The 137,391-nt window shown below is 43.0% G+C and overlaps 8 protein-coding genes, 1 long non-coding RNA gene and 1 other non-coding gene across 27 annotated transcripts; 4 read left to right on the forward strand and 6 right to left on the reverse strand.

The window, feature by feature from the left end:
• Positions 1-959: 959 nt before the first annotated feature.
• Positions 960-6,342, reverse strand: fdps (farnesyl diphosphate synthase (farnesyl pyrophosphate synthetase, dimethylallyltranstransferase, geranyltranstransferase)). Of its 7 annotated transcripts, XM_034611666.1 has the most exons (11): positions 6,194-6,326; positions 4,553-4,635; positions 4,160-4,461; positions 3,487-3,627; positions 2,841-2,921; positions 2,622-2,744; positions 2,448-2,536; positions 2,282-2,354; positions 2,073-2,150; positions 1,838-1,972; positions 1,203-1,403 (listed from the first exon to the last, which is right to left on the reverse strand). In XM_034611666.1, the coding sequence occupies exons 3-11, from the start codon at positions 4,421-4,423 to the stop codon at positions 1,203-1,205; spliced, it is 1,185 nt and encodes a 394-aa protein (XP_034467557.1). In that variant the 5' UTR covers positions 4,424-4,461; positions 4,553-4,635; positions 6,194-6,326. The 7 variants fall into 7 exon arrangements, with proteins under 7 accessions (XP_034467559.1, XP_034467553.1, XP_034467555.1 ...); XM_034611668.1 differs by lacking the exon at positions 4,553-4,635 and having other exon boundaries at positions 960-1,403; positions 4,160-4,312; positions 6,194-6,342; XM_034611662.1 differs by having other exon boundaries at positions 960-1,403; positions 4,160-4,635; positions 6,194-6,324.
• A 318-nt stretch (positions 6,343-6,660) lies between these two features.
• fam189b (family with sequence similarity 189 member B) lies at positions 6,661-15,083 on the reverse strand. Of its 2 annotated transcripts, XM_034611656.1 has the most exons (14): positions 13,541-15,083; positions 13,394-13,450; positions 12,470-12,577; positions 12,228-12,344; positions 12,026-12,133; positions 11,689-11,849; positions 11,495-11,594; positions 11,344-11,416; positions 10,778-11,078; positions 10,295-10,644; positions 10,170-10,211; positions 9,081-9,256; positions 8,811-8,957; positions 6,661-8,699 (listed from the first exon to the last, which is right to left on the reverse strand). In XM_034611656.1, the coding sequence occupies exons 1-14, from the start codon at positions 13,772-13,774 to the stop codon at positions 8,442-8,444; spliced, it is 2,232 nt and encodes a 743-aa protein (XP_034467547.1). In that variant the 5' UTR covers positions 13,775-15,083; the 3' UTR covers positions 6,661-8,441. The 2 variants fall into 2 exon arrangements, with proteins under 2 accessions (XP_034467547.1, XP_034467548.1); XM_034611657.1 differs by lacking the exons at positions 13,394-13,450; positions 13,541-15,083 and adding an exon at positions 12,713-13,335 and having other exon boundaries at positions 12,470-12,623.
• Positions 15,084-16,280: 1,197 nt separating this feature from the next.
• Positions 16,281-21,148, reverse strand: rab13 (RAB13, member RAS oncogene family). 2 transcript variants are annotated; one of them, XM_034611673.1, is made up of 8 exons: positions 20,605-21,148; positions 19,767-19,827; positions 19,459-19,519; positions 19,285-19,357; positions 18,617-18,711; positions 18,206-18,271; positions 18,014-18,064; positions 16,281-17,893 (listed from the first exon to the last, which is right to left on the reverse strand). In XM_034611673.1, exons 1-8 carry the CDS (start codon positions 20,726-20,728, stop codon positions 17,822-17,824), a joined length of 603 nt encoding a protein of 200 aa, XP_034467564.1. In that variant the 5' UTR covers positions 20,729-21,148; the 3' UTR covers positions 16,281-17,821. The 2 variants fall into 2 exon arrangements, with proteins under 2 accessions (XP_034467564.1, XP_034467563.1); XM_034611672.1 differs by having other exon boundaries at positions 18,617-18,706; positions 19,280-19,357; positions 20,605-21,145.
• Positions 21,149-22,134: 986 nt separating this feature from the next.
• On the forward strand, positions 22,135-26,806 carry rps27.2 (ribosomal protein S27). The gene is made up of 4 exons (XM_034610918.1): positions 22,135-22,227; positions 23,048-23,156; positions 24,523-24,633; positions 25,877-26,806. The coding sequence occupies exons 1-4, from the start codon at positions 22,222-22,224 to the stop codon at positions 25,903-25,905; spliced, it is 255 nt and encodes an 84-aa protein (XP_034466809.1). The 5' UTR covers positions 22,135-22,221; the 3' UTR covers positions 25,906-26,806.
• LOC117777557 lies at positions 24,273-24,403 on the forward strand. Its single transcript, XR_004616635.1, has one exon. It is a non-coding gene; the product is annotated as a small nucleolar RNA SNORA13 (small nucleolar RNA).
• Positions 26,807-38,920: 12,114 nt separating the features above from the next.
• kcnn3 (potassium intermediate/small conductance calcium-activated channel, subfamily N, member 3) lies at positions 38,921-85,667 on the reverse strand. Of its 2 annotated transcripts, none has more exons than XM_034610917.1 (10): positions 85,080-85,667; positions 83,372-84,483; positions 73,478-73,573; positions 61,549-61,845; positions 60,351-60,472; positions 57,551-57,692; positions 51,830-51,940; positions 45,675-45,802; positions 44,412-44,481; positions 38,921-41,906 (listed from the first exon to the last, which is right to left on the reverse strand). In XM_034610917.1, the coding sequence occupies exons 2-10, from the start codon at positions 84,455-84,457 to the stop codon at positions 41,505-41,507; spliced, it is 2,454 nt and encodes an 817-aa protein (XP_034466808.1). In that variant the 5' UTR covers positions 84,458-84,483; positions 85,080-85,667; the 3' UTR covers positions 38,921-41,504. The 2 variants fall into 2 exon arrangements, with proteins under 2 accessions (XP_034466808.1, XP_034466807.1); XM_034610916.1 differs by having other exon boundaries at positions 41,505-41,906; positions 85,076-85,667.
• On the forward strand, positions 64,493-82,715 carry LOC117776720. Its single transcript, XR_004616485.1, has 3 exons — positions 64,493-64,760; positions 68,831-68,834; positions 82,704-82,715. It is a non-coding gene; the product is annotated as an uncharacterized LOC117776720 (long non-coding RNA).
• Positions 85,668-95,329: 9,662 nt separating the features above from the next.
• On the reverse strand, positions 95,330-109,518 carry adar (adenosine deaminase RNA specific). 5 transcript variants are annotated; one of them, XM_034610416.1, is made up of 17 exons: positions 109,375-109,517; positions 105,170-106,017; positions 104,316-104,884; positions 103,417-103,745; positions 102,797-102,992; positions 101,979-102,181; positions 101,093-101,228; positions 100,715-100,947; positions 100,148-100,304; positions 99,593-99,761; positions 99,299-99,392; positions 99,055-99,171; positions 98,723-98,850; positions 98,449-98,631; positions 98,211-98,323; positions 97,623-97,750; positions 95,330-97,523 (listed from the first exon to the last, which is right to left on the reverse strand). In XM_034610416.1, exons 2-17 carry the CDS (start codon positions 105,885-105,887, stop codon positions 97,193-97,195), a joined length of 3,804 nt encoding a protein of 1,267 aa, XP_034466307.1. In that variant the 5' UTR covers positions 105,888-106,017; positions 109,375-109,517; the 3' UTR covers positions 95,330-97,192. The 5 variants fall into 5 exon arrangements, with proteins under 5 accessions (XP_034466307.1, XP_034466306.1, XP_034466302.1 ...); XM_034610415.1 differs by having other exon boundaries at positions 103,417-103,742; positions 104,316-106,017; positions 109,375-109,518; XM_034610411.1 differs by having other exon boundaries at positions 104,316-106,017; positions 109,375-109,518.
• LOC117776471 (neuronal acetylcholine receptor subunit alpha-7-like) lies at positions 109,507-118,486 on the forward strand. Of its 4 annotated transcripts, none has more exons than XM_034610417.1 (11): positions 109,507-109,563; positions 111,253-111,315; positions 112,785-112,924; positions 113,934-113,978; positions 114,430-114,539; positions 114,739-114,818; positions 115,057-115,224; positions 115,744-115,938; positions 116,380-116,466; positions 116,554-116,663; positions 117,162-118,486. In XM_034610417.1, the coding sequence occupies exons 2-11, from the start codon at positions 111,264-111,266 to the stop codon at positions 118,023-118,025; spliced, it is 1,851 nt and encodes a 616-aa protein (XP_034466308.1). In that variant the 5' UTR covers positions 109,507-109,563; positions 111,253-111,263; the 3' UTR covers positions 118,026-118,486. The 4 variants fall into 4 exon arrangements, with proteins under 4 accessions (XP_034466308.1, XP_034466309.1, XP_034466311.1 ...); XM_034610418.1 differs by lacking the exon at positions 109,507-109,563 and adding an exon at positions 110,891-110,909; XM_034610420.1 differs by lacking the exon at positions 109,507-109,563 and having other exon boundaries at positions 111,061-111,315.
• A 2,850-nt stretch (positions 118,487-121,336) lies between these two features.
• Positions 121,337-133,182, reverse strand: snx27b (sorting nexin 27b). 2 transcript variants are annotated; one of them, XM_034610422.1, is made up of 13 exons: positions 132,633-133,182; positions 128,527-128,758; positions 128,152-128,344; positions 127,923-127,987; positions 127,727-127,831; positions 127,530-127,608; positions 126,488-126,651; positions 126,302-126,391; positions 125,189-125,338; positions 124,959-125,087; positions 124,220-124,279; positions 124,075-124,137; positions 121,337-123,956 (listed from the first exon to the last, which is right to left on the reverse strand). In XM_034610422.1, exons 1-13 carry the CDS (start codon positions 132,965-132,967, stop codon positions 123,912-123,914), a joined length of 1,710 nt encoding a protein of 569 aa, XP_034466313.1. In that variant the 5' UTR covers positions 132,968-133,182; the 3' UTR covers positions 121,337-123,911. The 2 variants fall into 2 exon arrangements, with proteins under 2 accessions (XP_034466313.1, XP_034466312.1); XM_034610421.1 differs by having other exon boundaries at positions 124,089-124,137; positions 132,633-133,181.
• Between the last annotated feature and the right edge of the window lie 4,209 nt (positions 133,183-137,391).

The following is a 137,391-nucleotide window of genomic DNA, read 5'->3' on the forward strand; positions in this document are numbered from 1 at the left end:
TTCCAGAGATGTCACAATCACGAGGCATAAAATGTGCTTTGTGAAGCCACCATAACTTTGACCTTTGACCATCAAATTTTAATGAGTTCATCCTTGAGTCCAAGTTAATGTTTGTACCAAATTTGAAGAAATTCCCTCAAGGCGTTCTTGAGATATCATGTTCACGAGAATAGGACGGATGGACGGACGGCCAATGGCTGTCGCCAGCATGGAGGCATAAAATGGCTGACATTATTACACAATTATCAAAATAGTTGCATATATTAACCTCAGCCAAGGAGGTTGTTAACGCTCCTGTGCGTACTTTTGTAAGCAAGATTGCGCAAAAACTACTGGATGGACAACCACAAAACAGTTCAGTAGGGTTCAGGGAGGAACACATTGAATTTTATTGTGGATCCAGGATTTTCTTACATTTTTTTCACATTGTGAAATTGATCATTTATTTAGATTTTCACAGATTACCCATTGAATGATTCATGGATCTTGATGAAAAATAATCTGGCATATTTTGGGGACCGATATCAGCTCCACTGGGTGCCATTCTATTTGTTTTGTTTAATCAACTTAATAAATATCAGCCACACACACACACACACACACACACACACACACACACACACACACACACACACACACACACACACACACACACACACACACACACACACACACACACACACACACACACACACACACACACACAGTATGTATATGTTATATTTATTAAAAATATATGAAATTAACACAGCAGGACTCACTGTCCTCAGTAGTCAGGATACATCTAATGCCATACACATACATGAACTGTTGCTTAGTTTATTATCAATAAATAAACCCATTCTTTCAAAATCCAAACTATTACCCACATTATTATGTGATATCTATCTTCATCCTGCTGTGCGTTCCTTAAGGCAGATCAATATGAAAGCTTATCAATCCACCTTAAAACATTCCAATATCCATGACTACACTGTACATTATGCACTAGGTTCAATAAATAGAACAGAAGAAAATGGCTGTTTGATGACATTCACGTCCAAATATCTACAAATGTCTGAAAAGTTCATGAAAGTGCCTCAAAGATTTAGAAAATATCACGTGTCAGATTGGGTCATGTTGTACGAGTTGGAGGTCTGTCCCTGGTAAAACCTCTATAGAGGGAGAGGAGATAAAACACCGCCGAAGATCATCGTTCCTCCTCACTTGTTCCTCTTGTAGATTTTGTTGGCAAAGTTGAGGAAGATCGGGTGAGGGAGGTTCTGAGCGTGACGAGCGATGAGCTTCTGAAGCCGCTGGTAGCTCTCAGTTTCGTATTTGTGGTACAGTGTTGGCATTTGCAGGGTGTTGTACAGCGCTTTGACCTTCTCTATGCTGGCTTCATCGTGGCGTGCGTAACATGTCTGAGGGGGGGGGGGGGGGGGGTGAAGATGACATCAAGTATTGTTAAACAAACTAGTTCTGTTCTTTCCCAGAGGTTAGTGACCACAAACACAGAGGAGTCCAGAGATAAACACACGAGAAGCTGGGACTCTGGAAACAGTTTGATTGTTCTCAGACATAAATAATTACAATTAATAACAAAGCTTCTGTTGCTGCAGAGATTTGAGTGGATTTCTTTTGGTATTGTTTGAATATCTGGGAAAGTGACTAAATACTAACTCTGTCCTCTTCTGCACTGCAAATATACTGTATAATTCATGTATATAACCACATTTCTTCCATTTAATCTGAATGTAGTTGAGTCACACAATCTTTGCATAAACCTCTGTGTTGCAGCCACAGTATATCAGAGCATATTCTACGTGTTTAAACAGACAAGACTGTTATGTCTCACCTCCAGCTCTGCTCTCTGTTCAGCCGTCATGATTTCCAGGGCCGTCACAACCAGCCAGCTGCACTTGTTATCCTGAATGTCTGTACCAATCTTTCCTGTAACAGCAGGGTCACCATAACAGTCCAGGTAGTCATCCTGCAAATGACGCACACTGGGTGGTTATTAACTTTGTATACTGTGCAGCATGTTATCCAAAACATGACGCGAAAGCAGGATGATGTGTAAAAGTCGTTACCTGTATTTGGAAAAATTCTCCCATCTCAAGTAAGATGTATTTGGCATTATTGTGTTCCTCATCGCTGGTGATTCCTGCCTACAAAAGGTATAGTAAACAAGTAATGAGTAGGAGTATAACATTACTCTGTTACTTTCTCGACATATATTGTGTCAGCTTTCAATGTCATTCCCATCACAGGGTTGATTCTGTGATATTAACAAACTCACCATGTACATTGCAGCTGCCACTGGGAGGTAAAAAGAGTAGAAAGCAGTCTTGTATTTTACAATAGCTTTATACCTGAAAAGACAAGGAGATAAAGCTTATTTTCAACTGCTTTGGTCAAACAATATTCTCCTTTGCAAATGTATTTTTTAGATTTCCCTCCATTACCTCTCCATGGTGAATCTGTTGAAGTCTATCTGACCAGGGGGGGCTGTCATGAGGTCCAAAGCCTGGCCAAGCTCTGTCTGAAAAGATGTCTGAAATACAAAGAGATGCACTGAGTGTCCTGTGCTAGTGTGTGTGTGTGTGTGTGTCTGTGTAATCAGTCGGGACGTGTAATACCTCAGTAAATAGCTCCAGCAGGTGGACATAGTACGACTGATCCCTGCAGTGTCTGCGAAGTAGCCTGTAGATCAATCCTTCCATGAGAAACGCATCGTTGATGGCATCCAAACCTATTCCATCCTTAATAACAAACAGCCAGAATTAACATTAGAAACTGGGCAGTAATAGGGAAAATAGTTGACAATCACATTACCAAAAAAAGCCTTTTAGTCTCACCTTCTTGTACCAGCAGGGTTGCCCTCTCCTAGTCACAGATGAATCCATGATATCATCCGACATGAGGAAAAATGCCTGAAGCTGCAAACAACAGAGGCACAGTTGTAACACTTCATCACTTACCAAGTCTTAAACACCCTATCAAAGTTTCATATGTCTGAGCGTGAGAGGAAAGAACAAAACTGAAGCAAAATGTCAACCGATGAGGCTCAAGTCTAAACAATATTGTATTACAGGTAGACAAATAGATGCATTCGATAATTGTTTGTATAACAAGCTCGTCCGTTTTCACATCAACTTTTGTGTCAGTTTTTGAACATGCGTCACCTTGACAAAATGGCAGTTTGACCATGAATTTATACATAAAAGATCAAAGATTGTAAAGTACTACAAGCCTAATACTTAAGCATAAAGCTGGTGTTGGCCTAGATCTTTTATATTGTCAACAAATACAAAAGGAAAACCCTAACCAACTCATTCCCAAAACCCATACATCCCTTAAATTAAATAAATATTTACATATGTAGGAAAAAATAGTTTAGTTATTTAAAGGCCTAGTAGTGTTAAAGAGCTAGTATTGGTATTGTCTTCAGCAGGATGAGGCTTGTGGAACATGCTCGTGTGGCGACAGTGAACATCTACTTACCAACTCAATGCACCAGCCAACAACCAGAGCCCGCTGCACGGTGTCCTGGGTGAGCTTAGAGGCCGGGAGAAGCTCCCTGAGTGAGCCAATCACAGACAGGCCTCGGTTCCTCTTGCCTCCAGGGGCATTGTACACCAAAACCTACCAGCAAAAAAAGTGGGCATACAGAATATACATGAAGCACTTGCACGCTTACCTTACCCATAGATGTAGACTCTTAGACCTACTGATAATATTATTTGCATGGTTGTATTTTTTATCAAAATAGTATTTCAGCTTTTGGAACTACTGTGCCTAAGATATGATATTGAGAATTGTTTTTAAATTGTATTTGATGTCTGGAAATCATCTGCATCTGCAAATTGCAAACGGAAATGTTTCCAGGGGACCCAAAAAAGTGATGAACCTGGCTGTAGTTCGGTGCTTTGTGACGTTATTGAAGTCAGTGGTGATGGAACTTCACAAAGCATTGAACTACAGACAGGTTTTTGTTGTGACTTTTTAGCAGCGCACGTGTCGTCAGATTGATGAAGTTGTTTACTTTATTTGCACGTGTTTTTTCTATTTGCATGTGTTCTCGGCCACCGTACTCGCAACCACCCAGGGTGTTTAGGAACTATTGATCTAATGCACGTTACACGTCTCCGGTTCCCCGACAGTCCCACACACATACCTCTCTCATCCTGCGCAGAGCATCAGCCAGCACCGGGTCGGTGAGGTCCCGCTCCGTCACCTCCGTCAGCAGCTCATCGAACTGCGCCTCGAACAGCTGCGGGTCCGACAGCAGCGGCTTCTTACTGTGGGTCCCGTTGCAGGTGCTGTCTGCCTGCAGGGACGAGGAGCACAGCACAAGGGGAGACGTGTTTTTAAACTTCAGCGGAGGCACCGTCCGCCACTTCCCGGGAAGCTTAACGAGCAGGCTGAGCAGACGTCTCATCCCCAACCACGTCGCTGTCGGTCAAATGTCTGCCTGCGCTAACAAAGCTTTAAGAGTCATGTCAGAAACCTGCTGATCCGCACGGGGACACCTGCCAGGCTAATGTTGTTAGCGCCATGTTCAACAAACCCTGCTAGCATCAGGTGCACTTCTTCTCCTTCTTCTTCTGGGTTTAAAGGCCAGCTTACGAATCACTGCCTCCCCCTACTGGACTGGAGTGTGCATCACAGGACTGGCAGGCAAATAAAAGGAAAGAAAACTCTCTCTATTGTACCAGTTTCCTATGAAAACTTAATTATTTGGCAACATGTTGTTCCCGGTGCTTTAATTATGGGATAGTATCAATATACACGCACACACACAAAAAATGATTCTTCTTTTGTTTTCTATGGTGGTTGGCAAACAACGTATTGGTGCATCACCGCCACCTACAGGACTGGAGTGGGACTCAGAAGATTGGCAGATTGGCAGAAAACAAAACTCCTTAAATTCCATTTTCTCTGTTGTACCAGTTTCCCTTAAAACGTCATTAGTTTGCCTCAGTGCTTCTCTTTTGGGAAATGGTTGGTGCAAACGAGGAAGCAATTCTTCTTCTGGTCTTTTATAGCGGTTGAAAAACTATTTGTAGACACTTAATGCCACCTTCTGAACTGCAGTGTGGATCTTAACCATTCTTATCCTATACTACACTTTTCTAATGAGTCCTGTTTTATACAAAAATAGAAAATATTGCTTTAAAAGCCACGTGCCCAGAGTTCAGTTCAAGTATTAAAGTCTCTTTCAGTTTCAATGTGATGAGATCTTTTTCCAATCGGCTACTGAACAATTGTTTTTCCTGTTGATATTGGAGACAGTGAATCATAATGTGTTCTGTGGTTTCCTGTAACAGTTCTCACATATACCTGCTGCATTTTCATTTTTATTTCATGCCCATTATTTTTTAGTGTACTGTAAAAACCTGTGTCCAAATCTCATCCTTGAAACAAACTCTTATTTTTTTTAAATCTATTAGTTTCTCTCAATTCTCCTACTTTCTTTTGGATTCTATCATACTGTCTACATTTAGTTTCCATGTGCAATCCCTCCTGCCATTTCTTAGTCACCTCTGATTTGATTGTGCTTACAACTTCAGCCAAAAGGTAACTTACTGTCATATTTACCTCTGATCTCTTCAGCATTTTCTTCACCTGATGTTTTTGGGCGGTTGGCAAACAACTTATCGGTGCTGATTGCTCTTAGCCTATACTTTTCTGATTTAAGTTTAATTTGATGCCTGCTTATGATATATTGTCTTTTCCTGATGATACTGAGGATAATAAATCATCACATGTAACACATGTGTTTCCTGTATGTTACATCACTCACACATACCTGTTGCATGTTTACCCATTAAAATACCTGTGCTGTTAAAACCTGTTTGTCCAGTTTTCTAAATAAAAATCACAAAATACAAATCAGCACAAGTGCCGAGGAGAAAAAAACATAACGTAAATATTCAGTCAGATAAATTACCATAGATTTATATTTAATTCTCCAAATGTTCTGCTAGTAATTTATCCTACTTTGTACTTTTATTTTGCCTGGTTCACTCTTCCTGTCATTTATTTTAGGTTGTGTTCTTTTTTTTATTACATAGAATTACTGACATGTGAAGATAATAAATGAACGAGAACTGACGTCACTCCATGATTCCCCTGCATCCACTTAGCTAAGCTAGGTGTCGCATAACGGATCAAGAAATTATTTATGAGTAAACACGACTTTTCTCACCATAACGACCTGGTCCTTGTATCCGGGCAGTTCAGTGAAACAGCTTCTCGGATTCTTCGCCTGAATGTTTCACCAGAGTCTGTGATCGGCTCCTAAATCCAGGATGTGAAGGTTGTAGTTTACGCTCCACCTGCGGTCCGCTTTAATACAAAGCAGCAGGACTAAGTTTCCCGAAAGCCCTTGCGAGTGGCGCATGTGGGCGTGGACTTGCAAGGCTCCATTTGACATTGAGCGTTTTCATTGGCTGGTGGCATCGAACCAGGATGGGCTCTCATGCTGACCGACCAATAGGGTTTGACAAGAGGCGGGGTTTGGTGGAGTGGTTGGCCTCGGTCATGGTAATCAAAACTTTTACTGTTGCAGAGGAGAAAAGAAAAAAAAGGAAAAAGATAGAGCGAGAGAAAGAATATTATCCAAACTCACCTTACAGTATAGTCTGTGAATTAGCCTTTAAGAATATGTACAACACATCAGCATGGGTATTTTTATTTGATGTCTATTATTTATTTCATATGCTGAAATACATAACTTGCATTGAAAGTTTTCTCATTTAAAATCTGGAATACTTAGATACATTTATAATTCAGTTTTCAAGGCTATACCCCGTCAAGCCTGCCATACATATTATACATTTCTTCAAATAAATATATTTTTTTTGAATGCAAGACAGGAGGTAGAAACACAGCTCGGTGCTTTAATAAGGGGGGAGGGGGCATGAGTGTGTCTGTGTATGTGTCTAATTTTTACAAAATTTGTTACATACATGTGAGTGCCTCAAAAATGTGCCTTTACTGATATGGAGTCAATTTCATCACTTAGTGAACAAACCACAAAAGACTTTCTGACCAATCTGACACACATATACTGATACACTTCACAAATCCATTATCCAGAGTGGCCTGACTCATCGTGCGTTCACAGTCACTGGTGTGTCTGCGGCCCAAGGCCTTTTCTTTTCAAAGCCCAATCACAATCACTTTTGCAAGTCCAAAGGGAACCGTGACGACACATAGTGTGAAGCCCCGCCTCATAACAAATAATGTCTGTACATTTATTGCAAGAGACTCGTCATTTCATCAGAGCCACAGTGCAGTTTACACCTCTTCATCTCCCGGGATCAGGCTGCTGGAGCCCGTTTCATAGATATGCCTGTGCAACTGAAACCTTTTCAACCCCAATCAAAATCAAATTAGGATGCAGCGGCATGTTTGGAGAACATCTTGGACTCTTTCCCTTCAGCTATCTATTAACACAAACACATTTCAAATGGCTAATATCATAGGGGTCGGGTGCAAGAGGAGGAAAAAAAAGGAAATTCAAGATTTTCGAAACATGCAGATAAAGACATTCTGAGGACTTGTTACGTAGTTACACAGACGGTCAGGATCTAATGCACAAGGTTCCTGCTGTATTCTGGAGGCTGGAGCAGAACATGCACATATGCAAATCAAACCAACGTGTCCAGGGGCCACCCACAGAAAAAATACATGTCAAAGGCCGAAGTGTGTCTGTGGCGTGCAGAACTGTCGTTGTTAGAAATGCTGGTCGCCTTTTGTTTGAAGGCCAGTGTGGAGCTGTGAACGTGTGGAAAAGATGGGGAAAAAAAGTCAAAACTAGTAAGAGACATTTTTTGTGTGAGAGCATCTGTCCTCATCCGTTTAGCTTACTTTCTACTTTACTAACTATATGCTTATTGAGATGCATTTTTTAATCAATGGACGTCAATGGAAGACCAAATAAGTTTTTCATGACCACGTCACCTGAGCGATCCTGTGGATATACAGCAATGTACAAAAGCGCTAGACGCATGTCGCATATTGACGCAGTTATAGACTGAATGTACACGTGAGCGAGTGGTTGCAGTAGCATTAATGTTGAGTTTGATCTCCAGTGTTGAGGAAAATATATTTCCAGATGACTATTGAGAGGGAGGAAGTAAAGATGCTCCTTGTTGGTTTGTCTCAGCCATTAATGGGTTTGTTCTGACCACAGTAGCTAAAAACAAGCATTAAATAACAGTTTCACTGATGTTAAACAGTGAAGAACGTGTTAGCTCTGGGTTGCTGCTCTGAGGGATTGAAGAGCACCACTAAATAAGGCCATTTGCACAGATGACTTCAGGAATCGGACGTGACAGGAAGAAAAAGGAGGGAGGACTTCTTCAATTTGCCTTCTTTCCTTACAACCCTTCAGTTTTCTACACCTCCTGTTTTCCTCCCCGATCCCTCCTTGACCCCTCCTCCCATCCTCACAGCGCAGACTCAGAGTAGAGAGCTCCCGATGACCCATGCGGCGGATAAGGCGTCAGCAATCGATGTAGTGACGCTGAGGAGGACGAGCTCAAATCTCCACAGCTGCGCAGGTGGATCCCCTCTGGCACCCGGCCGCTGTAGTGTCGGTTGTGTCGACTGTCACTGTGGGAATGGTGGTGTCCGCGGTGTTGAGGGGGATGGTGAGCCTGATGGTTGGGTTGTCCTCGGCTGGTGCTCCAAGGGGCCCGCAACATCTGAAGAGGATTTTATCAAGCAAAGTTTTAGACAAATGTTGGACAGCTCGAGTATGATGTTTGAAGAGGTGCAAAGCTCATTGTAAGAAGGAGTAATATAAATTGCTGTACTTGTTCTAGGGATAGATGGTTGTTGGCCACTCCCTCGGCTCCACCCCGCCTCTTGGGCCCCTGCCCTGTGCTCCCAGCATGCTCAGAGGAGGGAGCTAGGTTGCGTTTGGAGCGTTGCAGGAAACGAGCCACTAGAACTCGTGTCACCTGAGGGAAAAGAAAGAAGATCAGTGGTGGGGAAGCTGGAATTAGACAAACTATAATCCAGCTTTTGCTAAGACGTATGTGGGAACTGTCAAATTCCGTTAACCCCTATCCTTAAAGACTTGCCTTAAGGTCTCCGAGGGAACGGTGGCAGTCTTTAGGTAAACGCAGTGGGGATGTGGGTGGAGGTTTGGCGGGGAGCTGCACCCCTGTGGTTGCTGATTTTACGCTGCCTTTCATGGGCAAAGCTTCAGCAGGAGGAAAAGAAGTGGGCGGCAGCAGACATGCCTCCGAGGACGGACCTGTGGCGTCAGAAGAAACAGGACAAAGAGAAAGATTTCTGCTCTCAAGTTATGTGATATAGAACATATGGGTATGCCTGTAAAAGGCTCATGCCGGCCATTATAAACGGGCCAAACAACATATTGGTCGGGTTCTAGCAAAAACCCAATACAAAATAAGATAAGATAAATGATCCAAACAGAAAAAGGTACAATACAAAAACTAACTTCATAAGTAAATAAAAACCAGAGAAAAGAGAAGGAAACACAATGGCACAGCTAATTTCACTGACAGTATTCACCATTTTCATACTGTAGATGTAAGTATGCTGCATATTTGCTCATTGAAGAACTATACTGAAATGACACAGTAATAAGAATAAGAGAGTTATCGGGTTTTTAAATGTTACAATGTAACATTCACTGCGACACAAGGTACAAAAATGTTGGCTACTAAATGTTGGCTACTCAAAACCGATGTAGAAGATTTATCTTCTTTAACTATGTTTAGTAAATACTTCCTGTCAAATGCTGTATACAGGCTTTGCTGTATAATGCTTCCTTTTGGTAAGACAAGTGACGACAAACATGAATAAATCAGAGCGTATCATCTGAAAATAATGTTAGAATCTAATTTATCAATCTGTAATCACATCAATGTTAATTTAGATGCTGCGGAGGAGTTTCATAAATCACAGATTTGCACGTCTGGTCTAATAGTGTTTGATAAATGACGGTCTTTAGCTGCTGAGATATAGATCATCAGAACAGCTTAGACGTGTTTTCTTTTGGGCTTTTCCCTCTTTAATGCTATAGTAAATGTGGAGAGGAAATAAAAGAGGCACTTGCATGTACAAATATTCAGATTTAAAAAGCAGATTTTATACATTTTAGACCAATAAGACCCCTGAACATCAGATGTTGAAGCTCTTACCCGTATCAATAGAGACTTTGCTGCCTCCAGAGCCAAAGTCAACTAGAAAGGAAGGGATAAAAGAAGAGGTTATGGAAACTGTAAAACCAAAGTAACAGATGTTTCCATGCTTGTGCCTGACTCACCTGTGTCAGTGGAGGAGCCGAGCCCGGGCTCACTGTGTGACCTCACCAGGTGCGGCAGCCGTTCACTATCCCTTCTCACACTCTCTCCATCCTTCTCACTCTTCCCCGCCCTTCGCCGAAGGTACAACGGTTGACGTGGGAGGAGCTGCTCCTGACCCTGACCTCCGCCCTGCTCGCTGGCGGCTGAGGAGGATGAAGTGAGGGGAAGAGAGGAGGTGGCAGCAGCTCCCTGTGGCAGCCGAAGTCGAATCTCTGGGATGGAGGATTGCTGTTGAGAGGCAGAGCCCCCTATTGCTTCCAGTTGGGAACAGCTTCTGGCTAGCATGGCCTGGCGACGCAAAACTGGAGACCTGGAGGACGACACAGGAGAATTCAAAAGATTTCTGTGGATGCTTGATTTTGGATTTGGGCTTTTAGATCTTATCCCCATAAAGTTGTACAATGATGAGTAAAAACATTAGTTCCTTTACACCATGTCTTCACCTGTATGTGGTGGTGGCTGTGCTGGGAGAGGAGCAGGAGTTGGACCGCTCTCCTCGGATGAAGCGTCTCGCTCTCGGTCCTCCTGCCAGAGGACTCTCCGCTGTTTGAGATGGAGGACCACGGAAGCTGATATACTCCCCTACGTCTCCCCCGTCTCCCACCTCACCACCAGCGGTCCTGTTTCCTCTCTCCCCCTGGTGCCTTAGCCCCACATCCATCAGATATGAGTCCTCTGATGGAGACGAATCATCAGGGATGTCCACAATCTCCGACATCAGCAGAGATCCACTGTCCATGGACACTAATAAAAATAAGTTTTTTTTAAATAAAAGTTTTTATTATCAAGGCCGGAATCTATGCAGAAACATGTTATCTGAAATGTACACCACTGTGTGATGGGTAAAGTTCTTGTTCATGCAGAGTTTTCATTATTTATTTAACTTAACTTGACATACCCCCTTAAAATAAGCAACTCACTCTAATCAAGTGATACAGTTATATTTGCAGGACTGTTTACTATCTTAAAGTCCCAAAAGGCAAAACCACTGTTAGGAATTCAAATTCACCTTCTCCACTGAAGGCAGCAGACGTTCCTCTCTCTCCAGACAGCTCAGTGCCCTGAGGGTCGAACATTGTTGCCTTAACAGTCACAACAAAGGATCAGCCCGGTCATCACACACTTGTATAAACACAAATCACAGATTCAAATATGCTCACCTGGCTGGCGGCTCTCTGTCCCATCACAGCTTCATATGGAGGGGGGCAATCAGTGGGGTACAGGGGTACAGGGCTCTCCATGGAGCCATTATAGGTGATGCTAGAGGTTCATTCAGAAATTATAGATATTACCAACTTTGGTTGTCCAGCATATTGATGTCAACCACCGAAAGTGCCTGTTCTGCTTTTGTTACCTCTGAGCGTCTGTCTCAGAGCTGCAGGTGTACTCAGGAGGATAGTAGGGAGGCGGAGGGATGGGTGGGACAAACTCCTCAAAGTCCATGATGTTGGTCAGGAAGGCGTCCTGAGGAGTGGTGCATTCTGGGTTGACTGAACGAGAGCGATGAGGAGCCAGCTGGGCAGGCAGAGTGGGAAACACAGCATAATACAACAGTTAGTTATAGGCTGTAACATTTGTTAAAGGTGAAACATTAAGACTTAGGGGAACAGTATAGATGAATTGCAGAGTGCTGTTCATTGTTAAACAAAAGCCAGCGTGCTGAACGTAGAATGTGCTGTGTTTGTTCTCACCAGGTGCACGAGGTCCAGGGAGAATATGTGAATACTGCAGGTCACAGTGGACAAAGTGCAGATGATGGTGGAGAGAATGCTGAGACCGCAAGCACTGAACAAAAGGTCCTGTGGACAGATATGCATCAGAGGAACCACCGACTTATTCAATGTTTTACTTATGCAATACAATCATTTGGGTTCACATGCACATCCTACCCACCTTCAGCTGATGCCGGACTGAGTGGCAGTCAGCGTTCAGGTACAGCACCAGGGTCTCCTCCTCTGTGATGGAGCAGGACTGAGTGGGCGCACAACACACACACAGACCATTCTCCACCTACACACATTCACACACACAGAGGGTTGATGTGAGGTACCGAACTGCACACTATACTATTCCTGGCACGTTCCCTGTGCATCTGGTTGAAAGGGTATTTTCAACACTTGCATAATGTCGTGTACCTGGCAGGTGAGCATCGACTTGACCATCTGTGCGTTCTGACAGGAGAGCATGGAGCCGGCCAGGCTGAGGATCACGCACACTGCAGACAGCAGCATGAACAGTGACACCTGTGGAGGAGCACAGAGCCAAGATTTGTGTGGCGCAGGATGTTAAAATGTGTCACACACAGCTCCAGGTGGAAAAAGAGTTTTATTCTAAATCCTGTGATTTCACTGATAAATCTACCAGGTTTTGACTGTGAATCTGCTGATTTTCCCCTTAATGGCATGACCAGATCAACCAGCTAAGAGGCCTACCCCCACATGTACTGTGGGTTATGTACATCCAAACTTGATAAATTCTAGCTGCTGGACAGAAGCTGCGAAAACCAGATAATGAGGAATGTCTGAACACTAGCTGATGCTCCCAAACTTTTTTATTTGACCTCCCAGGTACAGATACAGTTTTAGCCACGTGTCTGGAGAAAGGCTTGTGCCCAAAATCGTACCTACAAGTAAAGTTTGTGGGAGCATCAACTTATGTGTGGACATTTGCTACACTTTTTACATTCCACAAGAAATATACTTTGACACCTTCTGTTTCTAAGCTCATATAAACTCTGAACCACAGCTTTTAAGCAGAGGTGGATGAAAAGTCTGTAAAGTTCTCGGAAAAATTAAAAAATATTTGAATCTATGTTTTCATGATAGCTGAGAAAACTCCATCTGCTGGTGAAGATCGTTGACTAATTGGAACTTTTTCATTTAATTTCTTATTGAGCTTTAATGATGGATATCGCTTAATAAACTGTCAAATACAATTTGTCAAGTCACCACAACCTGGTTGAAATGGAGTGAAACTGGACCCTGGGGGTCTGGGCCTCCCTGGGACTCTTTGCTCTACAAGACTTGAATGCTCATGTTATCAGATAGACAGGTACATACCACCAGTGTCAACGGTCTCCTCCATGAGATTATTCCAACTATTCCTGAGGCCACCACCTGGTAACAGACAGCACATATAAGATAACACAGTTATGAATCTATTGTTTCATTGTTAATGCTGCATGTTGTTGTCAGATTTACACTTACAAAGAAACCAGCCCAAAAAGGACAGGACTGTCTCACTCGGGCTGAGGAGGTGAAGGCCATGCTGGTGAACGAGAAGGCCAGGACCATGGCCCCCAGGCCCAGGTGGCACAGTCCCAGGTAGAGGAGCAGCCGTGCACCACCGGGCCCCCGACCTGACATGCCCCTACGGCTGTCCGACCACCCCCGAGACCCCGAGGCTGAGGCCACGCTGCTGGAGTCTGATGGCGAAGGCATGATCGGCTCATCCGTGGGTGGAGGAGGACGGGAGAGGGTTACACGCTTCACTGTGGTTTCGTAAGACAAAGTTCAGTCAAGTAGAGGGAGAGACATAAATGCTGGCTTCAGGGCTCCACTCTGTCACGATTATGCACCAAGCTCTCCACTGGCAGGTGCCATAGGTGCTGCGCAATGCCCCATGGTGTGTGCACTACAGTCCAAGAACTCTGTCAGCAGAAAGTTGAGAAAGGACCGCTACACACTCGCAGCCAACTTACTCGCCTCATTTGGCGTTTCAGCCATGATGCTAAGGTTGCTCAAGTCAATACAGTGTCTCTTTCACCTCATGCAGCTCAAAGGCCGTTACAGCCCACAGCCTATATCCACTGTACACACTTTATCTTCCTCCTACTCAGTCTCTCTCTGATTATATCACAATCACATACAACTGGGCTTCTTTCTTCTTCTTTTTTAGCAATCTTCACATTATTGTTTCACTCATTTGCCTTTTTTGCTGCTCCCTCCTCTCTCCATCTTCTGCCTTCCACCTCTCCCCTCCTCTCGCCAGTGGCATTGCGGTAACTGGAGACCCGAGCAGGCCGCAAATTCTGAAGCATCCCACAGAAAAACAGCTGATCGCTCGCTGTTTTCACCCCCCAGCGGCGATGACAGGAGCCGGGCCACTCCGTGTGTCCACTCAGGATGGAGAAAAAAAAAATCCGATCATGTGCTCTCCCACCCTCCTGCAAACCTTGTGCTAGGACCTCATCCTGTCACCGGTGAGAAGACACGGTGTGGAGAAGCAGAGCTCCGGGATCACATCCGAGAGAGATCACCTCGACATGAACAGGAAATAAATAGCCCCCATCGATTTTCAAACTGCACCAAAAATAGCTGCCTCTCCGGGATGAATCTTTCCCCCACAGGCTTCGATCTCTTGACAACTCCACCTCGGGTTTTTTTTTTTTTTGCGGTGGTCCACACGCACCTAGACCCCCACCACCCCCACCACCATCACCATCACCCTCCTCCTCCTACTCCGCCTCGTTCCTCCCTGCAGTCACGCGGGCATCCCGTGTGTTAGTGTGTGCGGACGTTTACCTCACTGCCTCCCACCAGACGTCACAGGAACATAACAACATAGCCTGTTTCCGACCTATGTCCCGGCTCTCATGTTTAAATTGAATCCTTCCAGCTTTATTTTCCTCCTCTTCTTCTCCTCTCTCCTCGGCTCCTCGGCTCTGACACTGCGAGAGGAAACGAATCGTGTTTGCAAACCTGCCCGATGCGTGATGACAAGGCACGCAGAGAACGTGCAGGCCGCTCGGAGATGCGGCAGAGCTCGCGCACACACCGTCTGTGGTGCTGATGCTGCGAGGGAGGGGCGGTTGCCTAGCGACACACTCCAGCTCGGGATCCCGCTGCTGCAGCAACGAGAGGAACAGAGTGTCAGTGCAGCTCCAGGCCGCTGCACCGGGAGGATAGTGGTTAAAGAGAAGGTAACGTGGGGTCCTGAAGTGGGAACGAGTGTCCCTGAGGGTGCCTGAAATCCCATAATATCAACACTCGGTCAGTCAACACCATAAACTGTTTGGGTCAACACGCATACTACATAGAACCACTATTCATTAAGGCTTTATTGGCTGCAGTGCTGTAACTATTTGGCTCTATTATAGCTCAATACATAATTTATCAGCAGTTTTGAACCCTTGAGGAGAACACGTTTTAGAAATCCAGGTTATGGAAAAATCCTCTTCAAGCAAGAGATTTTTGGGCCATGGTCTTTAATTAGTTAGAGAGACTCCTCCAATGGACTGCTGAGGAATGTATCTTTCAAATCTACCTCCTGCCACCTTCATGAATTCATTTTTACTTAAATCGAATGGTAAAAACAGATTTCAAAGTGAGAAAGTAATGCACCAGAGTGTTTGAACAGCCAGATAACAATTACAGTTGTCATCAATCAATCAATCAAGTTGTATTTGTATAGCTCATATTCACAAATCACAATTTGTCTCATAGGGCTCAAGAAGGCTCAACAAGGAAACTGAAACTGGGATATGACTGCACAGGGTAGGAGCTTGATAGCTGAAGGCTCTGGCTCCTATTCTACTTTTAGACACTTTGGGGACCACAGGTAAGCCTGAACTCTGGGAGCGCAGTGCTCTAGTGGGGTGACGGGGTATTTAAGGTGTGATGGTGTAACAAAGATAATAATGATGAGCAGAATGTGTGGACTGAAAGCAAAGCTTACTTCATCCATTCTTCATCTTTTCTACATATATGTTTGCACGTATTCCAGTTGTCCGGATTGATTTTCCATATTGTAAATTTTCTTTTGTAACTTATGTCTACTCAGACTAACACCCCCACAAGCCCTTTGAGGTACATTTGTGACTTTATGTTATGGGAATAAATTCTTCTTCACTTGACCCCATAAAATAAAAACGTGAGGTAGCCCAGGTAATCCAGAGATTATATTATTGTGTCAACATACAGATTCAAAATACAACATACTCATACGTTTACAGTTTCAAATTTTTATTCAGCAAGTGGAACATCTGTAAAGCTCGTACAGAGTTTTGTGGCGGAACTAAAAAGAAACAAAATGTGACAGAAACTCAGTGTGTCTGTGCAGGATAAAAAGAGACTGTCAGGTTCAGTTGAGCTGTGGCCATCACAGTTGCTGCTCTGAAAACCGCCTGAGCAGAGAGACACGTCATGTCAGATGTAGCTAATGTGTGGTTGCGTTTGGTCAGAGATTTACCAGGCACTTCAAATAAAAGGCAAGATCCACTAAATCAATTGAAAATGAGGGACACGGGAGCGCTGCTGCTTCCCAGGCTTACATCCTGTCCATCCACTTGCTTTATCCATCATTCTTTTATCTCACGCATCCTCTCATATTGCACTTATCACTGTTCCCATCTACCACATACTCGATCCATGCATCCGTTAAATCTAAGCCAGTTTACCAGCAGTGTTTGTTTCAGTTTCACCGAACAACCAACATCAACTTGTTCATTTAATTAATACAAAGAGCATCTTCTCAATTTGTCATATAGGATATAACAAGAAGATTTCCACGTTATGGAGTCATCTGGTTCTTCTTGTACTGTAGATTCTGTGAAATTCATTATACTGCTGTGCACTATTGAACCCCATCAACAGTTCACATAGAGATACACATAAAATAAGGAAATGTAAATATAAATTCATATTTGGTTAAGGACGTCTCTGGAGTATGTTTATGTGCCACTAAAAATGCAGAGAAACCGAATGTGTGTCTCTCATGTGGCACTGCAGGAAAGGGAAGTCTACGTGTCTTTGCCGTTGTAATATTGACCAAATCAATGCATTTGAAACAGTGAACAGACAAAAATGAAAGTGCATTGCTAACCAAAGGCCTTTCGTCACCTCTTGAAATCTGCATTTTCAAAAGGTTAACAGAAATTATGTTTCGGGTAAAAGGTTTTCAACCAGGGGCCTTTTGTGTGCACTTTATGTATATAAATCAAAACAAACTCTTCCTGTGTGTTATGACCCCACAAACTACTACTGTATGTGTTCACTCAAAAGAAATGACTGAAATGGTTCCAATAAGCCGATGTGTGATATTTTCTACAGAGCTACCAAGTCCAGAAGATATTTTTTTTTTTAAACAGAGCTGAAGTTCATTCAGGACATAAGACGGTGCTGCTGCTGATAAGCCAGAGTAATACGAAGTGGAAATGAAAATGTAGAGCGGTATTAAAGGTGGTTTTTTGAGTTTCTATCAGGGTCATCCAAGACTCCACCAACTCTTCATGACATTAAGGCTATCACAGTAGATGTAGCTGCAGAAAATGTGTCCAATATAAAACACAGGCACTTTCTCAGACGAGGAATCCATAAATTATTTTTGCTGTAAAATTCTCTGGAAACCAAAGTTCACCTGTGTGTATTTTGACATTAAACCCACCAGATGGAGACAGAAAACACGTTGTACTGTTGTTCCCCATGAAATACTGATGTGTTCTTAAATTCGTATTGCGTGTTTCTTCTGTGTGCTCGCCAGTGTCATGTCTAGAGAAGAGCACACTTGGAGGATTTCTTCCCTGCGCTGCTGGTGATTTTCACCTCTCGACCTGTGGGGCCCTGCAACACAAAGAATAGACACAACAGACATGTGCATTACAACCTGTGTCTGTAATCCCGTGTTCATGGAGGAACACATGCTTCAGTGTTATTGGTTACAACGAGTCTCCTCTTTCTTACTGGTTTCTTGCTGGATTTCTGTAGTATGTCGCTTGCAAAAGCCAGGAAAGACTAAAGGAAACACAGAAAGACAACAAGAGCGAGAGTTGAGGTTAAGTTAAGTTCTGCAGCATTGATCATAATAAAAAAACAGCTAATAGGTTAAAGTTTGCTGAGGTGTGTGAGGACGCTGTGTGTTTTGTTCCGGCTCACCTCCTCGACGTTAATGCTGGACTTTGCACTGGTCTCAAAGAACCTGATGCCGTGATCTTTAGCCAGCTGTTGACGACACAAAGCTTTATAGTTACAGTGGGTCAGGATGTGGGCAATAATCCCTTCCTGCTTCTTATCTAGAGTAACTCATTAAAATCGTATCACACTCAGCCCCCTCTTCAAATAATGACTCCATATTAAAGTTAGAAGACACTCCCAATAAAACTGTGCATTCTTTTACTTCTCTCTACATGACTTTCCTTTTCATGATGCATTTTTGTTTTGCTTGATAGGACACTGACTCTTTTATCCATCCTATCCACGATTCCCTGAGTGATGATTTAACACTGACTCAAAATGACACAATATATCACATGAGCTTCAATTAAATTCCTCTCAGGGTCATCTCACCTTCTCTCCCGTCTCCTTGGTAACCTTCCGCTTTGCCTCAATGTCGCACTTATTACCTAGCAACATCCGACTGACCCCGGCTGATGCGTTCTGGGAAACAGGGAATGCAATTAATTGATTGGGGCACAACGAGTTTGGGTTGACGGAGGTTAGCAGACACAGATAAAGAGATTAAAGAATCGGAACATGAGGTGAGTGAAGAACCACAACGATCTGCACTCCAGAGGCCTTAACAGCAGCTGTCAGATAAAATGTTTCATTAGATAAGCATGAAAGTAGAGAGTCTTTCATAAGGGCACTGACTGTGGGTCTGAATTCATACTAATCAGCAGTGGTTGATTTTCACATCACAAAGACTTTAGAGTATTTTGTTTCAACTTAATGAGTTTGTGTAAAGGTACAAAACCATATTTTAAAAATGTATGTAAACCCTCTAGCGTAAAATCTATGGAGATTTATTGCATTCATTTGAAGTGAATAAAAGGAAGATAAGAAGCTACAGGGCTAAAATCGGTTTTGTGTGATTTGGTTGAACTCTTCCTTTAAAGTCACCAGTTGGGCGACGGCCAAGCTGCCACTGGTGACTAAAGGCCTGAACTTGTGACTAACACGGACCCAACTGACTGCGCACTATTTTTAGGTCCAAGGGGGAAGCAGCCTCACCTCCTTGATGCTCTTCATCCAGTTCTGAATGTTCTCGTAGGACTTCTCGTCTGTGATGTCGTACACCAGGACGATGCCCTGACACAGAGGGGAGAGTCAGTCAAAAGGTACAGAGCGAGAACAAAGGGCCAGTGATGTCAGCCCGATTATCCAGTCTGCTTGTGCAGCAGGCGTCTCACCATGGCTCCTCTGTAGTAGGCCGTCGTAATGGTCTTGAACCTCTCCTGCCCTGCTGTGTCCCTATAAAGCACACACACACACTTTATATAAAAAGTGCACTGAGACGCAGTTGTAGCTGAATGCCGAGTGGTGCATTTACTGTGCATTTTACACTGAATACATGTTGCTGTGACACCGCACGCACATGCCATGCACTGTCATAAAGTCCTGATTTGGAGAACGAGGGAGGTTCCTCTTTCCTCTCCGGAAAAATAAGTTTGGGGCAGTTAGAGAACAGAGGAACACAACTCAACGTGTCAGCTCTTACCAGACTTGTAGTTTCACTTTCTTCCCGTCCACTTCGATGGTTTTCACTTTGAAGTCAATGCCTGGGAGATAACAAGAGGACGGGAGAGGGTGCAGACAGGAGGAGAGGGCAGAGAATGAGTTAAATACCTCAGATACAAACTAAAAACACACCCACCCAGACACACACACACACACACACACACACACACACACACACACACACACACACACACACACACACACACACACACACACACACACACACACACACACACATTGCAGAATATAGGTCGCCCTCACTCGGGTGGGGAGTGATTCATGGTTGATTCTGACCCCCTGGGTGCACATAAAGGAAAGATGTTGCTCACAGGCCTGCAGGACACACTGTCTGTGAGTCCTGCTATTCTTCTTCCTGCTGGACAGATAGACAGCGAGGGGGCAAAGGAGAGGGGAGGGGGTCCTGTGCAGCAAAAAAGACAGTGCATGCCAGAGAGCCAGCCATTCTTCAGGGAGCGTAGAGATGGCAAAAAGAGATAGGAATGAGGGTGGGTGGACCTTCTGAGAGCCAAGTGAGAGAGGAATGAGATCTGAGACCAGGGGGAGAGGGGGAGAGGGGTCAGGGAACACACATTCAACAGGGAGGAGAAGAAAACAAAAACAGATGAGGGACAAAATAGAAGAAATGACGGAGAGCTCAGACTAGTTGAGACAGGAAAACTGTGAGAAACCAGTTTGATCAGGAGCTTGAACCAGAGGAAGAATGAAACCTCAGCAAACACCGTCTTGAACGTTGAAGTTTGAGGGGGAAGCATCAGCTGGTGATGTCACACAGGTTAACAGACAGAGATCACACGTACCGATGGTGGAGATGTACGTGGAGTTGAAATTGTCCTCAGCAAAGCGGATGATCAGACATGTTTTCCCCACTCCGCTGTCCCCGATGAGCAACAATTTGTAGAGGAAATCATACTTTTTCGCCATGACTCAGTTTGTTAAAAGATCCTCTCAGGGGTTTCAATCTCCACTGGTTTTCCCTTTGATTCAAAGCACAAGTTGTTGTTTTTAAATGTTGCCGTAGAGAGCGGATCCTCTTCTCCTTTTTTTTCTCACTCCCAGATTTGTCACCGGTAAATTCCGACCCCCCCTCTCTGCGTCTGTCTGCTGGAGAAAGAAACAAACTCCATCCAAAGTTGATCAATCTACCGCAGTTCAGGCCTCATCGTCCTCGGATCAGCTCCAGATTCATTTCACAGCGACCACACACTCACTTTGTCTCCATTTGTGAAAACACACCGGGGTGGCGACGTGTGTTTTTTTCAGCCTCCAACTTTTTCTCTCGGCCCAGATCCCGGATCCGCACAGAGGCTACGTAGTGAGGGAGTGCTTCGTGGGAGTTTAATGGCCCAGGCCCCCCCGCTTCAACACTAGGTGGCGCTGTTTGATCAGAGAATTAAGGGTTATAATAAACATCAGAAGAGGAAGCGAAACAACTGATGCAGCTTTTCTGGTGTAAAAGTTGATGATCACCACAGAAACCAAAAGCTGCTGTCTTTATTGGAAACTTTAATTAAAAGTCATAAACCAGTAGAGGGCCGTCAGGAGCTACTCTGCAGGACTACCATTATGAGTTGTGAGGTGATTTTCGTTATTAAAATATAATAATATATAATCATAATAAATAATACGTATTTCCACCACGAGGGCCCGCTGTGTCCATGGTTGCAGAAAATTTCTATACAAAACACTCCAGTGAAAGCTGTATATAATGTACATACTAAGGACTTTTAAATTCTATTGCCTTTTTAAAATATATTTTTAACCTCTTGTCTACCTCATTCTGACCTGCCTGCTGATGTAACAACTGAATTTCCCCGGTGTGTGGATCAATAAAGTTTTATCTTATCTTATCTTATGGTGAATAGGACACCCAAAGACACAGGTGATGTCATAATCATCAGCCAATGAACTCTTACTAAGAGACCTACAACACACACTAGAGTTTATTGTTCTTTAACAAAAGATACAAAAATTAAAGTAAGAACAATATATAATTTGCATAATTTATTTTACATTTAAATTATAGGGGAGGCTGGATGATCAACCAGATGACCCCAGAATTATTCTCTGTATATATGTTTTATATCACTTTTAAATTTCTCTCAGTAGTTTATTTTTGAATGCTTAATACAATTTCCTACAAACAATTGAAACACGAACGTCCGGCTTCACAACACAGGAAACATGAAGGAAAGAAAAGTAATCGGTAAATATAAATAAATATAATAATAAACTGTCAAAACATCAAGCTAATACATGATAATAATAAAAAGAACAAGTTGCAATAATAATAATTACAGATTTCTAAAAAGTTATTTTATCTCCTTTCTCCGGGGTTCTCGGTCCTCCAACAGTTTCCGGTTCGTCACTGCGAAGTTCTTTCTGTACTTCCGTTGAGTGTCCACATCGCTGAAGTCATGCCTGTGAGTACCACCACGTGTTTCTCTGTCCTTTTCAGACCGTATTCGGTGTTTTTGACGGAGATAAGTTAGTGTGATAGTAAAGTGTGTAGGTCTGTGTTGATGTAGCGCTGATGGAAGTATATAAATGTAAAGATGTGAAGACGGACAGACTAAATATGGCGAAGCACGTGCAGAAGCCCACGCGGCTCCTCGTGTGCTCGCTCAGCACCGGACTTAAAATCGACCAAAGGGACTTTTAATACCGACATTAATGTTGTTATAAGTGAAACCTGCCTTTCTGTTTAAGTTAGCAACGAACACCAGGTCCGATTATTTAGTTTGAGCGATTGTTTCCGCGTTTGTCGTTCTCTACATTAGCCATTTTGTTTTTTGACGTTAAACTCAACTTTCGAAAAAAATCTCTCATTTGATCCTCTGATCACTGTGCTTGTTTAAAAATATATCGGCCTTCTAATTGTTTCATTCGCATTCCTGTGATCTTGCTTTTAGGTCTCTTACTTTGACTTTATTCTTAATTATATTAACATATAATAGTTATTTTTTTTTCCTGAATGAGGGTTGTGCCTTTTTATATTCTTTGAGCTGAGAATAAACAAACACTTGATAAACAAAACATGTTGCAAATCAAATATTACACAAGCATAACATCGATTTATAATAGAATTTCGTTATTTCTATCGACGAGATTTATACTGTGGTGATCTTGGATGTTGTTTTATTTCCCAGCCCTACTTTATTATAAATGAAAGTAAAATTCAACACAGTCTGATTAATGTTAAAACGTTAAAACCAACTGATGTCATGTCTGATTTCCTTTCAGCTTGCAGAGGATCTGTTGAACCCCAGCCCCGAGGTGGAAAAGAGGAGACACAAGAAGAAACGTCTTGTGCAGAGTCCTAATTCATATTTTATGGATGTCAAATGTCCAGGTCAGTTTGTTTCCATGACGTAAGGTACAAAGGTTCAGATCAGAGTCGTACAACAATGCCCTTAAACGAAAGAAAAACTAATTCCCTAGAACTAGAGTTGCAGTGAGTCAGACCACGAAGTCCTCAGTGATTAGTGATCATCTTATCCTAGTATATACTAACACATTTACCTCAGACTTCACCAGGTCATCCTCAAGTCTTTTTACAGTAGAGCAAGGTTTTCCCTTGTCCTGATCACGAAGGCCTCTGCTGCCACAGCCACAATAATCTGACTATTGACCCTATTCTGAAGGAGACATTACCCTGACTATGGTTACTAGAGATACTAATAGAAAATCCCCTTCATATTCCTGTTAACATGTTACAGAGCAACATGAAATACTTTAATCCACGATGCTGTTCTATAGCCTCTTTCACGGTTTTCTCAAAAATGTTGTCAAAGTCTCAACTCTTCCTTTTTTACACTCAAACCCACGACATGTATTGTCAAGGATTTTGCAAAAGCTTTATGTCAATGTCGCAAAAAACTCAATAGGACAAATGCGAATAAGACGTATACATGACTACATAAATCGAGTACAGTCAGAATACTCCACATGTCCTAATTGAATTATTGCTTATTCCGAGTATGACATTATTTGGGCTGTTTACATGACAGTGTCTTATTCAGACTATGGGTTAATATCAGATTATTGGTATCCATGTAAATGTGTCTAATGTTTAAGATCTTGCAAATCGTCTTACACCCATCGACCTTTTGGAGAAAAGAAACAAACTCCTGTCTTACTTTTTGCGTCAGCGCTTTAGTTTTCACCACTGCTCCAACTCACCTTGAACACATCCCTGGATTGTGTTTGTAGAAACACTTCACAGCCGAAGCAAAATGAAGTGTCGTTGAGTTCACAGTTTTTAATTCATATTTGAATCCAACTTCAGGTCACATGGTCGAGGTTATATAAAGGTTTAAAAATCAGCAGTATTATAAAGGGGTTGAATAATTGCCGGTGACAAACTCAAGAATACATCAATAATTCCCTCGATTTGCTGCATCGTTCAACTGGAAGACTTCATTTAAATCGAGTTTAAAGATATAAATCATTATTGTCCTTGGTGCGTTGCCTTTATGTGTTGCCCTTTCATTGTTCCTGTAGTGATCGGGGTGTCAAACAAGGCATACAGTGACACTTGTGTTTGTCTGTGAATGAGCTTCCAGTGACTCCTTTAAACAAACAGCTGCAAGGACACACTGAGTACACTCAGTTTGTTTCATTATGTAACAGCTCTAAAGTGTTACGCTGCTTTTCTTTCTTCTACAGCAGCTTCAGGGCCTCAGTTAATGATTTGAGTGTTGATGTGCTGTTTGCAGGCTGCTACAAGATCACCACAGTGTTCAGCCACGCTCAGACGGTGGTGCTGTGCGTCGGCTGTTCCACGGTCCTCTGCCAGCCCACGGGAGGGAAAGCTCGTCTGACAGAAGGTACGGCGACACTGCTAAATCTTATGCATCTTAAATATACATGTGACAATGCAAATCAGTTTCAGGGCTGTCACTTTTCACTCCAACGTTCATTGGAACGTGGCAGGAAAAGTTAATATTCAACCTGTGATGGCCTGTTGATTTAAAATATAATCTTCAGAAGCAGTTTGCCTTGTAATCCAGCAGAGGGCACTCACTGTCTGCTTGACCTAGTGCATGCCCTCTTGACATATTTTGGTTTCCACACTTTGTACCGTGCAACTAACTTAGTCTTCACTATTTCCAAAACACATTTTTGTCTTTAGAATATCAGAACTTCTAACCTTGAACATACACACACGCACCTGCATCTTCGCCTTTGTATTGCCCTCTCATGTGCTCTTCATGAACAGGGTTACTAAAAAGGCGTACAGCGACTCTTGTGGTTGTGACAGAAATTCATCATCACTGATCCATTTCTACACAATCGACCACAAGCACAAATAAATCACGTCTCCATTCACAAACACGCGTCGTCTGACTTCTCGGACCCAGTGCGTCAGGAAATAGTTTCAGGCGAAAAGATAATCTGCTTATTCTCATGAAACCTCTAGTAAAATATGTTGACAACTACTTCACCAGTCAAAGTACATTGAAGAAACGATGATGAGCCACACCACCCACTCTGTCCTCCGCTCTGCTGCCGTGGTAACCAAGGGCTTGTGAGTGCGCTCTGCTCGGAGTTACTATGGGTGCAGCTGTAACCCTTGGCACTGACGCTGCACTTGTTTGGAGGTGAATCAGTCTTTGAAAAGGCCGAAAGCTCCATGAGTTTTATCAGCCTTATCTGTTAGATCCAGTTTAAAAAGCCTCCCTGCTTTACTGACTGCCTGTGAGCTGTTAATCACCATCTTGACTCCTGAAATACACATCTGACAACACATACTCTCAATTACCACTTTATTAGGGACACGTCTACCAACTAATTCCACAGCATTTGTCTGTCTGTATGTAGAACACAAATCTCAGAAGTGATTATTCAACTTGACGTCCATTTTTGGTGGCTGTGCACATCATTTATGGTGCTGTTAAACTGTATTTAAAGCAAAATGTCAGCAACTGAAAGCTTTAAGTCAGTTTTATAAAGTAATGCCACCATTTTTCTGCTCAAAACAAGACATTTGAGCCTTGTGAAATTCTAATGAGCATTTTCAACATTTTCAGACTTTTATGATTAATCAGCGTCTCTGATTGTTCCCCTCAGGCTGTTCATTCAGGAGGAAACAGCACTAGTCGGACACCATTGAGGAGGAGTATGATGAAAACTTGCTGGACTTCAAGTATCACTGCCACGGAGCTGATGCAGCAATCAGGGAATGGAGAGCGGGAATACAAATCATTTCTATTGACAGAAATGTTTGGTCTTGTTTTGACCGCATTACTACCACACATCCATTAAATCTTACCGCTTAATAAATTTAGGGTTGGTTGGTTTTTTTGGATAAAATAATCCTGCACGTTTGTCATCCATTTTTTTGTATTTATCTCTTGATGGCGCTTAAATTGTCTGGTGAAGATCAGGCCTCAAAGCTTCACTCTGCACAGCTGAATATCTGTGTGTTGGAGCTGGTAACAAATCCTGACACTCACACATACATATACCAAGTCACGGTGAAGTGAACATTTCAGATAAAGAATGATTTTATCAGTGCCTGCTTCAAAGTCAGTGGTGAGGGTTCAGCGCAGGGTGTCCTGCTCTCGGTCTGATCGAGGGTGGATTCAGGGAAAGTCAATGGTGGCACTTCCTGTTTTTCCTGCTGCTTGTAAAACAGTGATGTGACACTACATGCCATCACAATGAACATCCATCATGGCTGTGAATTTCCATGTGCTTGCGAGCTTCCTGTGAAAATGACAATGCAGAATATATTCTGGTGGAGTTGGGGAAGAGTGGGAGTGGGAACATGTAGCGGAATCACACTAGTTTAAAGATTTGTGACCCACAGTTTTTACCTTCAGCTTTTGTTTGAGGTGATGAGCGTGTTCGCTCTCTGATGGCAATGAGTTGTACACTGAATAAAGACATCAGAAGAGGGAATGATTCAATGACAACTTTCTTGTTGCTATAGTGATATTTTTCTGTGTGTTGCATACATATTTGACACAGATTGCAAATAAAATCATGGGAAACTGATTCATTTCTAAATTGCTTCCTGGTAACTGAGTGATGCATACATGATAATGTATCTACCGTCACCACCTTGTACATGATTTAAACACTTATTTACACAGCAGATCTAGTGAATATAATTATTTTCCTTTTGTTTATCCGCACAATAAACATACATTAACAATACAACACACTTTGAAATCGTACGTAGATTACATACATACATTCAGCTTGTACTGACACAAAAATAATATATTGTTTCTTACTAATTCTTTTCAGGTAAAACCTAAACATATGTTTTGCATTGTATTCATGGTTCCCAGAGCTAAACACTGAACCTTGCAGGACTGTAAATGGACTATTTCTATAACCCTTTTCCAGTCCTATTGACCGCTCCAAGCTCTTTACAGTACAAGCCACATTCATCCATTCATGCACACATTCATACAGCGCAGCAGCTTTGGAGTTTTGCACAAAGTCCTACACAGATATATTCCAAGCACAGAGTTTGACTTCTAAAGAGACTTTGGTATCAAACACAGTCAGAAAGTTGATAAATTAGTGTATAGACACATGTTAACCATATTTATATTAACACGTGTACATGCATGCACATAGAATCACACACATATATATACACTGCACACCCCCCTCTGTGAGTGAGGGTCACTTTGATGGATGCTCTTCCTGAATGGCCGTGAGCGTTTAAAGCCTGGTGAACTGGTAAAACAATCAGTCATGTCACTTCTTCACAGCTTGAAATAAATCATCGCTGGCTCTATGATCATGTCCTGCATTAATTATTCTGACCATGTGGTTTAAATAGACGTGCTTGGAGTGTGAGTGTGTGTGTGTGTGTGTGTGTGTCGGCACCATGGGAGAAAGAACACTTACAAAGGAAAGACAGGAGTCACTGTGAAGAATTAAAGGCTGTTAAACTGCACCTCCTGTTGGTCAAACTCTCTTAACTGCAGCTGTACACCCCCGACTGCATGACACAGAATTAGATGAGGAGCACAGTTGAGTGCAATATCTCCATAAGGCCAAGTAATGCCTTTATGAAACCACATCTAAATTCTCTAGATCCATATCTGTATTTGGATCCGCAGAAAATTGCACATTGCAAAATATCAGTCCTCTAAACATGGCAGATTTTTTTTAACGAGATCCATGAATTATACTCGGAGAAATCACTGACGATGTTAAGTGGGTTCTTCCCTGACCCGTACTGCATCCTTCCAACGAGTTTCGTGGTAATCCATCCAGTAGCTTTCATGTAATACTGCTGAATAAAAAACTATAACCTCCTCGGTGGAGGTAATGAGTGGGTAAAGCTTACTGAATCATTTTCTGACGCCGTTGTTCTTGGTGGGAAACTCATTAAAGTGCCAAAATATTTGTTCAGCTACTTTAGGAAGGCAGTGAACGAAGTGATTGGAGGAAATGAGCTGAGGGGAGAAAACAGTGTGGCAGAGACGATGTAAACACAGGCTGTTGGAGGCGCAGAGAGTGGTTGAGCACACAGCTTTGGGTTGGCTAATTGAAGACTAGCTCCTAATGGAGGAGACGGATAATGTGTTAGGACTCCTCTCAGTAGTTTGCTCAGAGGAAGAGCCTGAGAATGTGTAAATATATCGCCATCAGCCAGATGCCACTCAGTTATTTTGGAAAGTGGTTTCTGAGCGTCTCTACACGCAGGTGGTAAATGGATGATTCTCCCTGTCAGAAAATGTCTGCAGTAAGAAAAATGCATTTGATGAGTTTGCGTATCGGAAGTCTGTGTTTGAGCAATTTATAAAGGGTGTGTTTTGAGAGTACGGAGGCACAATACTTGCAATAGCTGCAAATATGTGCTGTGGTGCATAATACAGGGCTGATAGAAATGTTTCAAGGTCACTTTACCTCCATCCATTCATTCATCCGTCCATTCTATTTGCTCTTCATTGTCTGTACACAGACAACCCACCCACACACAATACAAAATAAATAATCCGTTTTTTCAACGTCAGATTTTTCTATGAGGGACTCAAACATTTTCACATATTTGCACTTTTCAACTCTGTGTAATCATGCTTCCTTATTTATTAATCGTAGTAAGGACACTCATTGGCATAATGCATGGTCCCTTACCCTAACCTTAACCATCACAACTAATGGCCTGACTCAGCGAGCCCGTGCCCCATAGCACTCATTCAGAGAGCTGCCTTTTGACCCCAATCTAACCTAACCCTAACCTAAACTTAATTCTGATCCTAAAAGCAATTCTTAAGTTGCAAACAGCTTCTTTGAAAAAGTCAGGACTGACCAAAATATCCTCACTTGACCAAAATGTCCTCACTCTGCAAGGCCTATGGTCAAAATGGTCCTCACAAATATATCTGTACAAGTAAACACACACACAACAGGCAATTTACAGGCTCCAGTCCACCTGACCTACATTCCTCTGGAAAGTGAGAGAGCACCAGAGCCGCACATACAGACAGACAACATATCAGGGAGCATAGACAAGCAAATACCATTGTTATATGTGTAACACAATAAGTGTTGCATCACAACAATCACTAGTCACCAAACTTCATTGTTAGCTGTCTAATGAGAAACTAATGAGAGACACCATGCACTTGATGCACGTTTGAAATCAACCTAAAGAATAATCAATACAGTGATCAGTGCAGTAAACCACAACTAAATTAAATGAAAACCTCAACCCCCCTTCACTGCGACCATTGGTGCCTCAGTGCAGTATAGAATAACCACACATGAAATCTGTAGACAATTTTAAACTGATTTCTTTCGTATTACATCATGTGGCACAAAATCAATTTGACTTGAATTTTCCAATTTGATGCAAACACCAGTCTATTCCTGTTGGAATCACCCAATCATCAGCTTTCTCTGAGCTCATTAAAAGTAAACAGTCAGTGTGAAGGACACGCTGATTGCTAATCAACACTGTCACAAGTGTGTGTGTGTGTGAGATTCCCCTTGCTTGGAATCCTTTCTAGCCCATGTAAGGAAACTCCCCTCTTATACAGACACAGATGGTTGCTAAGGAAACCAACGTCAGTTTTAAGGTTAGCAACTGGGGAGGGATGGGTGGAGGTAGAGGGAGGGGGGGTGTAAAAAGCACAGAGTTCAAAAGAATATGAAATTCTAATGTAATCCAGTCTGTGTGTGTGTTGGCGTGTACGTGCGCACGTCTCAGCGTCTGTCTATGAGTGGATATGTGTGATAAGAGAAGGAAGGTGCAGCGCTGGCAGCAGGGAGCCAAGATAGAAAAGAGCAGAAGAAATTAAAGTGAATGATGAGAGGTGCTGTGCTGGTGAGGTACTGGGACTGAGGGCAGGGTTGAGACCAGATGGAGGAGGAGGAGGAGGAGGAGGAGGAGGGACAGGAACAATGATGCTACGGGCTAATTTCAGCCTCTTCTCCTTGATTCCTGATGGTTTGGGGCCAGAATTATAAGACAAACACCAGCTACTGGACATACACACATGCATAATTTCAATATAACATCAAGGGACGACTGTGGAGAATGACTACGATGATAAAAATACCTCATTTGTCTTGAACCACATACTCAACTTCCACCTGGATGCTGGAACCACATTGCACTGCTGTCATACTGCTGACCTCTCCAGAGCTCGAACTGGCTCTCCACCTTTACATCTTTCCACACTCTCCTCCATGAGCCAGAGGACACAACTTGGGACCTGCCTCATACACAATGAAATGTGACCAAGCGCATTGATTCACCATGTGTTTAAAAAACTGTTTGAAGTGGGAATTAAATGTATTTGTGGCTGTGACTGTGAGCGTCACATGCACAGTAGGTACAGGTAGCCGAGGGGTCAGAGGAAGACCTGTCAGGAGAGGAATCAAATCACAACTCCCCCGTGGCGTCATTAAAAACCCCAGCGTCTCTCTCTCCATCCCAATTCAACACCCTGAATAATAGGTTAATTAACAACCTCTGCTCTCTTACTCCTGTGTCTCACACACACACACGTCCCTTGTATGCAGCCTGAGGGGAGTGTGGGCGGCCGATGTTGCCATGGAGTTTATATTGTACTGGTCGGCTTCTGTGGTGATGGTGACATGTCTATGTCTTGGTGACACACACACACACACACACACACACACACACACACACACACACACACACCACACACACACCACACACACGCGCGTTGAACTGTTGGAAATCTACACGCAGTCCACTTTTCTGCATAACTTTCTGTTTGGGTGCGGGGTTAAGCCTCTAAAGTTGTGGCGGCTGTGGCTCGGTGGGAAAAGCGGGTTGTCCACTAACTAAACCTTAGTCAGTTCGAAGATGCCGAGCCCCAAATTGCCCCTGACGGCTGTGAGTGATGTGTGATGGAGAAAGTGCTGCCCATAGATGTATGAATGGGTGTGAATGGGTGAATGGCAAAACTGTACTGTAAATCATTTGAGTGGTCATCAAGACTAGAAAAGCACTAAAGAAATACAGATTATAATAATAATACTATTAATAAAAATAATAAATGACTGCAGGAAAGTCAGGGAGTGCCATGGATCTTAATGCCCAGGAAGCTGACTGCACACTAAAACTTGAATGGATCAGGTGAACATTTAAGAACCTGTAATCTCATCCGTTATATCAACACACACATTAAATGCATTGCTTCCATGACTGTGTATGTGTTATAGAGCCCACTAATCCAATAAAGTCTCTAATGGACTTAACATAAGAAACATTAATACCAACGGAGAAGCCTGAAAGCGTATTGCTATAAACTCTTTAACCAAAGAGAGTGTGTGTGTGTGTGTGTGTGTGTGTGTGCAGCCCCTATATGTGAGGGTGTACATGAAATGAAAATGTCTACAGAGGAAGGAGGAGTTGGCAGAAAGTAAGTGAAGGATGATGATGTGCTTTCACATCTCTTTGACTTAATGTAAAATGCAATGTAAGTGCTGAGGTAAAGAAAAAGTGCTGCAGTGAAGATTTGGAGACTCTGGGCAGACCGGCACTGACTCAGCCCAATTTAGGTTTTTAAAGTTGGGGCATCACCAGCTTTAGATGCTGAGTTCCACTTATTTCTGTCTGACATCGTATCTGACATTAAAGGTTCAGTGTGTAGAATCTAGTGACATCTAGTAGTGAAGTTGCATGTTCAGCTGAACACCCCTCACCCCCCCCCCCCCCCCCCCCCCCCCCTCCCCTTCCAAACATGAGAGAGAACCTGTGGTAGACTTCAGTTGTCACACAAACTCAAAAGGTCTTTAGTTTGTCCAGTTTGGACGACTGTAAAAAAACGTAATGAAATCAAAGATGGAGTCTGGCATTTTAGGTAGTTGTTATCAAACTGATGTATTTTTATTTTTTTTCCCCGATGAGTTTGGTTTTAATTAGTTATTTCATGCTATGTGATGATTGACAGCTGACACTGACCCCCCCATGATAGCTACACAAACGTCAGAAATGTTGGCACCAGCATGTTTGACATTCTAGCTTCATTTTTGTACAAAGGGAGGAAATGGACACATGTCGTCCATCTTTATATACAGAGAATAAAGTCAGATAACTATGAGGAAGTGTAAAGATGGGAAATGCCGAGATGTCACTGTTCAAGTGCAGAACAACATGAAATGCAGACACCCGGGCAGAGCAGGATGAATTAAAGCCCTTTGGTAGAGACATTGGTCAGAGGTGCACAAATCTGAAAAAGCTAATACACAACGCAGGGATAAAAACTAGCAGAATAGGCAAGGTGGGGAGCAGACAGGCAGGAATGTCTGGGACACATTAATACTACAGCAACAATGACAACATGGTAAATTAGAGTGAGCAATGTATAAAGTCTGTGTACTGGAGCGGGAAAGTCTGAGGCCAGATGGAAAATGACACGATCAATAAAGAAATGCAGTGACCACCCGTTATTTCATGTATTTACACAGTATATCTGTGTGTGTGTGTGTGTGTGTGTGTGTGTGTGTGTGTGTGTGTGTTCAGTCTGCTCCTGTGGTGATGTGTTGAGTGTATTCACTGTGTGAATCTCAGTTATTTCTCCTAATCATCACCACGGCAACTTCCCTATCACCATCTGACCAGCACACTCTGCTGCTTCCCCACTTCTACATGCACACACCAATTCAAAAACACACACAAGTGCACAACACATGCAGCCGTTGTGAATTAAGGGCTGCCTCTAATCTCTCACATACAAATACATATGCATGTACGCACACGTGCGAACACATGCATGTAAAGACCTGTATGTGTTGGTGCATCTGTCACTCCGGTTGCCATGGGAACACCAGGACACAGGCATAAGAATTAGGAATTCTTAGATCTTCCTGGTGAACTGTGATTGGTGGGGGTCATCTGAAGGGTTTTACTGTCATGAAAAGGGAGTAACAGGAACCAACAGAGTGTGTTTGTGTACATGTATCACATGAGGAAGCTTCCAGCACACAACACAGCTCCAGTCACCTCGACACAAAGAGACGTTACAGACGATGGACGTGGTCGCGATGGGAACGGTCTCTCGCCGACAGAACCAGGTGACATTTCTGACGATTGTCATGATGATGTGATTACAGTTGGCAGGTCATAGCACATGATGGTGGAGCAGCAGCAGCAGGTGATTATGACGGCTGACCCCCACTGCCTATCGCTTTTCCTCTCACAAAGACAGATGGACAAAAACATGCACAAAATAAGTACTCGAGTCATTTTAGCCAGTGCAGAGTTAGGTTTCTGCTTTTAGGCGTAATGACTCCATCGTGCAGACAGAGCAGCGGGGCACCTGGAGATCAGCAGAATCCAAGAAAAAGAGCAAAACCACACTGCTGTTGTGTTCTCTGCTTCGTCTGAGTGCATGCGTGTGAGCTATAGATGAGTCTATTTAGAGACTTAATGATTAGACTCGAGTATTTGAGGTGTAAGGGATTTAATTTTAGATATAGTGAAGAGGATTATTCAGATTAGAGTCACCTTAATAATGTTAGGATGAAGGATGAACCTTTAGTCCAGAAGACTATTTTCATTAGCAGTTCCTTTGGGAAAATCTAAATATCTCATGAGAATCCTCACAGAGGAGCCACTATGCCCTGCGGTTGTAGACCTCCACCAACCAGTGCAGGTTTAGTCTACATACACTTTCTTTCCAGACTCATGACGTCACAATGACCTTTAACCATTGAAATGTTATCAATTTGACTTTGCGTCCAAGTGACAACCGGTCAAGTTTGAAGAAATTCCCTAAAGACAGACTTGAGACATCATGATCAAAAGGACAAACACATCCCTAGGTCGAAGTGAACTGTTGGGCCAAATCTGAAAGAATTCTTTGGAGGCATTGAGGAGTATTGTGAGGTCACAGTGACGTTAACCATGCGCTGTTCTTGAGATATGGGAGGGGCAGAGAGATGTACCAGCATATGTACGTCCAGACGGACAAGCCAGAAACATAATGCTTCGGGCCACTGGCTGTCACTGGTGCAGAGGCATGAAAAGGGAGGAACAAATAAATTTCTCATGAAGTTTGAACAGTGGAGGTAGAAAGTGTGCTGTGAAACATTATCTGTATGATGTTGTTCTGGAGGTAGGTGCTGACCCGTCACACCAGGGGTCAGTCAGTCGGAGGGAGGAATAACAAACAGCCAAAAAAGGAAAAGAGAGTAACTAGAACTGTCTCCTGCCCGTGTTCCAAGTGAACGGCGATCTATCAAATGGACGGCATTTATGTGCAGCCTCCTCCCAATTCATTCATTGACACACACCTATGGCAAACAAGCTACCACACAATTCAAAGCACTAATCAAAGTGTAATTATCAGCAAGAACTGGGGTTCAATGTTTTAATCAGCATGTGGACAGGAGCCCGGGATTGATCTGCCAACCTTGTGGTAAGTGGATAACTCACTCTACCCTCTGAGCCACAGCTACACACTTCACTTCCCTTCGGAAAGCGATCAGCTGAGATGAAAGATTATATGTTTTATAACAAATTGGATTAAAGCCTAGAAAAATGTTGGCTTTGTTTGTTCTACACCTCATTTGCATTTATTAATGTGTAAATAAACGATTTCTGCTGTTTCACGTCTGGCTGTTTCTGCCTTTTACTTTAAGTGTAATTAAATTTGTCGGGGATAGGAGGAGGAAAAAAAACCATAATCTAATCTCCTCTGCAGTATGAGTTCAGCTGTCTGTGGGTCGTTTGCTATCCTCAGCACAAACAGCACATCTGAAATGACTAAATGGTTGGAGAGGAGCAGAGAGAGAGAGAGAGAGGAGCAGAATGTTAAAAACGAGGCTATACAGACATTACCTTGGCCTTAAAATTCTACAACACAATCATCATCTGTGAGCGAGATGATGAAAGCCCCGAGGCAGTAAAGCCTGCCGGTAAATAACACTGATAACAAGCTCATCACATCTGGCTCTGTGCTGTGCCCTTGGCAGAGCGCTGCCTCAGGCTGCCCGGCTTGCACGCCTCTGTTTCTCTGTTTTATTTTTCACCCTGGGCTAAACACACACAACTCAACAACCCGGGCCTGTGACGCTGGTTTCATGAAGAGAAAAAAAAAAAAGTAAAATAAAAATCAATTTCCTCTATTAAGGAGATCGTGTGCATCATGCTCAAGTCAATTTACTCACACCTGATAAGCCCTGGGAAGATTGGTGTGCCGTCGCCTCTGGAATGAGCAGTGGTGTGAACTAATGGGGAGGTGTTTCATTTAAATAGCTTTGACCCGACCACCGGCGGGACCGGAACACGTGGAAGGTACTTCACATAAAAGTTCTTAAAAAATTTGAGGAAAACTAATGTTACGAAGAATCCAGGTCCAGGAACTCAAAGTGGTTTTTAAAATGTTTTTTAAAATGTAAAAGGCCTATCTAAATTAAAATACACCAACGAGTCTGTGTATCAGGGTGTTCTGACACAGAGACAAAGGGATTATTTCAAATCAAACAATCTCTTTGTCTCTGTGTGTCACAGACCGACACACGTTGTATTTGAATGCTTCATGTCCATTTTTGAAACCCCTTCGAGTGCCTGGACCTGGTTTCTTCATGACATTTTTGGACACAAGTTTCCCTCTAATGTTTCGACATGTATTCCCTTCCATGACGACCAGTGGTTTGAGGGACACCAGTAGCTCTCCTGCCACCTTTCCCTTTCATATAATAAGTTGTTATTGGGATTTTAGTGTGTCGACTGTGACTCAGGGCGACACAGTGGTCGCCTCCCAACAAGAAGGTTCCTCGGTTCAAATTGGGGCCAAACGTGTAGCAATTAAAAACAAACAAAAAACAAGAAAAGGCAGTTCTGAAAGAGCATAAACAAACCTGGGCGTGATGGCTGCTGTCATTGAGACAGTCCTTAAGCAATATTCTTGTTTAAACAAATTGTATCAGGAAAATTATGAAAAATGCTTGCCACACCTCAACTCAGAGTAAAAAAAACATCGTGGATACAGACAAATCTACACACACACTGCAGAAGTGTAGCAAAAATCATGTGTAAAACGACAGCAGGACCTCTCTAATGTGTAACTGATGACGTGTCTGTATTTCCAGCTCTTGAAGCAACACAATTAGCCACTTCAGCCATTAATATCCACACATTCACAGATCTATGCCCACGTTTGCAGATTTATCTACACATGTACAAATCTCAATATACAGATTCTTTTTACACGTTTACAAATCTGACTACACACTCACGGATTCGGAATACACATTCGTAGTACAATTACAATCTGATAACATGCACATGGATTGAGATACAGTTACACAACTCTCCACACACACACAAATGATATGGTCAAAACTTTGGCCACGCAAGTTTGCATGTTCTCCCTGTAGGTTTTCTCTTGGTACTGTACCTGTCCAGGGTGTGCACCCCAATGTCAGCTGATATAGGCTCCAGCCCCCCCACGACCCTTAAAGGACAAGAGGTACAGATAATGGATGGATCGACTGTGACTCATCATTTCACACTGCACTATCATTAAAAGAAAAATCTTAGTTTGTGCCACAAATAATGTGATTCAGCAAATAAATATCCTTTTTCAGATCCCACTGGTAATCATCCAGTACTGGGACAAATCCACTGTCTGTTTCATTTACAAAGAAAAATTATTGACGTGAACAGAACAAAGAGTCAAGAGAAAATAGAAAACTAACATCACACAGTTCTCCTGGCTGCCTATAAAGAACATTAATTTGTGCTAAAACTAAAACTTCTCTCCAAAGCCTCTCTGCTGCTGCGGTAAGATTATAAACCCAACAAAGGATTTGCACCCAGCTCGACTGAAGATGTCTGACAAACAATATGCAAATCCTGAAACAAACAATCTGGTGTTGTAAAATGCTTCACTCGCAGGCGAGAAAACACATCCGACCATTTGAATTACAGGAAAATGGAAAATGGGACAAACATAACTGACTGACTGACCTGAAAGTCTGTTACTGCAGACGTGGTAGTCGGAGCAAGAATGTGTAATTGAAAATCCCTTCTGCAGCCTCATCACCCATTGTAAGTGCCCCTCCCCCCTGTTTGTGTGTTTTTATTGTTGAGTTAAATGTCAGGTAAAGGTTGTGGGTTTAATGTGAGGTGCAAACCTAATAATAACCAACAGATGCTTGATACAACCGGGACATTTCCCCTATATCTATAACCCTAATTGCAGGTGGACCCAGAAATGCAGAAGCAAAAAGTACAAGAAAACGTGTCCTTTAATTAAGACAAGGTTGACAAAAAATCCACAAACAGAAAGAGCACTGGAAAACTAGAAAAGGACTCAGAAAGGCTAACCTGAAAAAACATAGAAAACACTATAGTGAGACAGAAAGAACTCACGAGTGAAGGAGAGAGGGTGAGACGGCCATGAAGACGACGGACTGACAAAGGGAAGCACACAGACTTATATACACAGGTGGGGGGGGGGGGGGGGGGGGGGGGGGGGGAAACACCCAAGGAGCCAAAACAACAAAATAAAACAGGAAATGCAGGACTCAGGGAGAACACAACTCCAACACAAACTAAACATGATGAAAACCGGAAAAGTACTAAAATACACTTCATTTAAGAGACCAAGTTAACAGCTAGAGTCCAGAGTCATGACAATATCTCATTTATGACAAGTCATTTTAGTTTCTGTTGAATAGAAATGTAGTGAAAACATGTAACTGAATTAAAATCTAACATTGATCCTCAAATCTGACATGATAAAGATAAATCAAGACTTAGACATACACATGTCTTACATGTCTCCACCACGGTCTCCACTCATGCTCATATGATGACCACACACACACACGCACGCATGCGCGCGCATGCACACACACACACACACAAACACGTGCACACGCACACGCACACACACACTTAGTTATTTATTAAGTTTTAGTAAACATTTTTAAACCTGATTATTGTATCATTTACATCAACAACAAATTCCATTTCCTTGTGATTCTAGCTTTTTTCTCAGCTGCAGTTGTGAAATTTATTTTTCAACTATCAACCTAATTATGCTGTACCTAATTTTATAGTTAAAATATTTCATTCACATTTCCTTCTAAGCCTGAGTAAACAAATCAACGTAGCCAACTCAAAATTCCAACATCTGACAATTTTACACAACATAAAAATTCACTCCTAAACATTTTTAGACTTAAATATATTAGCTACATCTAACTGATCAGCCTTCATCCAGTCGCTGTCTGTGGTACTTCCGGCAACAAGGAAATCCATAGCAACCTGATAGCAACCAAGCAACCTGTACTTCACAGCAGAGAAAAAGTAATGCTGTTTTTCGCATCGTACAGAAAATCGCAGTTATAGTACACGGAAGTGAGTTCGCCACAGTCACATATAATCTGTTTACAGCGACACATGACAAAACAGGCTCGTAAGTGACTAACAAATTACGTAAAACAACATTTTCTTGTATTTATCGTACAAAATGGTAATTATTTGGTGCGGAGACGCACAAAATCAAACCCAACAAAGCGATTAATAAAGGCGATTTTTTTTCTAAAGAAGCAAACCAAAACAATCACCGTTACCCAAAGCGACCAATTTTTTTATAAAACAACAATGACATAAATACAATAACAGCAAAACAGAAAACATGGAAGCTGTAATGTTATAGATATATACTTTATTAATTCTCTCTGATAAAATAAAATTACAAAATAATTTCAACCTCAAACGGCACTTTCCTTGTTCATAATTATTTAACGTATTGTTAATACATAGAATCATAGTTGTCATGACGAATGAGAAGAATACTAGAGTTTAATAATATTAGATATCAGCTATAACTGCGTTTAATCATAATGGTAGAAAAAGACTAAGCAATACAAAGCTAGATTTCGTTAACAGCATACTGTACAATATTCCAAGCGTATGTAATTCAGTATTCCGGCCACAGCGTGTCGCTATAAGACAGTTTTGATATTGTCTCCAATGCAAAGGGCTTGTGTCTTCTCTCCCCATCACACCATTACAGTTCCTCTCAGATACACCTCAGTCTCTCTTTCTGTGTGTTTTCATGAACAGCTGTTCCGTCATGGCCATTTTCCTTTATAAGGTTTATTTGTGTTCATCTGTTGTCCGCCTTAATCTGGTTTTAAAGCAATGAGGAGCAGTCCATGTTCAGCACTGTAACAAGTCCATGCCCACATTTTCACAGTTATTCCCTCGGAAATATTGTCAAGATATCTGCAATGCCTCCTGCTATCGTTTTGTCCCCAGTGACAGCAGTGTTCCCTGCCTCTTATTGTAGTCCATTTAAGAGAGAGCACTTTGGTTGTTGAGGTGTGTGTGTGCATCTGTGTGTGCGTGCACGTGTGTGTTTGTGTTCCTGTGTCTGCATGGCAGTTTAAGTGATCGAGCGAGAGTTATTAAGTGTATTTTTTTGAACACAGGATACATTCATGATAACAGTGCGTTGTTTTGGGACTGTAAGCTTGAAAAACAGAATGGCAGTGGTCTTCAACACAGCCGTGCACTGAACAAAATATCAATAACATTCAACTTATAATCACACAGTTATGAATTTTAAAGGTAAATGAAATGACTCATGTAAAAATCTATATTTTAGCAGTTTTTAAACTGAAAAATAGGAGTAATCCCTACAGTCAATTTGACCGCACTGTTTATGTAAAAGACTGAGCAGATCATTTGTTATTCACGGATAAAGTTTTGATTTATGCTCCTGGGTAGATGGACTCCAGTAAATGATTCACCAACATGTAATGAGAATCATTAAATTCTTGCAAAGCTCTGAGTTGCAGAGCCCGTGATTCATTAAAAAGATGCGATACCATCTTTGAAATTAAGCAGCCTGACTGAAATGCCAATGTGATGAATAAATAAATAAATAAATAAATACTAAATAAACGTTATAATCTCAAAGTTATCCCAGAAAGAGAAAGAGTATACACAAATATTAATTAATTTTCTGAGGTTTTCAGAGGCGATGAAATGATCACAGGAATTAAACAAAAGTCTAAATTTCCATAAAGCAAACCTACAAACACACATAAACATCAGTTCGACTTAACCTGTAAATCCGTCAATGCAGTAATAAAGTCCCGTTATAGTTGTGTTACATGATTTTATCGCCTGCTACTGTCTCCTTCATCACAAATAAGACGTTGTGATGACTCACGTATCATGTCATCTTATTTCAGCTTGAGGCCCAATTTGTGTAGTCTCACGAACCGTAATAATTCTCCCGCCTGAGTCGTTAAAATGTCACAACTACGCTCAGGCTAAACTACTGCATTAGCTCACACACACAAAACATAAGTGGTGCGGATGAACATTTAGTTTTTTTACAGTGCGTCTACATTGCTTGGCAGTGCTCTGTGGAGATTGACAGTGCATCGAGTGCTTGGCAGTATATAGGCTTTAGTGTTATCATGTGGGCTGGTGCATTCATTTATTTTGTGTGCGTGTAAATAGGGCATTGTGTAAAGATTGTGTAATGCTGTTTGTAGTGTATTAACTTGTACTGCGTGGAGGACGAGCTGAAATAATGTGTGTTTGTGTGTGTGTGTGTGTGTTTGTGTGCGTGTGTGTGTGTGTGCAGTGCATGCCACTAGTTTTTTTTAAATTTATTTTTTAATGTTGGTCGTATGATCGAACCTTCTGTTAAAGGGATGCTCGTTAACACACAAATAGCATTCGGATAGAAAATACATTATAAGCATAAAAAGTCATGGTCATTAATTCCTGATGAAGGGAGAGAGAGATTGGGAGAAAGGGGGAGGAAAGAGAGAGAGAAAGACAGAGAGAGTAAAAGGCCTTTTTTCAATAATTGGAGTGGATTCCATTTAGGAGCTATGAGTTCACATAATTATTCCTCGTTATTTCTCCTCCTCTCTCCTCCCCCCTCCTCATCCTCCCTACCTCCATTTCTCACCCTCTTGACATTCTTCCTCCCCCTCACACCTTTCAGAGTCTCCATTTTTTTCTGCTCCTTCCCGTCATCAAGGAAAGTGCCCCAAAGTCCCGAGCATGTCTCATCCTTCATACTGGCCCTTCATCTTAATCCCATTATTTCTCCTCACAGTCCCGTCTTCATCCCGCTCCCGAGTTTTAGAGGATCGCCTCACATTTCACCTTCTCTTCCTCCCTCTGTTCTCTTCTTTTGTCTGAAGTAAGAGGACGAGCAACGCGTCCCCTACCCCTCTCCCTGTTCTCTCCTCAGAGCTGTCTTCAGCAGCTAGAGGTGCAGGTGTTGGAGTTGGGACTCGCCTCCGGACTCCCCTCTGAGCTCAGCGGTGGTGGGGACTCCAGGGCCAAAGTAGGGACTTGGGGTGGTGCTGGAGCCGTGATCTGAACTGGAGAAACGGATGCTGTGGCAGTGGATATAGAAGTTGCTGGGGACAATGGGACCACAGCACCTCCGCCTCCTCTACCATCCCTTGAATCCCTCTCCCGCAGCAGGTGCACCAGGGCAGCGTGCTGGGCGCTGAGGGTGGCGGAGAGATGGGCAGGGAGGGCGTTAAAGCCGGCGGTGAGCTGCTCTACCCGCTGCTCCAGGGACAGCATCTGGCGCTCCAAGTCCTCGCTGCGGTCGTTGAGCTCCGACATAAGCTCATACATGACGCTCTGCATCTGCGGGAGGAGAGGAGAGGAGAGGAGAGGAGAGGAGAGGAGAGGAGAGGAGGAGATGACTCAGTGCACACAGAGTACTTTGAAGAAGGGAAGCAGATTGCAAATACGTAAACAGGAATATTATGAGGGTTGCTTTATTAAAGCCTATTTTAAGCACATTCTTTTGGATGGGTTGAGAAACAACGCTCGGGAGGAGTGAGTGAGTGAGACACTGAGCAAAAGGAAAAAATGTCCAACAGGGAGTAGAGGCTGGAATCACGAAGAGGCTGGAGGGAAGTCTCTGTGTGGGCGTTAAATTGTGAAGAAAGAGAGAATAAGAGACGAGAGAGTGAGAGAGAGAGAGAGAGAGAGAGAGAGAGAATGAAAGAACGGCGGCAGAGCGCCCCTGTCTTGCACAACCTGGCCTCCGTATCCATGGTAAACGCACAAGTAGCCAATTGAGATGGAGTCATTGAAATGGCATTATTGCAACATATTGTATTTTGTGCTAAAGCTATTACACAAACAAAGACATACCCTCTTTTTCAAGCCTCTATCTCTCCATCTCTTTTACAATCACAATCACACACACGCGCACACACACACACGCACATTCTCACTCAGACACCCACGCAGTAACAGAAAAACATGAGTGCTCCCCTCCCTCCTCGCTCTCTCACTCATCCCTGTTTCAACACTACTGGTTGCTAGGCGACACAATGCCACAGAAACAGGCAGGTCATCATGGAGACGGAGGAATGTTGTGGTGTATTTCTGAGGAAGGGGGGGTGGGGGTGGGGGTGTCAAAGGGTCTCAGTTGCTAACTTGTACAAAGGTGACGAGTCTGTGAAATGTGCGTCCTACATACAGGACTGTCTCAGAAAATTAGAATATTGTGATAAAGTTCTTTATTTTCTGTAATGTAATTAAAAAAACAAAAATGTCATGCATTCTGGATTCATTACAAATCAACTGAAATATTGCAAGCCTTTTATTCTTTTAATATTGCTGATTATGGCTTACAGCTTAAGAAAACTCAAAAATCCTATCTCAAAAAATTAGAATATTTCCTCAGACCAAGTAAAAAAAAGATTTATAACAGCAAAACAAAATCAAACATTTGAAAATGTCCATTAATGCACTCAGTACTTGGTTGGGAATCCTTTTGCACGGATTACTGCATCAATGCGGCGTGGCATGGAGGCAATCAGCCTGTGGCATTGCTTAGGGTTTATGGATGCCCAGGATGCTTCAATAGCGGCCTTTAGCTCATTTGCATTGTTGGGTCTGGTGTCTTTCAGCTTCTTCTTCATAATACCCCACAAATTCTCTATGGGGTTCAGGTCAGGGGAATTGGCAGGCCAATCGAGGACAGTAATGCCATGGTCAGTACACCAGTTACTGGTGGTTTTGGCACTGTGGGCAGGTGCCAGATCATGCTGGAAAATGAAATCCTCATCTCCATAGAGCTTTTCAGCAGACGGAAGCATGTAGTGCTCTAAAATCTCTTGGTACACAGCTGCATTTACTCTGGACTTGATGAAACACAGTGGACCAACACCAGCAGCTGACATGGCTCCCCAAACCATCACTGACTGTGGGAACTTCACACTGGATTTCAAGCAACTTGGATTTTGCTCCTCTCCAGCCTTTCTCCAGACTCTGGCGCCTTGACTTCCAAATGAAATACAACACTTGCTTTCGTCTGAAAAGAGGACTTTGGACCACTCTGCAACTGTCCAGTGCTTCTTTTCCATAGCCCAAGTCAGACGCTTCTTCCGTTGTCTTGAGTTCAGAAGTGGCTTGACCATGGGAATACGGCTATTGTAGCCCATTTCCCGGACACGTCTGTGAACAGTGGCTTTTGATACCTGGACTCCAGCTTCAGTCCACTGTCTTTGAAGCTCCCCCAAATTCTGGAAGCGACCCTTCTTCACAATGCTGTTAAGGCTGCGGTCATCTCTCTTGGTTGTGCAGCGTTTCCTGCCACATTTCCCCCTTCCAACAGACTTTTTGTGGATGTGCTTTGAAACTGCACTCTGTGAACAGCTTGCTCTTTGAGAAATTTCTTTTTGTGTCTTACCCTCCTGATGGAGGATGTCAATGATGGTCCTCTGGACAGCAGTCAGATCAGCAGTCTTCCCCATACTTGTGATTTAGTTTACTGAACCAAGCTGAGTGTTTTTCAAGGCTCAGGAAACCCTTGCAGGTGTTTCGAGTTAATTAGACGATTCAAGTGATTAGTTGAATACCCTACTAGTATACTTTTTCATGATATTCTAATATTTAGAGATAGGATATTTGAGTTTTCTTAAGCTGTAAGCCATAATCAGCAATATTAAAAGAATAAAAGGCTTGCAATATTTCAGTTGATTTGTAATGAATCCAGAATGCATGACATTTTTGTTTTTTTAATTGCATTACAGAAAATAAAGAACTTTATCACAATATTCTAATTTTCTGAGACAGTCCTGTATATGAAGAGCACCATGTATGTGTGTGTGTGTGTGTATGTGTGTGTCTCACCTTTGAGAGGTCCACTAGTGTGTTGGCCTGATCACTGAGTTTCCTTTGCTCCATTTTCACACTACGTAATCTGCAAACAGATACACAAACACACACACTCACATTAAATAAACACACTCACATACAAAGTTGAAACCCAGTAAACACACAGTGGTTTGTCCAGAGAGCTAATCCCTGCGGGTCCAGATAACAACACCGTGGAGCGGTCACCTTGCCTACTCTAGTTTTATTTGTACCTGCAGTGTGTTTCTGGATATGACCAGAAAGAAGACAACTGGCACAAATTGTCCTCTTGCAATTGTGTAATGCAGGTGAAAAAATACACAACTTTAATGTAGACTGAGACCTTAAGCTCTGGAGTAAATGAAATAATGTGGTTAATATTAAGAAACCCTCAGGGGAATAAGGTCTGCGTGGAAATAAACTAATTGGAATGACATTAAATAAAAAATAGAGCCGTTATATAGAATAAAATAAATATATGTTCAGTCTAATTACAGATAGGGCTTGGCTGACTCTCAACACACAATACAACAATTAGCGAACTAATGTGTTTTCATCAAACAACCACTTTGGCTTCCTCCATTATAATTAAGTTCAGGCTGTTTTTATGCCTTAAAGCTCTCTATCAGAAAAAATCTATTCACATGACCATTAATCCACGTTACTGTGCTCACAGATTCAGCCTCTCAGCACATGCCTCAGGATCAGCCTCGCTATGTTAAAATTTAAAGAGTTTAAAGAGTCTCTGGACTCGGCTGTTTGAAGGCACTTGTTAACTTTCTCAAGTCTCGACCCAACTGTTTCACGATCAAAGCAGCGAGCAACATTATCAGGCCACTTCAGTTTGGTGACAGACAAGAGGGTGTGCAGAAATCTTTTAGACATTTCTCAACGTATTCCCACTTACGGCCGTTCAAATAGAACTAAATGATAACATAGGAGAAATTAACACTCTTTAATACAGATTATATGATGATCAAAGTGTCTGTAATCGTACACAATGCACTCCAGTCCCACAGTTGTATTTGCCTGTAGTGAACCTGCCCTTTAATAGGTGATGATTCATTTTGTGTGTCTCTGTGTGTGTGTGTGTACGTGCGCACAGGGATTCATGCACTTTATCTGATTATCAGCGTTGATTCAACCTGTGGGTGGATAGAAAGTACAGCTGAAATCGAAGGCTTCATCAGCTCAGCAGCACTGCTGTGTGCATGACTGTGCATGTGTGTGTGGGGTGGTGCACGTGAGATGTGGCCTCACTGATGAATCGCCTGGAGGAACTTCCGCTGGTGTTTGCGGACCCTGGAGTGGTCGATCTTCTTCATCAGCTTGGTGTGTTTGTAGATGAGCCACGTCTCCCTCAGCACGTTGGCCGCCGCGTTCTTTATCTGCTCGCAGAAAATAAACACAAACACACACATATTGTTAGCAACAGGTCGCCGTTGGCAACTGGAGCAGGCAACAGGTTTACCCATCCCTGTTCTCTTTAAATTTTCACCATCATTCTCCACTGTCTCCCTGCAAAATGAAACACACACACAGAAGCAACCATCTTTGTCCTCTTAAAGGCTGCCCTCATTCTCTCTGTGTCTCTCTACACACACCGGCTGGCTTGCCAATGCTTTTCATGAGTGCACAAACAGCTCTCTCCTTAGGGAGATTTGGCAATGAGAACCAACAGGACACACACACACACACACACACACACACACACACACACACACACACACACACACACACACACACACACACACACACACACACACACACACACACACACACACACACACACACACACACACACACCCTCTTGTTCTGTCTATATGCCACTTTACATCTTAGACCAGCTCAAATGGGCTGCATTATCTCAGCTAGTGGAAAGTAATTCAGCGCAGCGCTTCGATGGTTCATTAAAACCAGCGATCATTTAATTATGACAACAACTGAAAGGAACAACAGCGGAATGAGTCGCCGCTCTTGAACGAGCTGTCACAGACACACGCTCGACGCCGCAGAGGAGACACATTAGAGAAACAGCCTCCGTAATGGTGCTCGTGTATGGGCAGTGTTGACAGTCATCAGAGTCAACAGCAGGGTGGTTATTTTTCTCCATTTCTCGGCTCATAAACAGACTTCAGAGGCTTCTAGTTTGTACCAGATTACTGTGATTCAAAATGTCAATATGGGCATCAGGTCAACTTGTGCGGACAAAGATGAGGACTCCTTTATATGAATTCATCACCATATCCGCTCCTGTGTGTTTCATGCCCTGTATGTCTCCATAGGTTGCTCTGTAATTACAACATAGGGGTTTGACACCCGGTGCAAAAGAAGCGGGTGGATACCATAGAGAAAGGGAGCGAGGATCTCTGAGGACATGAATTGAATGAGAGACTTCAAAGAGACGCTGAGCATTGAACAAAGAACAATTATATCCCCGTCTGAGGAGCACAAAAGACCCCAGCAGCTTGGCTAATCAGCAGCCATCCACCGCAGTCAAGCACCGCTCACACGCATTCACGCCCACACGTACACACATGCAGACGTACACACGCTATTGGCTGCAAATGAAGAGAGTAAGAGGCCTTGGGCCCCTGCAGATGTTTTTTCAATGACAGGAGGAAGTCAAACCCAAAAAAGAGCCAATAGATAAGAGCCTTGCCATGTTACCAGTCAATCTCCATGACGGTTTGCATCACAGTTATTCATTTGTACATACATACAGCGTGTTTACGGAGAAGGTATTGAAATATAGTATGCAAATCTCGTGTGAACAAAAAAAAAAAGTTTAGTGCCATGACAAATCTGATTTGAAAGTAAATCGGAGCAGGCGGTGTGATGTAAACCGTGCCATCCCATGTCCAATGTCAATAGGATTACAGAGCTTGTGTCCATGCAGAGAAAAGACAAGACACCAACAGAGCAGCAAGGATCCTAAAGAGGCATCACAAGCATGACATGTTGACAGTGAGCCCACGGCACCAAAGTCAACATGGCTGTAAATATGTTGCTTTAACATAAAATTTAAAATCACAACTGCCTCCGCAGTCAGAAAGGAAGCAGCGACCAGAAGTAAAGAGGTAATTTGTCTGCATTATGTTGAAGCAAAACACAGTTTCTCTAGTTTTAATCACCAGGTTACTGAAGAGCACGTTTAATACCCCTTCTGTCTACAGCCCCATCGGTAAATTGATATGTCAAATCCCATTTATCAGCGGATTAATCACTGCAGGGTGAGTGAAATATGATGAATGGTGGCATCTTGTGTGAGTGGCTCGCAGTGGACGTTTTCACGCCAACTTCCAACATCTGTCCAGCGGCGCAGTGGGAGCCAGAGACACCGCTACAGGACATTTAATTAGACGACGCTGAAGCTTCACCCTTGGAGCTGCTTCATGTGCAGATACCAGGGAGCGATAATACCCGATTGTATTTTTCAGCCAAATTCCCAATCCCCTCTTTATTTATTTTCTTCCTCTCTCCTCCTGGGAGTTCAGGTAGAGACTGAGGTGACAACACCATTATCGGGTGTAAGAGACTCAACATGAGCCGCTAAGAATACGCCACGAGAAACCCAGCGGCAGCCATTCCGGGACCATATGGCCTGTACTTGGGCGACCATGTTGGGGCCATATGGCTGGTTTGGGTCAAAGCGCTTGTTCTGGCTGGTCCCCTACATGGCGAACCTTATGGTAGGTACATGTGCGCGCTCTTCATACAAGGGATTTCCACTCCTCAGTTAATGACATATTGAGGAATACAAATCAATCAGTTCAAATATGTTAATGAGGTCACTACGGGTGATATAATTAATTATAACAGTAGAGTGATTTACATTCAAAAGGGCATGAATTTATATGGCAGATAAAAAAAAGAAAAATGAACGAATCTGTTATTTAAATTGAAAAAGGAAAGAAGGGGATTGCGCTTTTTCTTGATTTCTCGTAGGGATGGAAATGTTTGTTCTACCATCGGCTGAAGGACCTGGCCCTTTCAACCCTGGAGGGCCTTAATGACCTGTGTATGCAATTAGCAATTATCTGCTCTGGTGCTAGAGATACAATGATGTTTTGTCGAGGAGACGAAAACATAAACAAACAGGCCAATTACCTTGGCAACAACCTCTCCCTTCATTGGCGTGTCATGGCGTCACGTGGCCTTACCTGCTCTGACCTTTGACTCAAAGGCACGGTGACGGCAAGAGACGAGACAAGTCTCTCTCTCTCTCTCTCTCTCTCTCTCTCTCTCTCTCTCTCTCTCTCTCTCTCTCTCTCTCTCTCTCTCTCTCTCTCTCTCTCTCACACACACACACAGACACAGACACAGACACAGACACACACTCACAGGTTTGCGCAGCTATCTTATTAGGAGTTTGCTTTGACTTCCATTCATTGTGGACAGCCAAACCAAAAACCTTATTTATAAACTTGGCCAATTCGTACCTAACCTTAACCTAACAACAATTCACACCTGACCCCTAACCTTAACCAGGAGCTCAGAAATGATGTTTTGCCGCATTAGGATGAGGCTTTGGTCCCAGTGAGGATTACTGGTCCAGACAAGGTCAGTGTTTGTGCTGGAAAGGGTCCTAAAGAGGTAACGAAAACGGCAAAGACACACACACACACACACACACGCACACACACTGAATGAGTTTCATCCCAACATCTAAAGCTGAAGCTGAGGGGTTCACTCAAGGATCAAACCAATCAATGAGGGTTCACAGAGTTTTTCATAGAATTTTAAATAATAACGTCTCCACTAAAAAGGATCCATCCGGCCTGCTAGTGAATTAAAGGGCTGTCAGAAGACGAGTTATTTTTACTGTGCGGAGTGAGCGCGAGCTAAGAAGAAATCTTCGGGGGGTTCGATTGCTCCCATTTGGCTGGTGGTGTAAACATTGGAAGGCATTGCAGCACCTCCTCCTTGGCCAGCGTGGCAGAGTGCACGCTGAATATTCAGAACGGGTGAAGAGGCTGAATATGCCACAGGGACATCTGATAATGCTGTGAATTAACCAATGGTCCAATGTGGAAGCAGCGTACACACACAGAGTGCAAATTAATTGAGGCCTAACAGTTTCAACTCTTGCAACATAATTTAAAAAGCTTGCAAACCTCAGAAACAGACTCTCTATTTGCACTGGCAATGGGCTTATTGTTCTCTTAAGGAGACACCACTTCACTCCACTGACTTAGCACCGACAGTAAGTGTGTCCTGCTTCTTTAGTGTGGAGAGTGCTGTGAACGTCCAGGGCGATATTCTGACCAGATGGATTTCCAGCAGCGCTCTAACCAACCAATACTTCAGGGTGGATCCTCTGTGAACTGCAACCAGAGTGGCAGCCTTTTAAATCGCACCTCCAACGCTCTGCACCAAGACGACAAGGCTCCCGGCATCAAACACCAGCACTCAAAACCTCACACACGCGGTTCGACTCAGGGATGTTAAGTGTTATTCAATTAACACCCGTGTTAATCCTATCAAGGAGAGGGGAACACTCCACTCCACTGAACCCTACATGAGAATTAACCCTGTGCGTTGAACTTTGAATGATGTCTTTAAAGCTCATCATCCTCCCTGAGAAGGTACCACACACGATTTCAACTTCAGGCCTGTCGGGTGAGTGTGTAAATCGGAGGATGAAAAACTTAAGAGAAAATATTTTTGAAATATCTGTCAGGCTGTGTCAAAATTACCACACAGATTTGGGCTAAAAATAATCTCAGTGTTGGTTTGTTTGCAGATGTATGGGTTTCTTTTTCAGATAACACGCTGCTGACATCAAGCAGAGACATTACCAACAAAACACAGTCCACTTACAGCTTCACTGATTGACATTTAATTGACATTCTTGTTAATCCTTCAAAGGGACGGAAACCCATTTCGCTTACGTAGAAACCCAGTGTGTGTGTGTGTGTGTGTGTGTGTGTGATGATGGAGTCTATCGTTGCATTATTCATTAAAAAGACTTGAGTGATTGCACGCTCTTGTTACCATGTTATGGCAGAGAATGGCCCCAGCCATGTAAATCAATGTGCTTACAACAGCTTCAATCATTGGTCTCTCAGTAATAGAGGGCAGGAGACAATTACCACTGCATAAACTACAGAGCCTTTAAAGGAAATGTCACCGAGCAGCACGCTGCATTGTGTCAAGTGAGACAGCTGAATGGCAGCTCCCTCATTTGATGCCTGTCTTTGTTAAGACTGTGATTTAATGGACTGGGTAATGCATTCACTGACACATTTTTTTTCCTCCAAGGGCTAATAGCATTTAAAGAAAATCAGTTTCATCTGTATGTTTTTCAATGAAAGTAAAATTATATTATTTTCCATTTACAAATCATAAACTTTATGTCAAGTTCTAAATTTTAAGTGATTCCCAACCAGGTGTACATTAACTTCTGCAGATACAAAGGTGAAACATAGAGTAGTAGTAGCTGCGGAGATATTTTTGTCTGGACTGACAGACTCTGTCACGAGCGCTAAATATGACCATCCCATGGTCATTACCATATATATTTAAAATATTCTAAAACCTTTTGTATAATTAGTGTATTTATATTCTAAAATCTTTTAAATTGGGGTACATCAGACAAAAACTGTGTGAACAGCTGCTTTACACGGTCAGCTGAGCTCCAGGTTGTGAGAACTACACATACAAATACTGTTCAAGGTGTTAAATGTCTCGTGAAAACACACTCTGGTTGACCTGCTTGGCTCCAATAGAGACAAAGTGATTTGGCTCCTCTATTGATGTTCTATCCATGGTGAAATTATTGATCACCCTACCCTGTTCAATCACCCACATACCCTGCTGCCATAATGTATCCTACATATTTGATACGGGAGCTATTTTTAAAACTTGGGAGTCTTTCAACTATATGAAAAATTGAAAAGGACCGAAGGAGGGAGGGAGGGAGTGAGAGATGGAGGGAAGGCAGCAAGGAGAGGAAGAAGGAGAGGAGGTGAGGTGATGGAGAGCGGGAGTGAGAGAAAGGGATTCATTGTCAAAGAGACAAATGTCAGAGGAGATGGGCGGTGGGAGGGCGGAGGGATGGTCAAGTGGGAGAAAAAACTGAAGGAGGGAGCTGAATGGAGAGAGTGAGCGAGAGATGACCTTTCATTGCCTTCACTCACTCAAAAAACACGGCACTCTGTCACAACAATACATGGCGGTAGTGTGATGGAGAATTGGTGAGGGTGAAGAAGGGTCAGTGCGAGGACAAATACCCAAATCTCTAAAATACCCCCCAGAGGGAATTACCAAATAAAAAAATGTACTTTTACCAAATTACAGTATTTTAGAGGCCCAGTGATGATGCACACAGATATCACACAGTAGCTTCGCCTGATTTCTGAAACATGACGACATATCCATTCATACCACCGACAACAAACAAGCCTACACACCCTCTTGGTGAGTTGCGTGTCCATCATGAAGTTGTGTACGTGTTTCTCGGCCTTGGTCAGCTCCAGCTTCCTGGCTACCACGGCAACCACCAGAGCCGTACATCCTGCGCCCTGAGAGGGAGGAGGAGGAGGAGGAGGAGGAGGAGGAGGAGGAGAAAGCAGAGCACTGAGTCAGTCAGTACAGAGGAGGAATTGGTAAATCGGTGGCTTTTGGCCGGGGGAATTAGCCCAGATGATTGAACGGAGAGAGGACAAATATGAGGAAGGGAGCTGCACGACAGACGGAGAAGTGAAAGGGAGAGAGGAGAGGATTAGGGGGGGATAGCTCTGTTCCAGATCCACATTTCCTCATGTTGAAAGGCAAGCCAAGTCTATTTTCACTCCAAATCCATCTGGTGTGAGATCCTCTCTATATCGCCGCTATATGTAGCAGAAAAATATGCCCTGTATAGATATGAAAACACATCAAAAATTGACACTACCTAATTTTCTTTAATTGGATGCTGTCAATCTGAATTACATGGTGTCAGTCTCCTGTCAACGGGGACTCGAGGTCTGCGGGATGCTTACAAGTCTAAAATACAGTTCATCTGTATTCCAGGTTGAAAAATATGGAAAATTCATTTGGGAGAAGAGTGACAGCAGTCTCTCATCCAGAAAGACATGCTTGAGAGGAGAAGAGGAGCGGGAACACAGGGAGGAAGAAAGACTTAATTAACTTTCAGATTAGACACTGTTTTCAATGGGGCTGTCGGGTGCTCACAGGTTCCTCTGACGGGGCAGCCACCGAGAGGGAAAAAGGGAGAAGGGAGGAAAAGATAAAGAGAGTGAAGAGCTATGAGTAAATATAAATGGGGAAGGGAGAAATCATGAAGGGAGGGATGAATGCATGGAGGAGGCAAGGATGTGTGTGTGTGTGTGTGTGTGTGTGTGTGTGTGGAACAGGATGGAAGATGGAGAAGAAAGCAATGTTAATGAGGTCACATATCTGATAAATACTGAATTAAGATTAAGAGTGTTTAATGAAAATGTATGAGTGCTCTTTCTTCCTTGAGTTTGTGCAACTCACAGATTGAGAGAGAGAGAGAGAGAGAGAGAGAGAGAGAGAGAGAGAGAGAGAGAGAGAGAGACCAGAAGAGATATCAGGAGAGAAACGCGGTGAGTTGGACATGGAGGGAGCACAAACCACATTTTGAAGCATGTAGGAAATAGCCTGAGGCTTTATCTTGCACTCGTGAGCGATAACACAGGTTTGCCAAAAATAACTTTGGCTGGGTTCAGTAACAAACAGGCATTAGTGCCCACGTCTATACACTCATCTACTCTATTTGTGTTTATTCAAAAACTATGAATAAAATATGATGAGGGCCGATGGAAAACCCTTCGAGCATTCATATATGTCAGCGCTTTAGGGAAAGGAGCCGAGGATTCCTGCAGCACAGTATGGACAAGTGTCGTGCCTCGTGCATGTACCCAGCTGTGTGCATGTGTTTGCGTGCGTGTTTCAAAATTGTCCTCCTTGGTCAGAAACAGTGGGGTGCTGATTGGTTTGTCAAGGTCGGCTCTGTGTGTATGCACATGCATGTGCGAGTGACCATGTGTGTAAGTGCGTGTGTGTGTGTGTGACAGTTTGTTTGTGTATACGCCTGCATCCATTTGATTCCAGCAGGGTTCCCTGTGCAATCACCACTGAGTGACACGGCTGATGATGGCTGTGCTGTTGTGATTTGTTTCATACGCCCGGGTGTTTCCCTCACTCCCTCCATTACACCACTGCCATCTACCTCAGGAGAAGGGGGAACCACCAATCTGTGCCACAGTGTAATAGCCTCTTTTCTCCTGGTCAAAATTACATTTGTTAGCTACATGCAAAAAAAGGTTTCAACAAACAGGTCAAAGAGAGAAAAGAGGGGGAGATGTTCCACGTAAATAATAACAATTTGCTCAAATAGTGTGCAAAAAAACAAGCGGGACCTCATAACCTCAACCTGTGTTTACTTTTATTTCACTGAATAATTATATTCTAGATGTCTTTTGCTAATATTCATATATTATCATATAGTTCCTACTCTTTTATATTATTTTATAACGGGCCCAATTTGATTTTAGGATGCCACTTTCGTTATTTTGTTGTGCTTACACAATATTCTGTATCTCTTGTATGACTGACACAGAACAACTGTTTGTCAAGAAGTTGCAGAGCATGAACGCACATTCATAAGTGTCACTATTCTTTAAATCCCTATTTAGCAGTTATGAACAGTATGTGAACATTTATTAAATGATTATAACAGTAATATGCTCACACAAAGATATTTCGTGTGTTAATTAATGTAGAGCATTTTTCAACAATTCAAACTTCTATAAAGACATATTTCATTATTTCATTATTATAGCAATTTTTTCTGTCATTTATCTGTTTATACAGAATCCTGCAGGGGGAGTTATAGTTATAATAGGTCATTAATTGACATGTATCTGTGTACAATATGTTATATGTGTGTACAATATATTTTGTAAAACAAAATAAATACATTATTTTGTTATAAAAACATTTATTACATGTTTATATACATGCCAAATAAGGGGATTTAAAGTTAATGTGTATGAATGAAGATATAAGCATGTGAATACACACATGCATTCATTCCATTATCTGATATGTGCTTTAATGTAGAAAATAAACATCCTCTGTCTTCAGTGCAATGATAAGTTCATATAAACATTTCGCTTTAGTTTACCCTACTACCATCTACCTACCCACACAGACACATGAAAGCATGCACATATACTCACTTACACCTTGCACACCACCAAGTGGCCTCAGGGCAGTGGTATATTCCAACATTTTTGGCCTTTATGTGTTGTCATAGTAACACACGCGAGATTTTCTCCTATAGAAACTCATTAAAATAATATCCAACCCAGGAAAAAATCATATCTTGCTCTTTGCCCCTAACCTCTCGACCCGGCCCCCTCTGTCTTTTATAAAATTATTTTATTCACTTCACTTCAACGCTGTTTTCCCACGACCCGCTGCGACTGCCTCACGCAGGAGCCTTACCTTTCTCTGCATCCTCACTCCTTCTTTGATGATCAACGAAAATAAACCACTCGGAAAACTCTGAAGAGTGAAGCGAGAGCGTGTTTGTGTGTGTGACAGGGGAGGAGAGGGTGTGTGGGAGTCATGCTAAGAGTATGTGTGTGTCAAGTTGTGTGGAGGATGCAGTCTGTAGCTTGTAGAGGGCTTGGGACGACCGCGTATCCACCCCCTGTTTTATGTCTTTGTGTGTGTGTGTGTGTGTGTTAACATCACAGTGAGAGTTGTACTCTAAACACTAAAACACTGATTGGATGATTCACCCAACAAATGTGCATTAGTGTGTGTCTTTATGAAAGTGTGTTTATTCACACACACTCCGTTGTGAGCAGGCAAGTGCAGAGAGAGATACAGTGAATAATAACAGAATGCACATATAAGTTGTTGAGGAGCTTTGGGGAAGCTGAAAGCAACTAATGGAAAATATAATGTTCAAACACTCCAAGCATAAAAGATCTGAGAAACTGAAGGAAACAATAATGGGGTGTAAATGTTGAGGCTCTTATAATCCATCTCAGAGTTTCTGTTGAGCATCAACCAGCCGCCAATAAACAACTTCTTATTGGCTTCAGTATTCTGCCATGGTCTTTGTTGTATACAGTACTTTAAGGGAGATATTTTAGACTCATATTTTAGACTCATATTTAAAATTTGGACTATTACTTGAAAAGGTTTAAATGCTCTAATGTTCAGAAAACATATCACTTTCCTCCTATTGTCCAGTGCTGCAGCTCCTATTTTCAGCCTCTGTCTGCAACACCTTTCATTTTTTTTTGTAGCACCTGTCTCTTTAAGGCCGCCTCCCATTAAAGCCCAGTCTGCTCTGACTGGTCAGCTCTCTGTTGTGATAGCCTCCAGCGCGTGCAGGACATGTCAGCTTCCGTGCTCGCTTTACCCGGATTTGTTAGGGGGCGTGCCAGACTGGTGGCTAGACGAGCATTATGCAAATGTACATAAAAATCATAAAAATGTTGCGGAGGTATCCACCAGACTACTGAGGAGGCGATTCAGGAGCTTCAGGATCTTTTTTCTCTGGGGGACAGGAGTTCCCTTTACCGTAGCACTTCAGAGGAAAACGTATATAACTGAAAAAGCATGATATGTCTCCATTAACAAAACACACTCAAATGCAAAAAACTAAAACTTAATGTGTGTAAATGATGACTGCAGCAGCGACAGGATTAATGAAATGCTATTTTTATATATTTTATGCTACATGCATGCATCTTCATTTCCTTATGAAACTCGGATTTAAAAAGCTCTGCTTATTGATTTTATAATCTCAGCTAGTGAGCACATTATCACATCTTACCATGAGACTTGATTTTTTCTTTTCATTCGTGTTAAAAGCTCAACTATGCTACTGCATTTACTTATAGGGAATATTAGCATCTGGAATATGACTCCCATAGCTTTTAAAAACATAGAAAAGGAAAAAAATGGCATTCCTGGTATTAATAATTTATATATTAAACCCTAATATCCTGAATGTCATATCCAGGCTACCACCTCTTTCTAAATGGAAGACATTTTGCCAAACACGCTGATAATGTGATGCTTAATGTGTTACACAAGCCCATAATGAAGAAGAAAATAATTAATTATTATGTAATTTGGTAAAAAAACTGCTACATCCAACTCAGGTGAGCACCCACTCTGCAGTGGTTTTCAGTGTTTTAGCTGCACACTTGTCTTCTATTACTCACTGCTCTCTCCCCTTCGCAACATAAAACATGTGGCACACTGTGTCCTGTGAGAAAGGTATTCCCAATTAACAGGTTATTTTTGAGTCCTATTTTTCTGTCATGAGTGGCCATACTTAATAGCACTAGGATTACTTGACATTTAGCTGTAGAGCCATTATAAAAACACATTGCATTTGAAAAAAGATTAATTGCCTAAAATCCTTTCGAACAGTGTTAATGTGATAGCGTGGAAAAAGATGCATATCTCTAAATGGATTCACCAATTGGAGTAATTTTGTAAGAACTGTGGTTATCCTGTTAGAAAGAAATGAAGAAGAACAAGAGGACGACAGAGCAATGACAGAAAATTGGGAAAAACCGATAAAGAAATATTTGATTGAGGAAGAACACCTGTGATGTGAAGCAAATAGAGTAGCAGTCGACAGCTTAAACACTGATACTAACAGATGGAGGGTAGATAGAAATAAACACATGGCCTCAGGGAAGGAGAGAGGGAAAGAGGGATATATAGAAAGAGACAGAATGAGAAAGAGGTAGAGAGAGAGAGAAAATGACTGACAGGCAGAGAGATAGCAACTGAGAGTGGGAGGAACATGGCACACTGAAAGGTGGGACCTTCATTATGCAATGAGGACAGACAAAGGGATAACACACACACAGACACACACACAGACACACACTCACTAATTTCCTCTTGTTTGCACGCCTACACACCCAAAACACACAGACGCACAGATGCAGGCTAATTCAGAGAGGATTGCCCAAATTACACAAATGGCAGAATTTCTCTCACAAATGACAGCATGCTCTCTAATCTGCTGACCTTTGAATGAGGCGAGGACAGCTCCAAGGGGAGGGAGAGTGACAGAGAGAGAGAGAAAGAGAGGGACCGAGGGGGGGAGGAAAAGTACTGACCATGATTCCTGTCAGTAGACAGACTCCTTTGCCACAGTAGGTGTGAGGAACCATGTCTCCATAGCCGATGGACAGGAAAGTGATGGAGATAAGCCACATGGCTCCCAGGAAGTTACTGGTCACGTCCTGGGCATCGTGATACCTATAAAGACAACACGGCGCAGGCTCAGAGGGCAAAATCAGTCAATAGTAAAAGATATAAATAATAATAAAAACACAACTGGCCCACTAGTTCTCTCTGAAAATGTGGGCGTCAAAACCTCAAATAGGTGCCCTGCAATTTTACCTGACACAGAACATAACGTATACCCGCAGCTCCTGCCTCCATCCTGTCTGCACTATGCACAACACGGTTACCATAGCAACCAAACCTGGGGCAGATTGGACACAAAGTTGTTTTCCCGGAAACTATTCAACAGAGGAATGTTAATTTTGGCCTTGAATGTTAGTGATAGATATATTTGCTTTGAGCTCTCCATTCGCTTGCCTGAGGGGACATGTTCTCCTAATTATCATATTTACACCCTGTTTGAAGCAGTTTAATTTAATTTTATGTGCTTTTTCCCTCCATTAATTTGGTTAGGATGGGAGAGGAGATGTCAGTTGAGGTTCGGTGTGGACCGAACAATGGCTTCCCAGCAGCAGGGCGATGATGCATTTAACCAAGCTTATTCACAAACTGACAACTCCTCCTTGATTACCTCCAAAAGCATTTGAACCAATCAAAAAGAGGCGGTTACTTTTTAGTTTCTACTTAATGGCACATTAATCAAGTTACATTACTCATAAATTTGGATTTTTTTTTTGCCTTTAACTGTAAAATGGAAAAAATAATAGTCTGCACAGCCACATGATTGGGTCATTTCCCCCTTGGTCCGTGTTTTCCTTGTGTTTTCCCCATCCTCTTTTTAGGTCTGTGTAAGTACAAATCATTACAGAACAATCTGGTCAACATGGACCAAGTAAACTCAATTTAAGATCCATATCACATCCATCAAACTGCTTCCGGTCAAGGCACTCCTCTGGGATAGCACATATAGATTATCTGGACATTAACAAACACTAACCAATCTCAAGAAAAGCACGACACTCTAACTACTCTGTTCTGCCAGTCACAGACGCACAGCCGCTCCATTCAGCTCCTCCTCTGCCTTCTGCCACCGCTCTGCCAACTCCCCAGGAGGCCAACGCCACCAACGCAGAACCATTTTTAGGCCAGTTGGACAAGTGTTGAGGATTCCTTCGCTGGTTTTTTAATGATGGCCCAGACGCTTCCTTAAATTATAATATATTCCTTTACATTCCTATTGTATTTATTATATATTCCTATACCATATTCCTTGGTATTAAATTCCTTTATATTAAATTGTATTTATATTATTTCCATATATATACATAGAGAGAGAGAGAGAGAGAGAGAGAGAGAGAGAGAGAGAGAGAGAGAGAGAGAGAGAGAGAGAGAGAGAGAGAGAGGCCCCTCAAATTATGCTGTGGGATTTTAGATGTACATTGCAGATTGTGAAACTGAAACTGAAAAGAGGAGGCTCTATGTGGAGTATCTTTAAAAGGTTTGAGAGAGAAACTGGAAGATAAAATAGCCTCTCGGGTTGAACCTGCTAACCTAAGTTCTCTTGTTTTCTTGGCAGTCAGGTTGGATAATTGCATGCCTAACAAATCAGTATGCATTATGCCAGCAGCTAAATCTCGCTCACACTTTCTAACCCTCATAGGAATCGAGGCCCAATCCTCTACTGATTCCAATACAGAGGGACCTGTTGAATCTCCCGAGGGTGAACCGCTGCAACGTGGCAAAGCTTGGCTGATGCGGGTGGAACACAAGATTTGGACTATTACGTGCATCTCCTGGGGTCAAGTCGGTTATTTCCTCTCTGCCTGTCCTTTATGCCCCAAAGACAAGACTCATCAGGAGGAGTAGGGGTACTGATGAGCCAAATTAATCATTCCATACAGTCCAGACCTCTTGTACAAGCTACTATTAATTGCAACCAATTATACCTGCCTCTTCTTGCATTAATCAATTCAGGAGCTGTTGATAATTTTCTCAATAATGACATGGTCGTTCAATCAAGCATAAGTCTAGACATCCTAGAGACACGGTTGACTGCTAATGCCATCCATTTTTGGCAACCATTACACACCACTCCATTTCCACAACAACCTGATTCTGTCTGATAACCAGAAACCACCATTCTTTATATTACAGCCCAAAAAATAACCCTGGTACTTAGTTGTCCTGAGTTAAAGAAATACACCACACCTATTGATTGGGCAGCAGGGAGAGTATGTCTGTCTATTTACAGGTTCTGCAGTGCGTGCCCACCTACAGTTTGCCAGCCATTCAGGTGTTAGTCACCCTAAAACTCCTCAAGAGACACCAGGGGCAAAGTGTCTCATCGTCCTCCAGCTGGTCTTTGCCCATTTCCTGGCACCAATTGCCCCTGGTCACACAGCACCTTGGACTTTGTCACGGGGTTACCGCTCTCTCAAGGTAACACCTTAATTCCTAGGGTGGACCATTTCTCTATAGATGTCCAGTTTTATTGCATTTCTCAAATGAACTTCTGCCTGCTGATCTGTTTGTTAACCATGTTTTCCATGTTTGGAAGGGGAGGGTGAGGTGAGGGGTGTTCAGCTGCAACATGCAATGGCACCAGTAGATATCACTAAATTCTACACACTGAACCTTTAATTGAGATGAATTCCTAAGCCTCTGGCTGTCTATTTCATTCACAAACACACATATGCATGCACACACACACACACTAGCTTTGATACTGACCTCTCACACACTCGTACGGTCCAGGCAGCGATGATCCACAGAGAGATGCTGAAGACCAGCAGCACCGTCCCAGGGCAGATAGTCATGAGGGTTTTCATTACAAATCGTGTGTTAAAATGCACCTAGAGAACAAACAGACGCATTCAGTATAGCAGAGATAAAATATGACTTTGTAACACACATATTTTCAAGTGTTATTGTTTTATAGCTGTGAATCCTCATCCTGTTCCCTGTTTCCCACACAGACTTTATGATTTACTAATTAGTCTTCTGAGCAGCTTTTGAAAGCCACCACAATCTGAGAATCTCCGCTGTAATTGGATTTGAGATCGCAGCTCGCCCTCTGACTCAGGTCAAGCTACAGTGTCTTTGAGCAATTGGCCTATTTCGGTGTAGTTTATTTTCCGTGGCTCATCGGTTAATAAGAGGCAGACCATCAACTCAGGCAAATGGATCATCTGAGAGGCGAGGTTCAGCACTGGAAGGGTAAAGCAGCTGATAAATAAGTTGTCATGTTGGAGCCGCACTTCAACGGCAGCGTCACCTCCTCTCTCCATCACTCTACCCTGAGGGTCAGAATAGTGTCATCGCAGACACGCTCGTAAAATGCTAAATTACTCATCTAAAATCCACTCTCTCTCTCCCACTGTCCTCATCTCCTCCTCCTTTCCAACATGTGCTACATCTCCACTTCCTGCTTTTAGAGTAATGTTGATAATATAAAGTCATTACAAACAAGGCACCAATCATTTATTGCATGACTTGTACACATTTCTCCACACTCGTGTGGCAATCTCATTCTAGTCCTTTATTTTATGCCCCATTTGGGCCGTATGCAATATCTTGTTCCCATTTCACGCCTTCTTCTCATATTGCTTTATGAGAAATCCACCACAGCTTACATCTAAGTCTCTATTGACAATGGTGACAAAAGGAGAGGAATGGGATTTGAAGTGGTAGATGAAAAGGAACAGGGTGACTGGAAGGACGGAGTGGAAGGAAGGACTTGAGTTAGTTAGAGAGATAGAGGCCAGGGATGAAAGGGACAACACGGACACAGATTTAATTCAGAAGAGAGAGCTCTTGACCTGAATACCGTTACAGCTCCCTCGTCTGTTTCCAGCTAAATATTTGACAACCGCTCTCTTGAATGCATAGATCTTCACAGACACACCTGCAAGCAGAAAACCCTTCTGACCTTATTGAGGGCACCTATACTCCTGGAGGAGGCGTCTGTGAAGAGTTTACTGTGCAGAAGCATGACTCTGGCAATGAGGTAGAGGCGCAGGAACATGGGCACGCTCAGCACCATGTCCAGGTCAGCCTCGGCCTGCGACGGTGCATACGAGAAGGCCAGCCGTGCCCGCCACTGAAACTTGAAGTCCCCGGGCACCGGATGCACCGCAGACACCAGCAGCTCCAGTGAGATCAGCAGGACCCTTTCCAACGTCATGGCGATGCGCCAGTCGTCTGCTCCATTGTCGATGACGAACAGCTGCAGGGACAGGAAACACGTGGAGAGTTAGGAGAGGAGTTACACTTGTTTTAATGCAACTGTTCATCATGATCCTCCGCTGGCACAGTCCACTCATCAGTACAGTGGACTGATCTGATGATTAAAAGGAGCCAGAAGCACTTTGGAATAAATGTCTCATTCCCGAGATGTAAAACACCATCCATCTAATCAGTAATCCATTCAGTCCCCATACAGTGCTTTGGCTCATAGTCATTTAACTTACAACACTTGTCCTCATAAATTAAACCAAAGACGCAAAGTCATGTGAAGCTGCTGCTCTTAAGTAAAGGTTCTAAGGTTCCTAATTAGCACTATCACAATATTGTTCTACCACTACATGGTTATTTCTGCCAGTCTCATTAGCAAAATCCTAACAATGTTGCTGTAATTGTAGTTTTGCCTCCCTGCATGTTGACGTTTTGTGATCATAATTGCTATCGTTACTCGTCTCCAAAGCCACTGTTGTAAGAGCCGGTTTCATTACAGTGGCCCTCCTCCAGACTGTGCTGACAGGAACTAGGGGTTGGGGAGGTGGTGGCGGTGGGGAGGTGGCGTTGATGAGGGGGAGAGAAGGCGGATGGATGAGGTGCAGAGGAAATGAGGAGATAAAGATAGGAACAAGGAACTATTGGGGAGCGGAGGACACTGCAAAGAAAAAAAAGTTTCGAGAACAGAGAACTTTTTTATGCCAGTAAAAAAAAAACGTAATGCTTTACATGCATGAATCAAGAAAAGAAACATAATTGCGCAATTGATTTGCATTGGAAAAAGAAAGCATTTTAAAAAAATTGGATCAACATTTTTTTGTCTCCATGAACAAAAACAGAAGATTCTGCCAGAGGACGGAAAAGATTAAAGTGAGAGAGAAGATGACAACAAGGAACTCCCCTGCTGTAAATCAGGCAAGTTTATCAGATGCTGCTCTGCCTCGAGTAGGAGCCGGTGCTAACCACATGATTCATCTCAAGGGCTTTTAGCCCACACAAACATTTATTTAGGAAAACAAAACAAATACAATAGCAGGTCAAACATCAGAGCAAGTGGGTGTTGTATCCAAATGGTTGCTGTCACCGTGAAGGTGAACTGAAGCTCTGCCTCTTCTCCAACCACCTATGGACACACACAATGTGTATTTCATCATTATCAGCATCTAGCTCAGCAGGACTGACGTTGTGTCTTTTGCTCTGCTGTTCTAACATGTGTGTACACATGTAACCAACATGTGTACACACATATGTTGCCTACGCACATGTCTGAGTCACTGTGTAAGCAATCATTTGAACCAAGGGTCAAACGCTGGTTGTATTCTTCAGTGATTTTAGTGAGCGTGTGTGTGCGTGCGCGTGTCTTTGTACTGTACTAGTGTGTATTTGTGTATGCCTGAGTGAGTTTGAGAGAGAGTGTGCAGACCCAGCCTCATCATGGTGACTGTTGCCAAGGCGACAACATCAAAGAGCAGCCAAGCTTAATTAGGATCCCCAGCGAGAGAGAGAGAGAGAGAGAGAGAGAGAGAGAGAGAGAGAGAGAGAGAGAGAGAAAACGGGAGAAACGCATTTATAGACAAGGCAAGGAAAGAATAGGAGATGCAGGAAAAAGGAGCGGTGTGTGAGACAGCGAGTGAAGAGGTAGAGAGAGGAAAGAAAGGTTGTCTAACAATCATATTCTCTGCAGAGACTTGGAAAGGTGTGTGTGTGTGTGTGTGTGTGTGTGTGTGTGTGTGTGTGTGTGTGTGTGTGTGTGTGTGTGTGCTTGTGCTCACAATTTGAGGACAACAATTTGTCTGTCACGTTACAAGGACTCAACTCCCTTTCGATGACAAAAAGCTGGTTTCCAACAACGTAAACCACCAAAATTCCGGCCAAACACTCATTCTTCAGTTAAATTTAAGATTTAGGATCACAGTAGACGTGTATGTGGTTAAGATGGTGGGGAAAGAATATAACACATGTCCTCTAAGTGACAAGAACAACTTTGTGTGTGTGTGTGTGCGTGTGTGTGTGTGTGTGTGTGTGTGTGTGTGTGCTTGTTTTTGTGAGGTTATGGTCAAGACTATGTATATGCATTCACACTTTTTCTTCCAGTATATGTGTGTGTGTGTGTGTGTGTGTGTGTGTGTGTGTGTGTGTGTGTGTGAGCTGCTCCATCATCCCCGACTCTGTCTTTCTCTGTGTTTTCTCTCCTTTTAACATCCCTCGCTCCCCTTCCTTTTCCCTCTGAATGACATCTCTTCAAATCAAAACGGAGGTGATCCAGTTTCTTGCCACTGGAGGAAATGAGCGCCTCTCCCTTCCTCTCCTCGCTGTCCTCCCTCGCGCTCCTGCTGTCGGTCTTTTCCTGGCTAAATCGCCATGAGGAAGGGATAAATAATTAAATTCCATTAGGAAAGTAATCTGTCAATGGGAGTGAGTGAGTGCCACTGCCCCTACATGACCAGGACAGAGGGAGGGAATGAAGAGGAGGGGGTGTTTGGTAAGAGGAAAAGTAAGTAGGGATTGTCTAAGTGTGTGTGTGTGTTTGAGAGAGAGAGAGAGACACACACCCTGTCAACTCTATGAGGAGAGAATCAAGAAGGAAGGTCAGGGACAAGCAAAGCTAAATAAAACTGGACATAAAGAACAAGCCCACAGCAAAAAAGAGCAGGATCATGGGGGGAAGAAAAACCTGTCTTCTGTTGTTTTCTTAATTTTAACAAAACGTGGCACCACGGGGCAGAGGGCAAGACACAAGGAGAGGGAACAGAAAGTGGACCGGACAGAAGGAGGCCAGAGTCAGAGAGAAAAACAAGGAGCGGGCCAGCGGGAGATGAGGGAGACAAACACGGACAAAAAGCAGAAATGTGTGAAGATGACAGTGTCAAAGATAGACTGAGGTCTCTTCGCAGGTGAAAATGTGAGGTCTGAAGCACCCCCCCCCCCCCGCGCCCCTTCGACTCTGCTCCTGCTGCAACCTGCTCGAGGAGTTTGTCACCCCTCCATCCTCCCTCCTCAGCCAGCCGTGCCTCAACCCCTTCCAGTCCCCGCGGCCGCTGTAGCTTTGTAATCGTGTTAAGTCCCTGATTGCAGATGCCTCTCATCACGGAACCAGACGCAGCGCTGGCCAGAGTCTGCCAAGCGAAAACAAGCGAGACATGCAGGGGGGAATTCTGCACACACGCGCACGCATCCGCACGGATCCAAGCGGCCTTGTCAAACGCTGCACATACTCTTAAAAAATAAAAATAAAAAGAGGGAGATGCAGTCAAATCAGTCTCAAGTCGGCGTTTCCCATGGGAGGGAAAAAGACTAAACCTCAGTCTGGGATGGAGACGGCGCTAATCACTGAAGGAGGTGAAGACGGAGTGAACACCGAAAAGTATGCACACTTTTACACACATAATCACACCTATGGGAAATGTCTGGGTCCTACAGCATGGAAATCTGTGGAACGGGCAGAAAATAACTGGGGCGAGCCAAATACACACACACACACACACACAAACGAATATGCAGAGAGGATAACACGCTCTCCTCGACTCTGAGGGAACAGGCCCGTAACAAAGATGAGACAGGTAAAAAGGGGGGAGAGGTGTCATGTAGGTGAAAAGTAAGTGTTGAAAAGTGCAAGAGATGAGGAAAGGTTCACAGCTGTGGTGTGTGCATTACTGATGGTGCCACTAGAAAGTTTAAAAACAGCAGCAGTGCCAAACTGAGCAGAGGATTCCAGTGGTTCCCATATTAGGAATTTCCTTTGGTGTAAATATAATTATAGACAAACTATTACTATAAATGGCCGCAGGCTAGCGAGACACAAATAGCAAAAATTAACATTTCTTGGAGATGAATGGGTAAAGTGCTTCATTCATTTCTCTGCAGTCTGAGGAGGATGTGGTTGTTTATCACTTCCATTTGTTCTCCTCCATTATAGATCCCGGCTGGATGTGCATTATGCAGAATGTGCAGAACATGACATCATGAAATGACCATGAAGTATTACACATCACAGGACTTTAAAGATGACAACCCTTTGCTGCCCTCTTTATTTTCCTAATGCCATCTCGACTGTGTTTGAGTGGCTGTGAGTGCCGAGCCAGTGTCGTCTTTATCAATGGACTGCTTCTGAAATCCTCCAAAATAACCGAATAACACAGTTCACTAATGCTTAAAGTGCACTAATGGACCAGAGAAATATCCCTTTCTCTCACTCTCTCAGAGTTTCTATTTGATTAATTTCAACAACAATTCAATTTTGTCCCTCAAGTTGGGATTTCTTGCCAGTTTATAAGCTAAAATGAATCCTTCAGTTTCAGAGTAATTTGTTTCTGGTTTGCAGGTAGGTGAAAGTTTCTCTCTCTCTGTGTGTGTGTGTGTGTGTGTGTGTGTGTGTGTGTGTGTGTGTGTGTGTGTGTGTGTGTGTGTGTGTGTGTGTGTGTGTGTGTGTGTGTGTGTGTGTGTGTGTGTGTGTGTGTGTGTGAGTGAGAGAGAGTGAGTGAAGGAGAGACGAGGACACTGGTGAGTCATGCAACACAGCAGAACCTCAGATACATGGAAATGAATAGATGTCCCTGGATGCGACATGAAACAGATGAAGGATAAAGGTGCAACATTTCTCAGAGATTCTGTTATATTCCATTCACTTCCGCGAGAATGTTTAAATGGGCATTTAGCTTGGTTTGAGCTGAATGAATCATTTATTCTTCTGATTAGCCCAAAGAGCCTCTTGGAGATTGTGATTCCTAACAACAACTCTTTTTAGGGTAAATTATTCATCATTGGCTTGACCGATGATATTTCATTCTCAATATTTCAGTCTCCATCATTCCTCATCAATCTCAGTCGATTGGGTGCAACGTCAACTCAGACTAATGGCATGCGGTTGCACAGATTAGGCCGTCAGTCATCGTCGTCCCTGTCTCCTGAATTCATGGTGGAGATAACAATCTGTAAAGTATTTGTGGCATCTCTTAAGAATGCCTCTAAACATCTGTAAAGAACCTTTACAAAGAAGTTGAAAGCACATTAAATCGATAATAAAAAAAATAGAGAAGAGAGAAACAAAATCCGACAGTAATGAGTACTGTATTTTCATCAGGTGCAACAGGATAGTTAAAGCAATAGCCTGGAGCCCCGAGCTGAGAGGGGGCCCATAAAATGCCTAGTTACGTTAGTCCCTAGCAATAATAATTTGCTGAGACTTCAATGACACATGGTTGGAAACCCATAATGAGGCCCCATGCCGTTCGTCATTTTAGTGGTTTGGTTGAATGCAAGATGTGTTTCTCTGAGGTGATTTTGTGTAGTTTGATGCAGGGCACCCCGGGTCCCTTTTGCCTGGGGCCCCGAAAGTCCCTTGAAACGCTCCTGATGTTGCTGCAGCAAGTCTAACCCTACATTCCCATACAGAACACTTGTCCCCTGAGTTTGTGCAACACAAAACATATTTGAAGGAAACAGATCCTGATTTTGTTGTGTTCCTAAATCCTCAAATCTAGTTGTCACCTCACCGCTTCCAAACGTTACAAACATCAACTGTGAAATGGGAGGAAATTTGGGAAATTCGGGACTTGGAAGCAATCTATGTTTGAGGACAAAACCTTGTTAATTTCAAGAGAGTGGAAGTGGAGGTCCCACTCTTCTCTGAGTTTAATTATCAGTAAAGTTTTTCACCGTGCCAGAGCCATCAAGGGCAGACGGACACTTACTGTCCAGATTTGTGCTTTTATGCAAATTGTACAGCAGATCAGGACAAAGGTGAGCAGACGCACCAATCATAACGTCTGTACGACTGCTCCTGAAGTATCTGCATGGAACTAAAGTAAGATAAAACATAAAATCTATTCTAAAACTAATAATTAATAATAATGAAATGTTATGTTGGGGATCATATCTTTTCACCAGTAATAACTCTTGCTGCACTTTCTGTTTATTATAGTGAATTTTTGAAATTCATAAGCCTTTTTCGAAAAATGTCTACTGTGAAACAACAGAGAACATGATAAAAAGTTGTTTAAAATGATGGAAAAAAAGTCCAGAATTTGAAGCCGCTCAGAAAAATGTTGATACATGAGTGATGAAAAAAACCATTTGAGTATTTTGGCAGCAAATATCTCACTGTAATAGGATTTTGAGAATTTAGCAATATGCTAATTTGCGTTAGACTAATTGAATCCAAACATACAGTGAACCAATAAAAATCAAAGGCAGGAAAGAGCAGCATTTCATTAAAATTTTCATTTGTTTTATTATTTTAATCAGGATTTTAAATGTCCTGTTTGCTTTATTCGACTAAAAAGGAAAGAAAAAAACCCAGAGGTGTCAATGTGACTCAGCTGACTAAACACAACACAAAACTGCAATGTTCTCACTTCAAATCAATAATTTCTCACATCATCTCCTCATCTCTTTACCCTGTTACTTTTCACTGTGACACTGGAATGACATGAGCGCAAAAACTGTTTTTCTTCATGTTCTTGTCAGTTAATATGAACACACAATATTTAATTTGATGACTGGGAATACAGGATATTTGTATGACTGAATAGAGACACACTGAAGAGAGCGACTAAAGAGACGTGAAGTGGAGAGAAACATCCATAACCGGAGGGCAGAGGAAAGATAGAGAAAGGATGACGGCAGAAGCCATGTGTGAAAAGGCGAGCAGATAAAAACAGGCTTTTAGATGGAGGGAAATGCAGGTGAGTGTTCAAGTACAACAGGAGAAGGGTGAAGAGGTGAGAGGTTGAATGCTGAGTAACAAGGGACGAGAGGATTCTGGAAGAAAAGATGTGGAACTCAACAACAAAATTGAATTGAGGCCCGGTGGAGGAGAAGGGAGACAGATCTAATCTGATAATGACAGAGAAGCAGGAGAAGAAAGAAAGAAAAAAGACAGAAAGAGAGAAGCACGCTGATGGTGGTAAACAGAAAGTACTGTGAGATAAACGACATGAGCAGAGAGAGAAATGGAGATCAGGGAAACGGGGAGAGAGAAAGGTATAAATGCCAGCTAAACCAGATAACATCATTGTGATCTGCAGCGACTCTGCAGCTGCTACCTGATGTATATGTGTGTGTGTGTGTGTGTGTGTGTGTGTGTGTGTGTGTGTGTGTGTGTGTGTGTGTGTGTGTACATGTGTGTAATATCCTGTTACATGCTGGGCAAAATCCTCCAGCAGAGTGTGTGTCATAATCTGAGAATGAGATCTTTATTGAACAATGCCTTTCATTTTGCACGACATTGCGTCTCATGAAGTCTGTCTCTCTGTGTGTGTGTGTGTGTGTGTGTGTGTGTGTGTGTGTGTGTGTGTGTGTGTGTGTGTGTGTGTGTGTGTGTGTGTGTGTGTGTGTGTGTGTGTGTGTGACCATCTAACGATAAAAAAACTGAGACAAAATGGCACTTCTTACGCCGATCATATATATAAGCAGATAGGATTGGCGCCAGTCGGCAGATACTGAATAATAAAATTAACATGCATGTAATGAAACATGCAAGATGCTTTCCGGTGTAGTCTGCATACATGAAAGCACTTTTACATGCATGAGCAGAACGTTGTGTAAGATGTTACACACTGTCACTGCACTCAGCTTTGACTCCTCCGACAACCACAAGCTGTTATTTTTACATTTCAGTTTACGTAAGGGTTAAAAAAAACAACAGACGCAGTACAGTTGTAACCTTTTGAGTCTAGTTGGTATAAGTACGAGTTTGGACATAGCCAGGCTAGGTGTTTACCATTATTTCCCGTCCTTATGCTAAGCTAGGCTAAACACACCCTACATAATCAATATTTGATTAATAGTTTTGATTTGATTCACTTTCACCGCATCAGAACTGTTTCCAGCAGCAGCATGCAGCTGATTATAGCGATAAAAAGGTCTAAAAGCGGATTGTACCTAGTCTACCCGTGAACAGCAGACACAGTCAGCAACCAGCTGGTGAACGTAGCATAAGATATTTAAGTGACAAATATTTCCCCCAGGAGCTGGTAAAGACCAAAACAACTAAAAAGAAAGTGAATTTTAGACTTTGTTTTGCTTTTATAGTAGCGCTGTGAAAATGAGGTTAGTTGCTAAATTATGGAAAGTAGGCATAGTTGTCAGTTTAATTATAAGGGTTTAATCCATTGACCATATATAAAGATGGACGACATGTCTCCACTTCCTCCCATTTTACAAAACCGTGGATATGTGCACTACCATATTGCCGTTTTGATGTCATTTGATGCCAGGTTCTGTGATTTTGAGATTGTTGTGTGGAACCGTGGTATCTCTGTCCCGCCTGTACTTGACTAGTTACGAGTCAGCTTCTGCTGTCAATCATGACGTTTGACCTCATTTTTATGGCATCAAATAAATTAAAACCAAAGATCCCTGAAAAATAATGCTTCAAATTTAATTAACATGTACAGTCACCAGGGGGTGATGGAGATGATTTGGCTTCCCTTTTGGGGAGCTGTCATGTCGCCCATCTTTACAGAGTATGATTTTAACCAACTTTGTTTTCCTGTGCAGTGAAGACATTATCAAGAAGATCCAGAAATCTTTAGGCTATTGCCTCGAGGGGCAATTTATTGTACAGCCAGTAATCAGTGCATGACAAAACAGACAATCAATAAATACAATGAAAATAAATACAAATTAAAAACTGCATAGACCAATTTAAAAGGCCAATGACAGCAGGGAATAATAAGCTATTGAATCGGTTTGTCCTGCATTCCTAAGTTGTGTTCACATTCTGTCTCACTTCCTAATATAATGGCTTGGATTGTCTGACTCAACCTTGTTGGCTTTTTCAAAGCTGTCAGACCATCTGATCGCTATGTTTCTGATCTCAGCAGATATTTTGGTGAGAACAATGTTCGTGCAGTGCAGAGAAACGACGGCTGAAACAATAACAATGAGACTGATGCTGTAATAAACCAGAATTATCCTATAAAGGGGTGAGCTGCTGTAGGGTGAAAATGTAAATTATTACCATCCCGACTCAAGTTGTTAACAAAAGTGATTTTTGGGTTAAATCCCAACACCTCCCCCAGCCAGCTGTGATTCTACCTACACAGCACCCTCCCTTTTACTCCCTAACTTCATTAAATCAAAAGGAATTATTTCTCAAAGAGATTACCGGAAGACCATTTTATCTCTCCCTCTGTCGACCTTACAGTGGTTCCTCTCAATCTCTTCTTCTCCTGTCAGTATTAGTGTGCCTGTCACGTGTGGCAGCCACAGAGTGCGTGGGTGGATGACTGACTCCATGTGTGAATGTGACATCAAACTTGTGAGCAGAGAGGGGATCTCTTTTATCAATGAATGCCTAACGGCCTATGCAAACACTCACATGCAGGTGCATCACATGTGAATAAATGAAGTTGGCTCCCTTCCTTTGTGCCTCTTAATGCACAGCAGCTGCCTTTTATGGAGCGATTACCAGTCTCGGTGTATGACAGTGAATAAGCAACAGCCATCTAGTTATTGATCCAAAGATGGAGTGGCTGAATCTCAGAGCAGAATGCATCAGAATCCCCATCACAGACCTGCTGGAACTTTAATAGACATTTCCAGCAACATCCAAGCTGTGACGTATTTCAAAAGAAAAGGCCCAGCACTAAACTAATATGTGGTTAGATGGATGACTCTGGCTCCATGGTTTAGCTGGTGGGAGTAATTGCTGGTGTGGGGGCACTCATTGGGTCTGATATCCGCAAGGCTCCCATAAATAGTCAATGTGCATCGATTGCAAATGGCTTCAGATGAAAACCCTGGCTAAATGACTGTGGTACCATTATATTAGTGAAATGACAAACAGCAAAATAGATATTACAAAGCATGAAAGCATTTTTGATTGATTGCTTCAGCCTTACAAGAGTTTGAGTGTGTTTGCTTGCCTTGCGTGTGTGAGCGTTACAATGTTTACATGCTCTCTCACTCTGCACGTATTGAATTACAGGATTGTTATTGGCAGAGTGTGTACTTAACATGTGGTGTGTATCCACTTGATGCAAAGCCATGCAGACTGTTTTGTCGATCCCACAAAGAAACCCATTAATGTCATTAATTGGCTTTAGCCGACACACACCTGTGTCCCCGATATATCTCTGGAGATATATCTCTGGAGCCAACAACACAATATGTGCACTATGAGCTCAGATGGGCTTTGCTTATTTGCGGAACCCCCCCCCCCCCTAAACAATATTCAAGGAATGGTTGCTATTTTGGGAATTGCACTTCCTTGCCAAGAATGAGATGAGGCGTTCAACACCACTCCCCCACTATGTTTCTTCAATGAATATGATGCTACTGACAGCAGCTGGTTAGCTTAGCCTAGTTTAGTATAACAACAGGAAACCAGGGGGCCTGACTGTCCAAATAACAAGATCTGATTATCAGCACCTTGCTCAACATAACATCCAATTGTGGTTTCAAACTGAGGAACTATTTCTTGGACTGGTGCAGTGAAGAGTGACCCGAGAAGCTTAGAATGAGAAACTCTTGTGTGTCTTCACTAAATATGAAGCTACAAACAGCAGCTGGTTAGCTTAGCTTACCATCACACCAGGAAACAAGTGGAAATGGCTAGCGTGGCTCTGTTCAAAGGCAACTAAAACTGCTTATAGCACCTCTATGGCACCACTCAGCTCGGTATGAAAAACTCACACTAAATATGATGCCGCAATCCAGTTGCACAGTAAACAATGTTTACGTTAGCCAGCTGGCCATTGTTAGCAAAAACAGTTCATAATAACGCATTAAGCAACATTTCCCGCATAATGACACCGTAGTAAATCGTCCACAGACAGTAATTGGACAGCAGGCTACTATGTGAACAACACATTTAATGACAGAAGTGCTGATAATCAGTACAAACTACAGCTTTCACTAATGTTGATGTACGGAGGAGCCATCTTGGATTCCTTCCAAATTTAAATTCCGTCCGGAGGGGGCGCTCCAGTTGCAGCTTCCGACTCGGGGGTCGGATATTCCGAGCTCTGAGGTTAAATGGAACTCGGCATGAAGCTATTGACAGTAGTAAGTAGTTAGCTTAGTATAACGACAGGAAACAAGGTACAACATCTAGCATAGCTCTGTTCTAAACCAACAACAGCGGCTACAGACAACCGCTGGTTAGCTTAGCTTAGCATTGCACACCATCAGGAAACAAGGGGAAACTGCTGGTCTAAGTCTGTTTAGGTGTAACTAAATCATATTGTGGTTTCAGAGTGGGTTATGTGAGGAACTATTTCTTGACCTGGTGCGGTGACTTCCTTCAGTATCAAAATAGTTCCACTCATAACTTTTTGTAACACCACAAATTTTGACATTTTAATTATACAACTCTAACTTTTTGTAATGATTTAACAAACTAAAATCAGTGAGATTTACAGGCACTGGGAGTTTTGTTACATTTAGACAGAGCAAAGTTATCTGTTTTCCTCTGCTTCCAGCCTTTAAGCTCAGCTGAGCTAATCGCCTTCCAGCTCCAACTCCATACTTCACACACAGACGTTAGAGTGGTATCGATCGTCTTCTCTGACTCTCAGCAAAGCTATCAAAGCTGCCAAAATGTCAAACACCTTCCTGTGATTTCGTTTGTTTCAGTTTAGTATACATCTGCGTGTGGATGCATGCGTGGTGTATTTTACCTGAACTTCCCGTGCATGGTAGGCTATGATGAGGCCCAGCAGTATGACCGTCGACAGGCTGATCAGACACTTCAGGGCCAGAGAATACATGGAGCTCTGTAGAAAATAAATTAACACATCATGAAAATCATGCAGTGCAAACATAATGCATATTTCATATTGGCTTTGCCATGGTGATTGGTTTAATATTCAGAGTACATTTATGATGAAGATGACACAATCTTAAAAACTGATTGTCGAGATTCAGTCTGTTTTAACTTGCAGATATCCCAGATGTTGCACTATGTCCTGCGTCACTCCTCTGCTAAAATGGCACGTGTACAGAAGCGACACAGCCTCAGCATAGACAATATGTATCAACATTTACAAACACGGACTCAAAGGCTGAACAGAAGTAGAACGGTAGTATCCCACCCGTCAATATCTTTCAGTCGAGCTTTAAAGCCTCTACTTGTCTAGTTGCTCATGGTTTATAATCGATGCACTGGGGAACTTCCAATCAATACAACTCATAGCACTTCAGTGGCTTCGTCTTTAACCCCCTCACCCCACATACTCAGAGCACAGCAACACTTGCTGGAGTCATCATACACATGTGCACACGCATACATTCAAACACTTTCATATATTATCACATCTACACAACTGCAGGGATAAAGTTGCTTGAACGGTCATGAAATTCAGTTGGATCCTTGCTCTCCTCACTCTGGACGTAAAGAATATTCTTCTGCATTTTTTTCTCAGGAAATCCGCCATTTTGGATTTCCTGTGGCAATTTTCGTTTTCCCGAGAATATTTTGACACCTTTAAATAAAGTCAGGAAACTTCGGACCAATGTTTGAAGTAGCAAATACTTCAATTGTTCAGTAGTACATAAACATTTCGGGTAAAATTGGATCCTTTTTTTGCTGTCTACTGTCTGGCATTGGTTAGAAGGATATTGTCTAGCTCAGAAATTGGATTTTTAGCGGTGTATGTATTTTAGTGTCAATATTCTGTTTCATAAGCTCACCCAACCTTTCAAGTATTTGGAAAAAAATGATTTTGTTCACAAATGAAGAATGTCAGGAATCAGCAGACAAAGAAAGATGTTATTTTGACTCATCTTCTAAGCCTTAGAAAAAGAAAAATCTGTATTCAGCCCTGTTGTCTCTAAAAGCCAAGCTGTCTAAATTGATTCATTTGTCCACATCAGCTCAAGGACTATGTCAGAATATGAATATAAAACTAGAATTACCACATTACAGTAGTATGCCTCTGCCAGCCAGTCTAGTTGCAGGTAATATTGTTACCTGCAACTTGACTGGCTACTACTGTTCCTTAGTTAGAGATTTGTAGAAAACATTTTTGTCATTTGTATCCTGAAACATATTTTGTGACTTCAGAGGGACATTAATGTCGAAAATTCAAGGTCTTATCAATTCTTTCAAGTGGATATTTGTGCTTTATGAATTGAAATTACCTCTGGGCATTCCTAATATATTGTCCTCCCAAGAAGGCGAGGTCTCCGGGACTTTGACCTCTGATGATTTGCCAACCAAAATCGAATCAGTTCATCCTTGAGTCCAGATGAACATTTGCTTCAATTTCCTGACAGATCACATTCACGACGATGATACATACAGACAGACGGACAGCCTGAAAACATAATGCCAATGGTGCAGAGGCAGAAAAAAGACCCACAGAGCATTCGTTTTCAGGATCACTAAGTGTATGGCCTGGTGCCCTCTTCAAGGGAAGAGCCGAGCCACCTCAAGACTGCAGCATCTCAAATGAGGTAGTTCAGGTGTTAAGTAGGACGCTGTTAAGCATTCATCACCAAACCCTTTCTTGATCTGAGTGCGATCTCAGACTTTCTTTGATGACATTATTAAGCAGAATCTACATTGCATTTTGGGTTCATGAATTTATATTGCAAGTCAGCCTGCTGGAAAATAGAGTGTGTTGGTGTGTTATTGTGTCTATTTAGGGTCTCTGAAGATGCTTCATGGCCTTAATGTTATTAATTCAACATCATACAGGCACAGATACAGACAGTCTAGTTTGTTAATACTCACTGGTGCATTCCTCTCTTGAGAATTTCCTATAATTATCACTATCTACAATGACTGGATATGAGACCGGGTGCACCTTCATATTATTTATATAAACACATACAAATGCACAAACACTTACTCACAGACTCACACAAGGAGAACATTAAGTGAGTGTTGTTCATTTGTTACTTATATCAGTGTGGTTATGGGCCACTGCACAACAATGGAAAAATACCATCTAGCTTTGGCTCTCCACTGATATACTCCATCATCAGCCGGCCCACAGCTCTAACTGTCTTCTGGTCTTTATTCGCCCGTGCCTTGTTTTTCTGTCTCAGTCCGTCTCTCCTCTACAACCATCTCATTTGTAGTCACTGAAGCAAACTAGGTGCAATAGAAGCCAACATTGTTGTGCTAATGAGAGAAATGTAGACTTGGGTTTTAGCAGTGAATCTGTTTAAATACACACTCTCACCGGAGAGCAGAAATGAGATTTGCTCTGAGTTTACTTCCTCTCCCTCTTTCCCTCTCTTCTCACCTGTCTCACTGCGTTTACCTCCAGCTGTCTGTTGGACGAGCAGTTTTTTTCAGTTCTGCCCATCACATTGTCAAGAGCATTTTGTTTCAGCCTGTTTCCACTTCACTTACTCTACCTTTATAGCGAATGACTCGACTGTGACGGTGTGTGTGTGTGTGTGTGCATGCTTGCCTTCTGTTCATTTGAGTTGTTTTTTTTTACCTCCCTACCAGTGACAGCTGGAGGCATTATGGTTTTGGGTTGTCCGTCCATTTGTCCATTCTGCGGTAAGCTCATCCATCCATTTTTGTAAAACCAATATTCAGAATTTCTTTAAATTTAGTAGAAAAATTAAGTTGGACTTATGGATGGATTCATTATATTTTAGTTATCAAAGGTTGAAGATCAAGGTTGCTGTGACCTCACAAAACACGGTTTTGACCTTGTGAACACAATGTCCCCGTAACACCTTGAGGGAATCCCTTTAAATTTAGCAGAAGGGTTCACACGTACTCAATTGTAAACTGATTTGACTTTGATTACCTTAGGTCAAAGGTCATCACAATTTCAAATGTAAAGAATCGATTGGGTTTCGGTTAAAATGCTTTGAAGTTGTGATGTTTGTGTAGGCTGGTAATGTTTAAAGTTTTTGGTTATACACTTATTCCTGCGGTCTTGCTGGGAGTTCAGATGATTGATACCATTCTCTTTGAGCGGCAGGCTAAATCCCTCCAGTCTTCATGTAAACTAAGCTGACTGTTTCATATATGTCTAGCAGTGGTGTCCTCTTTTATAACTCTAGGCAAGAAAGTATGTGTCACAAAATGTTTAACTATTATTTAAAAAAAAAAAAAGCACATAAACAGTAATTAATTCAGTTATTTGTTGCTTGCTTTTTATTACTTCCACTTGGGACCTTATGTTTTCATTGCTGTTTGTCAGCTGTTTGTCTGTTAGCAGGATAACACAAATACTATGTGTGCCCCAAGGAAGAACCCATTGAATTTTGACATCGTTTCCATAAGGGAGTGAATCCAGCAATTTTTTTATCACTGTCCGTAACATTGCAAGATGGCCGTTGTTTTTTTTTGTGTGTTTTTTTACATTTTCACTGATCCAGGGAATAATTCATTGATCTTAATGAAAGAAAAATCAGGCATATTTAGGGGACACATATCTATGATTCATTTGGTGCAGTTTGATTGAATTTTTGCACTCTATTGGGCTATTCTAGTCTTGTTTAGATATCTACATAACAAACAGCAAACATCAGACTATTAACATAATGTTATCTACAGTGATAGTAGCCTGAATAAAACGATTAAGTTGTCGAGGTGAAACTTGTTGGACAGTGTCCCTGCCATTTGCTCTTTATGTTTGCATACACGTGTTTGTGTTATGTGTGTTTAAAGTGGCAGTGTGTAGAATTTAGTGACATAAAGTGGTGAAGTTGTATGTGGCAGCTGAATACCCCTCACCTCATCCTCCCCTTCCAAACATGAAAGAGAACCTGTGGTAACCTTCAGCCAAACATGGCGGCCTCCATAGAGAGGACCCCCCCTGATGTAAATATAAAGTATTTCAATATAAAGGGCCCATTCTAAGGTAAATAAAACAACAATTTGTATAATTTAGATGAAACAAACTCGTGAAAAAAACATCACTAGGATTATTTTATATTAAATTTCTGTTAATAGATCCCTTTCACCTAAATCTTACACACTTAACCTTTAAGTGTATGTCTTTCCCTGTTTCTTTAAATAACGAGCTTTCTATCAATGGCTTGTTGGACAGCATGCAGAGATAATGAGCGCTTTGAGCTTCTCAGTTCAATCAAGAGAGGTACACACACACACACACACACACACACACACACACACACACACACACACACACACACACACACACACACACACACACACACACACACACACACACACACACACACACACACACACACACACACACACAGTTCCCATCTAACCCTTATTGAAATGTAAGAACAATGCATGTTGCTTACAGACACATTATCATATCATTCACGACACACATGAATGTGTAAGTACGTGTGTGTCTGTGTGTACGTGTGCATGAATGCGTTGTTGTAAGTTAGCCTTTGGGGTCTCTCCATGTCAGTGCAATGCCTTCTTGCAATCAGTCTCCAGGGAAACAGGCAGTAGACAGGGGAGCGATGTCACCTTACTAGGACACACACACACACACACACACACACACACACACACACACACACACACACACACACACACACACACACACACACACACACACACACACACACACACACACACACACACACACACACACAACCAGGTGAATCCACAAGCAATGAATACATAAAGACAAACACTCCATAGGTGTGTATACACAGAGTATACAACATATACTCAGTGACGTAATCGTTTGTTACCGTTGATGATGCAAGCTCTAACACACTCACACTCGCTGACAGAGGTAGCCTCGCCTTGTTACACTGAAAGAAATCAGCATATTTGTACCTGTTAGTAGCAAGACCTGTGGGATCTACCGTCCCTTAGAAGCCTGTGATCTAGAAGATGAAGGGAGTGTGGAGTGGAGTAGAGGAAAAGAGAGGAAGAGGAGGAGGAGGGGGCGAGAGACGCAGAAGTGCTGAGATGGCTGATAGCGTCTTTAGAGAATATGGTGGCAGTTGGTGAGTTTAATTCCCAGATGATCCTCATGTACTGTCTGAAAAGCAGCACGCAGTCACTGTAAGTGGCCCGGTGGAGAAAGGTCTCAAAAGGTCTCCCAGTAAATGTCTGAGAGAAATGTCAGACAGTGGGGTGAGAGCGGGGATGGAGAGGTGGAGGTATGGAGGTGGGGGAATGAGGGACTCAGGGTAAGGCTGCTGGGAATGGAATGGCCCCTTTGGGGAAATGGTGACGTGTTTAAAAACTCACCAGGCGAGGAACATAAACACTCCTCATAAGTGAGAAGGAAGGGAGGGACAGAAGAGGAGAATCCATCCATCACAGGGCCAACATACAGAGACTCTCAACCGTTCACACTCACATTCACACTTATGAACCTTCCCCCCTCACAGGAAGACGTTGTGGCGTCTGTGGGAGGAAGTCGGACAACCCAGAGAAAACCCACGCAGACACAGGGAGAACACCCAGAAGAGGGAACGAAAGCGAAAACTGCTGCTAATCTGTGAAATCATCAGTACTGTCTGGTGATGAGCAATAGACAGTAGGTGGTTACATGCAACCCCATCCCTCTGCTCCTCTAACATCTAACACCCATCTGTGTGTGTTGAGGTGTCAAGCGTGTCAATTGACAGTGTGACAGGTGAAGTTGACAACAGCTGTGCATTCCCTCAGAATAGCCATGTTCCATTGAGGATCCAAGTGGGCATTTGTGAAATGATCCATTGATCTGACAGTGACAGGCCACATTCTGAGGTCCCAGGTGTCCCAGGGCTTCAGTTATTCTAAGATAGAGACACATGTCAGCCAGGGAACCCCCTCCCCTCCTCTTTTAGCCTGTACCTAATAAAATCAATAATAGAAGCAACATGAAAACACATTCTTAAAGAGGAACTCCATTTCAAGTGTCAAGGTCCTGGGTCAGTGGCAGAGAGCAGGTGACACTGATCCTCACTAGAGGCCACAGAACACGTTGAATTCAAATACAGTGCAGTGTGAAGACAGACTCCCGACACGTCTCAAGAAAAGTTATGACAGCAATTAGAGAGCCTCCGCGTTCGATGGCTTTTTCTGTGAAAACTCGCAATTCAGCCTGTGAGCAAATTTAATCATTTCACATTCATAAATTATTACACCATCCAATATTCTCTTTGTATAATCTATATTGGCTCAACAACATTGCACTGAGTGACAATTTGCTGCCACTGTCTCGGCTGTTGAATATACATACGGTGCATGAGAACGGCTTTTATCTGCAGATAAATGATCTCAGATGTGGCCTTAATCATGGACTTCGTGTTTGTCTTAAACTTGACTCAAGTGGGATAGTGACGAGTGAGGCTTTAAATCAATTAATTAAATATCTGAGCTGTAGCCCCAGTGTGTGCTGCTGACACAGTCTCAAATCTGTTTCTGCACATGAATATACATATGCTTACTCACTATATCCACAGGCACGGACGCAATGTCCTCCGCTTGTTAACCTCTCTGTCTTTATCCCTGCAAACACACTCACAAACAAACACATGCACCGTCCAACCCATCCCGTGTAGTTCCATTCTTACTCTTCATCTCTATTTTTGGGTGCAACCTAGAGCAGCTGGACCTGCTGACAACAGTGGAGGAGCGTTTGGTGGGTACACACACACACGCGCTGTAAACAGTGACTTGGGGGTTTTAACCTACTGTCAAAAGACACAGGGATGTATATATACACATGCGTGCATACACACACACAATGTATATACTCTAATGAAAACTGATATGCATCTCTCACATTTCCTAACAGGCTCTCACTCCCCCTCAATGATTGGCTGTCAATACATAGCGCACAATACAGCACTTGGGAAGTCAGCATCCATTTTCAATGCACGCGTTTGTACGGCATGTGTCTGTGGGGGTGGACAGTGCATGTGTGGGAGAGTGATTATCAATAATCAATACAACAAAATCATTCAAGGCATCCCCCCTTGGACTGGTATAAAGCACTGCCTGAACCTCTCCACTTCTCTGCCTACCTATCCCATCCATCTCCCTCTCTGTTCTCTCTTTCATCTTCATGATCTCAAACCATTTTTCACCACAACCAGCGGGCTTCCCTCCACCTCAATTATCCAAGTGAGGGCCTGAGCGGTTTAATGGAACTCCAGGGTCTGTTGGAGGCAAACCAAATCCACAACCATAAAAAAAAAGGAAGAATATATATAAATATAACTCTGCACTTGGCATTTAAAATTGAATTTTCATCAGGCATCTCTCTGGCTGCTGCCACTCTTTAAAAATGTACGACCCTGAAAGGAGACTAAAGGATTCAAAGATATTTTACCCTTCTCCTGAACTCTGTTAACTAGATATCTTAATGAACAGAAATGAATCAATATAGTGGGAGCAAACACGCTGCCCGGCTCTAAGTCGCAGCTGTCCATCAATGCTTATTGATAGACAAGATGAGGACTGTATTGGTCGTACCTAAATCAGGCTTTTCATTTCCCCTCTCCTTCTCCAGCCTCTCATTTCTCACCCAGCCGCTTCTCTCTTCCGATCGCACTCCCCCAGTGTTTGACGCCCACTGGAAGAGCACAGGAGCCGAAGGAGAGAGAAAGTGAGGAGGAAAAACGAAAGAGAGGAAAAAAAACGAAAGCAGGCGTGGAGTTGATTTAGAAAAGAGACAGACAGAGAAAGAGTTGGCGGACAGGGGAAGAACAGGCCGACAGAAAAGAAGAAAGGAGACAAAGGAGCGACTGAGAGGGAGAAATTCAAACCGTGATTTTTCATCAATAAAAAAAAAAAAGGCTGCTGCTAAAACAGTGATTTTCCTGAAGTAATGAGTGGGAGAGTAACAAAAGGAGAAAAGAAGCCAAGACACAGCCAGCAAAACAGAACAGGCAGATTTTTCTAGCACTGACAATAACAGAGAGAAACCAAGTATGAACTGGAGACCACAGTCTACAAACAGACTGAGAGAGAAGAGAGACACACCCTGCTGGCTTTTTCTAATAGACTACCTGTGAATCGGTCTAGTCACATGATCCGTGATCAATATATAAACAGGCTGCATTCATGGACGTAATGTGTTCGGCTTCTTAGCTAAAGAAACCTAGCTCTCTGTGATTCGTTAGCCCCCAGAGTACAGATGGAACAAGGATAGAAGTACCTCTAGATCAGCAAGGTGAGTACAACATGCACCTAGCCTCACTGGGACCTTGTGTAACACACACACACACACACACACACACACACACACACACACACACACACACACACACACACACACACACACACACACACACACACACACACACACACACACACACACACACACACACACACACACACACACACACACACACACACAATAGCAGCCAGGGGCCAATGCGGCTTATTAAACTCCCCATTACACAGACAAATGAGATCCTGGCCTCCTGCTGATAATCTGCCCCTCATGTCCTCTGCATTGTTGCATTACATCACCCAAAGCAGAAACTGTCAAGCCTGGTCACTACAGTACACAGCCCACTAACAACATGGGCAAGGTGGTGGTCAGACCGAGGGGGTGTACCAATCATGAAATTGGTGATTAACTGTGGAAAAGCTGATTGTAATCATCTGGGCAACAACCCAAAATCCAAGGTTTGGGCGGCCTTGTGACCTGGGTGAGTGATGCATGCTCCTGTCCCTGGTTTGAGTCTCACTACTGTCCTTTGTTAGGTGTCATCTCCTTTTTTAACACCATCCATTCCAGGCTACCATATTACATTACAGGTTACTACTGTATGAAGGCACAATGTTTAGGAACCAAAGTTAGACTCTAGATTCCAGCACCAATGCTATGTAAAGCCATACCCAGCATGTATCACAGCCTTGTTAGACAGAAACTATGTTTACATGGACAGTAAAAAATTTGACTATTCCAAAAGATATTATTTTGATTATGATGTTTTCAGTTGCTAATAGAATATTCCACTCATATCCCTGTTCATATTTTACAGTGTGAAGTCTGACTCGTCAACATAATGTTCGCTATGTCCTGCATCCAACATTCATACCAGAATTTTATTATTCCAAACTGAAATATTTTAATCCACAGTTCTACCTCAACCCTTTGAGTGTTTTCTAATTTTGCAAAAGCTCTCTCATCTCCTCGTTCTTCAAATCAAACGCAGGGCATGTGTTGGCAGGCAGTTGGTCACTGCCATATGTCGACATCCCTAAATGCTGTGAAAACTCCCAGAGGACCTCATGTTGCCATTAAGACTTAACATGTCTTAATTTGATTATTGATTATTCCAAATATGACCTCAGTCAGGTTGAGGTTATCAGAAAATGCTGTTTAAACGTTAGTGTTTTATTCAGACCATTATCTTAATTAGGTTAATATCAGAATATGTAATGTAAACATGTCCATTAGACCTGGTAAATGTCCTTCAAACACCACACCCCCATTTTGTGACGCAGGCGTTCTGTTAGAAATGTGTTGCCCCTACACCCGACCTGAGATAACAGTTATGACATCAGTGTGACATCACAGGGGTTTCCTCCTCCAGAGCTGCAGAACACACTATGTGACCGTTTTCCACGCTAAGAAGTGCTAACTATGGCAGGTAGAGTGTAAAATCAGTTGAGTGTCCTTGTTAGTATCACTGATCCGTCGCCTCACCTTTGTGTACACGCCCCACGACAGCTCCGTCTCAATCACCATGACAACGATTCCAAACATTCCGAAGATGAGAGCATAGTCACTCAGCCTCTTCCTCTTCTCGAATAATGCCCTGCGATGCCCCAGTTTATAGCCAATGTTTTGGTTCTTCCGTTTGGAGGCCTTGGAGGTGCTGCCCCGAGCCCCGGTGCCCACTGCCCCGACCGCCCCCTGCCTGCTGCTCCTGCCCGGCTGCCCCCGCCTGCTCTCCACCAGAGCGTGGTTCTGGTGGTAGATGGACATCTGGTTGGATGTGGAGTCTGTGATGTCATACCCTGCTCCGGGGTACGGCGAGTCTTCTTTGGATGAAATCACAATCTCTGGAGGGGTCTGGATTGGGGGTTGATTGGTAGAAGACGGTGCCACCAAGGACGTGGGAGGGGCTTCTCGCTGTCGGTCGTGCCCCCCAGCGGCCGATGCCCCTGCAACAGCTGAAACGCCACCCTCTTTGGTCTCGCTGCTGCTGTCTGATTCGATGAGGTTTCTGCGGGAGGCGCTGAGGCGGCTCAGGGGCTTCATGACCCCACCTGTGTACTTGCAGGAGCTCATGGCGATCTCGGTGAAGGGGTTACTGTCCCTGCGGTGAACAAGAGGGCTGGCTTGTCTGTGTTTGCAGCCCCGCTCTCTTTCCCTGTCCCTGTCACGTTCTCTGTCCCTGTCCATGGATGGTGAGTGGGAGGAGTAAAAGAGGGCGTTGTAGACTGGGGAGTCCCCGCTCAGGCTGTGCTGTGAGCCCAAGCAGGAGGACAACGGGGTGCTGGTGGGGTGCAGGGCGTTGGGGATGGGTGGCGGCAGTGGCTGCGCTCCAGACGAGGACAGGGGCAACTTAGGAAGTGACACTGAAGGTACATTGGGCGTGGCAGGGGATGGGCCGCTGCCATTTAGACGGTCGAGGCTCGATCCTCCCATGTGGTTGGAGTGGTTTGATCCTGGCTGGTTGCCAGTGGCGGAGGGATGGGATATAATGCCCAGGGGATAGAGGAAGCGCTGGTCCTCATCCTCACTCCCTCCTAGCAGAGCCAAGCTCAGAGAGGGGGGAGGCTCCATGGTCACAGCTGTGGCCACGCACCTGTCTACAGAAACACAAAGAAGAGAAGAACCGTAAAGACACAAGATTTTAAATCATGATGGCAATAATGAGGACAGGACAGACAGAGAAGGGAGGAGTTGTGATGGATTATGGTCTGTCAAAACAAATCAGGGGAATAACTGAACTCCAACAACTGTAGGCGTGGGACACAGAGGGGGCAGCAGACTGAAGAAAAGTGGTCATAATTGGGGGAATATGTTATTCCTTGAGTCACACTTGAGTCAGCTGCCCAGTCAGCCTCGCTCAGCTGCCGTTTCCCAGTGTCCTCTCCTTCTCTCACATCTCACAGTGCTTCCAGCAATCTATGCCATGAAATGTCCTCTGTGTTACATTGTTGTTAGCCTGGAGAATGGTGCAAATCCTCCGGCTTTACAACATGGAAATGAGATCAGGCACAGACACAAGAGGATAATCATTCCACATCAGTGCACTGTGACAGCAAGGGGGAAAGTGCTGGGACTAGTTAACCACAAGTTGGCTGCGTCTAATTGATCCAAAAACAATAACCTACTTCCAGTGTGATATAACCAGACACCTTCCCGGCCCCCCCACATCCTCCCAGTCTGCTCCTCTACCTACCTCTTCTCTTCTCAGTCCCTGTCCCCCAGGTTAGAGGTGCGTTGAATCACTGGCAGGATGAAAATAGACCACCGCACTTTTTCTTTTTCATGTTGTCACCGCCATCCCATCATCTTCTGTTCGCCTCCTTTCACTCGGCTGTCCACAGGTCCTCCCAGCTTGTCTCTCGAAATTGTGCGTCGCTTTGCACCCCCCCACCACCTCACACACACACACACAGACGTTGCCTCCGTGTCTGCGCTCTCGCTTGGATGCGGTCAGTTTGTTCGCCTCTGTGCCATCACTGATCTATGCACGGTGCCCATTTCGATGTGGTCAGTGACAATCGACAGGAGATGAGGAGGAGTAGGAGTAATCCATGGTGACTGGATTAAATCGGTCAACCTGTGGCTGCGCGTCAAAAAAAAATGTGCAGCCGGAAAAAAAACACCCCACAAGAAAGGCGCGACAAACCAGGGGAAAATACGCACGGCTGGATGTCAGGTAACAGTCTCCGGATGAGCGGTGGAGTCTGAGATTTCACGTGCGACTCCTCCGCCGACTTCCACTCCACACACCGCTCACTGTCTCCCCGGCTCCGTCTCTCACTCTCTCCTCCAACTTCTCTCCCTCTTTTCTCCGCCTCCACTCCCTCCTTTCACTCCCATTGGACGGAATCAGGAGGAGAAATAAGCGCTGAAAACAGGTGGCAGGTCCTCGCAAAAAGATAATAATAATAATAATCACAACACATGTCTAATTTATTACAAGGGGGGGTTATTGTTTGTATTGTATCCTCTCCTAAAAACATGTGATCCATGTCATGATTTGTAGCCTGTTTGGCGCATGGATTCGCCTTTTGGCACCTGTTACGCCGTAGGACGCTGGAGCAGGCAGCTCCAAGATTCATTTCCCACGATTATCATTCATTTATTTGTAGAACAATAACATATCTTGATGAAACAAAACTATGCTTCACAGAAAAATTAAGAAAAAACAAGCAACATATCTGGAGGAGGTGGGCGTGGCAGCAGGAGAAGCAGAAAGGGGCGGCGCCGTGCGTCTCCAGATCGCTATGGGAAACACCTCTTCCTTTCTATTCACAGATTAGGCCAAGATTAAATGTCACAGGCTAATGTTATATATTAGAGTTATTCCTCTGCCCCCCCCCCCCCCCCCGAGTGTATCTGTGGAGCTGCTGGATACAAGGGCCCTTACCGAGATAATTAAAGTTGTATTGAATTCTATGTGAATAATTGATGCCTGAAAGAAACAAGTCATGTCAAAGAAAATTCCTGACGGTTGATTTACAGTAGATGCATGTAACCGCAGGGTTTCGCGCCATGCAGGGAGTCTCTGATTCCATCCTTTAGCAGGCTAATCAATTCATAATCCCAACTCTATAGAGCCTATACAGCATAATCCTGCTTAATTAGACTATTCCACCTGGCCTAATCGGTTTAATGTTATGGTTTTCTGTGTGCTCTCTTTAATCGGATGAGCGTAGACGCTGAGTGGGAGCGGATTAGACCGTTTCCTCATAACAGGTCAGCCTATCCTGCGATTATGCAACCTGACAGACATCAATAAAGAAAATCATATCATCTGTAGGATGATTCCGAGCATTAATACAACACCAGCTACGTATCACTCCCACAGCTGATGTGAAGGGAGGACAGAGTCACATCATGCTTAAAATACATTGTCAATGTCATGTTTACTTGTCCTTACGTTCGTCTGTTTTTGTCCCTATGTTCCAAATGCCTCTCTCTAAGTTCGACAGTGGGTTATTTCATCCGTTCCCTCCTCACGAGGAGCAAATAAACACAGTAATGTGTTGTTTCTGTCCCCCGGGCGGATTCGTGATGGGTCAGTGATGGAGAGTAGCTGCTTCAGTGACTGGTAAATATTTCATAAATATATTTCATCATGGGCCAGAATATATGTTTTTCAGAATGTGTCTGTGTCAGGTTTGGGATTGAGGTTGGATTTAGTGTTTTGGTTAAATTAAGGGAAAATGTAGTTAATGAGTATTGCTATGGATTCAGGAACATGAGTAATTATTTGTTTTGAAATTATTTGTCGATTAGTCAATCAAAAGACTATGATTGCAATTATTTCGATAATCAATTAATTGTCTATATGTCATTTTTCAAACAAACAAGGTTATTCTGGTCCTGGCTTTTCAACTGAGAGGGTGTGCTATTAACTCAGTTTCATTTTACTGTAAATTACATTTCTTTGAGTTAAAACAAGAGTGTGTAGGAAAGCCAAAAACGTGCTACACTGAAAGAAGTACTCAAGCGTGAAAGCTGTCATCAATAATACAATTTGAGTTGGTGTACAAATAAATTATTGGATCGCGAATGTCTCTTTCCCACATGTTTAATTTAGAGAGCAGTAAAAGAGAGTTTAGACTTTTTGAAAAATTAAGAGTATTAAAGTTGACATCATTAATACAACAGATGCAATCACTGCTCCAGGCCCGGTCAGATCGGTGTCAACATGGTTCTGACCTCAGTAGCGTCCATGGAGCTCACTGCACTCTGAGCTGAGGTCCTTTAATATCAGCTGCTTCTGCCGTTTGAAATCCAGACTCTAACAGCAGTGAAAGAAAAAAAAAAACAGTGAGGCCAAGGATGCTCACGTCTCATCCGAATCTCCTTCCTTTATCTGAGTCATGAGAGGCTGCAAGAGGATAACAAAGCACTATAGCAGACCTGGGATCAGCAGAACACCAGAATCTCATTGGAATATGTGTGAATGGAAGCATGAAATGATAATAAAAAAAATATAGCTGTATAGAACTCCGTCAAAGTAAAAGTAATATTTTCTGCAAAAGGTCTAAAAGTCTTAGTATGTTGCTCCAATAAGTACAATTTATTCAAAAACGTTACTCAAGTACATGTAAAGGAGTAATCGTCACTTAATTATTAAAGAGAATAATCTATTTATACATTGTACGAATAATGATCAGATGCAGCTCTACAAGAACAAACAGAAAGAACACAGATCATGGCGTTCTGATCTCACCTGCACAGTAGGTTCCTCTCGTCTGTGTTTTTATTTAATTTTATCCGTCCTGATTAAAAGTCGCAGCTGAATAACACAAAGGAATAATAATGTAGTTTAAACTTTAACATTCCGGCAGTTTCTTCACAGCAAGAGAAGGAAAAGCGATTTAAGACACACAATAGAAAGCAGTGAAGCATTGTCAATAGGAGAAAGGGGGGCTGCAGGGGACCCAGGGGGACATTAGGCCTGACAGAAAATAGGAACGGTGGCAGGCCCGCACTGTTTATCTTTCACAAATCGTAATATTATAGACAGAGGTTAGGGGGCAGCAGAGCAAGATGGAGAGTCTGGAGCAATGGAAGCAGAGGGGAGTGACAGGGAGGAGGGATGACTGGCCCCTCTGAATGAAAAGGTAAGTCCCCAGTCCTGCCCTGCAGCATCCGTCAGATTTACGCTCTGAGAAATATGTGAGCGAGAGAGGGAGTGAGGAAACCCGATGTCCCCTGTGGAGTGCTTCGGATGAGTGGTTGTGGAGACCCCAACCATTAGCCCGCCCCCCCTTTTGAACAGGTATAAAACCTAGTTAGTGGGAGAATACAAAGAGGAATAATAAAGTGGGACGGCAGTTGCTATGCCAACGCTGTAGTACACAGATGAGTTCTTGTTCAGCCTGATCCATCCCTCTTTCTGGTCTCCCTCCGAGTTTAAAGCCACATAAAAGCTTGACTGGAGGAAATGATACAGTATGAATCACGTAAAACTTCTAAGAGCTACAACAGGCCGTGGGTGGGAGAGGAAATATAGGAAGGGAGTCGCGTTTATAGGCTGGAAAAAAAGAAGATGTAGAGAAAATGTGAGAATAAAGAGGAGAGGTGTGGATTAGATTCAGACTGAAAGGACACAAGACCCTGCCGCCTCACAAACACACTAAATAAAGCTCTTAAACCTCATTGTCTTTCCAAGTCGACATCTTCGTCAGCATCTTCCACGTGTGCGACTCCTCTTTCTTTCATTCTGTGACAATTGCATTCTTTTTGTTTGGTTTTTCCAGTTTTGGAGAGTAGTATCCGTCATCTCATGAAACTCTTAACATCAAAGCAAAATCTCTTCCCAAAATGTCCCAATACGTGGCCCATTCTTTTAAAGCGAGATGCACTGTTATTAAAATTAGCTTTTCAGCAGCTGAATTATTTAAAAAGCTCCGGAATTGGCACACCAGTTAAAACATCAGGAGGTAAGGTTTTCAACACACACCTTCTGGCTAACAGTGTTCACAGTGTTCACAAGCGACAGCTATGATATGCTGGTTAATACTAAAACATAATATAGCAGCAGTCTCAGCACAAGTGAGAAAACTTACTCAGTGATGTTACTTTGCCAAATTATTCCAAATTACTGTCATCTGCTGCCATAGGCAACCGGTCACACCAGTGAAGACTGTAACTGTTTATTTTATGGCTTATGAAGTCAATTCTTCATTTGTGAGAGGTAACATAAAAAATTCAGAGTTAAATACTTAAATAGACCTCCCCTTGAGCAAAAGCTGAAATAACACTGTAAAAATACTTTATTGCAAGTAGAAGTTCTGCATTGAAAAGTTTGTTTGAGAAGTACTTACTGTAAGTATCAGAAATATATATAATGCATAATAGCTCATAATACAGAATGATCTTACATTATATTATATATATTATAAGTAATATTATCATCGACATTTAAAATATATATATTTTTAGGACATTTCTCCTTTATTGACAGTAAATGTGAAATGGTGAGAGAGAATAAGGGAAGACACAAGGTTTCAAGCCTCCATATATTGGGCAGCAGCACCACCAGGTGAGCTTGCTAGTGCCCAGTAAACAATTTATTTGTAGTGTTATACAGGTTGTTGTTAGTGTAAAAAAACATAACAAAAAGCAGAGTTAGCATTTCGACCTCCACAGAAAACTCCTCCTGCAAAGCTCCTGCGACGCCTCCTGCCTCGCTACCAGTCTGGCCGGCCCCCTGACAAGGAAACATAAAGTACGAGGCCAACTTTTCCTACAAATGCTTGAAGTGGTTGGCCAATTGCAACAGAGGGGGCAGCCGGCCAATCAGAGCAGACTGGGCTTTATCTCTCTTAAAGGGACAGGTGCTGGAAACCGAGCGTTTCCGACAGAGGCTGAAAAGAGGAGCTGCAGCAACGGACAGTGTTAGGACAGTGATGTGTTTTCTGAACATTACAGCACGTAAACCTTTTTAATAAAAATCCCCAAAAATGAGCATCACATATCTCCTTTCAGCACCATTTTAATGTTGGAGTTGGCACAAGTGGAGCCAATCTTAACTACTTTATATTTTACCAGGGATTTCAATTTATTTGAGTTCATTATATTTCATAAACTGTTCAAACGTTTTGTGTGTAATATTTAAATTTGCATAGTACTATAAGTAGTTATATAAGTAAGTAACTATAAGTCATTTCAGCTGTCAGGTTGTAGTGACGCAAAAAGAACAGTGTTTTCCCTGCAATGAAGCACAGTGGAATTATGAAGTGGCATCAAGTAATGCACAATGTGAAATGTGTTGCATAATGTGCTGAATAGCATAGCTCCACTCTGAGTGAACCCCAAGGTCACCGCACAAGCAAAGGGAAGTGGACTTTTCACTTTCTCTGAGAAAGACACTTGTTGTCGAGCAGATTTATGAGAAACGTCAGAGAACTGATGAGTAAGTGCATAGCACGGCTGCATGAGTCTTCTTAATAGACCATTGGGCTGGTCCTGCTCTATCAGACTCACTTTAATCATCGGCCATCACTGGCTCCAACGTATCCTAATGGCTCAGATTGCATTAAGGGCCTCGAAGCTGTGTGGGCAAACCCACGGCCGAAAAACCTGCCGCTGTATGCAGATGGATCTCTGCAGCAAACAGCACTCAGATCTGACTGCCTGACAGAGACTAATCAAATACAGAACTGGAGAATACAGGCGGTGGGTGGGGGACGGCGGTGGAGCTTGTAGAAAGCTGTGGGTAATGCGTCCACTCTCCTCTTTAAGTGGCGAGAACGTAGTGCAGAACATCTCGCCTCCAAACAACTGTGCCCTTTTACTGAAAGGACGGACGCACACACACACACACAGCTTTTTATAAGACAAGATAAAAAAAAATAAAGGAGCATCATCTCCTCGGACCTGGAGAGCTGGTTGGTTATGTCTCTCTGAAGTGTGTGCAGCTGTCATGTTACTAATATTTGGAAGTGTATGAAGAGTTCAGAGGCAAACTACAGTTTCTCGGCATCAGCATGATAGCAAAGTGTGTGCTGTGATGCTGATGTATTGGCTGTGTGTGTTTGTGTCAGCTGTCTGCCGGAGAAAGAACACTCGTCAGCAGAGCGGTGACGCTGTCGGATTTCAACTCATACCCACCTTTTCTGTCACTTTAACATTCAGGGCCATTTTTTTTTTTTAAGCCTCTCTGAAGCTTCTTGAGTAACTTTAACTTTTCCACGAGTCAGATGATCACTTTTTATAACCTGGTCCCTATTTTAATAAATGCATGGGCATGTAAATGAATGGTACTTACAAAAGCTACTCAACTCAAATTGTTTTTTTTTGTTGTTTTTTTTACAAAGAGTCCGGCAACATTAGACAAGTCTCACTCTCAAGTCGTGTGAGACTCGTGTAACAAGATGGAGGTGGAAACAAAAGTGAGAGAGTTGGAGAGGGGAGTTTGGATTTTACTTAGAGAAACCATTATGGCTGAATCTTTTTCTGATGTGGACAATGTCGATGAAGCATTTGACTTCCATGGCTGCCGCTACGTCTTTGAGCCAGAGGACAAAGAGCTGCTACAAATTGAAAAGCGAATGAGTACAGAGAGATGACAAAGGCACTTTAAGTGGACATTTCATGGACCGTCGCAGTTTCTCCATAAGATTACGTTGTAGGCACGGCTGAGTTCTATCCGACACATTTTCTAAAGTTTTTGGAATTACCGTACATTTACACATTTATGAATATTGAAAAATACCTGAATTCCTCTTTAAACACCCCTATTCAAATTCTTTCGGCGTCTCTTGGTCCAGTTCTGTTGGAACAGCCTCTGACCTGATTTCCATTCTGATGTCGAACAGTGTGTAAAAGAGGTTTGATATTCTCTTCTGCATCCCCAGATTTTTTTTTGCCCTTGCTGATTTTTCCCATGATTGTAATCTACAGCAGTTTTAAAAAGAAATTTGGTAAACCTTTATACCTTTTTCTTAATATTGATTTGTCTGTTGTCTGCTGCAGAAGAACACTGGTCTGCAGATTAACTTATTCCTCACAATGAATCTGACAGAAGAGAGAAAACATGGGAGGGAGAAATGTGGAATATAAAAAAAACATAGAATAAAGCTCCCTGGGCAGAAGTTACAGTTCAGGCTTCAGGCATAAAATCGCCCTTGAATCTCTAATTGGTCAATTGTTCCTTCAGCCAGTAGAAACCGCCATTAATGAGCTTAACGCCAGGTCTTTCTGAATCCCTGAACAATATGAGGTGACGGCAGGGTCGCAGATATCTGGTACATTACCCCTTATTCCCCCATCTGGATCCTGCCACAGATCCACTGCACAAACCAGCTGGTGTTCTCCTCCCAGTACCTCTCTACTGTTGATAGGGATGAAGCTGCTAGTTGCCGTTGAGCAGGGAACAAGGCAGTGTCACTACTATCTTGATCTGCGTCCTCATAGTTCTGAGCAGCAGAGTCAAATTTAGGCCACTTTTACTGCACAGGTAGTGGGGACTCAAGGCCTTCAGCCTTTTGAACGAGAAGGAACGCCGCCGCTAATGCTACGTGTCATTCTTGATTGAAGAGGCAATTGACTGCGAGAGTGCGCAGCTGCCTCCATTCTAATTCTCCGAGGTGTTGAAGGAGTTCAGGAGCTAACTGCATTTAGCCACAGATTCAAAGTGTCAGCATGACAGCAAAGTTTACGCAGGCTGGGATGACTGCACTCTTCTTCCTGAGTCCGCTGCCTCCGGTCGCTCAGCTCGGAAACGTTGCCCGATTCCTGCCGGACGTTTCCTGATAACGAGCAAATGCAGTCCCACGTGTAGAATCGCCACCATTTCGTGGAAATTATACACAGAACAAAATGGGGGATCAAAATGATTGGTTTGGATGATATGATGTAGTAACCCTCACAGTACCACACTTCTCCAGGTCCCCTCTTTAGTTTGCTGATGCAAGATGAAGTTATTGAGGCTCCGTCCCTCCTTCCAAACCTTTGATTTCCATTACACATTAGTAATTGACTCCACAGGTTCTCAGAGCCTTGTGTTTTTCTAGTTCTCAGTCCTTCCTCTCACCACTGAACCGACATGTGTTCCCCTCTTCCCCGCTCTCATTAATTGCCATTGGAGAGCAGCAAATGGATTGGTTAAGCCATTCAGTCTGGACGAATATTTCACTCCGTGCAGCCCTGTTCCATTCACCCCTCCAGCGTGCTTTGTACTCCTCTCCCTCCATCATCAGTTGCAACCTCCCACCAGTATGAATCTCACTCGATTGATCGAGATCCTGATTGAAACGGGCACAAACAGCACAAATAGGCCTTTACATTTAAATGCACAATTTTGCAACAAATTCTTACTCACGAGGTCACAAGGAGGTAAATGATATTACAGCCAAGAGCTAAATAATTTGATCTTAAATTAATTTAAGGGTTTTGTTTTAGCCATTGTTGGTTTTAGCTTTTTGTTGTTGTTTTCCTCTGTTCTGCCGCTTCCTCCACTGAAACAGACCGTTTAGGGAGCACTAACAATAAAACTCTTCATGAGGCACTACACTGATTGGCTGGCAATATTACTGCCATCATCCTCTCTCCCCTGACAGAAACAAATGCTGCTGCTGCTCCGCGGAGGAAGACTCGGCCTATAACGCTACACCGACCTGATTCAGAATTAGACACCGAATCTCACGATCTGCTCCCGGTGAGGCGTCACACGGAGACGTGCTCTAAATGGCTTGTTGAAAAATTCAGAGTGTTAATGGGTCACATTAAGACGCTGCTGGAACAGTGTGGAGCATCAGTGGCATCACAGGTTTACAACACATAACTAAGATCATTCACAGATGAAGAAAAGACGAATTCCATATTATTATTTAGATCCTCACTAATGGGTGTTGTGTGTATCACTCCCTTATCATTACTACCCTATTGATCTGTTGCTCATTCTGTGCATTCTTTACTGTTTATATGTATATGCATTTTTATTAGTTTGCATGAGATTGGATGCTAAACTGCAGATAGTTGTGCTTTGTGCAATGACAATTAAGTTGAATCAATTCCACTTAACTCATTGTGACTCTAACCCTCTAATAAACATCCTAAAGCTTAAATTAGCAACTTGAAGATCTAAATGTCAGATTGCTCCTCACCAGATAAACGTACAAAGAGCTGGAACATAGTCAAATTTATACCAAGTGAAAATGAAAACAAAATCAATTCTAAGCTTGTAGAATCATATAATAAGATGGTTTAGAGATAAAGTGCCAGTGCTGCACAGATCTACTCTTTTTTTTATATCTTGAATCCACCATGAATACCAGCTCACCTGGGCCTTATTTCATGAAGGCTTTACACACACACACACACACACACACACACACACACACACACACACACACACACACACACACACACACACACACACACACACACACACACACACACACACACACACACACACACACACACACACACACACACACACACACACACACACACACACACACACACAGTGAGGACATGTTTCCATCTGCTGATTATTTTGCAGCATTGCAATCGGCTCTGCAGCCATTAGGAGACACTCTCCACCCTGAGGAGAGGAAAGGCGTCCCTGCTCTGAGAATCAGCATCATCGACTTACTTGCACGTTCAGCCAAGGAAATCTCTCGCCTGTCAAGGTTTCCACTTAAATGTAATCCCAAAGATTTACAGTGGATTAAGCAGAGGTGTTGCGGTGCATTTTCTGTCCTCTTAGAAACAATTCAACAGCCGCTCCGACACCATAAATATTGAAAATCGCCTCAGAGATTCCCCACATCATTCAGACTATGCACCCTCGGGTGATGCAACTTCTCCTCTTGATATAGACAGGTGAGAAATATAAAACACATTATAACACAAACTCCACCCAAACACAATTTTTTCAAATTTTTGGAACTTTATTGGTAAAAAAAAATGGCATAAACCATTAAAACACCAGGAAAACTATAGAAAACTATTTTAGATGATTTACAAAATATATACATGAAACCTATACATATACACACACACACATTTATATATATATATATATATATATAACATTATACTGACATAGTGGGGATCAAAAGTCTGAGTCCAATACTGAAAGCTGTACATTTCCTTTTCTCTTTAAAACTTCTTATTCAAATAATGTTCACCGTTGAGGAAATGTAACCAGTACTTACTTCTGGAACTCAAAAGATTGTAATAAATGTCTGAACAAAAATCCCACTAAAAGCTGCAATAAAGGAGCTAACAACACATGGCCCAGGAAAGGTGCCACTCACTTAAAACTGTTTAAAAATAAGATGAAATATCCAGCAAAATAATGTGCACATGCAGGTCAATGCTCCACAGAATGGAGCATTGACCTGCATGGCTTTCTCTCCAGACCTCAAACACAACTTCAACCTGAGACTCAGGCTTTTGGACCCCACTTTACATCTGTGTGTCCATGTATTTGTATATACTTGATGTATATATTGCATCATCCAAGTACATGTAACCGAAACAAAGGGAAAAAAACGAAACTACACATTCTCCTTAAACAAGCTGTCCTCACCTAGCGCTACTAGGTGAGACAACAACTGGACATGCGAGAGAACCTGGAAGTCTTTTTGTATATTGAGCTGTGAAAAAAAACAACAACATGCAGGCTGGCTGCATGCAGGACAGGAGAGACTCGCTCCCATGGCCAGTTATTGATTATCTTATTGGTTAAACATGGAGATATACTCAAAAACAGACCCACAAGCAATAAGGAAACAGAAAGGTTGTACTTCTTTGAGGTCTTGACATCAGTAATTCTATATAAAAGCACGGAGGAACTTGTGGGACTGATCCAAGGGCCGCACTTACCTACACTGTGCTAATGGAAACCATGGCAACACTATGTGGAGGGATGGTGTACAATGAATGAATCTTACAGCTGGTGTTACTCAGAAATGGGCCGGATGGATGCTTCAGAGTTTGAGGAGCTGAAGCATTTGTCACTGATCAGAGTATGTTTTTATTGATGGTCTTATGTACAGTGAACGTGTTGAATTTAGAATGTAAGCTGGGACTGTACCCAGCAAGTACTGATTTCCAGATTCACTACATTGAGTCAATCGGGATGACCGCAATAAAAAAAATAAAAATAAAAAAAAAGACTCCTGTAGTTTCTGCTCTTTGTCATAAAGCAGTTGCATGCGTTTCCATGAAGTAGAACACAGGGAGCAGAAAAAATAATAATCACTTCATGACATTTGAACGCTAATTTAACTTAACAATTGCAAACACTGCGACAAAGCAGGCTGGTGATGGACTGAACGGTAATAAAGCAGTACTTGTCAGTTACTCAAGCTCTCAAGGGAAAAAAAAAAAAAATCAAACAAACATTTGCCAAAAGAAGCTGAATAATCTTGGTCCAAAAACCGAGTGAAGCACTATTATCACAAAGACAAGTTGAAATTACACTCTGAAAATAAGGATCAAGACACAAGCAGCAATCATCTTGCAAGCCAACAACTCAGCTTTGTAGCAGTGTTTGTCAGGTTAATTTATTGACTTCAAACCAATTCCTTTTTCATGTAGTGTTTATTTATTTTTTGTTTACCCTCTGAATCTCTTTCTAAGCTCTGTGTGTGAACTCTGACCACATTCACCCATCAGGCTTTACCCTGGTCATCTCCCTCTCATTCACACGGTTCCTTTCCATCGCTCCTCCTCAGCAGCCGTTAACCATGTTCCATCAGAAGATACGGTTCTGGACACTTGCTACACATAGTTTGATTGTCCTTTTCTTTCCCCCTTCACGTCTGGCCCTGGCTGGTGCTTTTTTTCCTCCTCCACATAGTTATATACTCACTTAACAATGCACTGTTCTACGCCTCCTTGCTCTAACGCCCCTCCATTTCTACTGCTGCCGTATGCCACGGGGAAACCGTTTTTCCGAATTCCCTCCAAGACCTCGAAGCTCTTCTCTTCTAGCGGTTTGCTGATCCAGGCGCCGTAACCGTGGACGCCGAGACCTTCGAAGAACTGCTGCTTTGCTAATTGGAAGGACATGGCCGCCATCTTGGCGTGGGAATATGATGGCAGGGCGAGGAGGTCTGTGCGGCCGCACCGCTGGCACAGAGACCGGAATATACAGAACAAGTTGGACTTGGACACACGGGAAATGCTGTGTTTGTTCCTACAGGGGAGACATTAGGACTCTTCAGTTTAGTGTTCAGACAAAAAGTGAGAAATCCTTAAACACAATCAGGTGATAGCCACAGTGTTTCCTACGTACCCATCCAGTTTGCCTTTGGTCCCGTCCAGCACCTCTACACTGTGCTGGTCTGCAAAGCTCCAGTTCACACTGGACTCTTTGGTCTTTCCTGTGTGACGTGTGGAGTCGTACACACTCACCCTGCCCACCTAAAGTCCACCCGGGTGGTGTTGGAGGAGGGGAGTGGGGATAGAAGAGCATATTTAGTTAAATCAGGCTCATTAAGCCCTTCAGCGTGGATCAGTAATTCCAAACAGTGCGTGTAAAATTAGTCGTGTAATTCATGTCTCAGCGTGATGCCTTCGTCACTGTGTGTCGTTTAAGGACGTTAGTTAGAAAACAATTTCACTGGTGCGTAACTGAAATTGTTCAAAAGATAGAACAATAAAAAAAAAAAAAATCTGTATTTGTTTCTCAGTTTTGCTCGGTGATGCAATAGACATCTACAGTACCAGCTTTCTGCTAATTGATAAATGAGTCACATGTTAAGAGGAGACATGCAGGAACAGTTGTACAGGCACAAACAGAAAGGTCTGTTTTTAGTGAGCATGATCTGAACATTCCCCATTAATGCCCACATGTGAAATTACCAAACATTTTTGTGGTTACCTCCGGGTGGTTGAGCACGAACGGAGAAGGAAGACTCTCCACAAACGCTTCACTGTCCCTAGCCATTCGACAGCAGACAGCACGTGTCAGGTGACCGTGGCTGTACAGATAACCTAACAGATCCAAATGACAACAGCAGGAATGTAAAACTGGGAATTCATCTTATTTCACTGGTGTTAAAGCTCATATTTGTCACATTATCTGGCAACAACAATGACAGTGCAGCTGCATGTTTTACCAAGCGTGATGGACTTTAGGTAGATGGGGTGCATGAAATGGGTGAGCAACGCCCCCTGCAGGCCCAGCACGTTCCAGCGCAGGATCTTATCACTGCAACTCATGGTCCGCAGCCTCTCTCCGTGCTGGATGCCGTCCCAGGTCGGCACAATGGCACTCGACTCCACTGGGATGGTGCCCTCACCTGACACAAACAATTGCAAAGGTCACAGCTCCTGCTTGTGGTGAGGAATCATTTGCTTCTATTAAGTTATATATAATATCTCATCGCTCACCGTTCTCCACTTTGGTGCGGAGCTTGCCCTGCTTTGTATTCTCAAACAGAGGCTGGTGGCCCTCGACGTCATCGCCGGACTCACTGCAGGACTTATCAAACAGAGCCCCATCCCCACATGGTGCTGTGCTATGAATAAATGAAAGAGAAGAAACATAAGATATTGACATGACACATGCCAAAATGACTTGCACTTTAAAAGGAGGCGGACTAACGAGCAATTGATCCATACAATAAAACATGGAAGAGACTGACGAATGAACAGGATGGGATCGAAGCATGAGAGACTTCAAGGGCGTGAACAAGGAGAAAGAAAACATCTGATACTCCCACCTGATGTAAAGGTGAAAGGTGATGTCAGCTTTGATCCGCAGTTTGTTTGTCTCCGCCATCTCAAATATAGTGTCCTCTGCGCCTTCGTAGTGCTTCAGCAGCTCGCTGTACAGATACCTGAGAGGAAGTGAGACGGAAAATTAGACTTATAAATAATGTCCCGCAGACTGGGGCTGGAAAAAGAGCGAAGGTAATTTTAGAAGTGGGAGAGAAACATTGATGAAAGAGCTAAATCTATTTCTACCTAAGAAATCCCCGTCTCGAAATAATTTCAGCGTGGCAGTCATTCACTGTCTCCCCTTTAAGACTCAGCTCCTCCCCTTTAACGCAGCGATTTCCTGCCAAAACAAAGAAAAAGAAATTTAAAGAAACCAAGAGACATGCTCAGTGTCAAAGAACACAACAACCAGCGCGGTTCTACAGGGACCTAGTTCTGTAAAAGCTTTCAGACACTACATGACTAAAAACCAACACATCTTCTTCTGTTGCTGCACAATCCTGTAAACTCCCTGTTTCTACATGAAGATGATAGATATACCAGTTCCCAGGCTGACAACAGTCCCCAGGCCCTCCCCCTTCCTCATGACGATGGTGGCCAGAATCTTGCGTCCCAGAAGGCTGTGCTGGATACGTGTCGTCAAGGCGTTGAAACGCTGGTGACTCAACATCGCTATCTGGTCGTGCAGAGTGCTGCCACTCACTGGAAGCTAGAGAGAGCGATGTTTACAGGAGAAAAGAAATACTGATTAGTATTGGCATTATTAGAAATGTGGCATATATGACATTTATTTGACTGTGCAAAGTCCAAACTAACAGAGAAAATTATATTTTTATAAATGTTCTATTACGCAGCAAAGGCGTTGAGTTGGAGTTTACAGGTCAGTATTAGTATTGTAGCATATTGTTGGTGAAACAGTTTTGTTTATGTGGCGTGGCTCAGTCAATGACACACAGGCGTCTATCATAGTTCAGGTGAGAGTCAAAGTAATCATAACCTTGTTATTCCTCTGCTATTTCATTATGTTCTTCCTTGATCCCATGTTCAGCCTGATGGCATCATAGACAGTGCTAAACCAGTGAAAGGTCAGCTCACCTCGGCCGGGATAAGCTCCCCAGTGCGGGCTGCCCTCTCAGCTTCTCCAATCAGAACCCGGAGAGCGGCGTCTGCTGCTTCCTGTTTGCCCTGTTTCTTGTTGGATGCACAGACTGGAGGAAACCACCGTCCGCCTAGCTTAGCCTGGTAGGTGAACCTGAGCAGGAGGGCCAGAGAGGAAGGTGATCAGAGGAGGACTTTAAATCACTTTAAGACCCAAGTTGACCAATATTAAATTTGAGCATTTTCCTCAGCATGTAAAGTGTTTCTAGAACGAGGTTCCAAAGAAACGAGGCAAAAGAATGTTCCATAACTCCGCTTTCCTTAAAACCCACCTCTTCAGAACAGGGTTTAATGTGTGATAGTTGATTAGTTATTTACTTTCCCTGTTTTTTTAAACCTATGTTAAGTGTCTGTGAGCATTGTTAAAAGTGTTATATACAAATAAATGTATTACATCTACAGGAACAGATTTCTAAAGCACATGGTAACCTTGTTCAGAAGGAGATTTCTTCTCCAGTGTGTACAATAAATGTGTGTTTCTTTCATCATGAAGCCCACGCGTACTTAGGCTCATGTGCTGGCCCAGACTGGCCCACGAGGCGGATCTCGGCAGCAAAGCCCCGGGCTCTGGCGTACTCCAGAAGACCTGACACTGCGTTGTTGTTCAGGTGGTTGATGAGGTCCCCCACCCCTGCCTCGTGAGCTGCTCGCAACTCATCTACAGTCAGAGGCGGCAGAGAGGGACACGTGGTCCCAGAACCGTCACTATCACTGGAAGAGCCTAGGGGCAACTGAGGCTGGAAAAGAGATGGAAAGGAAAGGAGATGTAAATGTTACTGAGCAAAGGGAGCACAATGGAGACACACAAGTTACAAGATCTGTTGTTTCATTCCACTCAGTTTGAGGATATGCAAAAAGTGAATAACTCCAGTCACTCCTCACCTTGTTGAGCTGCAACCTCCCGTCAGCCATTAATTCTTTGACGGCCCCCTCTGCTGCCAGCTGGCGGGCTGCCTTCTTACTTGGAGCCGAGGACTCTGGAAACAAGTTCTCTCCGACCTTTACTCTGTACATGAACCTGAGCACAGGACGAAGAAGGGCGAAAAGGGAGGAAAAGGAGAAAGTTACTTTTGGCTTGTAACAGAGATCAGCGATAATGCAACGCTTTGCTATGTTACCATTCCAGATTCCTGACATCAGCCGATTTGTCAGGGTCACAGTAACTAGAGTGAATGGTGTATAAACTCAGACACATACAGTATTTATGTAAAGCTGGTTTGTATTGAATTTCTGAGCCAGCTGCCAAAAGATGAATTATAGACAGAAAGATTAGAAAGAGATGGTCTTGTGTCTGTGTCAGCTGACCACAGCACTGAGGACAGAAATAGCAGCTGATCTGCTTCCCTGGGGAGGAAGCGTATGACCACAGAGAAACTCAATCTACAGTGGAAAGCAAAAGTAAGAGATCCATGTGGACCTCTCAGCATTTAAAAAAAATATATATATTTGTCATCAAATACAGATAGCTCTTCATGTAAGTTACAATAACGAACAAACACAATCTATGTTAACTTATAACACACAAATCATTGTATTGTCCTTGTCCATATGGAACACATCAATACAATATTTGGTGTAGGTTGGGAAAGTGTGTGAATGTTAAATAGGTCTGTTTAATTGTTCCAAGGTGTTCATCTGTACTTAGATAAAGATCAGATCAAGATGCAGAAAACCAGGTAATTCCAATGGGTTCACAAACTTATTCTTGCCACTCTAAGAACATGCAGGCCAAAAAGACAGATTCAGAGGGAGGGGGAGGAGCCAGTACCGTGGGTCATGTGGTGGGCCAGCCTGCCCGGTGATGATGAATTCGATGGGGTTGCCGCTGCGCTGGCTGTACTCCATCAGGACGGACACTGGATTTTTCCCACCAGGCAGAGAGCGGGACAGCGGCTGGCGAGGTCCCTCCGACATCTCTATCCCTTCCACATTATTGGGCCCAAAGATTTCCCCCATGGTTTCAACTGTCACCTGGAAAAAAAGCCCAAAAAATACAAAATACTTTTCATTGAAGCTCATTTTCTGTGGCATTATCTAAAACCAAAACATTCTTTCATTGAACCAATTTTACTAGGGCTGTGCAAGTATTCACATAATTATAAAATTACAAACTTTTCTGTTATTGAGTGACAATATACATTTGTGCCTCTTGTTTATAAATGTGAGTTTGACAATACTCGGGTATTTATTTACAGCAAGTGAGATACAGAAGTTTATAATAATATTCTTCTGAAAACGACTCATTTACTCAAATATATATTTTGTGTTAAATTACAAGACCAAAGACAGAATTTATTGGATAAACACACAGGATAAAAAGTGGTTTTCTAACGTATGGTTGAGTTTCTTATTGGTCTTACACCCATTTGCATTATAAGGAACAGTAACAGCAGTTTGAAAGTCTCTTTTTATGAGAGAGCAGATTTACATGCTAGTGGATAATATCTGTTGGGATTAGTGTTAATCTTGTGTTTGCATTATCTACAGCACATTAGTGAATAAAATAAATATAGGGGTGAAACAATCAAAGTTCCAAAAGGTTTTAGATTGAAATATGAAGGTGAAAACTGGGTAACAACAACTTACAGGGGTTTCAGGTTGTATTTCCATGACTTTGACTGTGGGTTCAGCATTTCCATTGTCCCCTGTGCTCGCCCCTCCCTGCATCTCTGCGTAAAGAATGCGCAGAGTGGCCGCAGCGGCGTCCTTTTTTGCAACCTTCTTACTGGAAGCTTCTGCGACGGGAAACAAGCGCCCATTGAGCATCACCTGCATACGGAATCTGACAAAGGGAGAGAAAGTATTCATGACCCGTACCTGACTGTGTCACACAAAAACCAAATGAACTTTCATTGTTTATTGGCAGCACCTTGCGTCCCCACTAAGGCAGATTTATTTCTCACAATATTGTAATCAATAGGTTTGTCATAAGGTGCTTTGACAAAAACTTACTGAATGCGTTTCATATAAAGAACCAACAATTAGCTCTTCAAAAGCTCCATTATGTGGATGTTTTATGGAAGAGACATTTCTGTGACCAGGTTGTGATTTAATGAATTAAACTGATATAATTACATTGACAACGACACTATCTTTACTGTGGATCACGCAATATCTGATTAGATCCCTTTAATATCTGCTCTTGTGCATTCTTTGTATAATTTCTAACTTTGTAGCTGGAACATACCGACAATGATGTCACTAACCTTGGGTCGTGGGAGGGTCCCGACTGGTCAAGGAGCAGGAACTCACAGTTCTGGCCCAGATACTGGGCATACTCCATGAGGCCACTGACTGGGTTCTTCAGCCTCACTTCCTGTAGCTTGGCCCACAGGTTCTGCGGAGGCGGGGCAGCCAGCGAGACGGCAATAGTTCCCACAGCATTGGACTTCTCTGCCGCCAGTTTTCCGGCATCCGTTTCCCTGCGAATGGCATTGAGGAATTCTGGGATATCGTCGGTGGCCCACTGTCCTTCGTTGGTCTCTTTGACTTTACAGGGGCTAAACGAGGGGGGCCGAAGGGAGGAATCGGACTTGTGAGGGAAAAGCAAAGAAGTGAAATGGTTAATAAAATTGGACTAGAACTCCAAGGCTGGTAACCTCAGCTAAATACATGTAGTAATGTTGTAGAAGGTTTCTCATGAAGATACACTGAGGCTGAATTGCAGTTTATTACACATCAGCTGCAGCTTTTATACCCTTTGATAAATGATATGGTTGCCAGTGCTGAGGTGTACGTGTCAATGTTTCCTTTCCCTGAATTCCTCACTTGAAGTGTATGTGAAGTCCTCGAGCCGTATGTGTGTGTGTGTGAGACTGTTTGTGTTTATTTGGCCAGATAAAGATACAAGTGGGGAATAGTTTTTCCCATATTGCAGCCAAGTTCGGTCAAAACAAGTTGTATAGCATTGCTCATGTAGCGGTAGAGCTGACCCCAACAGTAATAAGATGGTTCACCTATTTTAGAGATTTACTTTCATTGCCATATTTCAACATTTTCGTGAAATGGTTTATTTTGTTGCCTAGTTAGATTTAAAGTATCTTTCTATATTCATAAGAAAGTCGTAACTCAGGATAATTTCACCTACTGCTTCATTGTGACTTACCTCCGACATCCAATCCTCTGGAAGTGAAAGTTGTTCGAGGCCTGGTATTGGCGGTGGTGGTGATGGATGGAAGATGGATCCTGCGCCCTCCTCCATCGGAACCCCCTTAGCTGGGGTGCTCTTTGCAGCTTTGATGCTCCTCTCCATTCTCTCTCTGCGGCGGGTGGAGAGCTCCCAGGTGGGAGGGTTGACTTCACCATTCCTAACGACTTCGCCTTGCTTCTCCATAGCATAAAGTGTGGAATTGACATGCACGGCATTCCTTAAACCCAGATTTTTGGCTATGACAAGAGCGGTTGCCTCCCTTGACTTCAGCAGGTAGCGCAGTACTAGGTCCTTCTGGTCTGTCATTGTGGGAAGCTGCAGTTCCTGATCAGGGGAGCCGGTGCTGCGGCAATGTGGTTTCTCTTTGTGCTGACCTTTTACTGATGACCTGGAACCTTCAAAGTCCGATGACTCTGAGGAAGAGCAGAGCGTAGAACTGGATTCGGTGTCAGAGTCCTCTCCTTTGGCCTGTCCCCTGTTCCCTGTTTTTAGCTCAACCTTGACTTCAGGTTTTTGGGGTTGCTCTAAACGGACACACAGATAGGATAGAGGAGGATATACTTCAGAGTTTTGATCTTCTGTGCAGTTGAGAGGTTCTCTGTAAAGACTCCACCCAGGAGGGAGGAGTCCTTGCTTAGAGGCTTTCTGTAAGCGTTCCAACGAGTACAGGGCCCTGTTAACTATCTTTTTGGGCAGACGCAGCTTTCTGGCTAACACTTTTGCAGGGATGCTGTCAGTTGGCTTCAAAGCAGCCAAAGCCCTGTGTACCTGGTCCTGGATGGCAGGAGTGAGAGTGATGTTAATCTTACCGGAGCTTGAAGCTGCTGAGCTGCTGGATTCAGAATGTCTATCAAAGCTGTCTCCTCTGTTGGTCCAGTCTTGATGAAGAGACAAACTATCAATATTGTCACACAGAGAGTCTGTTTGTTCGCACCATTGTCTGTTGGAGTGCTGGTTGTGTTTGTTACCTTGCAACTGGGTTTGATTCAGGTGTTGAGGGCCTTGCTGGGGTCCAAAACTGGGTGAGTATTCAAAGCTCTGCTCCTGGCTATACCTGCCTCTACCCCTAGGGCTGCTGTTGGGGTTTAGAAATCTACTGTATCCTGACTGGGGCTGATATGAGGAACTGGGCGGCCTGCCGGGTACCACTCCCCCTCCTCGCAGACTGGTTCTGAACTGTGGAGCCTCGGAGCTTTGACCTCTCAGGAACTCCGCCTGTTGGTACTTAAATGAATTTGGAATAGGACAGGGAAAGTGGTTCTGATAATATGAATTGTGAGGGGTCACGGGTTTATAGTGGCTTGGTTCGGGTGGGGCAGAGGGAATGAAAGAGGGAGCTGGGGGATGTGTGGACACTACAGGGGGGGGAGGGCTGTTGTAGTAACTTGAATATGGGCTCAGTTGCGGGTCAGCTCTGGGAAAGAAGGAAGACGGACCAGGCCTGTTGTAATTGTCCTTGGCCTGGAGGTGGGGTAGTGGATATCGGTGGTAATGTTCTTTGGAAGGCCCTCCTCTACCTCTGCTCATAGCGCAGGGGGTGAGCGTGAAGGGGGCCGGTGCAGCGGGCTGCGCAGCTTCTGTATGAGTGTGTGTCCAGCGGCAAAAAGAGCAGGCGCTGGTGGAAAGTCAGGGCAGGCCGGTAGCACATAGAGAGCACCTGAAATACAAACAAAGGACAACATCAGGAGCATATTAACAAACAAAAATAAGAACTGAGATAAATAAATGGTAAAAAACAGCCAGGGGGGAGAGGGAAACTCACATTCCAGCCACCAACATGAGTTCAGGCCCTCCTGGCAAATGTACAACTTGCTCAATTGCCCTTAGAAATGTCCCTGAATCTAGACCAGCTCCAAGGACACAGTTTTTAACATCCTTCTACAGCTCTCACCTTCCTGAAGTGCAGTGTATAGAAGGGGGAAAACAAAAAATATATCAGGGTATTATGGGAAAAAAAAGAGGATTACATGCAGAGGCTAAGCACTGACATCTACCAACGGTGTCAACGTTGTTATGTATCTTCAGATTATATCCCAGCCAGTCTACAAGGATACTGCAGGGTGACATACTGTCTCTTCCAGTCACAATGAAACTTAATCCCAGGGTAAAAGGAGGGTGATTAATAATTCAGACACTCTTCCTTCTTGTGACTATCCCGTTTTATTTCTGGCCTTACAAATTATGGCTCGATCTGGATCCATGTTCTCTCCAAAAAGAACAGTTCCAAGGACACAAGAACATCAGGAACATCACTACAAATCAGTGATGTGCTGAGGAACAGAAAACCAGGCCAGAAAAACATATACTATATTAATAGTTGCCATTATACTTCTGACATAATTATGAGTTATGGCAGAGCTAAGTTAATTTTATTCTCCAAAAACACACACGGCTACAACAAAAAATATTCATCAAGTAGAGGTGTACTGCAGATCCAGCAAAACAACAAAGTTCAGAGTTCAAATATCTTCCTATGGTACAACAAACATTGATTCAGCATCAAGTGTCATATCTAACAACCCTCAATAATGTCTATATCAGTGAGAGCGACAACAAGGAGACATCCATACTGTGTCGGGTTTCACCTCCTCCGGCCCCGTCAGCATCACTGGTCTGTCCCACAGCACTGAGCAGGCCTAACGCTGCCACCTTAATGAGAACACAGTGTTGGTTCATCATGGTAATCCGGGCCGACGCGGCCAGTGGCCCGGAGGCTAAACGGGGCTGGAGCGGACTCATCTTGACCCTGATGTGAGGCAACAGTTGACAGCCAAAAAACAAACAACTCTTGTGTTTTCTAGAATCCCCTCTTATTATGCTCCTCTCTGGTTTTGAGCCTGGGCAGAGGCGTGGGCAAAACAAACCACTTGACATCTGATGAATAGACAGAGTTGTGCATGCATAATGCTGCCATGTCAAGAAACTGCTTTATATCACTAAAAGCATAGTTTGATGTGTCCCCTTTCTCCCTCGTCACTGAGATCATTGTGTCATTTACTTATTTAGATACATGATGCATACCATCAATCAAATTGTATTTGTATAGCCCATGTTCACAAATCCCAATTTGTCTCATAGGACTTTAACAAGGTGTGACATCCTCTGCCCTTAACCCTCAACAAGAGTGAGGAGAAACTACTAAAAAAAGCTTTTACAGGGGAACACAACTTGGAAACCTCAGAGAGAGACACATGCGAGGGATCCCTCTCCCAGGATGGACAGAAGTGCAATAGATGCCACATGTAATGGAGAACATCAGAAAATGCATACATACATGATGCACATATTCAAATGTCAATGCAATACACAAGACAAACTGGTGGCACAGGGCCCAGTGGGCTCAGGGAGCAGTTTGGTCTCACCTAGAGGAGTTCAAACCAGTGGCAGAGGTGTTAAAAGAGTGCGGTCCTGTAGCCTCCCAATAATCAGATGACTCAAACAGAACAATAGCAACATACAAGGCACAGATGAAGCATGCAACGTGGGCACAGAACCTCTGGTAGATTAGAAACCCCAACACTGTCCCGCAGCAGACTGTATTGGGCTGCTTCTTCCGCATTGGCTGAGTCAGGTCCTGTCCGCAGCTTCCACCGTGTCAACAACACAGACGTGCAACACTGTGTGCAGTTATATACAGACGCGTTGCTCGACTATTGCAGCAGGTTGAGGGGGAACTCTCTGACCGGATGGCGTAAGAAATTAGAAAGGGAAACGGGGTCCTAAATGAGACATGGTCACTTTCGATTCCCTCTCTGAAAAAAATGGATACGTTTCTCTTCAGGGTCACGTGACCCAGAGGCGCACTCTGACAACCGGATGTAGACATGGCCAGAGACACGTGGGGGAGTGTCTTGAAAGTATTTAAAGTAAAGCTCCTCTCTTTATCGCTCCAATGGCTGTCGTTTGATCTCTGCCTGCGTAAAATTGGTCCCTGCGCGGCACAATCGATGCGGCCGCGTTACAGCGGAGCTACAAGGACACAATCCAAACACAGCAGAGGAGACATCACCTCACTCGGATCAGGTTCTCACCTTAAAAAAACACACCGGAGGAGGGAAAGTGACGGACACTGGTCGTAATGTAATACATTCTGAGGGATGCAAATATCCGAGCAAGGAGTCCAGATCCTGTAACAGCGCTGCACTGTGACAGGAGGGATTAATGGATAACACGAGAGTACTACAGGGTGCATGCAACTCAAGGGTAGCACGGACACTTAAACTTATCTTACAGCGTTGAGACGTTCACCCATTAAATCCAAAGGGGAGTGGGGGGGGCACAGTGAAGTCAACAGTTATTTCCCTACCATTTATGTGTGCAGCAGATATCACGGTGATTTATGAATGGGTGCGTTCAAGTCAATGACATCTGTGTTGAACGTGTGTTTAGGTTCAAATGCAAAATAAACTAAGCTGCATTACAATATATTGGACAGTCAATATTCAAATAGAAACAGGAAGTGTAGAAATGGTCAGTTATAAAACGAATGCCGTTATAAAAGTTGGACATGAAACATCTCTGGGACCATCTGATAACACGTTGATGATGCACGTGGGTAATTGAAGCTTTTAATAAATTGATCGTTGGAGTTATTCGAGTAAAAAAACCAACGGATACTCTATGACTCGTTGTTGTTGTTTTTTAAAGGGGTAAGAATAGATTGTTAAGCGTGGTCCAGAGCTGAGCATGACACTCTGACGTCCTGGTTTGTTTTTCGAGGAAACGTCAAGCTGCGTTTTAAAACGTGTTACAGGAGCTCGACGTGTTTGACCGCCACCGTCTGTTCGGGTGAAGGCTCCGGGAAGAGGACAAGACGAGCGGCTGAGCATCGTCCCTCCGCCGGCAGCTAACGGTAGCCGAGCAGCTAGCTCCGCACTGGCGCTGCACCATTTCCAACTGCAGCACAGCCACCGCGATAACACACACATGTACACACACATAAACACACACTGCTCCGCACACACACACACCTCCACAGGCCGCGTACAGAGAAGACACAGGTTCGATACCTCACCTTCACTTGCAGGTTTTCCTCTTCATTGGCTCTGGGCTGTGGAAAGTGTGTGCGTGCGTGTGTGTGTTTTTTAAAACGCGGTGATAGAAGAACAATCAGGCAGCGTTGCGAGGAGAAATGACGTAGAAAGACGGCGACCGACACAAACAGCAACACGGCGCATGTGAGTGACGTCAGATCACCGGCAAGGTTCGGCTACTTTTTTTTAATTCCTTGTGAAGTATTCACATGAGGTACTTGTATTTTCTACTTAATAATAACAGTAATCATACAATGTTTTGACTGTTGGCAAGGCGCAGAGGGCTCACATGTTATTTCTGTTGCCACTCACTTCAGGTTTCCATCCAGTAAAGTCACTATAAAAAAAAAACAAGTTTATTTGTGCAATTTAAAAATGCTTTACATAAAATATAAAAGGCATCATGACAAAAAAAGACAGTACAAGCATTTGAAAATAAATTTCACACAAAGTGTGTTTGCTTCCTTAGAATGAGTCATTTATATATTAATCAGTAACAAGTCCCCTCCCAGAGTCCGCCATTTGCACCACCATGTCTCTACCTAGAATTGGCAAATCAAGCACTGACTCTAGATAAAGTTCACATTTTTACATTACCTGAAATAAGCTGTAGGATTTCCTCCATGCTGGAAAAGGGAAGGATGAGGGGAGGGGTTTTGAGTTGGCTTGTTGTAAAATGTAACTTTACCCCTGGACTATATCTAAATCTCTAAGGGACAACACTCTCACAGGCTTAGTTCTTTTGGAGGGAATGGTATGAGTCTTATTTTGATAAAGAATGTGATTCCTTTACAGGCTGTGCCGGTCTGGTTGTTCTCTGTTTATAATCAATGAGCATTGACCCCCTCATGCATGTGAGGGGGTCAATGGAATTACACTTATCAGTATTAATATCTGAACTGTAATAAGTTGTCATCTTGTTCTCTCACTCAAAGTCATGTTCCGTGACATAAGTTCTTTTAAAAAAAATCACCAGTTTCAGTAATTGGGTTAAAATGATAACTATAAAAAAGAATTAGAGCGAGACACAGTCTGTTTATTTAGATTTTTACAGTTTGACAGGGTTCTTTCTTTGGTGCAAACAGATTATTGAATTAGAATCAAGAGAATTAGGCCCATGTAAATGGTGTGTAGTGCACATCAGCTTTTAGGAGATTTGGAAAGTGACGTTTTGCACTTGACCAACATATCCTGTGGGTGTCAGCCTTACACTGTGAATATGCTGATGTCAAATGTGACCAGTTAAGAAGCAGCTGGTGATGGTGAAATGGGACAGACGGTCATAATTTAGATAAGCTTTTCATTTCAGAATGTTTCAACTGTTTAAAAAGGTGTCCTTTTAGGTCAGTTGTATGTTTACAAAGACAAATGCTTCATTTCCTCCCACCTGTATTGCTTGCAACTCTAATCATATGACCTGGATGGAGTCACTACGAATACAAAGCCCCTCTTGAAATCATGATGATGAACCCATAAAGAACAGCAGATACAGTAAGTCCATGATGAAATGATAAAGGTAACTGACATGTGATGAGAGTTTGCAGGAACGGATGAGCAGAGTAGCACGAAGGGTGTGTTTGAGCTGTAGGTGGAGGTTCGCCTGGTTTTCAAGCTGATTCTCTGACACAGTATCTAGCTCTTCGGAGGAATATTTGTTTCACTGCGTTCCTCACCCACCCTGTCTCTCCTCCTGCTCCCTCTCCCTTTCTCCTCATCTCTCTGCTCTACCACTCCTGGTATCACACTCGCTGCACTTATTCTCCCCAACCCCTCTTCTCTTATCTCCATCTCTCTCTCCCCCTCTCTCGTCTCCTCTCTCCTGTGTTTCTTCCTCTCCCACTCTTTCTCTGTGAACACAGATGCATGCAGCATGTGGCAGGCTGTGGCTCTGTGGCAGCTGATGCTCGTGACTCTTCTTCGGGGTGAGTGACTTTCACTGGTGCATGCGCTCGCACAAGTGTGTGTGTGTGTTTCCTATGTGCTCTGTTTACACTACATGTGCTCTTTAACGCCTGTGTCGCTGAGCGCTCTGTTCTCGACAACTGTGAGCACAGCATCTCACTGAGAGTCTGTGGGTGTGCAGAGAGAGAAAAATAGATTTATTTTTATGATGAGCAAGCAACTGTATGAAATGAATCGTCTTTACTGCAGATTACAGAGCCGAGCTGTGAGTTTTTATGTTATAGATAGATGGATGGATGGAGAGAGAGAGAGCGATAGAGAGAGAAAGGAGCAGAGAGGGAAGTAAAGAAAGAAAGAAAGATGGAGAGAGACAGAGGAATAGATAGATAGATAGATAGATAGATAGATAGAGAAAGAAGCAGAGAGGGAAGTAAAGAAAGAAAGATGAGCGAGACAGAGGAATAGATAGATAGATAAAGAAAAATAAATAAAGTTATAGAGACAGAGAGATAGATAGATGGATAGATAGATGAAAGAGGGGTGAATGTGAGGCTATCTGTGTTTGATTTACTGTCGTTGGACATTATGGATACTATAGGGACCTTTCATTTGATTAATAGACATCTGTGGAGTCGTATTGATTATTTATGGTCTAGTTAGTGAATATGGATCTTTACACAATGAACACATTCATCTTGTATCATTTATTCCGTCACTGGTTTCAGTTGGTGGCAATAGAAAATACTATGGAGATATTTTAGTTGCGTTGTAGTTACCAAAAAAATAAAAATAAACTACGTCAGTGTGCCTGTCACATCCACCAATGATAGCTCCCCTCCACATCAAAGCGTTTGCCTGGTGGTGAAGGAATCAAGAATGAATCAAAGCTCGCAGTGCAGCTTCGGCGGCCAAAAGGGGAGAAAGATCCCCCGTTGTCATCGTCGTGAGGGCTGTGTCTGTCCGTCTGGGGGGTTTCAATGTTTAATGGCCACACTATTCCCTGCATGGGATGAAAGTGACATTTTACAGTAGTGGAGAGACTCTGCGGGTGATCAATCAGAGACGTAATTGATTAGGAGGTGCGCATTTTTTCTCCCACCCCCTCCACATCTGCTGCCCTCTCTCTTTCTTCCTGATTCCTCTCTTTTCTCATGCAAATTTTCAGTTCATTATCCTCCTTTAATTTCCTTTGTCATCAACTCTGCAATTTATCTTTGTGCCTCTCCGTCATTATAATATTACCACCAGTTACACTTGCAAAAGCCTGTCCTCTATTCTATCTCCATCCCCTCTTCCTTCTTCTTCTCTTTCATGATCACCTCCACCCCCCCTAACTCTCGGTGTAATCACAATGGTTTTCTGCTATTCCGCTGCCTTCAGTGCTTCCTTGACATCTTCCCTGACATCAACTCTTACTTTTTCTCATTCTACTTTGTTATTGTCCCATTCTCCACCCCCCCCCCCCCACCCTTCTCCATCCACGCTGCAGTATCAGTGCAGGGTCCTCACCAGCGCTTTCTGCTCAGAGAGCTACTGAGGGACTACAACCCCATGGAGAGGCCGGTGGCCAACGACTCGCAGACCCTCACTGTTCAGTTCTCCTTCACTCTGATGCAAGTCATGGATGTGGTACGCATGGCACATAACTGCAGTGTTACAGTCACACAGACAATAAATACACACCCAAAGAATATTAAAGGAAAGGTTCGCATTTTTTTCAACTTTACTCTCACGCCCACATGTACATTTTAAGATCGTGATTATTCCTCTTCTCCATATTGGCTTTGAAAAGATCAATCTATCTATTATCTATACTGCTTATCCTTTCACGGTCGTGGGGGGGTCAGCTGGGGCCAATCCCAGCTGACATCAGGGCGAGAGACAGGGTGCACACTTGACAGCTCACCAGCACATTACAGCCACAATCATTCACTCTCATATTCACACCTACAGACAAATTAGAGTCTCCAATTAACCTAATCCCAATCTGCAAAGAAAAACCTATGTGAGGCCAGAGTGCTAACCCCTGTTCCACTGCGTTGCCCGCTGTGAAAGGATCCTCTTCCTAATGCAGTTGCAATGTAAATCTACTATCTGGTGTTTTGATGAAGCTAAAATAATCGTAATCAGTGTGAATTTGTCAAATCAAACTCTATCTCCCTAAAACTCCAAGTGCTTCTTGCCCAATGTCAGCCGGGATTGACTCCAGCCCCCTCATGACCCTTAAGGCATAAGTGCGTGATATAGGTAATGGATGGATGGATGGATGGAAGCTTGAAGTGATTTTTGCACGTGTTTCCATGGCACAGGGTTTTCTTGCTGAGCTGCACTGTATAGGGATAATAACACAAAAAGGGAATTTCATACAAAATGGACTATAACCTGATTTTCAGACTAGCTTAAGGCTGGGTTGTACACAGAACAGGACAGTGGACATTGTCCCTATTACTCACATTGAATCACATTAGAAAGGAATCTCATAGGGATTTTTCTAGAATGGGCATGAAGAACAACTGCAGACAGTAAAAACGGACTAAATGTACACATAGGCCTGAGAAAATTGTTTAAATACATAAATCTACAACCTCTCCTTAAAAATGTAATATCATTTGCTTTCCTTTGCTTTGTGTTATGCAAGGATGAAAAGAACCAGATCCTCACCACAAACGCTTGGCTGCAGATGGTGAGTACAGCGAAAAATATGAATCATGTGATATTGATCTGTTTAGTGAAAATCTTTTTGCCTGCCCCCTCATCCCTGGAAGGAACAGATGCACAGTATCATCCCAGATGTTGGTTTGGTTCATGATATTTGAAGACTTATGCATTCAGTCTTGTTTCTGAGGCCGATGTGACCAAAATACTAATCTCAAGTCATTTGGTGCCTCTATTTTTATACATTTGGTTTAATCGATTACAGAAAAAAAGCGTTTTAAAGGATAAAAAGCAAGAAACTTTAGTAAAAGCAAGAGACAAAGGAATTCTCTCAGGGACACAGAGACAAGTGTCAAAAAGCTGTGCACACAATAAACCAAAATAAGATTTGTACAAATTACAACATGTAAAATCTGTGTGTATTTTCCAGAGTGGTTCCTGTTCTTGTGTAAAACCAGTGTTGTGTTTGTGTCTCTCAGCAGTGGTACGACCACTACCTCCAGTGGAACCAGTCAGAGTATCCCGGGGTGAAGAACCTCCGATTCACTCCCGATCAGGTCTGGACACCTGATATTCTGCTTTACAACAGGTACAGTATGTGACTGACACACTGACACACACACACACACACACACACACACACACACACACACACACACACACACACACACACACACACACACACACACACACACACACACACACACACACACACACACACACACACACACACACACACGTACGTCTGCTGAGCTCTGACTCATATTATCACTGTTTCCGTCCGTCAGTGCTCATGATAAGTTTGACGCCACCTTTAAAACCAACGTGCTGGTTAACTCCAGTGGCTTCTGTGAGTATCTGCCTCCAGGTGAGTTTTTATTCTGCACCTCAAAGACAAACTACATCTCCAGTCAGACTGTACATGCGATCCTCACACTGCAGCAAATGAATACAAAGAATCTTTATTGCGATCACATATTTTCTCCTTCGCTTACTTCTAGCTGGCTGCACCAAACATTTTAAATTAATTTCCCCCTCCCTGTTTACTCATCTTAAATATTTACTTCCATTTCCCTTTTGAGCTTTTTTATCCTGTTTCTTCCAAGGAATATTTATCAGCACATGCAACGTGGACGTGAGATGGTTTCCATTTGACATCCAGCGCTGTGAACTGAAGTTTGGCTCCTGGACGTTTGACGGCTGGCTGCTGGACATCCAGATGAAGGAGGCAGATGTTTCAGGATACATGCGCAACGGAGAGTGGGACCTAGTGGGTGAGACGCGCTGTGGAGCTCCCTGCGTGGCAAACTGTTGCTTAGTAACTATACTTACATTACTGCTATACAGTTCTGTGACTGTAAACGATTTCTAAAGGGTTAAAGATTAATTAGGTTTATATTTATAGAAAATGATAGTCCTGCAGAAGAAGTCAGAGTTTCTCTAATAAACCATTTTTATTTATTTCTCTTGAACTAAATAAAAATGCACTTCTCTTTAATGATTTAATGTGATCTCAGGCATAACATAATTCCAGCAGAATCAGTCCTTTTTTTCACCTCAGTTCAATGACATCTTTTTACGAGGCTGCAAATGTAATTTTCTCTCCATATGCTTCTCATTTCACGTTACAACCCATTTCCTTTTACCTTCGTTAAAAATATTCAGTGGTTGCGGCAGAATACGCTTCGTTAGTTACTTCAAGATTCAATATATGTTGTTTTCTGGCTTTCTCAGCCCTCAGTTGTGTTTTCTGAGTTAAATAGTGTCATCTCTGCTTCTTCCTGTCCTCTCAGAGGTCCCAGGGGGTCGACATGAGGTTTTCTATGACTGCTGTGCAGAGCCCTACCCAGACGTTACCTTCGTGGTGACATTACGGAGGAGGACCTTGTTTTACGCTCTCAACCTCCTCCTCCCGTGTGTGCTCCTCTCCTCCATGACCTTGGTGGTCTTCCTGCTGCCTGCAAACTCCGGGGAGAAGATCAGCCTTGGTGAGGAAGAACAAGAGGAGTTTAGAGAGGAAGAGCAGGGATGACAACAAGAAAATGGCAAACGAGAGATTCATCTGCTGAGATGAAATATATTGTTTTCGTGTTCAAGTTTTGGCTTATTTCACTGTCCTATTTTTTTCTCTCCTACCATCTCTCTCCTTTAACATTACTAGAAAACTTTCTAGTAATCAGTTCCACAGAACATTTGTATGATGTCGGGGGGGCGAGGGTGAAAGGAAGCTGAGACAGAGAAAAAGTCAAAGATAGAAAATGTGGGAGGGAAGATGAGAGAGTAAAATTAAATGAGTTTTCCTGGGAGTGTCAGAAAGACATATGATTGTGGCGATTTTTCCACTGCTACACTTAGGGATTCTCTTCATGTTTCTTCTCCTCCTTTTTACTTTTCAACCCCCAACTCCTGGCGTCCTGATCTGCCTGCAGGCATCACGGTCCTGCTCTCACTGACTGTCTTCATGCTGATGGTTGCAGAGATTATGCCTGCCACCTCTGATTCTGTTCCACTGATAGGTCCGTGGTTTCTCCTCTATGCACATGTGTGCCTATGGTTGTTTTTTTTTTTTTTCACCCTTGTGAGTGAAATGTGTTCTGTCACAGGTCAGTACTTTGCCAGCACCATGGTGATTGTAGGGATGTCTGTAGTAGCCACAGTCATCGTCCTCCAGTTCCATCACCACAGCCCAAACAGTGGACACATGCCGCGCTGGGTGAGTTACAATGAAGATATGTTAATAAAAATGTTATTCATGGAGCAATTACGGAACAAAAAAATCCAATGTACCAAACAATCCAAAAAAGATAATAGTCAAATGAAATAGTACAATAACATTTTTATTCTAAGTTTTTAAGTTTAAATGGGCATCCTTGTCCTTAAATTTTCTCATCAGTATACTACTACTTATACTACTACTACTACTACTAATAATAATAATAATAATACATGTTGTCTATAGAACACCTTTCTAAACACAGCTACAAGGTCCTTTACAAGTCAAAAATGAAAAAATTAAGTCAAACAATAGGAAACAATTGAAAGATTATTTTAGATCGCACAGCTTTAGAGCACAAATCCAGAACAAGCCAATGAAGAGAAGCTAAAATTGGTGTAATATTCTCTTTTTGTTGCTGCGTTTTGGACAAACTGTAATCCATGTAAACTCTGTTGGCTGAGGCAGGTGAAAGTACGTGTCCCTGTGTCTGTTCAGGTGCACTTGGTTCTGCTGCAGTGGGTTCCCTGGTTTCTGCGGATGAAGCGTCCGGGCGAGGGAGCGGACCCGACTCTCCCCAACAGCCAGGCAGACCCTCAGAGCAAGACCCTGTCCTCTCCTACCACCACCGCCACCACCACCACCATCCCCACCCCAGTGCCCTCCATCCTCCCACAGACCCTCAACTCCCTGCAGGCCAGCCTCGCCCAGCTCACCCACCCTTTGTCACACCCACTACCCCACAGGCCCAACTCGCAGGTTGTCATCCTCCCTTACCCCAGCCACAGCCCGAATCCACAAGCCCAGCCTAACGGTCATCTGCCATACATGGGGTTCCAGACCTTCCAGACCACCGTGGAAGTGGAGCCTGTTCAGTGGAGCAGAAGCACCATTCACGGGAGGGTTAACGGTGGACTAGGTGGAGGAGAGGGAGCAGCAGCAGGAGGAGAACCAGCTGGAGATACACCAGTCGACTACCACCTTGCATCCTCCAAGTTCCCTCCACAGGAACCTGCGGTGTCAACAGAGCCCGACCCGTCAACAACATCTCCTGGACCTTGCGGTTTCGAGGCTGTGGCTGGAGCAGGGAGATCAGAGGCCATGAACACCCACAGCAGCATGGTCCAGTCAGCAGCCGTGGACAACCAGATGCAGGCTCTCCTGGTGGAGGTGCAGTTCTTGGTGGAACGTGTCCGGGAGCAGGACCGGCAGCTGAGCTTGGCGGAGCAGTGGCAGTTTGCCGCCGCCGTCATCGACCGCCTGTGCCTCGTGGGATTCAGTGTTTTCAACATCATCTGTACCATCGCGATTCTCATGGCTGCACCCAACTTTGGAGAAGCACTGTCAAAAGACTTCCTCTGAGAGGCCAAAAACCAATAACTGAGAGAGAAGGGGACAATAAAGGAAAATACAGATATGGATTTGTTGGAAGCACAATTGCTGTCAAGGACACTGGGACATAAAACAGCAAATATTACTTGATCAGTGAGCTGGATCGGACTGTAGCACATGAGGTTTCTTTTCTTCTTTTTTCTTTCTTCGTGGAGTATTTCCATTTACTGTTCACACATTCTTTCTTTTCATTTCCGTGGATGCTTCATTGATTTTTAAATCATGGCCAAACTTCATCTTTGACTGAATAATAAATAAAGAGAATGAGGATCCTAAAGTAAAGCATGACTGTATTAGATTTTTTTAAAGAGATGCACCATGAAGTTGCTCAGTAGACAAACTTTACTCTCATGTGCTGCATGTAAAATGTTTTTTAAACTGCTTTTACACTCAACACTTTCACGGTTTCATTAAAACTGACTGGGCTTACTGATCTTGAATTGATTGTAAATGAGGGAGCTTTTTGATGACGGCACAAAGCAATTTCTCTATGTTGTCCTGTTTTTCCACAAGGATTTGAGAGTTTTAATTTAATTTCAGTTTAATTTGTTTTCTCAATGTTTTTAATTATTTTTTTCCCCAATTTAATGCCCCCACTCATTGTGATCAGTATTCTTCTACATGTTTAGAAATTCCAGAAATTGAAAACCGAAAAATTCATCTTCATGAAGCCTGAAAACCCTCCATGTAATGGGATGAGTTCATTTTCTGCATTACCTGCAACAATCATTAGCTTTATATTATGCTGCAGTGCTTACTATGAAACACACAATTCATCTATCCCTAGAAAAGTAGCCAGCGTACTGCCGAAGGGATCTTTATTATCAATAGTTTGATAAAACAACACTGTGCAATTGCAATATCTGAAAAGATATTTCTGTGTTTTGAAAAATACTAGTGAGTAAACATACCAGCAAACCATAGCTATAAGAAATCCTTTCTTTCAAAGCTGCAGTTTTTATTCATAATGCGGACCATCACTGTCTCCCTGGGCAGGCATCGATGAGGGTCAGACTGCAGAGAAAAGAAAAATCATAGCGGTTGTCAGCTTTCCAAGATTCCTTTTTCAAATGGCTTTTTATCTTACGAACACACACACATTCACTTGTCCATACACACACTGTATTCAGAGGAATATAATCAGTGTGACCCCGGCTTTGAATGAAAACCATGGCATCCATTGTGCAGAGGTGTTGGACAGTTGAAAGCCAAAAAGTTGTCACGGACCGGGCTGTAAAAAAATGTGGAATAAACTGACCTGTCTTTTTTTACTCTCTAGACAGATTTTCTATTCCCTGTGGTTCACCTCGGCCTCGATCGAAGATTCAGCAAAGGAGGCAGATACAGAGGGCAGGAGGAGGAGAGAAAAACAAGCCAGGGAGAGGGAAGGGAAGGGAAGATGGAGGTTTAAAACACAGCAATAAAGAGGGCAAAAAGGGAAGAAAGGAAGATTGAGATGGAGGGGACAGTTTGCAGAGGCACGGAGACGATGCAGAGTGGAGGCGAGCAAAGAAAGAACGAGGTGCTTGCATGGTTGAGAGAAATGTGCTGAGGAAGCCAATACGGACCAATAACGTTTTTAACTGATTGCTCATTAATGAGAGAGGGAGAGGGGGAAGGCGAGAGAAGAGGGGGTGAGGAAAGGGGTAAGGAGTGCCCCCCCCCCCCCACGTCTGGGATGCTGCTGCTTCTAAACCATGCTGAGAGGTGACTGCATATATATTTTGTGAATTGGCCGAGGGTGTCAGATTTCAGCAAACATTCCCATGTGAAACGGATGACTATGAAATAATGCAAACACTTTATAATGATTGAATTTGGGTAATTGGTGTCTTGGCATGGCTGTACTCAAACCTTCAGCCCCTGAGGCTATTAATCTGGTTTTTAAACTTTTCCACTGTAGGTGCAGTATGTGCCAGGGTAGATCACCACTGGAGCAATCCACTGTGCATTTCAGAGTCATACCGAGCTGCCCTTTGTCTGTGCAACTGTCGGGGCTGCTGAGAGATGCAATACCGCACAGGTAATAAATCTGAGACTCTCTCCTCCTCCTGAATCGTCGGACTCGTCAACCTGCTCTGTGTCGACTCCCTTCAGAGGAGAAGCGAAAAAACAAAATCATGTGAACAGAGCAGGAGAGTGGGACGCAGATTGTGTGTCCTCGGTGTCATGGGGCCACCGCAACGTGTGGCTGCAGTTGTCGCATAAATGTGCACACACGGAACAAACCCACTCACACACCAAGTGGTACAGTACAAAATCCTGCTGCAGATCCAATGCAGTGACCAGCACATTCTCCTGAGACTCCCAGTTCCCGCACACACATTTCACCAATCACTTTAACTGCAGCACTGTCAGCTCTGTATAGTCTTATCTCATGTAGAAAACCATGGGGTTTATAGCAGGAACGAGGGGAGTAATACCTGAAATAATCTGCTGAGTTGAATGATTTTATTCAATTAAAAATGTCAATGACAAATGGTAAAAACCTCAACGACTACAAAACATTTATTTGGTTTGTTTGATCGTTCCTGGTGTCGCGTTTGCACATAGCGAGAAGAGATGGGAACTTCCCAGACAGGTTTCCAGCCGATCAGAGGTTCTTGCGACATTGCAAATGTTTTTGCAATGTCGCACAAACCTGTTGAAAACCCACCAGTGCAGGTTGACAACTATACACACACACACAGAGTGAAGAAACTGTGGCAATAACTAAGCCAATGCCACAATCCTAATATTTCAAAATTTAAGTTGAATTTTTTAATTTCCAAAACCTCAATTTTATCCAAAGATTAAATCTGTTTATTTGTTTTGGTGGTATAAAGCTACACACACACCTTGTCCCCATATTCAATGAGGTCTCTGTATGAAACTGATCAACACTGAAGTCTGATCATTTGCAAGACGTCTCTCGGGGGAGCTCTCACCTTTTTTAAAATTCAAATGTCCCCAGATTATACCCCATACCACCAACAGTCAATACCTATTAATTACTGGACGCCCACTTTCGATGCAGGTCAGTACAAAACAACCTTTTCACTGCCTGTTGGGTAATTGTCTCCCAGATCTCATTAAAAGATGTTGGAACTGGGGGGGGGGGGGGAAATGAAAGCGACAAAGAGGAGAAGAAGGAAAACAGACACAAATGGAGGGCGGGAGAACGAGTGTAAAAATCATCTTTACAGGATAAATCTCACCGGGGGGGTTCCCACACACTCAGCTCCCACTAACGTGTGTCAGGTTCAAACACTCCAAAAGGAGTTGACTCCAAAAGCCAAAACTTTGCATCAATAAATCGGTTTATTAAAAGAATATGTTACAATTTATTACAGTAAGCGACGTAACCAAACACTGTCTTAAACTTTACATTTCAACATGTCAGAAGAACCTGCAGGTCGTCAAACCTCTATCCTCTTCTTAGAGTTTCCCTATTTAAAGCCAAACCATGTCAGGTGGAAAACTTAACAACAGGGATGTTGAATTTAACACTGTTATTTTACTGATATAAATAATGCATGTGACTCTTGACTTTACTCAGAATGAGAGAGAAGAAGAGAGCGAGGTGAGCCAAAGAGAGTTGGACAGATCGGACCACGTCAGAAGAACTCTGCACAGAGGTGCACACTCAACCTCGGGATTGAAGCGTTCAATAGAATCTCTCACACACCCACCAAGGTCTGTTGAAGCTTAATTTTCACCCTGCACAGCTTTTTAGAACCAGCACCATCTTCATAACGAGCTGAAGTGAGGGCCACTTACTTTCAGATAAAATATAATACTGTCAAAATTCTTAGTACGAGCCAAACAAGGAGATCGGGTTGGGCTGCAAATGAACATTATCATTCATTGACATTCAGTGGCTTCATATCGGGATCGCACAACTATCACGTTACCATTTTACAAACGTCCGACTTATTCACTAAAAGGCAAGTTTAATTTAAAAACGAATTATAAAATTAGCTGGTTTAAGTTCTATTTTTGACATAGCAAGTTTGGTCTTTGCGCAAAAACAGCTGGACACATGAGCATGAAACTTGGTGGAAGGAAGCAGTACGTTTTAGGGGAGAAAGAAATTAGCCATATTTAGGCGACTGAAATTTAAGATATTCTGAATTTTGGTATGTGCTCTAGTGGGCGCCATTCCAGTTTTACATGTAATTATATAAAATAGTTTTGGGAAATATCCTGATTAAAATCATAATAATGATTCTGACCACATCACTGAGCCCTCATCGCTTTAATGCTCGTAGCAAGGGAGCATGTGATATCTGCAGGATTAAGTAAGAACTACAGCATATGGAGCAAATGGAGTGTCAGGTTTACGATGAAGTTAATGACTTAAGTCCGGATTGCATCATCCGATAATTATATTAAACCTTATAACATTACTATTATCATTATTACATTATTCTTAGAATTACAACATTAAGGGCTTATTTAAAGCTACAATTTATTACGGTTACTCTGCAGTTATGTGACCAGCCGCTCCAGACCCTTTAATGAATGTGCGCAGTGATCTTTTCCATCATGTTGATGGAGAGTGCAAGCTGCTCTTACTGCCCAGAAATCCTCGTCCCACTTAACCTGATTCCAGAGTGCACGAGTGGTTTAACAGAGTAGGAACATACCGGCTACAGAGATAAATAGTGCTGCGTAAAAAAAAAAAGCCATTTGAATTACAGGCCTATTATAAATCCTGCGGGAGCTCTCGGGAACAAACCAATCACGGCCAGCAGGTAGGAGGAGGAGGACCTCTGCTGATGTTTCTGAGTAATACACACCGACCATATTGAACTAACCTGCTGCCTGACTGGTCAAGGCCCCGCAACCTCACAACACTCGCATGGAGACTTAACAACTTATACTAACATAAAAGTTTGAGGCATGGATCTGCACAGTGCACACACCATCTGATGATGCAGTGCATTATCACACCGTAGTCACTCAAACATGTATGTAAACTAAATAAGACCTGGCTTACTCCAGCATCATGCCCACCACCTCCTTCTCAGGTTACATTTCCTACGTCTGAGGGTTGTAAATACTGTTTGATAAAGTGCAAATAAGTCTAAAGTTTAGCGTATTCCCGTCCATGTGTCCAACCATCACATCCGTCTGTTCTGTGCATCCTCATTTGGAAAGAAAAAAACAGTCCTGCGACACGGCTGCCGTCTCTCTCCCTTCTCTCGTTTGCCACATTACAATGTTTACAGTTTTCTTTTATAAATGCAGATTAAGCGCCGAACAAATCAATTTTTTTTGCACATGACATGATTCAGTTGTGACTTAAGATTCTGAGGGCCTCACTCTGTTGGGCCCCCTGCAAGCATTGCTCAAGAAGACAGTCAGTGGTGTCTCCCTGTGGTCAACCCTCAGTATTGCTGATCAGTGTTCCCCTGTTTGAGCAGAAACAGCTTCCACTTTCCCTTGTTAGTCCACCAGGAATTCATTATTCATGTCCGCTGTCTTGTCCAATCGGTACGCCTCCTTTTTTGGACAGGTCACATTCCACTTCAAGTCTCTTCCAATAAGAAAAAAAAAGGCTTGTACGAATCTGTGACTTTAAGTCTGTCGACGCATCCTTTCTTTTTGACAGAGCTCTGCTTATTGCATGATTATGATGTGCTAGATCCAAGAGTTTCTGGTTCGAAAGTGTGCAGCCTTATATGCTTCTGTTCATTAGAAGATGTTGATTTGCATGTATCGGGGGGGGGGGGGGTAGTTGTGGTTGACGGAGTTCAAACGATGACCGTGTTGTTAATAGCTGTGTTGCTGGGCGTGGGGCTGGATGAGGATCAAAAGTAAGCTGAGTCCATGACGACAGTGTTTGTAGTTAAGAGGTAACGATCTCCCTTCCTAGGTGCCCCCATCCCTTCTGTGCCTCAGCTGCTGGAAAATATTCTGCAACAGAAACAGCAATCAGGGCGACAGTAAGCAAGACACTCAACCTCAGGGAACAGAGCGATTCAGCCAGGCTGTTGCTGGACCATAGACTGGACAGAGGCAGGCAAAGCCTTACCTTGCCACACATACCATCTTTACTGCAGTTCTTATTGTCCTTGTCTGTCGCCTCCTCTTCCACCTGTACACACAAGAACAGTGAGTAAAGGGCGCGAGTAAATAGGCTTTAATTTATGTTGTATGAGCAGGTAGATGGTCCTTACCTCCTTCCTCCACTTCAGCTCACAGAAGACTCTCTCGAAGCATTCGTGCATGTAGTTAAACTGGACGTTCACAGTTAAAAAGGAAAAGAGAATTTAGGCTCAAAAAGACAAATCTGTTATATTTCACTTCAAACAAATCCTTCAACATTTATTCTCTTTGTGATGGAGGGATGGATGAGAAGATCGATATTGCTCTTAAGCTTGTATGACACATATGAGGTCAGATGAAAATGTAAAAAATACACCTCCCAGCCCCTCTACAGATTATTATCAAAATGTTTTATCTCATCTGTACAAAAAACAAACCATAAATCATTAATTTTGGGATAGGATCATTAACTTCTTGGATTCTCTAAGCAGAATGTGAACCAGCATATTTCCAAAAATATTTAATTAAAACTTGATATTACATCATTAAATCAATTTATCTTGACCATCTTTATTTTACTTAGACACTAAACGTAAAGCATGTTCAGCACTGAGGCAACAATTCAAATACTGTACATGAGACGAATACATTTATTATGAAATTGCAAGCAATTAAACAGTAGAATAGTCAGAAAACTGGTTATTCAAGTCATTCTTCTATAAAACTGTATATATTACTTTCAACAGAGATGATAGTTATAGTTCAAACAATGCCATATTTCCATCTTATTTTATGACTGTAGGAGCCCTGTTTCTCTAGAATACTTTGAGTACTATATGACATTTATAATAATGATTGTGTGATACTCACATAAGGTGTAAATATCTTGACCCAGCGTGGTTTCTTTTCTCCTCGTGCATATTCAAAGCAGAAGGCCATTCCCTCTTCATCGGTGTCCCACCTCTGCATCTCCCCCCAGTCGAATGCAATCACTTGGTTCTGCAACAACATTGAGGCTTTATGATTCTCCTTCCTTTATACAACAAAAAAAAAAGCCAAGTTTATTTAAGTCAAACACGCTGATAAACAGTTGCCCTTACCTCGAGTGTCCCTTCCTCGGAGCAGGCGTGCAGCTTGAAGTGGTGAATGCTGATGGCTGTGATGACGTGGCCTTTGCGCCGGGAGTCGCAGGAACAGTGGGGGAATATGATCTCATTGTAGCCCTCACAACCCCGCAACAAACTCAGATACTGAGAGAGGCAGAGGACAGAGGAGACATGATGCAAGACATTGTTTTCACTGTTTATTACAACATGTAGTTCAAATGCAGGACGATCTTAAAAGCCAGAAAGCAGAGTATAGGCAGGTGCTGTAGAAATTATGTGTGACTCAGCTGGAGAAGTTTTAATCTTGAGGGTAATTACCTCCACTAGCGAGGTTATGTTTGAGGCCCTGACCGTGTTTTTTTTTTTGTAGGCAGGATTATACAAAAACTACTGGCTACATCCACACTCCTACATTTTCATTTAAAAATGCATCAACCCTGCTGCGGATACGGCGGGTGTCCACAGAACACCGGAGTTATAGAGCCCCTTAAACGGAGAAGTTTGGAAACACTGGAAGCCCAATTTTAGTTTAGAAAAATTTGTGGTGGAATTTTACAGGCAGAAACAGAGATGTTTGGAAACATAGACACTCAAGCTGATTGGGTCTTTACAGTCATGACGTAGCCTTTGCCATTTTCAAAGAAAATATAGTAATGTGGCTCTAGCCAGTTAACGGATTTCCATTTACACTGTGTGCAATTAGAGCAGCTTGATTGAATTCAAAAGGGACTGTTGGGCCTTGGTAGAGATATGCAGTCTAATAAGTGACGTTCTAGTTTATTTGTATTTTCAGACAGAGGAGAACCCACTCGCTTTCTCGGTGCACATTGTTTGTGGAGATTAATGTCTGTGAGACTTCAGTCAAACCTATCAACCACCCACTGTTAGAACACCCCCCCCCCCCAGAGGACAGCTTGTTGCACCTTTTCCACTTTGTTCATAAATAACACACAGTGAAGAGAAACTGAAGAGGTAGATGAAGAGGAATAAGACACAGTGACCTATAATGATTAACTGTGTGTGTGTGTGTGTGTGTATGTGTATGTGTGCGTGTGTTGATAGGGAACATGCTGTACTGTGTGGCTTTTGGCAATGTGAGAGACTGACCATGGACATCTTCTTCTGCTCTGCCAGTTTTTGCAGCTGATAGGATTTCTGCTCTGCTTTGATGAAACCTTTCTTCACATCATCTACAGCCTGCAAAGACGGAAGCAGAGAGGGGACACTGCTAAAACAACAACAACAACAACAACAACAACAACTACACACACCACAGAAGAGAAAGGCACATACCTGGTGAAAGAAATAGTTGACAGCAAGCTGGTTGTCATTGAGCAGAATCTCTTCTTCTGTGGTGAAGAGCCACTTGCGCAGGGTGAGACAGGTTCCTGGAATGGCTGAGGTATAGTTCTGTACATACAGTTTGTGGGGGAACTCATTTGGGGCGAGTTTACGCACTGGAGAAGAATAGGGCGAGAGAAAGGGGGGGGGGGTGGGGGGAGAATGAGGTATCTTTCTGAGAAAATACTCAAATGAATGTCCTATAGAAATATGACAGGCTGAAGATAAGAGTTTAAAAAGTCAGAGATATAACTTATAGCACACACACTAAATGCAAGGAAACATAGCTTTAATCAACCCTGAAATTAAGAAGTAACCAGCGTGAAAAGGCAAGAGCAAGAGAAGTGATTCATCATCTTGTTTTTAGAAGAATTCTAGCTGCTGCCTTTGCTCCAACTTGGAAATGAGCGAGGCTTTGGTGTGGAAGGAATGCAAATGTTTATGCTAATCTAATGTGAAACTGATAAAAGAAAACAAGGATGACCTTCTCCAAACCACTGAGGGATTAAAAAAAAAAAAAAAAAATCTCAGTTCTTGTCTGCCAGAAAGACAAAAGTTTGGCTTCTTTCAGCAAAAATGTCATTCTCATGTAAATTCCCCCTTGTTTTTGCTGCTGCTGTACTCATGCTTCTGTATTTGCAGTTACACAATTGCGAAAAGTTAATGGAGAATAAATTCAGTGGTGCTGCATGGATTGAAGGTAACCACTTGTGACAATGTCAACTGAGTTGCCTTAGTCTGACTTTTTCTTTTTAACCACAAAAACCTTGGGAACCCGAGGACCTGTTGAAGTGACGCACATGAAAATTCATCTTCAATGATGATTTAGTGGATTACTTTGAATAGGAGGAATCATAACACTCAACACTTTCCTTCTGCTGCTCCCACGTTTGTCGACGTTGACGACAACTGAAGGGTAAATTTAAGGTTGTGCCTCAGCATACACGGAAAATATTCTCCCAACATTACGCCTCAGTTAAATGCTCTCACTCACCGAATGTGTGATTGATGACCTCAAAGAGAGCAAAGTAGCTGGCTGTCACACTGTCCACACCTAGTTTCATTACCACAGCCTGACAGAGGGAGGAAGACACAGAATGAGACAGGGTGAAAAGGCAGATTCAAGCATATGCTAGATGACTGGAATAAAGTCACAGTTTATATAGGTCTATTATGTGTACATGTGTTTACCTGATAGACCTGATCTGTGGTGGAATTTTTGCGAACTCTGACAGTGAGCGTGGTTTTATCGGGCATGGCTATTCTCAACTCCACATCCGACACGCCGTTATAGTTCTAGTTCACAAGAGGGAGAAACAAACTGCACAGTGAGTCACAGACAGGGAGGACTATTAAAAACAGACACCAATAGCTTTTTCCATCTTACCTCATCTGATTCAGACAGGAACTCCTGCATGATATCACTTTCTCCAATTACCCGTACAGAGCACACTACAGAGAAACAACATAGTGTGATGTCAATACTTGTGTATTAATTCTGTTTAAACACCGACATAAATGTATGAATGGACAACATTTCCCACAGATCGTTCCAAACGTATTGCCTTTTTATTGTGGCCTTATTAAATCACTTCTTGAAAACTTTTCCCCCTCACCTTTCTCCAAATATTCTTCCAGGCCTCTGCGTCTTGCATCCAGCTGCTGCTCTGACAGGGAAAAGGGCCACTTCCCAGGCAGCTTAGGGAATGTAAAGTTGGCAAACTCCCGCCTAAGGTTTTGGTGTAGGATCACAAACTCTCTGTAACGCTTGGAGCACAGCTGCCTGCCTGCCATGTACACATTATACACCTGGAAGGAGAGAGCAGGGGTTGAGAAACTGATGAAAATGAATGTCTTAAAGCAATGACGGTGAGTTAAAGACAATTGATCTACTACCAAAATCAGGATTAAATACAATACTGAGTTGGATTTGTCTTCTTTCAATCCACTCGTTATCATCTATCAATGCATTCATCCACAGGTCCACCCACCACAAACTTTTCCTGGTTCAGCTCAGTGTGCTTGTAGCTGGGCACAGAGATGGGGACAGCCTGCTTGTCGGAGTAGTCGTAGCAGGACTGAGCTGAACCGTCGTCTCCGGGATCCAAGCAGTCAGCCTCCTGGGGCGGGACGGGCAGCACGGCCAGCACAAGCTCCCTCTCCCCGGCCCGGATCAGGTCCACCACCTGCTTGTGGGTTGCTCCCTCTACATTCACTCCATTACTGTTTAACAGACACAGAGACATAGATGTTAGGATGGTGAGCATTTCATTTATACACTGAAATACACTAAATTAAAGTTAACTGAATCTCCCTTAAGTTAGTAAAATATGAAGTTTTTAAAAGGATAATAACATTGCTTATATCTATAGCTTATTTTAAACCGTAGCTTGTATTGGACTAAGTTAAACTGAAACCTCTGCAGTTGCAGACAAATCTTGTAATTTAATACAATTTAATTCAAAAATACACAATACTCCAAGGTACAATTTCATGTAGTAGTCAATTCATCAATATATCTGTGATACTTCAACATCAATGCAAAAACAGAAGTGAAACAATTTTAAAGAAATGTCCCAAAATGAATAAAGAAAGCAAACGAGCTATCATTTGAAAATAGCTTGAGTTAACATGAGCAGAGTGACAGAGGCCTTGTCCTCCAAATCCTTCTGGATTTTCCCCATCAAGAGTAAGACCTCTGGTTTATGGTATCAGCACGGCTGAACATGAGCAACACAGGGCGGGTGACCTTTGGCAGCCATGTGTCAGAGGCATGACAGTGTTGTTGACAGTGCTGTACCAACCTGACCTGCAGTTAACTTGACTCAAAACCGCCACAACATCTTTTATTTAAAAAAGTCCCAGCATCACCTCAAATGTTTCCCTGACACTTTAAAAAAAAAAACATTTCTAATGTTATGAATAGGTTGCAAATATAAGTATGATTTTAAAAAGGAGGTCAAACCTCGATTTGAACAACAACACCTAAGAAGCCAGCAGTGTCTGAGGGGTTATTCATATACTAGAATACAACCCACGCTGTTCCTCTACTACAAAGAAATATACTTTGAACTTCTCAGACAGACGAAACTACATTCTCAGGTCTACTACCACAAACTACCATAGCATACCTGAATAGCTTAAGAGGGCTATGCAACAGGTTTGTGAATATCCTGATCCCAATCATATGATCCTCAGAGCATTCACAGTTGGTATATGAACACGCCAACAATTTTACTGTCACAGCTAAGTCATGTCCGTCTCTTCCTAATGACGGCTGTTGAGGTGGAAAATGTCAAATTAGTGTCCCTGGTTGTTTTGATCATTCGGAAAGCAGTGAGATCACATCTGGCAAAACTATGTGCTGGAGGCAGCTTGTGTGTGTTTGAGTAGTTTTTGTGTTTTGTGTTTGCTCACAAACAAACCAACATACAAACAGACGCACAGGCGTGTAAACATAACTTCCATGATGGGGGTAATTACCCAGCAGTGCCTGATATATAACTAGATGCTATGGAAGTTGCCATCCCAAGCAAAAACCTTCCAACTGTCCACAGGAGCATGAGACTAAACCTTCAGGTCAGGAAATGCTTCAGATAGAAGCAGTGAGTGACAACTGATCTGCTATGTCAGCCATGACGTCACGGCATGGCTGACGTTGGCAGGGCGACAGAGGACTAAAGCTCAAGCTCTCTAATACCTAATAACACAATGGTGAGAAATAGCTACGCCTGAATATATAATCGAGCCAGAGGAGGAATTCGGAGTCTGGGGCTTACACGGCAGAGCTGAAAGATGATGACGTAGATAGAAATACACAAAGACAAATGGGGAACACGTGAAGCACAAATGAAACCATCTTACAGGTTTAGTTGGAGAAACAGCAAATGTCTTTTACAACTAAAAACACTGACTAAGCATTTTGGCTGCTCTCTCATTCCAGCAGCTTTATGACTATATTATTGGCACTTGATGTAGTGGCCTTCGCACTTGCACCATCAGCACAACTGAGCATATAAGCAATAAACAGCTTTAAAGAGACATTTACCCTATACATCCCATAGTCAGTTTTTCTGTCTTTGCAAGTCAATGTAATAATTACTTCCTTAATGTTTTATGTCATTACATCGCTACTTGTGAGTTAAGTGTTTTCGATTTTGCACTCCAACCAAGCGCACTTATTACACACGCACAAGAAAAGATGCTCATACACACTCTAAAAGGCTAAACATGTAAAAAAAAAAAGGATATACATGGCACAAACTTAAAATTGTGTCAAACATTACCCGCAAACATTATTCCTTTATTGTGCGAAGCGGGAGGCTGAACAAAACTAGTCTATAGATTATTCTGCATCAAGGGCTGAGACGCAGGAGTTGGCTGTAAATGTGCAAAGAAGTATTGATTGCAATGAGAAGAGAAGAGGCTGTGTACCACTGCAGATTGTATGCAGGCCATCCGCTGTGTGTGTCCTTAGTTACTGTGTGTGTACATGCTGTCCCTGACAGGAGGGCAGAGAGGCTCCATGCACCAAAGTCAAATCTTCAGCCCACGAAGATCTAGCCATATTTGGGCCTGTCATATTCACTGTATGTGTAGAAATGCCATTATACAGTAGTAGTATGTGGTAATATTTAGTGTTGTACTTATATCTGTCATCTGAAGAATGGCCTGTGCCTGAAATGTTACCTACTTGCGAGGTCAAATAAATAAGTTTATGAAAGCAATTGGAGAGCTACGTGATATTTCTATTTTAGCCTCTCTATAATTACAATTGTAGGTTTACTCGCTGGACTTAAATTGTTACTTAGTAAACCAAAATATTTCTGTTTTAATTAGTGTAGCAGCTCAGAGTGGGAGGATTTTGTTATTTGGATCTCAGGTATATTGTCTTAGTTTTAATGTATTAAAATGGCCCCTTTTTGCTGTTGTACTCCATAGGAGAAGAAGTACACAATTGACGAGAGGATTTTGATATTAAACTCTGTCTGTCAGAATAAACAAGGATCGCCTCCCAAGATATTCACCATCCGGCCCTTTTCATCATATCACAATGCTGGACTCCACCGGTTACATATGGGACACTCAGTATGGGACATTCCCAGATGAGGCCAGTAAGGCACGGCCAGTTGGAGCGTACACTGAAGCTGCATAGGCTTAGGAGGATACTGACCCAAAAATGGATGATAGAGGGCTGATATCGAGAGGTTGACAGGCTTCCCTTCGAATACAACATGCAAATAAATGCAAACACAAACATCCTCACGCTCGCCCACAAGCACACACAGAAATAATGGGGTCAACAAACTGCCAGGTTACTGCAGACCATCCATTAACAAAGCAGTGTGCAAACACCAGCCAATGAGACGGTGGATTTTGGCGAGTGAAGCCAATCAGAGTTGAACTGACGGTGTCCCTCCCTCTCTGCATCACCTTATTCCACACACACCAAACACAGTGAAGCGCCAGTGCTGATCCTGAGCTGTTTGCTGCGTGTTGCTCTCCATAGCAACAAAGCCCAACATCAGCAAACCATCTCCATGCATACTAACGGCACCAAAGAGGACAGGCATCCAGAATGCAGCAGGGATAGTCACATCAAAGCCAAGGGGGGGTATTGATCCAGCACACTCAATGATGCTGATGATAATGATTTGACTTTTGATTAGTGCAAGTAAAGCAATCTACTACACTGGATGCAGTGTGTCGTGTGGAGATGTGCCGCACGCTGCATCTGGCCTGGAGGATGTGACTGTGCACAAGGGATGACTTGAGGATGTTTGGCATGCTGTGGATGAGAGGAGCAGGTTGACAGTGTGACGGGAATCCTTAATGATGCCTGGATCCGTCTTTTTGCTTTTTCTGTGACACTCACAGACTCTTCTTTCATGAGGGTGAACGGCTGCTCTGCCCCCTGAGAGGAGCAGTGTGATGGTGCACGCACACGCACGCACGCGCACACACACACACACGCACAGTGTACAGTAAATGATGCTCACTGTGCTCGCAATGTATTTCACTGACAATCACACTGAGGTGAACGAGTCTCACCATCATACTATATTTTGGTTAAGCTAGCAGAGTAGCAGCCACTTACACCTCAAGGATCCGGTCCCCCTTCGAGATACCGGCTCTGTCTGCAGCTCCCCCCGGTAGAACGGCACTGACATGCTGCAGAGGAGCGTACAGTTCCCCGTTAATGCTCCGCAGTTGTCCTCCTTCACTAACTTGGCCCCGAACATTGAAACCGTAGCCCGAGTCGGACTTCACTATCCGGACCAGCCGCGGGCCCGGGGTAACGGTGGTCGCCGTCTGGCAACTGCCGTCGCCGGTTCCCGGTGTAACGTTACCGCCATCGGAGCCGTTCCGGGAGGAAGGGAGAGGCAACGGAGGGACCGACGAGCAAGTTTCTTGTCCCTCGACGTCCGCCATGTTTCTACGCTGTTTGTATCATCCACCCCGGCCGGCTACCATCAAAGAAACCCCACAAACATTAGCTGGTGGTAGCGGGCTAATCGAGTCGGCTAGCTCCCCGGCCGAGATACGCCGGAAGAAGCCGAGAGAGTCCGATGATGGGCGAGACCGCCCCAGGACGCGTTCCATGTGTGTCAGAGCCGCTCTGCGCGAGGAGAGGAGAGGTCCTGTAGGCAGCGTGGTTCCATCCAGACCACCGGTCCAGGCATGAAGTCAATGTAAAACACCGGATTGTTTTCAGACACGTCCAAAAGCTTTTCAATGAATCAACACCGGAGGGGAGACTACATTTATAATAACTTGTTTTATTTCTCTAGCACTTATCTAAGCAAGGTTACAAAAGTGCTTCACGAAATCCAAGGCAAAGAAATGAATGAACTGAAATAAAAGGTATTCAATTATGTACAATTTTAAAGGGAGAGTTCACCCAAAAATGTCAAATTCACTCATCATCTACTCACCACTGGGCCGATGGAGGGGCGGGTGAACCGTTTGAGTCCACAAAACACTTTCAGGGGTAAACTGTGTTGCAGCCAAATCTAATACAATTGAAGAAAATGGCGACCATTTCTTCAAACATAAAAAAAACAACAGAGAAAAACATGCAATGCCTCCATACTGCTCCTGTGCTGTCATCCAAGTGTCTGTTAGCCCCGACATTCAAATTTGAGTTGAAACGGCTTCATGTACACCAAGTTTTTAATCTAAATGTCCTCTGACATCGTTCTCCGGAACTGCGTTCTTGCATGGATCACAGAGGACCTTTAAAAACATGGTGTAAATGACACAGTTTCGAGTCAAATTTGAATGTTACGGACACGTGGATGACACCACATGAGCAGTTTGGAGGCATTTTATCTTTTTTTAATGTTTTATTTTAAGTTTGAAGAGTCAGTCACCATTTTCTTCAAGTGTATTAGATTTGGCTTCAACGCTGTTTACCCCTGAATCTCCAAAAGTGTTTTGTGGACTCAAACACTTCACCCACCCCTCCATCTGCATAGCGGTGAGGAGAGAATGAATACATTTTCATTTTAGGGTGAACTATCCCTCTAAACTTCAAGTTATAACATATTAAGGGCGAGAACTTATAATTTATAGAGAAAACCCAACAGTTCCGACAATGATCAGCACTTTGGCGACTATGGAGAGAAAAACGACCTCATTAACTGGAAGAAACCTCGAGCAGAACCGGACTCAGTGTGGGCGGCCATCTGCCTCGACCGGTTGGGATGAGCGGAGAAAAATGGGGAAGAGAGGAGAGGTGGGAGGTAAAGAGGGGAGAGAAGAGCAAAAGGGAGGAGAGGGGGAGAGAGACCGGGAACCAGAGGTCTAGTAGTGGGGGGGGGGGGAGTGGTCAGACTTCTCAGGCCTGAATGATTTAAAAATCTAAATATTGATCTTATTTATTTATTTTCTAAGTACTTAATAAAAATTGCTGAAACTGGCTGAATAAATAGATTGATTGACTAAAATTTGTATCCAAAAATAGTGGAGGCTTCCTGAGGCCACCTGTCTCACCCCTACAAACAAATGGTTTAGTCCTTGCCACCACGCCTCTTCTGTCAACATAATGGAGTGACTGCTGGAGAAGTGATGTTCAATAATTATGTAAACGTACAGTCTGGGAATCAGAAAAGAAAAGAGAAAACTTGACCAAATAATGTTTTCTCTACAATACTAAGAACTATAATCAAGTTTAAAACGGATTTTAATACATATTTCCACTTACCAAAGTTCTATGATAGCTTGTGTAGAGCAAAAGAGTTGAAGAGAATGAGATAAAAGCACAGACACAAACCTTTTACTCTTTTGTGTTTTTTGTGCTATTCCTGTCAGATACGCCTCTTTTCAAACCAGTAAAACCAGAGTTGGTAGGCTGCTCGGTATATTTGCATGTAAGCATGTGCATGAACATGGATGCATGTCGTGTCATGTCATAGGGCTTTATTAGAATGAGTAAAGTTAGCATCTGTGAAATCTTAACGGTAAACAGTGGCCTATCTAGAATGTATCCATGGCTGTTGTTTTGTGACAGCTGTTGTGACCATATGTTTGTTTTTTTGCATTCTTTCATTCACACTTCCTACTGGCTAAATGACCATCATGTCCATTCTCCTCCTTTTAGAACATACTGGGAGGAACACACGTCCCCTTTATTTTAAAGTTAAAATTGTTGTTGGGTTGTTTCCTAATTTGTTTGTAAACCATACAAGCAGTGACATTACAGTGGGAAATAATAGGAAACAAAATGGGTCCTTAAATGAGGAACTGACACTTAAATTCATATGTTGTGTTGAAAGGCAGAACAACAGACACACACACACACACACACACACAGAGCAAAAGTTTTAAAGTGTCACATCATTTATTTCAGGATTTTTTTGGTCACTGGTGTCATTCCTCAGTGATATAACACATTCAAGTCGACTCTCCATAATAAACTACAGAAGCTATAATTATGAGTATGTGTGATTGACCAACCTTTCCTCCTCAGAACATAGGACAATGACATGTATGTTTTATAAATGTGACTGTGTCGCTGGTTCAAGTCGGAACACTTAGCTTTTAATTCTAAACCAACGAGAACGTTCTGGGGAACGTTTCATCGTTTCATCATCTCGGCGAAGGCCGTCACAAAAGTGATAAACTCATTGATGTCAACAGCACCATCCTTGTCGTCATCCATGGTGGCGAAGAAACCTTCCATTACATCTTTGCTGGCCTACAGAAAGAAAGTCAGGGGTTGAAAGAAAATTGTAAAACATTAGAAATAGGACAAAGAGGCATTCTCAGCTCTGTTTAGCAATGGGTGTCCATCTTTTCTACTTACATCCGTTGAAGAGAGTGAGAGAAGAGCACAGAGACAAACCTTTTATAGCTTTATTGGCACAACCACCTGTTCAAGTTGCCACCCTTCTCTCTCTCTCTATTTTCTATTTTTTCTTTCTCTCATTCCCCCGGGCCACTCTTCAAAAGGTTATCGCTGGAATTTCCTTGGTTTTGGTTTCCCTGTCAGATACGCCTCTTTTCAAACCAGTAAAACCAGAGTTGGTAGGCTGCTCGGTATATTTGCATGTAAGCATGTGCATGAACATGGATGCATGTCGTGTCATGTCATAGGGCTTTATTAGAATGAGTAAAGTTAGCATCTGTGAAATCTTTGGTAAACAGTGGCCTACCTAGAATGTATCCATGGCTGTTGTTTTGTGACAGCTGCAAAGCTAAGGACAAATCCCATATGTTTTTAAAACTTTTAAATTACTCTATACCAGTGGTCGCCAACCCGTCGATCGCAATCTACCGGTGGATCTCGCAGTCTTCACTGTCGATCCCCCAACTCTCTGGACTCACTGGCTGTCGTCGCGCGGCAGATCAGCTGTCGATTGTCTGTTTTTCACACGCGCTGTGTGTCCGCTACTGGCGGCGGAGTTGTAGGTTTATCTCCTGCATTTCCTTCAAGAACAAGTTGATTCATGTACTAAAGTAAATGTCAGGACTCTTTCGGTCTGTCGATAACAACCAAAGCCCCGTTGGAACAAATGAGTGGATTTAGAAGGTGAAACGCTGGAGTGCTTTTACTTTGAAAGGGGTTCGGGAAGTGATGTAAATACGTTTGTGTCATAGAGAGATTAACATTGTGGTTCACAGCAGAATAAACAGAGAAAATGATCTTTCAACTGATTTTTAATGTTTATCTGATGAATTGATGTCACAAACAAATGGTTGCAACACTTTCTGTATGCCTTTTCAAAAATAAAAGCACTCAAACGTTTCTGTTGATGGAATCCATTCCCTTGTTTAAAAAGGTTTTTTTATTGTGAAATATTTGCTGGAACAGAAGATGCACGGCTTCATGCTGTGTAGTACTGGTATTTATTTGAGTACAAGGGACTTCTTTCATACAAGGAAATAATCATATTTGTGGCCATATTCAAATCAAAGCCTATATTTAAAAACATTGCTGCAGTAGCAGCTCCTCTGCAGAACATGTTGTGGAACTGAGAAGCTACATATTTTGCATTGTAAATATGAATTGATATTAATTTTAATATTGTGCATTGAATAGAAAAATTTGCACAACTGCCTTTCTTTGTGTATATTTATTTATTCTACATTCAGCCTTTAACAGAAATTGCAAAAAATAATAAGTATGACCCTCCTAAGTGGGTTTTTTGGAAGATATCAACAAAATCACGACTGTTTGCTGTCCTGGCTCCTAAATGGTGGAATGAGCTCCACATTGAGATCAGGACAGAAAGTCTACACATCTTCCGCCGCAAACTAAAAACACACCTCTTCCGACTATACCTTGAATAAAAGTTTAAACTAACAATTTAGTAGCACTTAAATGGCACTTACTTATAGCACTGTGTATTTTT

Source organism: Hippoglossus hippoglossus, chromosome 16 (genome assembly GCF_009819705.1).
Source record: "Hippoglossus hippoglossus isolate fHipHip1 chromosome 16, fHipHip1.pri, whole genome shotgun sequence".
NCBI classification, from domain to species: Eukaryota; Metazoa; Chordata; class Actinopteri; order Pleuronectiformes; family Pleuronectidae; genus Hippoglossus; species Hippoglossus hippoglossus.

What these genes read in the sequence shown, in the direction of transcription:
- fdps (XM_034611662.1), bottom strand. Translation starts at nt 4,423, where the DNA reads ATGAGACGTCTGCTCAGCCTGCTCGTTAAGCTTCCCGGGAAGTGGCGG. An exon ending in TGCTGGAGCTATTTACTGAG is followed by an intron (nt 2,537 to 2,621) that starts GTATTACACGTC and finishes TTTGTATTTCAG; the next exon opens with ACATCTTTTCAGACAGAGCT. An exon ending in TGGCAGCTGCAATGTACATG is followed by an intron (nt 2,151 to 2,281) that starts GTGAGTTTGTTA and finishes TACCTTTTGTAG; the next exon opens with GCAGGAATCACCAGCGATGA.
- fam189b (XM_034611656.1), bottom strand. Translation starts at nt 13,774, where the DNA reads ATGCCTTCGCCATCAGACTCCAGCAGCGTGGCCTCAGCCTCGGGGTCT. An exon ending in CTTTTTGGGCTGGTTTCTTT is followed by an intron (nt 13,451 to 13,540) that starts GTAAGTGTAAAT and finishes GTCTGTTACCAG; the next exon opens with GTGGTGGCCTCAGGAATAGT. An exon ending in CAAAGTCTCTATTGATACGG is followed by an intron (nt 9,257 to 10,169) that starts GTAAGAGCTTCA and finishes CTGACGCCACAG; the next exon opens with GTCCGTCCTCGGAGGCATGT.
- rab13 (XM_034611673.1), bottom strand. Translation starts at nt 20,728, where the DNA reads ATGGCGAAAAAGTATGATTTCCTCTACAAATTGTTGCTCATCGGGGAC. An exon ending in AAAGTGAAACTACAAGTCTG is followed by an intron (nt 19,520 to 19,766) that starts GTAAGAGCTGAC and finishes TGTGCTTTATAG; the next exon opens with GGACACAGCAGGGCAGGAGA. An exon ending in CCAGCATTAACGTCGAGGAG is followed by an intron (nt 18,065 to 18,205) that starts GTGAGCCGGAAC and finishes TGTTTCCTTTAG; the next exon opens with TCTTTCCTGGCTTTTGCAAG.
- rps27.2 (XM_034610918.1), top strand. An exon ending in TATGGATGTCAAATGTCCAG is followed by an intron (nt 23,157 to 24,522) that starts GTCAGTTTGTTT and finishes TGCTGTTTGCAG; the next exon opens with GCTGCTACAAGATCACCACA. An exon ending in GAAAGCTCGTCTGACAGAAG is followed by an intron (nt 24,634 to 25,876) that starts GTACGGCGACAC and finishes TGTTCCCCTCAG; the next exon opens with GCTGTTCATTCAGGAGGAAA.
- kcnn3 (XM_034610917.1), bottom strand. Translation starts at nt 84,457, where the DNA reads ATGGAGCCTCCCCCCTCTCTGAGCTTGGCTCTGCTAGGAGGGAGTGAG. An exon ending in CGTGGGGCGTGTACACAAAG is followed by an intron (nt 73,574 to 83,371) that starts GTGAGGCGACGG and finishes TATTTTCTACAG; the next exon opens with AGCTCCATGTATTCTCTGGC. An exon ending in GTCTACTGACAGGAATCATG is followed by an intron (nt 51,941 to 57,550) that starts GTCAGTACTTTT and finishes CCTCCCTCTCAG; the next exon opens with GGCGCAGGATGTACGGCTCT.
- adar (XM_034610411.1), bottom strand. Translation starts at nt 105,887, where the DNA reads ATGAGCAGAGGTAGAGGAGGGCCTTCCAAAGAACATTACCACCGATAT. An exon ending in AAATACAACCTGAAACCCCT is followed by an intron (nt 102,182 to 102,796) that starts GTAAGTTGTTGT and finishes CTTTTTTTCCAG; the next exon opens with GTGACAGTTGAAACCATGGG. An exon ending in TCGTGCTCAACCACCCGGAG is followed by an intron (nt 97,751 to 98,210) that starts GTAACCACAAAA and finishes GGTGGACTTTAG; the next exon opens with GTGGGCAGGGTGAGTGTGTA.
- LOC117776471 (XM_034610417.1), top strand. Translation starts at nt 111,264, where the DNA reads ATGTGGCAGGCTGTGGCTCTGTGGCAGCTGATGCTCGTGACTCTTCTT. An exon ending in GCTCGTGACTCTTCTTCGGG is followed by an intron (nt 111,316 to 112,784) that starts GTGAGTGACTTT and finishes TCCACGCTGCAG; the next exon opens with TATCAGTGCAGGGTCCTCAC. An exon ending in CGGAGAGTGGGACCTAGTGG is followed by an intron (nt 115,225 to 115,743) that starts GTGAGACGCGCT and finishes CTGTCCTCTCAG; the next exon opens with AGGTCCCAGGGGGTCGACAT.
- snx27b (XM_034610421.1), bottom strand. Translation starts at nt 132,967, where the DNA reads ATGGCGGACGTCGAGGGACAAGAAACTTGCTCGTCGGTCCCTCCGTTG. An exon ending in GGGGACCGGATCCTTGAGGT is followed by an intron (nt 128,759 to 132,632) that starts GTAAGTGGCTGC and finishes TCTGTTAAACAG; the next exon opens with TAATGGAGTGAATGTAGAGG. An exon ending in TGAACCAGGAAAAGTTTGTG is followed by an intron (nt 128,345 to 128,526) that starts GTGGGTGGACCT and finishes CTCTCCTTCCAG; the next exon opens with GTGTATAATGTGTACATGGC.